This window comes from Pseudophryne corroboree, chromosome 2 (assembly GCF_028390025.1).
Source record: "Pseudophryne corroboree isolate aPseCor3 chromosome 2, aPseCor3.hap2, whole genome shotgun sequence".
Classification (NCBI taxonomy): Eukaryota; Metazoa; Chordata; class Amphibia; order Anura; family Myobatrachidae; genus Pseudophryne; species Pseudophryne corroboree.
Genome location: NC_086445.1, coordinates 1005639058 through 1005783236, shown reverse-complemented (window position 1 = coordinate 1005783236; position 144179 = coordinate 1005639058). Strand labels below are relative to the sequence as shown.

The 144179-nt window shown below is 46.9% G+C and overlaps 1 protein-coding gene across 1 annotated transcript; it reads right to left on the bottom strand.

Moving 5' to 3' along the window:
* Nucleotides 1-60017: 60017 nt before the first annotated feature.
* On the bottom strand, nt 60018-139197 carry KCNJ15 (potassium inwardly rectifying channel subfamily J member 15). The gene is made up of 2 exons (XM_063956570.1): nt 139061-139197; nt 60018-64047 (listed from the first exon to the last, which is right to left on the bottom strand). The coding sequence occupies exon 2, from the start codon at nt 64026-64028 to the stop codon at nt 62901-62903; it is 1128 nt and encodes a 375-aa protein (XP_063812640.1). The 5' UTR covers nt 64029-64047; nt 139061-139197; the 3' UTR covers nt 60018-62900.
* Between the last annotated feature and the right edge of the window lie 4982 nt (nt 139198-144179).

The window sequence follows — 144179 nt, the reverse complement described above, 5'->3', positions numbered from 1 at the left end:
ATTGGGGACGGGGAGCAGCTGTTAGGGAGTACAGTGCAGGGTTTACCACCAGTGAGTTAGTTTAATCCTTTGTTTCTCTGCCTTAAAAAAAAACGCTCCACCATATCTGTGCTCAGTGTGCTGCACTGCTGCATGATATATCTGTGCTGAGTGCACTGCTCACACTGCCTAATTGTGGGGACTGGGGAGCAGTTATAGCAGGAGTACAGTGCACAGTTTTGCTGACAGTGACCACCAGTCCAGTATACGTTTGTCTGCCTGAAAAACACTCCTGTGGTGTTTTTTTTTCTTCTTCATACTAGTTTAGCAGTCTGCTGACAGTGTCCACCAGGTCCGTTATATATACAGTATATTATATATATAAGCAGTACGGTAGGCAACGGCTGTACCTACCTCTGTGTCGTCAGTGCACTCGTCGTCCATAAGTAATATAATACTATACTTACTATCCATCCATCTACATTGTATTGTATACCTACCTGTGGTGGTTTTTTTTTTCTTCATACTAGTTTAGCAGTCTGCTGACAGTGTCCACCAGGTCCGTTATATACAGTATATTATATATATAAGCAGTACGGTAGGCCACGGCTGTACCTACCTCTGTGTCGTGAGTGCACTCGTCCTCCATAAGTAATATAATACTATACTATCCATCCATCTACATTGTATACCTGTGGTGGCTTTTAGTTGTGCGCATTAAAATATGGAGAACAAAAATGTGGAGGTTAAAAAAAATAGGGAAAGATCAAGATCAACTTCCACCTCGTGCTGAAGCTGCTGCCACTAGTCATGGCCGAGACGATGAAATGCCATCAACGTCGTCTGCCAAGGCCGATGCCCAATGTCATAGTACAGAGCATGTAAAATCCAAAACACAAAAGATCAGTAAAAAAATGACCCAAAAATCAAAATTAAAAGCGTCTGAGGAGAAGCGTAAACTTGCCAATATGCCATTTACGACACGGAGTGGCAAGTAACGGCTGAGGCCCTGGCCTATGTTCATGGCTAGTGGTTCAGCTTCACATGAGGATGGAAGCACTCATCCTCTCGCTAGAAAAAAGAAAAGACTTGCGGCAAAAGCACAGCAAAGAACTGTGCGTTCTTCGAAATCCCAAATCCCAAAGGAGAGTCCAATTGTGTCGGTTGCGATGCCTGACCTTCCCAACACTGGACGGGAAGAGCTTGCGCCTTCCACCATTTGCACGCCCCCTGCAAGTGCTGGAAGGAGCACCCGCAGTCCAGTTCCTGATAGTCAAATTGAAGATGTCACTGTTGAAGTACACCAGGATGAGGATATGGGTGTTGCTGGCGCTGGGGAGGAAATTGACAAGGAGGATTCTGATGGTGAGGTGGTTTGTTTAAGTCAGGCACCCGGGGAGACACCTGTTGTCCGTGGGAGGAATATGGCCATTGACATGCCTGGTCAAAATACAAAAAAAATCAGCTCTTCAGTGTGGAATTATTTCAACAGAAATGCGGACAACTGGTGTCAAGCCGTGTGTTGCCTTTGTCAAGGTGTAATAAGTAGGGGTAAGGACGTTAACCACCTCGGAACATCCTCCCTTATACGTCACCTGCAGCGCATTCATAATAAGTCAGTGACAAGTTCAAAAACTTTGGGCGACAGCGGAAGCAGTCCACTGACCAGTAAATCCCTTCCTCTTGTAACCAAGCTCGCGCAAACCACACCACCAACTCCCTCAGTGTCAATTTCCTCCTTACCCAGGAAAGCCAATAGTCCTGCAGGCCATGTCACTGGCAAGTCTGACGAGTCCTCTCCTGCCTGGGATTGCTCCGATGCATCCTTGAGTGTAACGCCTACTGCTGCTGGCGCTGCTGTTGTTGCTGCTGGGAGTCGATCGTCATCCCAGAGGGGAAGTCGGAAGACCACTTGTACTACTTCCAGTAAGCAATTGACTGTCCAACAGTCCTTTGCGAGGAAGATGAAATATCACAGCAGTCATCCTGTTGCAAAGCGGATAACGGAGGCCTTGACAACTATGTTGGTATTAGACGTGCATCCAGTATCCGCCGTTAGTTCACAGGGAACTAGACAATTGCTTGAGGTAGTGTGCCCCCGTTACCAAATACCATCTAGGTTCCACTTCTCTAGGCAGGCGATACCGAGAATGTACACGGACGTCAGAAAAAGACTCACCAGTGTACTAAAAAATGCAGTTGTACCCAATGTCCACTTAACCACGGACATGTGGACAAGTGGAGCAGGGCAGACTCAGGACTACATGACTGTGACAGCCCACTGGGTAGATGTATTGCCTCCCGCTGCAAGAACAGCAGCGGCGGCACCAGTAGCAGCATCTCGCAAACGCCAACTCGTTCCAAGGCAGGCTACGCTTTGTATCACCGCTTTCCAGAATACGCACACAGCTGAAAACCTCTTACGGCAACTGAGGAAGATCATCGCAGAATGGCTTACCCCAATTGGACTCTCCTGGGGATTTGTGGCATCGGACAACGCCAGCAATATTGTGCGTGCATTACATCTGCGCAAATTCCAGCACGTCCCATGTTTTGCACATACCTTGAATTTGGTGGTGCAGAATTATTTAAAAAACGACAGGGGCGTGCAAGAGATGCTTCGGTTGCCAGAAGAATTGCGGGCCACTTTCGGCGTACAGGCACCACGTACAGAAGACTGGAGCACCACCAAAACCACCTGAACCTGCCCTGCCATCATCTGAAGCAAGAGGTGGTAACGAGGTGGAATTCAACCCTCTATATGCTTCAGAGGATGGAGGAGCAGCAAAAGGCCATGCAAGCCTATACATCTGTCCACGATATAGGCAAAGGAGGTGGAATGCACCTGTCTCAAGCGCAGTGGAGAATGATTTCAACGTTGTGCAAGGTTCTGCAACCTTTTGAACTTGCCACACGTGAAGTCAGTTCAGACACTGCCAGCCTGAGTCAGGAGGAGCTAAAACAGAGCGATTCCGCTAGGCATGTGGGACTTGTGGATGGAGCCCTTCATTCGCTTAACCAGGATTCACGGGTGATCAATCTGTTGAAATCAGAGCACTACATTTTGGCCACTGTGCTCGATCCTAGATTTAAAACCTACGTTGGATCTCTCTTTCCGGTAGACACAAGTCTGCAGAGGATCAAAGAACTGCTGGTGAGAAAATTGTCAAGTCAAGCGGAACGCGACCCGTCAACATCTCCTCCTTTACATTCTCCCGCAACTGGGGGTGCGAGGAAAAGGCTACGAATTCCGAGCCCACCCACTGGCGGTGATGCAGGGCAGTCTGGAGCGACTGCTGATGCTGACATCTGGTCCGGACTGAAGGACCTGCCAACGATTACTGACATGTCGTCTACTGTCACTGCATATGATTCTCTCACCATTGAAAGAATGGTGGAGGATTATATGAGTGACCGCATCCAAGTAGGCACGTCAGACAGTCCGTACGTATACTGGCAGGAAAAAGAGGCAATTTGGAGGCCCTTGCACAAACTGGCTTTATTCTACCTAAGTTGCCCTCCCTCCAGTGTGTACTCCGAAAGAGTGTTTAGTGCCGCCGCTCACCTTGTCAGCAATCGGCGTACGAGGTTACTTCCAGAAAATGTGGAGAAAATGATGTTCATTAAAATGAATTATAATCAATTCCTCCATGGAGACATTCACCAGCAGCAATTGCCTCCAGAATGTACACGGGGACCTGAGATGGTGGATTCCAGTGGGGACGAATTAATAATCTGTGAGGAGGGGGATGTACACAGTGAAAGGGGTGATGAATCGGACGATGATGATGAGGTGGACATCTTGCCTCTGTAGAGCCAGTTTGTGCAAGGAGAGATTGATTGCTTCTTTTTTGGTGGGGGCCCAAACCAACCAGTCATTTCAGTCACAGTCGTGTGGCAGACCCTGTCGCTGAAATGATGGGTTCGTTAAAGTGTGCATGTCCTGTTTTTACAACATAAGGGTGGGTGGGAGGTCCCAAGGACAATTCCATCTTGCACCTCTTTTTTCTTTCTTTTTTCTGTGCTGTTTGGGGAGTATTTTTTGGAAGGGCCATCCTGCGTGACACTGCAGTGCCACTCCTAGATGGGCCAGGTATTTGTGTCGGCCACTAGGGTCGCTTAGCTTAGTCGTCACACAGCTACCTCATTGCGCCTCTTTTTTTCTTTGCGTCATGTGCTGTTTGGGGTGTATTTTTTGGAAGGGCCATCCTGCGTGACACTGCAGTGCCACTCCTTGATGGGCCCGGTGTTTGTGTCGGCCACTAGGGTCGCTTAGCTTAGTCGTCACACAGCTACCTCATTGCGCCTCTTTTTTTCTTTGCATCATGTGCTGTTTGGGGAGTATTTTTTGGAAGGGCCATCCTGCGTGACACTGCAGTGCCACTCCTAGATGGGCCAGGTGTTTGTGTCGGCCACTAGGGTCGCTTAGCTTAGTCGTCACACAGCTACCTCATTGCGCCTCTTTTTTTCTTTGCGTCATGTGCTGTTTGGGGAGTATTTTTTGGAAGGGCCATCCTGCGTGACACTGCAGTGCCACTCCTAGATGGGCCAGGTGTTTGTGTCGGCCACTTGGGTCGCTTAGCTTAGTCACACAACGACTTTGGTGCAGCTCTTTTTTTCTTTGCATCATGTGCTGTTTGGGGACTATTTTTTTAAGTGCCATCCTGTCTGACACTGCAGTGCCACTCCTAGATGGGCCAGGTGTTTGTGTCGGCCACTAGGGTCGCTTAGCTTAGTCGTCACACAGCTACCTTACTGCGCCTCTTTTTTTCTTTGCGTCATGTGCTGTTTGGGGAGTATTTTTTGGAAGGGCCATCCTGCGTGACACTGCAGTGCCACTCCTAGATGGGCCAGGTGTTTGTGTCGGCCACTTCGGTCGCTTAGCTTAGTCACACAACGACTTTGGTGCAGCTCTTTTTTTCTTTGCATCATGTGCTGTTTGGGGACTATTTTTTTAAGTGCCATCCTGTCTGACACTGCAGTGCCACTCCTAGATGGGCCAGGTGTTTGTGTCGGCCACTAGGGTCGCTTAGCTTAGTCGTCACACAGCTACCTCATTGCGCCTCTTTTTTTCTTTGCGTCATGTGCTGTTTGGGGAGTATTTTTTGGAAGGGCCATCCTGCGTGACACTGCAGTGCCACTCCTAGATGGGCCAGGTGTTTGTGTCGGCCACTTGGGTCGCTTAGCTTAGTCACACAACGACTTTGGTGCAGCTCTTTTTTTCTTTGCATCATGTGCTGTTTGGGGACTATTTTTTTAAGTGCCATCCTGTCTGACACTGCAGTGCCACTCCTAGATGGGCCAGGTGTTTGTGTCGGCCACTAGGGTCGCTTAGCTTAGTCGTCACACAGCTACCTTACTGCGCCTCTTTTTTTCTTTGCGTCATGTGCTGTTTGGGGAGTATTTTTTGGAAGGGCCATCCTGCGTGACACTGCAGTGCCACTCCTAGATGGGCCAGGTGTTTGTGTCGGCCACTTCGGTCGCTTAGCTTAGTCACACAACGACTTTGGTGCAGCTCTTTTTTTCTTTGCATCATGTGCTGTTTGGGGACTATTTTTTTAAGTGCCATCCTGTCTGACACTGCAGTGCCACTCCTAGATGGGCCAGGTGTTTGTGTCGGCCACTAGGGTCGCTTAGCTTAGTCGTCACACAGCTACCTCATTGCGCCTCTTTTTTTCTTTGCGTCATGTGCTGTTTGGGGAGTATTTTTTGGAAGGGCCATCCTGCGTGACACTGCAGTGCCACTCCTAGATGGGCCAGGTGTTTGTGTCGGCCACTTGGGTCGCTTAGCTTAGTCACACAACGACTTTGGTGCAGCTCTTTTTTTCTTTGCATCATGTGCTGTTTGGGAACTATTTTTTTAAGTGCCATCCTGTCTGACACTGCAGTGCCACTCCTAGATGGGCCAGGTGTTTGTGTCGGCCACTAGGGTCGCTTAGCTTAGTCGTCACACAGCTACCTCATTGCGCCTCTTTTTTTCTTTGCGTCATGTGCTGTTTGGGGAGTATTTTTTGGAAGGGCCATCCTGCGTGACACTGCAGTGCCACACCTAGATGGGCCAGGTGTTTGTGTCGGCCACTTGGGTCGCTTAGCTTAGTCACACAACGACTTTGGTGCAGCTCTTTTTTTCTTTGCATCATGTGCTGTTTGGGGACTATTTTTTTAAGTGCCATCCTGTCTGACACTGCAGTGCCACTCCTAGATGGGCCAGGTGTTTGTGTCGGCCACTAGGGTCGCTTAGTTTAGTCGTCACACAGCTACCTCATTGCGCCTCTTTTTTTCTTTGCATCATGTGCTGTTTGGGGACTATTTTTTTGAAGTGCCATCCTGCCTGACACTGCAGTGCCACTCCTAGATGGGCCAGGTGTTTGTGTCGGCCACTTGTGTCGCTTAGCTTAGCCATCCAGCGACCTCGGTGCAAATTTTAGGACTAAAAATAATATTGTGAGGTGTGAGGTGTTCAGAATAGACTGAAAATTAGTGGAAATTATGGTCATTGAGGTTAATAATACTATGGGATCAAAATGACCCCCAAATTCTATGATTTAAGCTGTTTTTTAGGGTTTTTTGAAAAAAACACCCGAATCCAAAGCACACCCGAATCCGACAAAAAAAATTCGATGAGGTTTTGCCAAAACGCGTCCGAACCCAAAACACGGCCTCGGAACCGAACCCAAAACCAAAACACAAAACCCGAAAAATTTCAGGTGCACATCACTATTTCTGATACACCCAGCTAGTACATTGTGGGCCTCCACGATGTACGAGGGCGTGCTGCAAGTCTTGGGGATGTGGGCTCATGGCACGCCCCCGTTACCATGGCGACGCTTGCTGGGGGCGGGGGCACGCCACGAGTCTGGGGGCGTGGACTCGCGGCACGCCCCCATTTCCATGGAGACCAGTGGGGGCGGCTGTACCAGAGAGCCGGAGGCTGCGCTTCACGCGGCCTTCCCTGCTCTCTGAGGGACCGGCTCGGCCCACCTGCCCATCGGCTCTTCTGGCATGTGCCAGAAGTTCCAGATGGCCAGTCCGGCCCTGTTGCGGGCCTTCTAGCAACATTTTGAAGTGACTCAGGGTTGAATAGATTGAAGCAGGAAGGCAGCAGCAGCAGACCCTCAGTGGCGGTGAATAGAGGGGTGGGGGGGCTTGGGGAGGATGGATTTCCCTGACAACGAGCAGAACCCCTGACAATGAGCAGGTACTTGCATAATTATTGTGTGGTCATAACATGGTGACAAGTGCATTAATGTGGGGGCATAATCATAGGTGTGCGCAGGGGGGGTGCCTGGTGCGCACAGGCACCCCCTAATGTCTGGCACCCGATCTCACATACCTGATGCAGGGATCGCCGAGCAGGCTGATTACTGTCCCCTCTGTGCTGCACCCTGTCAGGACTGCATTACAGACCGGATACCTGGGTTAATCAAGGGTGCCACTGCCACCGGCTTTCAAATTCCCAGCTCCAGCGCCATGTACAAAAACAGCGTGATGTGACGTGATTACGTCATGCTGCTCACATGCCCACCCGTCACACCCGCTACACGCCCACCTCAATCCTTCTATTCTATGCCAACGCCAGCCACTGATGAGGAGCAGCATGCAGCCAGCGTTCCTCTTAGGAAGAAAAATTCAATACTGGCAGGCGGCCGGCAGCAGCATTGACAGGTCACTCGTTTTTCCAGCAGCAGCAGTACTAGTCTGCGACTGTCAGTGAGTGACTGACTTGTAAGTAAGCTGCTGCAGCTTGCAGGGGAAAGAGAGGGGGAGCCAGACCAGGCTGAAGAGGAGCACTGTAATTACAGTGAGTGCCATCAGGGGTGTTTGTTTGGTGCACACCACAACATCTGACAATGTATCTGCTTTATTAGGATTGTAGGATTGGTACAAAGGTGGAAATTTTATATGCGTTGACCATCAATAGATGGTGCTAGACACGCCCAAAAGGCGGTGCTAGACACACCCCTCCGACGGTGCACCCCCTAATAAAATGTGCTGTGCACGCCAGTGGGCATAATATGGTGTTAGGGGCATTACTGTGGGGACTTGATATGGTGCAAGGGGATTAAAATATGGTATTGCTCTGTGTGTGCATAGAAATTTTGTTTTCGATTTTTCTTAAATATATATTTATTTTATTTTATTTTTTCAGGGGGGGGGGGGTATTTTGTCAGTATGAGGACTCCCTGTTAAAGCCTAGGTGCACATCCTCAGTATAAGGGGAGATGTACTTTATCTCTCTCCACTGTATCACTCTCCAGTGCTTCATACATCTGCCCCATGAATGAAACGCGTACAGCTGCACCGCCTGTCCTTGCACACGATTGGTACCAAAGCACGCGCAGTGGGAGAACACGCAAGATACACTCCAGCACTGGAGGTCTGCTCTACATCAGCCCATAAAAGCCAACTGCTTATTCGTAGCATTTATTTCAAAGTAGATTTACAGCTTAAAGTAATGTTGGTAAATAACCCTTCCTGGATTCTGCAAGAAGCACCTTTGGAGTCCTCCCCCATTTATCGCACCTCGTTATACAGACAGGGGTTGTTATGTTTGTAATTCTTTTATCTGACCCCAATGAACCAGTACATGTTCTTGTTTGTCCTCCGCTTACATTTCTAGTACTGATGCTGGTAGAATGACATCTTTGTGACTTGTTCTATAGCAGGGTGTATAATTATTCTCTGCTTTCTCACTTACCTGTCAGTCACTGCCACAACTAGGGGGAAGAAGGTCACATCTGATGGGCTATGGGGAGGTAAGTCAGAGGTAGAGGGGAACCTCTGCAGGAGACTGCAAGGGAACGAGACATCTGGAAAACATATTTTCCTGGCCTTCTTCCATATACCCCACGTACTGTGCTACAACTAGGGGGAAGAAGATCACCTATAGGCTACGGGGAGGTAAGTCAGAGGTAGAGGGGAACCTCTGCAGGATACTGCAAAGGGAACGAGACATCTACAAAAACATCTTTTCCTGGCTTTCTATATACCCCACGTACTGTGCCACAACTAGGGGGGCGAAGGTCACCTATAGGCTACGGGGAGGTAAGTCAGAGGTAGAGGTGAACCTCTGCAGGATACCGCAAAGGGAACGAGACATCTGGAAAACATCATTTCCTGGCTTTCCATATACCCCACATACTGTACAGTTGCTTATCAATCTGCAATAAGTTGCATAAAAAGTTTATTAACGAATGAGTCAACTCTTGAACTTTGAATAATGCAATTTCTCAGTACAGCACAGTAGAGAACAAGCCAAACATATATCAGACAAACAACAGTAATTACACTAATGGATGTGCCCTCTTTGATTTAAAGTGAGCTTTCACAATATATAGCAACTTTCTCTATCAGCGCAGTATATTAGTTTCGGCTCACCCAGCTGCCAGCCTGATGAGAACATGTTGAGCATCTCTAGGACAGGTGATTGATACAGTACGAAACATTGCATCGCAGCACCGGCAGGATACCTCTTGTGTCTCAGGGGCCATTCACACATGAGAACATTCCTGGCAGGTACAGGGCACCTGTTATGCCTAGAGTGATGGGCAGGGATACTAATGTATAGAAGTGATGCAACAGAAGTGATGAGGACAGATAAGAGCATAATTCACCTTCTTTCTTCACCTCCTTCTTATAGGGAAACCATCATTTATTCAGTAAACAAATATTATATCTTAAGTTCCCACTGAATTAAAGAAGTCTACTCCCAGGTCTGAGCAATGTTTTGTGGAATCTGTCGGCTCTTACACCTTTTTTGGCCGGTAACCAAATGATGTCAGTGAATCAGTTTTTTTTTCCACCCTTGGTTCAACTTTCAGTTTATCGTTTATTTCTTCTCGTGAAGATTACAAAGTAAATGTGCAATATTTTTAACAACATATAATGGACAGGAATATTGAGCACTTGGAAAACAAGAACATCAAAATGTTATTAAGTTTGTTCCTACATTTTTGTTCTTAGGATTAATGTGTCAGTCCTACTAGATGCAAAGTGGACGAGTTGCAATTGCAATGGTGTAGAATTATCGGCAACATCACTGCAACTTGCCCCCGTCCTGGCCCGATCTCGCCCCAGACTCATATATATTTGTACACAGGCCTGCAAACAAAAATCTGTGTTTCTAGCGGTACCGTAAGTGTGTCACTTGCTCACACCACGAGGGACCTTGTGGCTAGTAGGATTGACCCATATTATTGAATTTATAACAGCACTCCTCTTACCAGCTGCTGTCTTTCAGTGACTACACTACACGGCATCTCTCCTGCTCCGGACTCCGGAGTGCCCCAAAGTGCCCCAACTAAAGTGCTAAACTTTGAAATTATGATGGCCCCAGGGTTGTGGCCTCCACCACTATAATAAGAGAGGGGTGTTAGATCATTTAAATTATAGTTCTAAAGCTCAGTCACGATTTTACCATCTACAGCTAGGATCTTCCCTATTTGATACTGCTAGTGGGAGCCTACATTAGGTTGCATGGTGACCTTCATGTTTAGGAACCTCACTATCAGTGTGTCACCACCTGGGCATCTCTTCTATAGCCTGAGGGAGGCAGGATCTGCTGCAGGGGTCAGTAGATAGTGCAGCAGAGGCAGTACCACTTCAAGTGTGTACTGTAGCAGATCTGCAGGTGACAATACTGCTTGCAGAGCCGGTAGCTACACTGCTAGTTGGTGACCAAGCCAATGGCCAGCAGGAAGGACTATGCCAACCTACTGAGCGTGACAGCTTCTAACATCAAAAATGTAAGTGAGAGGTGCATTACTGACCTCTTCTTTCTCTGTATGTGGCATATTATTCAGAAAATACCATCTCCAACTGCCAGATTACCATATAGGCAGAGTAGGCACCAGCCTAAGGGCCCACGCCTTTTAGGGGGGCTCAAAATAATATTGATTTGATCTTGAAAGAAAATTATAATCAAGCTTTCTTACAGTTTCCAAAGATAGAAACAAATGCATAAATTCAAAGAAACAAAAACTTTATTAAAGACTCTATAGCAAAAATACTGCATTAATTTAACGTACCCATAAGGCGTCCTTAACTTTATTGCAATTAACTATCAACATCTACAACTTATTTAACTATATTAACACTAAAAATAACTACACGGACACAGACTGCTTTGGTTGAAGGTCATAACTTGGATTTATAAAGGTATGACCCCGAGCTTTTACTTAATTTTTGGGGAGCAATGAAGGACGCTACATACACACTGCTCCAGCCTAATGATTCTGAACTAATATTGGGAGGTGATTGATACGCCCCCCTTTGAGAAAATGTAAGCTGAGCTGGGAAGTCCTTCAACCCCTTCTAACAGACAGTACGAGTGTGTGCGCAGAGACAGATGCCCAAAGTCCTCCCGCAGAGGTAGGCCATACTAGTCACCTTTTACAGGGTATGTCTTCCACAACGGCTTCTTACACCTTACGCGGCCGATGGTTTTTAGCGTCTTCCCGCCCAACAGTACCTTATAAACCAAAAGTTACAGAATTCCACCTTATAAACCAAAAGAACAGAATGAAGAATGGGGAAAAAAACAGGGAGGGAGGGACAAACATGAATCCACAAGAAGGATGAAGGGCCCACCGATTGATCCATCTCGGTTTCCCACCATTCCCCTTAACTGCTATTTATAATACATCTTAAAACGACAGTAATGTGTGACAGAACGGCCTAGCTTTAATGTGGGATACAGCTGTCCAGTTACTTACAGCCAGTATTGCCGCATGAATCATACGTGTTTCAAGCAGCCAGATATTGCCATATGAACCATTCCTGAAAAGGTTATAGGCCCTCCCAGTTAAGCAAACAAGTGCACTTAATTGTGAGAACCCACAAGGAGTAATATTATGTCTCATACGCATTATTGTGTTTTATAATGTACTTGTTTTTTTAATTATAGTTATTTATTTTTGTCCTTTATGTGTACACATTGGCCCTCATTCCGAGTTGTTCGCGCGTTCTTTTTCTTCGCATCGGTGCGATAAGTCGCAAACTGCGCATGCGCAATGTTCGCAGTGCGTCTGCGCCAAGTAAATTAGGAAAAAAGTTTGGTATTTTACTCACGGCGTAACGAAGAATTTTCATCGTTCTGGTGATCGTAGTGTGATTGACAGGAAGTGGGTGTTTCTGGGCGGAAACTGACCGTTTTATGGGTGTGTGTGAAAAAACGCTGGCGTTTCAGGAAAAAACGTGGGAGTGGATGGAGAAACGGGGGAGTGTCTGGGCGAACGCTGGGTGTGTTTGTGACGTCAAACCAGGAACGAAACTGACTGAACTGATCGCTAATCGTGAGTAGGTCCGGAGCTACTCAGAAACTGCTAAGAATTATTTATTCGCAATTCTGCTAATCTTTCGTTCGCAATTCTGCTAAACTAAGGTTCACTCCCAGTAGGCGGCGGCCTAGCATGTGCAATGCTGCTAAAAGCAGCTAGCGAGCGTACAACTCGGAATGAGGACCCTTGTGTTTTATATATTTATGTATTAATGTTTACGATATTGCGCTTTTTCATTTTCTAGTAATTTCATGCATTAGGTCAACAGGTCTACATAGAATAGGTAGACAGTAGAAAAGGTTGTCGAGGTCAAAAGGTCAACAGGGTCAAAAGTTTGACATGGAAATGGTCGACACAAAAAAGGTAGACACAATTTTTTTTTTGGGTGGGTGTTTTGTCACTTTTCTGCCGCATTAGTGTACCACGTCCCCATCACATGACTTGCTTCGCTCGCCATGCTTCCAGCAGGTTACTCTTCCCAAACGTACAGTAGTCCAAGTGGATGGTAAAGTATGAAAAAAAATAAAAATGGGAAAAATCGAAAAAAAAGGGCGTCGGCAATATGTGTGCTGACAATTGTCATGTTGACGTTTTGACCCTGTTGATCTAATGCATGTCTACCATTAGCTGTCCACCTATTAACTGTAGACCTTTTTAGTGTAGATCTATAGACCGGACACTGGGGGTCATTCCGACCTGATCGCACGCTGCCGTTTTTCGCAGCGGTGCAATCAGGTCTGAAGTGCGCCTGCGCATGGGTCACAATGCGCAGGCCATCGCCGGACAGCGGTGAGAATAACGAAGAAAGCGTTCGCAGCGGCGAACGCAAGAAGATTGACAGGAAGAGGCTGGCCCGGGGTGTTAACTGACCATTTTCTGGGAGTGTCGACGAAAACGTAGGCGTGCCCGGCCGTTTGCAGGGAGGGATCCTGACGTCAGCTCCAGGAAGGAACATCGCAGCGGGTGAGTAAGTCCTGAGCTGTGCAGAGACTGCACAAACTTTTTGCTTGTGCGGCTCTCTGCACAGCCGATCGCAGACCTGCCTGGTCACAGCAGTGCTAAAAGTAGCCTGCGTGCGACTAGGTCGGAATGACCCCCACTGTTATGGATATATAATATTGTAATATCGGTCACTTTCAGGATATAGGGGGTAATTCAGAGTTGATCGCAGCAGCAAATTTGTTAGCACTTGGGCAAAACCATGTGCACTGCAGGGGGGGCAGATGTAACATGTGCAGAGAGAGTTAGATTTTGGTGAGTTAAATTGTTTCTATGCAGGGTAAATACTGTCTGCTTTATTTTTACACTGCAATTATGATTTCAGTTTGAACACATCCCACCCAAATCTAACTCTCTCTGCACATGTTACATCTGCCCCCCCCCCCCCCCCCCCCCCTGCAGTGCACTTGGTTTTGCCCAACTGCTTACAAATTTGCTGCTGCGATCAACTCATAGGAGTAGGCCCATAGGAATAAGCTTATTTAAATATATGTCATTCATTTAAAATACAATGTATCAGCAGTTTTATATTTTTATTAGAGATGAGCGCCGGAAATTTTTCGGGTTTTGTGTTTTGGTTTTGGGTTCGGTTCCGCGGCCGTGTTTTGGGTTCGACCGCGTTTTGGCAAAACCTCACCGAATTTTTTTTGTCGGATTCGGGTGTGTTTTGGATTCGGGTGTTTTTTTCCAAAAAACCTAAAAAACAGCTTAAATCATAGAATTTGGCGGTCATTTTGATCCCAAAGTATTATTAACCTCAAAAACCATAATTTCCACTCATTTTCAGTCTATTCTGAATACCTCACACCTCACAATATTATTTTTAGTCCTAAAATTTGCACCGAGGTCGCTGTGTGAGTAAGATAAGCGACCCTAGTGGCCGACACAAACACCGGGCCCATCTAGGAGTGGCACTGCAGTGTCACGCAGGATGGCCCTTCCAAAAAACCCTCCCCAAACAGCACATGACGCAAAGAAAAAAAGAGGCGCAATGAGGTAGCTGTGTGAGTAAGATTAGCGACCCTAGTGGCCGACACAAACACCGGGCCCATCTAGGAGTGGCACTGCAGTGTCACGCAGGATGTCCCTTCTAAAAAACCCTCCCCAAACAGCACATGACGCAAAGAAAAAAAGAGGCGCAATGAGGTAGCTGTGTGAGTAAGATAAGCGACCCTAGTGGCCGACACAAACACCGGGCCCATCTAGGAGTGTCACTGCAGTGTCACGCAGGATGTCCCTTCCAAAAAACCCTCCCCAAACAGCACATGACGCAAAGAAAAAAAGAGGCGCAATGAGGTAGCTGTGTGAGTAAGATAAGCGACCCTAGTGGCCGACACAAACACATGACGCAAAGAAAAAGAAAAGAAAAAAGAGGTGCAAGATGGAATTGTCCTTGGGCCCTCCCACCCACCCTTATGTTGTATAAACAAAACAGGACATGCACACTTTAACCAACCCATCATTTCAGTGACAGGGTCTGCCACACGACTGTGACTGATATGACGGGTTGGTTTGGACCCCCCCCAAAAAAAGAAGCAATTAATCTCTCCTTGCACAAACTGGCTCTACAGAGGCAAGATGTCCACCTCATCATCACCCTCCGATATATCACCGTGTACATCCCCCTCCTCACAGATTATCAATTCGTCCCCACTGGAATCCACCATCTCAGCTCCCTGTGTACTTTGTGGAGGCAATTGCTGCTGGTCAATGTCTCCGCGGAGGAATTGATTATAATTCATTTTAATGAACATCATCTTCTCCACATTTTCTGGATGTAACCTCGTACGCCGATTGCTGACAAGGTGAGCGGCGGCACTAAACACTCTTTCGGAGTACACACTTGTGGGAGGGCAACTTAGGTAGAATAAAGCCAGTTTGTGCAAGGGCCTCCAAATTGCCTCTTTTTCCTGCCAGTATAAGTACGGACTGTGTGACGTGCCTACTTGGATGCGGTCACTCATATAATCCTCCACCATTCTATCAATGTTGAGAGAATCATATGCAGTGACAGTAGACGACATGTCCGTAATCGTTGTCAGGTCCTTCAGTCCGGACCAGATGTCAGCATCAGCAGTCGCTCCAGACTGCCCTGCATCACCGCCAGCGGGTGGGCTCGGAATTCTGAGCCTTTTCCTCGCACCCCCAGTTGCGGGAGAATGTGAAGGAGGAGATGTTGACAGGTCGCGTTCCGCTTGACTTGACAATTTTGTCACCAGCAGGTCTTTCAACCCCAGCAGATTTGTGTCTGCCGGAAAGAGAGATCCAAGGTAGGCTTTAAATCTAGGATCGAGCACGGTGGCCAAAATGTAGTGCTCTGATTTCAACAGATTGACCACCCGTGAATCCTTGTTAAGCGAATTAAGGGCTCCATCCACAAGTCCCACATGCCTAGCGGAATCGCTCCGTGTTAGCTCCTCCTTCAATGTCTCCAGCTTCTTCTGCAAAAGCCTGATGAGGGGAATGACCTGACTCAGGCTGGCAGTGTCTGAACTGACTTCACGTGTGGCAAGTTCAAAGGGCATCAGAACCTTGCACAACGTTGAAATCATTCTCCACTGCGCTTGAGACAGGTGCATTCCACCTACTATATCGTGCTCAATTGTATAGGCTTGAATGGCCTTTTGCTGCTCCTCCAACCTCTGAAGCATATAGAGGGTTGAATTCCACCTCGTTACCACTTCTTGCTTCAGATGATGGCAGGGCAGGTTCAGTAGTTTTTGGTGGTGCTCCAGTCTTCTGTACGTGGTGCCTGTACGCCGAAAGTGTCCCGCAATTCTTCTGGCCACCGACAGCATCTCTTGCACGCCCCTGTCGTTTTTTAAAAAATTCTGCACCACCAAATTCAAGGTATGTGCAAAACATGGGACGTGCTGGAATTTGCCCATATTTAATGCACACACAATATTGCTGGCGTTGTCCGATGCCACAAATCCACAGGAGAGTCCAATTGGGGTAAGCCATTCCGCGATGATCTTCCTCAGTTGCCGTAAGAGGTTTTCAGCTGTGTGCGTATTCTGGAAAGCGGTGATACAAAGCGTAGCCTGCCTAGGAAAGAGTTGGCGTTTGCGAGATGCTGCTACTGGTGCCGCCGCTGCTGTTCTTGCGGCGGGAGTCCATACATCTACCCAGTGGGCTGTCACAGTCATATAGTCCTGACCCTGCCCTGCTCCACTTGTCCACATGTCCGTGGTTAAGTGGACATTGGGTACAACTGCATTTTTTAGGACACTGGTGAGTCTTTTTCTGACGTCCGTGTACATTCTCGGTATCGCCTGCCTAGAGAAGTGGAACCTAGATGGTATTTGGTAACGGGGGCACACTGCCTCAATAAATTGTCTAGTTCCCTGTGAACTAACGGCGGATACCGGACGCACGTCTAACACCAGCATAGTTGCCAAGGCCTCAGTTATCCGCTTTGCAGCAGGATGACTGCTGTGATATTTCATCTTCCTCGCAAAGGACTGTTGAACAGTCAATTGCTTACTGGAAGTAGTACAAGTGGGCTTACGACTTCCCCTCTGGGATGACCATCGACTCCCAGCAGCAACAACAGCAGCGCCAGCAGCAGTAGGCGTTACACGCAAGGATGCATCGGAGGAATCCCAGGCAGGAGAGGACTCGTCAGAATTGCCAGTGACATGGCCTGCAGGACTATTGGCATTCCTGGGGAAGGAGGAAATTGACACTGAGGGAGTTGGTGGGGTGGTTTGCGTGAGCTTGGTTACAAGAGGAAGGGATTTACTGGTCAGTGGACTGCTTCCGCTGTCACCCAAAGTTTTTGAACTTGTCACTGACTTATTATGAATGCGCTGCAGGTGACGTATAAGGGAGGATGTTCCGAGGTGGTTAACGTCCTTACCCCTACTTATTACAGCTTGACAAAGGGAACACACGGCTTGACACCTGTTGTCCGCATTTCTGGTGAAATACTTCCACACCGAAGAGCTGATTTTTTTGGTATTTTCACCAGGCATGTCAACGGCCATATTCCTACCACGGACAACAGGTGTCTCCCCGGGTGCCTGACTTAAACAAACCACCTCACCATCAGAATCCTCCTGGTCAATTTCCTCCCCAGCGCCAGCAACACCCATATCCTCCTCATCCTGGTGTACTTCAACACTGACATCTTCAATCTGACTATCAGGAACTGGACTGCGGGTGCTCCTTCCATCACTTGCAGGGGGCGTGCAAATGGTGGAAGGCGCATGCTCTTCACGTCCAGTGTTGGGAAGGTCAGGCATCGCAACCGACACAATTGGAGTCGGACTCTCCTTGTGGATTTGGGATTTCGAAGAACGCACAGTTCTTTGCGGTGCTACTGCTTTTGCCAGCTTTAGTCTTTTCATTTTTCTAGCGAGAGGCTGAGTGCTTCCATCCTCATGTGAAGCTGAACCACTAGCCATGAACATAGGCCAGGGCCTCAGCCGTTCCTTGCCACTCCGTGTGGTAAATGGCATATTGGCAAGTTTACGCTTCTCCTCCGACAATTTTATTTTAGGTTTTGGAGTCCTTTTTTTACTGATATTTGGTGTTTTGGATTTGACATGCTCTGTACTATGACATTGGGCATCGGCCTTGGCAGACGACGTTGCTGGCATTTCATCGTCTCGGCCATGACTAGTGGCAGCAGCTTCAGCACGAGGTGGAAGTGGATCTTGATCTTTCCCTAATTTTGGAACCTCAACATTTTTGTTCTCCATATTTTAATAGGCACAACTAAAAGGCACCTCAGGTAAACAATGGAGATGGATGGATTGGATACTAGTATACAATTATGGACGGGCTGCCGAGTGCCGACACAGAGGTAGCCACAGCCGTGAACTACCGCACTGTACTGTGTCTGCTGCTAATATATAGACTGGTTGATAAAGAGATAGTATACTCGTAACTAGTATGTATGTATAAAGAAAGAAAAAAAAACCACGGTTAGGTGGTATATACAATTATGGACGGGCTGCCGAGTGCCGACACAGAGGTAGCCACAGCCGTGAACTACCGCACTGTACTGTGTCTGCTGCTAATATATAGACTGGTTGATAAAGAGATAGTATACTCGTAACTAGTATGTATGTATAAAGAAAGAAAAAAAAACCACGGTTAGGTGGTATATACAATTATGGACGGGCTGCCGAGTGCCGACACAGAGGTAGCCACAGCCGTGAACTACCGCACTGTACTGTGTCTGCTGCTAATATATAGACTGGTTGATAAAGAGATAGTATACTCGTAACTAGTATGTATGTATAAAGAAAGAAAAAAAAACCACGGTTAGGTGGTATATACAATTATGGACGGGCTGCCGAGTGCCGACACAGAGGTAGCCTCAGCCGTGAACTACCGCACTGTACTGTGTCTGCTGCTAATATATAGACTGGTTGATAAAGAGATAGTATACTCGTAACTAGTATGTATGTATAAAGAAAGAAAAAAAAACCACGGTTAGGTGGTATATACAATTATGGACGGGCTGCCGAGTGCCGACACAGAGGTAGCCACAGCCGTGAACTACCGCACTGTACTGTGTCTGCTGCTAATATATAGACTGGTTGATAAAGAGATAGTATACTCGTAACTAGTATGTATGTATAAAGAAAGAAAAAAAAACCACGGTTAGGTGGTATATACAATTATGGACGGGCTGCCGAGTGCCGACACAGAGGTAGCCACAGCCGTGAACTACCGCACTGTACTGTGTCTGCTGCTAATATATAGACTGGTTGATAAAGAGATAGTATACTCGTAACTAGTATGTATGTATAAAGAAAGAAAAAAAAACACGGTTAGGTGGTATATACAATTATGGACGGGCTGCCGAGTGCCGACACAGAGGTAGCCACAGCCGTGAACTACCGCACTGTACTGTGTCTGCTGCTAATATATAGACTGGTTGATAAAGAGATAGTATACTCGTAACTAGTATGTATGTATAAAGAAAGAAAAAAAAACCACGGTTAGGTGGTATATACAATTATGGACGGGCTGCCGAGTGCCGACACAGAGGTAGCCACAGCCGTGAACTACCGCACTGTACTGTGTCTGCTGCTAATATAGACTGGTTGATAAAGAGATAGTATACTCGTAACTAGTATGACTATAAAGAAAGAAAAAAAAACCACGGTTAGGTGGTATATACAATTATGGACGGGCTGCCGAGTGCCGACACAGAGGTAGCCACAGCCGTGAACTACCGCACTGTACTGTGTCTGCTGCTAATATATAGACTGGTTGATAAAGAGATAGTATACTCGTAACTAGTATGTATGTATAAAGAAAGAAAAAAAAACCACGGTTAGGTGGTATATACAATTATGGACGGGCTGCCGAGTGCCGACACAGAGGTAGCCACAGCCGTGAACTACCGCACTGTACTGTGTCTGCTGCTAATATAGACTGGTTGATAAAGAGATAGTATACTCGTAACTAGTATGTATGTATAAAGAAAGAAAAAAAAAACACGGTTAGGTGGTATATACAATTATGGACGGGCTGCCGAGTGCCGACACAGAGGTAGCCACAGCCGTGAACTACCGCACTGTACTGTGTCTGCTGCTAATATATAGACTGGTTGATAAAGAGATAGTATACTCGTAACTAGTATGTATGTATAAAGAAAGAAAAAAAAACCACGGTTAGGTGGTATATACAATTATGGACGGGCTGCCGAGTGCCGACACAGAGGTAGCCACAGCCGTGAACTACCGCACTGTACTGTGTCTGCTGCTAATATAGACTGGTTGATAAAGAGATAGTATACTCGTAACTAGTATGTATGTATAAAGAAAGAAAAAAAAACCACGGTTAGGTGGTATATACAATTATGGACGGGCTGCCGAGTGCCGACACAGAGGTAGCCACAGCCGTGAACTACCGCACTGTACTGTGTCTGCTGCTAATATAGACTGGTTGATAAAGAGATAGTATACTCGTAACTAGTATGACTATAAAGAAAGAAAAAAAAACCACGGTTAGGTGGTATATACAATTATGGACGGGCTGCCGAGTGCCGACACAGAGGTAGCCACAGCCGTGAACTACCGCACTGTACTGTGTCTGCTGCTAATATAGACTGGTTGATAAAGAGATAGTATACTACTAATATTATATATACTGGTGGTCAGGTCACTGGTCACTAGTCACACTGGCAGTGGCACTCCTGCAGCAAAAGTGTGCACTGTTTAATTTTAATATAATATTATGTACTCCTGGCTCCTGCTATAACCTATAACTGGCACTGCAGTGCTCCCCAGTCTCCCCCACAATTATAAGCTGTGTGAGCTGAGCACAGTCAGATATATATATACATTGATGCAGCACACTGGGCTGAGCAGTGCACACAGATATGGTATGTGACTGAGTCACTGTGTGTATCGTTTTTTTCAGGCAGAGAACGGATATATTAAATAAAACAAACAACTGCACTGTCTGGTGGTCACTGTGGTCGTCAGTCACTAAACTCTGCACTCTCTTCTACAGTATCACAGCCTCAGGTCAATCTCTCTCTCTCTCTCTCAACCCTAATCTAAATGGAGAGGACGCCAGCCACGTCCTCTCCCTATCAATCTCAATGCACGTGTGAAAATGGCGGCGACGCGCGGCTCCTTATATAGAATCCGAGTCTCGCGAGAATCCGACAGCGTCATGATGACGTTCGGGCGCGCTCGGGTTAACCGAGCAAGGCGGGAGGATCCGAGTCTGCTCGGACCCGTGAAAAAAACATGAAGTTCGTGCGGGTTCGGATTCAGAGAAACCGAACCCGCTCATCTCTAATTTTTATATTAATAACAACATGATTTGTGTATCTGTATATCTTTTAGTCTAAGTAGACACTCCTCTTGAGAAAGACAACGCAGTGCGTCGAAACGCTTTGAAAGGAGGTACGGCAGGCCGCAAACATATATGTACTGCAAAGTATACCCGGGTTCCATTATCTTCAGTCCTTGCTGTTATTCCATCTATATGACACAGCCATACTATTACTTACCCTATGTTTTTATAAATAAACATTGTCTTATTTGACTTTTTATCACTACAATTGAGTCCTTTTCTCATTCTATATACATGAGATGGACAAGATGCACAACCATGATAAATTGTGAACAGAGAAAGAAGTTGTAAAGAAACCTTTATGTGCTTACATGTAAGCAGGGGCTGCTCCAGAGAAGGGGCGGCAGTTCAGTTCAAAATTCAAATAGGGGAGCCACCCCAACTGCCACCAACGGCCAGTGAGGCAGTTTGAAATAGTTGGTGTGCCTCCCCCTATTTGAAATCTGAACTGACTTGCCGCCCTTCCTCTGGAGCCGCCCCTGCATGTAAGAGGCTTCACTGTACCTATCATTTCATCACACGCTGGGTGACCTAAGGAAATCAGGGAACCTTGATCCCCTGGATGGGACTGTCTTCACCCTGCTCCTTCTAACATTCACGTGTTGAAGGCCTACTTGTATTGCAATATTACACTATTATTTATATTTCTTTTTTGCATACAGTATATGGACAGTCTCTTTGGGATTGAGATACAGTAAAGCTGTGTCATCGTCTATTGTTGGACAATCCGACGCACAAGTGAGATAGTTACAGTTTATTGCATCTGTGTATCTATATAAGTTAGGCGACTTATTTCCTGTAACATATCTGCTGATTGGAGGGCAGCGCCATTGGTGTCTGCTTAATTTGTCTATGACATGTCTTTATTGCCCAAATTCTGCTTGTGCATTATTATTATTATTATTTGGGAAGGGTGCACCAGAGGTTCTGCGCTGTGGGCCCTAGTCAGATTGTTACAATTTTGTAAAAACGCAAATTATTGGACGACAGTGCATATGCTGTGTACATACTGTGCTTGTGTCATAGCCACAATGCGATCGCAGTCCCGGCAAGGAACGATTGCATAAGCTGGCAAGAGCAGGGACTTCTTTCCTCATGGGCCTTTCCTTTTCTTACTTACACTATCTTATACTCCATACTCCCTTTAATGGCACCTAACCCCGGGTTTTCTATACCTGTCCTATATTGTCTTGTACTGTAACTGCTGTTTTCTTCATTTGATTATGTACTGTGTAATGGGCGCTGTGGATCCCTTGTGGCGCCACATAAATAAAGGATAATAATAATAATAGCGATTGCCAGGATGTGTCTGTTTGTGGGAGGTAACATGCCGTTTGTGGGGAGTGGTTGGAAAAACGCAGGCGTGTCATCGCTGTTTCCGGGGCGTGTATCTGATGTCAGTTGCAAAGGATTGCGACTACAAACATGGTGCATTCTCATTATTCTGAGTAGCCCTGGGTGGTCTGCAATGTCATTGGTACTTGATTTCTGCGTATGCATCGCATTTATGCGTCTGCATACGCACTTTTGTGAATGCATTGGTGGGCATCTGTTTCCTTTCTGGGCGGCTCTTCACGTGTGTTTTGTAGCAGAACCAGGATTGAGAAAATCGCACTTTCTGTTTCAATAGCAACCCAGGCTGACTGAGGTCCTATGTCCCGACATATTTATCTTAAAATAAAGAGCTTCCCAATCTTTTCACTTGAATTTGCTGGGAAAATGCAATGGGAGTTTGCAACTGAATTGAAAATGTAATGCGCTGTGTAAATTCACTGCGACCCAACTCGCTCCAAGGGCCTGATTCAGACCTGAACGCTGTTGTGTGCAATCGCACAGCGGACGATTATCGAATGACTGCGCATGCACCGCAATGCACACACACAAGCCCAAACAGTGACAGGATGGTGTGAAAATTTCGATCGCTAGGCGTACGCAAGGTGATTGACAGGAAGTGGGCGTTTGTTGTTGGTAACTGCCCGTTTTCTGGCAGTGTCAGGGAAAACGCAGGCGTTCCCAAACGTTTTCAGGGAGGGTGTGTGACGTCAGCTCCGGCCCTGATCATCCTGTTCTCATCACACTGTAGGAGTAAGTCCTGGGCTGCGCACACACTGCACAGGATGGAAAAATCATTATATGGTGAGTGAGTTGCGAACGGATTTGCAGTTGTACGCTGTCTGGCAAAGTTTTCGCACGGCGTATGCATGCATTTACACACTTGCACGGGTGGGTGTTCACTCTCTATGGGCGGCGGCTATCTGATCGCAGACCTCTGCAAAAACGCACAGCAGCGATCAGGTCTGAATCAGGCCCCTAATCTTTTCCTCGTAGCCAGCTCTGATATAGCCTGGGGGGCTGTTTTAGGTCATTATTTTGCTGAAGAATGATTACTTGACCAACTAGATATACATTATATATTGCCGGGTCGGGAAGCCAGTGTGTAAGGGTTCAATGCCAGGTCCCACACATGAAGGACCCGCTTCCAATTCCCGGGTGGGACCCGGCATTGCGATCTGAAAGCGGTGTAACTGGCTGTGCCGGCCAACTCTCTCTACACCTCCTGATCTCACTTTGAGTCATGAGGCTGCAGAGGAAGACATTCCACCTGCCTGGGAGGAGGATTGTGGGAACCAGCAGCCTGCTGAGGGCTCCAAATCCCCTTCACCACCAAGGTCAAGGTAAGTGCATTTTACTTTAAACATACATTTTACATTAAATATAAATACATTTGGGGGGTCATTCTGACCCGTTCGCTCGCTGCTGTTTATCGTAGCAGAGCGAACGGGTCCCTACTGCGTATGCGCCGGCGCTGTAGTGCGCCGGCGCATGACAAACGGCCAAAGGCCGTAGCAGAGCAGCGATCGCCTCTGCCTGATTGACAGGCAGAGGCGATCGCTGGGCGGGTGGGGGCGGAACAGCGGTGTTTGGCCGTTTCGTAGGCGTGGTCTGGCCAACGCAGGCCAGACCACGTAGCTGTGCTAAATTTAGCACAGCTACGATCAGCTCGGAATTACCCCATTAAAGCATAGAAATTAGTGATGTGCACCGGAAATTTTTCGGGTTTTGTGTTTTGGTTTTGGATTCGGTTCCGCGGCCGTGTTTTGGATTCGGACGCGTTTTGGCAAAACCTCCCTGAAATTTTTTTGTCGGATTCTGGTGTGTTTTGGATTCGGGTGTTATTTTACAAAAGCCCCTCAAAAACAGCTTAAATCATAGAATTTGGGGGTCATTTTGATCCCATACTATTATTAACCTCAATAACCATAATTTCCACTCATTTCCAGTCTATTCTGAACACCTCATACCTCAAATATTATTTTTAGTCCAAAAATTTGCACTGAGGTCGCTGGATGGCTAAGCTAAGCGACACAAGTGGCCGACACAAACACCTGGCCTATCTAGGAGTGGCACTGCAGTGTCAGACAGGATGGCAGATTTAAAAAATAGTCCCCAAACAGCACATGATGCAAAGAAAAAAAGAGGTGCAATGAGGTAGCTGTGTGACTAAGCTAAGCGACCCAAGTGGCCGACACAAACACCTGGCCCATCTAGGAGTGGCACTGCAGTTTTCTAGCGAGAGGATGAGTGCTTCCATCCTCATGTGAATCTGAACCACTAGCTATGAACATAGGCCAGGGCCTCAGCCGTTCCTTGCCACTCCGTGTCGTAAATGGAATATTGGCAAGTTTACGCTTCTCATCAGACGCTTTTAATTTTGATTTTTGGGTCATTTTACTGAACTTTTGTAGTATACTTGACGACACAGAGGTAGAGCAATGGACTACTGTACCGTACTGCTATATATATACTGGTGGTCACTGGTCAGCAAAATTCTGCACTGTCCTCCTACTATATACTACAATGCAGCACAGATATGGAGCGTTTTTCAGGCAGAGAACGTAGATATTTTCAGCACACTGAGCACAGATATTTGCAAGCACACTGAGAACAGATATTTGCAGCACACTGAGCACAGATATTTGCAGCACACTGAACACAGAAACTGAGGGAACGCTGCCACGTCCTCTTGCTATCATCTCCAATGCACGAGTGAAAATGGCGCGACGCGCGGCTCCTTATATAGAATACAAATCTCGCGAGAATACGACAGCGGGATGATGACGTTCGGGTGCGCTCGGGTTAACCGAGCAAGGCGGGAAGATTCGAGTCTGCCTCGGAACCGTGTAAAATGGGTGAAGTTCAGGGGGGTTCGGATCCCGAGGAACCGAACCCGCTCTTCACTAATAGAAATACAGTGACTCTGTTCAATATCTATGCTCAGTGCCTACAGCTCTGCACTTTCCATACCCAGGCAGCCCGACAGCAAAATATAATTTAATACAATTTATTTAAACATTTGTAAATGCGCAGTTATAACACTAGTCCCAGCACTCGGCACTGGGACTTTAACCATTTCACTTCTGGCAGTACCAGGACACTCCCTCAGTCTCCAACACACTGCAGCACACGCAGTACCTAGGCTCCACCTCCTTCAGCCAGGGACTGTAGTATCCCCCCACCCTGAATCAGTGTACTGAGGGATAACCTGCTGAATTGCAGCAGCCATTGGACTCGTCTGTGGTGCTCCTCACTGTCCCTGCTCAGCAATGGTGGGCAGCAAGAGTTGGCTTTCTTGGTCCCTCAGCATAAGGCAACCCACAGCCCTGTTGCTTGCCTGGGAGTATGTCCTGGCTGCAGCAGCTCTTCATTTATACTCCCCTAGTGCAGCACACCGGAAGTTAACTGCATACCATCTCAGCTTCCAGACTTTGGGGGTCATTCCGAGTAGAGATGAGCGCCTGAAATTTTTCGGGTTTTGTGTTTTGGTTTTGGGTTCGGTTCCGCGGCCGTGTTTTGGGTTCGAACGCGTTTTGGCAAAACCTCACCGAATTTTTTTTGTCGGATTCGGGTGTGTTTTGGATTCGGGTGTTTTTTTCAAAAAACACTAGAAAACAGCTTAAATCATAGAATTTGGGGGTCATTTTGATCCCAAAGTATTATTAACCTCAAAAACCATAATTTACACTCATTTTCAGTCTATTCTGAATACCTCACACCTCACAATATTATTTTTAGTCCTAAAATTTGCACCGAGGTCGCTGTGTGAGTAAGATAAGCGACCCTAGTGGCCGACACAAACACCGGGCCCATCTAGGAGTGGCACTGCAGTGTCACGCAGGATGTCCCTTCCAAAAAACCCTCCCCAAACAGCACATGACGCAAAGAAAAAAAGAGGCGCAATGAGGTAGCTGTGTGAGTAAGATTAGCGACCCTAGTGGCCGACACAAACACCGGGCCCATCTAGGAGTGGCACTGCAGTGTCACGCAGGATGGCCCTTCCAAAAAACCCTCCCCAAACAGCACATGACGCAAAGAAAAAAAGAGGCGCAATGAGGTAGCTGTGTGAGTAAGATTAGCGACCCTAGTGGCCGACACAAACACCGGGCCCATCTAGGAGTGGCACTGCAGTGTCACGCAGGATGTCCCTTCCAAAAAACCCTCCCCAAACAGCACATGACGCAAAGAAAAAAAGAGGCGCAATGAGGTAGCTGTGTGAGTAAGATTAGCGACCCTAGTGGCCGACACAAACACCGGGCCCATCTAGGAGTGGCACTGCAGTGTCACGCAGGATGTCCCTTCCAAAAAACCCTCCCCAAACAGCACATGACGCAAAGAAAAAAAGAGGCGCAATGAGGTAGCTGACTGTGTGAGTAAGATTAGCGACCCTAGTGGCCGACACAAACACCGGGCCCATTTAGGAGTGGCACTGCAGTGTCACGCAGGATGTCCCTTCCAAAAAACCCTCCCCAATCAGCACATGATGCAAAGAAAAAGAAAAGAAAAAAGAGGTGCAAGATGGAATTGTCCTTGGGCCCTCCCACCCACCCTTATGTTGTATAAACAAAACAGGACATGCACACTTTAACCAACCCATCATTTCAGTGACAGGGTCTGCCACACGACTGTGACTGATATGACGGGTTGGTTTGGACCCCCCCCAAAAAAGAAGCAATTAATCTCTCCTTGCACAAACTGGCTCTACAGAGGCAAGATGTCCACCTCATCATCACCCTCCGATATATCACCGTGTACATCCCCCTCCTCACAGATTATCAATTCGTCCCCACTGGAATCCACCATCTCAGCTCCCTGTGTACTTTGTGGAGGCAATTGCTGCTGGTCAATGTCTCCGCGGAGGAATTGATTATAATTCATTTTAATGAACATCATCTTCTCCACATTTTCTGGATGTAACCTCGTACGCCGATTGCTGACAAGGTGAGCGGCGGCACTAAACACTCTTTCGGAGTACACACTTGTGGGAGGGCAACTTAGGTAGAATAAAGCCAGTTTGTGCAAGGGCCTCCAAATTGCCTCTTTTTCCTGCCAGTATAAGTACGGACTGTGTGACGTGCCTACTTGGATGCGGTCACTCATATAATTCTCCACCATTCTATCAATGTTGAGAGAATCATATGCAGTGACAGTAGACGACATGTCCGTAATCGTTGTCAGGTCCTTCAGTCCGGACCAGATGTCAGCATCAGCAGTCGCTCCAGACTGCCCTGCATCACCGCCAGCGGGTGGGCTCGGAATTCTGAGCCTTTTCCTCGCACCCCCAGTTGCGGGAGAATGTGAAGGAGGAGATGTTGACAGGTCGCGTTCCGCTTGACTTGACAATTTTGTCACCAGCAGGTCTTTCAACCCCAGCAGACTTGTGTCTGCCGGAAAGAGAGATCCAAGGTAGGCTTTAAATCTAGGATCGAGCACGGTGGCCAAAATGTAGTGCTCTGATTTCAACAGATTGACCACCCGTGAATCCTTGTTAAGCGAATTAAGGGCTCCATCCACAAGTCCCACATGCCTAGCGGAATCGCTCCGTGTTAGCTCCTCCTTCAATGTCTCCAGCTTCTTCTGCAAAAGCCTGATGAGGGGAATGACCTGACTCAGGCTGGCAGTGTCTGAACTGACTTCACGTGTGGCAAGTTCAAAGGGCATCAGAACCTTGCACAACGTTGAAATCATTCTCCACTGCGCTTGAGACAGGTGCATTCCACCTACTATATCGTGCTCAATTGTATAGGCTTGAATGGCCTTTTGCTGCTCCTCCAACCTCTGAAGCATATAGAGGGTTGAATTCCACCTCGTTACCACTTCTTGCTTCAGATGATGGCAGGGCAGGTTCAGTAGTTTTTGGTGGTGCTCCAGTCTTCTGTACGTGGTGCCTGTACGCCGAAAGTGTCCCGCAATTCTTCTGGCCACCGACAGCATCTCTTGCACGCCCCTGTCGTTTTTTAAAAAATTCTGCACCACCAAATTCAAGGTATGTGCAAAACATGGGACGTGCTGGAATTTGCCCATATTTAATGCACACACAATATTGCTGGCGTTGTCCGATGCCACAAATCCACAGGAGAGTCCAATTGGGGTAAGCCATTCCGCGATGATCTTCCTCAGTTGCCGTAAGAGGTTTTCAGCTGTGTGCGTATTCTGGAAAGCGGTGATACAAAGCGTAGCCTGCCTAGGAAAGAGTTGGCGTTTGCGAGATGCTGCTACTGGTGCCGCCGCTGCTGTTCTTGCGGCGGGAGTCCATACATCTACCCAGTGGGCTGTCACAGTCATATAGTCCTGACCCTGCCCTGCTCCACTTGTCCACATGTCCGTGGTTAAGTGGACATTGGGTACAACTGCATTTTTTAGGACACTGGTGAGTCTTTTTCTGACGTCCGTGTACATTCTCGGTATCGCCTGCCTAGAGAAGTGGAACCTAGATGGTATTTGGTAACGGGGGCACACTGCCTCAATAAATTGTCTAGTTCCCTGTGAACTAACGGCGGATACCGGACGCACGTCTAACACCAACATAGTTGTCAAGGCCTCAGTTATCCGCTTTGCAGCAGGATGACTGCTGTGATATTTCATCTTCCTCGCAAAGGACTGTTGAACAGTCAATTGCTTACTGGAAGTAGTACAAGTGGGCTTACGACTTCCCCTCTGGGATGACCATCGACTCCCAGCAGCAACAACAGCAGCGCCAGCAGCAGTAGGCGTTACACGCAAGGATGCATCGGAGGAATCCCAGGCAGGAGAGGAATCGTCAGAATTGCCAGTGACATGGCCTGCAGGACTATTGGCATTCCTGGGGAAGGAGGAAATTGACACTGAGGGAGTTGGTGGGGTGGTTTGCGTGAGCTTGGTTACAAGAGGAAGGGATTTACTGGTCAGTGGACTGCTTCCGCTGTCACCCAAAGTTTTTGAACTTGTCACTGACTTATTATGAATGCGCTGCAGGTGACGTATAAGGGAGGATGTTCCGAGGTGGTTAACGTCCTTACCCCTACTTATTACAGCTTGACAAAGGGAACACACGGCTTGACACCTGTTGTCCGCATTTCTGTTGAAATACCTCCACACCGAAGAGCTGATTTTTTTGGTATTTTCACCTGGCATGTCAACGGCCATATTCCTCCCACGGACAACAGGTGTCTCCCCGGGTGCCTGACTTAAACAAACCACCTCACCATCAGAATCCTCCTGGTCAATTTCCTCCCCAGCGCCAGCAACACCCATATCCTCCTCATCCTGGTGTACTTCAACACTGACATCTTCAATCTGACTATCAGGAACTGGACTGCGGGTGCTCCTTCCAGCACTTGCAGGGGGCGTGCAAATGGTGGAAGGCGCATGCTCTTCACGTCCAGTGTTGGGAAGGTCAGGCATCGCAACCGACACAATTGGACTCTCCTTGTGGATTTGGGATTTCGAAGAATGCACAGTTCTTTGCTGTGCTGCTTTTGCCAGCTTGAGTCTTTTCATTTTTCTAGCGAGAGGCTGAGTGCTTCCATCCTCATGTGAAGCTGAACCACTAGCCATGAACATAGGCCAGGGCCTCAGCCGTTCCTTGCCACTCCGTGTCGTAAATGGCATATTGGCAAGTTTACGCTTCTCCTCCGACAATTTTATTTTAGGTTTTGGAGTCCTTTTTTTTCTGATATTTGGTGTTTTGGATTTGACATGCTCTGTACTATGACATTGGGCATCGGCCTTGGCAGACGACGTTGCTGGCATTTCATCGTCTCGGCCATGACTAGTGGCAGCAGCTTCAGCACGAGGTGGAAGTGGATCTTGATCTTTCCCTAATTTTGGAACCTCAACATTTTTGTTCTCCATATTTTAATAGGCACAACTAAAAGGCACCTCAGGTAAACAATGGAGATGGATACTAGTATACAATTATGGACTGCCTGCCGAGTGCAGACACAGAGGTAGCCACAGCCGTGAACTACCGTACTGTACTGTGTCTGCTGCTAATATAGACTGGTTGATAAAGAGATGTCTATGTAACTATGTATGTATAAAGAAGAAAGAAAAAAAAACCACGGTTAGGTGGTATACAATTATGGACGGACTGCCTGCCGAGTGCAGACACAGAGGTAGCCACAGCCGTGAACTACCGTACTGTACTGTGTCTGCTGCTAATAATATAGACTGGTTGATAAAGAGATGTCGTAGTAGTATGTATGTATAAAGAAGAAAGAAAAAAAAACCACGGTTAGGTGGTATACAATTATGGACGGACTGCCTGCCGAGTGCAGACACAGAGGTAGCCACAGCCGTGAACTACCGTACTGTACTGTGTCTGCTGCTAATATAGACTGGTTGATAAAGAGATGTCTATGTAACTATGTATGTATAAAGAAGAAAGAAAAAAAAACCACGGTTAGGTGGTATACAATTATGGACGGACTGCCTGCCGAGTGCAGACACAGAGGTAGCCACAGCCGTGAACTACCGTACTGTACTGTGTCTGCTGCTAATATAGACTGGTTGATAAAGAGATGTCTATGTAACTATGTATGTATAAAGAAGAAAGAAAAAAAAACCACGGTTAGGTGGTATACAATTATGGACGGACTGCCTGCCGAGTGCAGACACAGAGGTAGCCACAGCCGTGAACTACCGTACTGTACTGTGTCTGCTGCTAATATAGACTGGTTGATAAAGAGATGTCTATGTAACTATGTATGTATAAAGAAGAAAGAAAAAAAAACCACGGTTAGGTGGTATACAATTATGGACGGACTGCCTGCCGAGTGCAGACACAGAGGTAGCCACAGCCGTGAACTACCGTACTGTACTGTGTCTGCTGCTAATAATATAGACTGGTTGATAAAGAGATGTCGTAGTAGTATGTATGTATAAAGAAGAAAGAAAAAAAAACCACGGTTAGGTGGTATACAATTATGGACGGACTGCCTGCCGAGTGCAGACACAGAGGTAGCCACAGCCGTGAACTACCGTACTGTACTGTGTCTGCTGCTAATATAGACTGGTTGATAAAGAGATGTCTATGTAACTATGTATGTATAAAGAAGAAAGAAAAAAAAACCACGGTTAGGTGGTATACAATTATGGACGGACTGCCTGCCGAGTGCAGACACAGAGGTAGCCACAGCCGTGAACTACCGTACTGTACTGTGTCTGCTGCTAATATAGACTGGTTGATAAAGAGATGTCGTAGTAGTATGTATGTATAAAGAAGAAAAAAAAACCACGGTTAGGTGGTATACAATTATGGACGGACTGCCTGCCGAGTGCAGACACAGAGGTAGCCACAGCCGTGAACTACCGTACTGTGTCTGCTGCGACTGGATGATAAATGATATAAAAAATATATATATATCACTACTGCAGCCGGACAGGTATATATTATATATTATATAATGACGGACCTGCTGGACACTGTCTGTCAGCAGAATGAGTTTTATTTTTATAGAATAAAAAAAAAAACAACACACAAGTGAAGTCACACGACGAGTGTTTAACTTTTTCAGGCAATCACAATATAAGTATACTACTAACTATACTGGTGGTCAGTGTGGTCAGGTCACTGGTCAGTCACACTGGCAGTGGCACTCCTGCAGCAAAAGTGTGCACTGTTTAATTTTAATAGAATATTATGTACTCCTGGCTCCTGCTATAACCTATAACTGGCACTGCAGTGCTCCCCAGTCTCCCCCACAATTATAAGCTGTGTGAGCTGAGCAGTCAGACAGATATATAATATATATAGATGATGCAGCACACTGGGCTGAGCCTGAGCAGTGCACACAGATATGGTATGTGACTGAGTCACTGTGTGTATCGCTTTTTTCAGGCAGAGAACGGATATATTAAATAAACTGCACTGTCTGGTGGTCACTCACTATATAATATTATGTACTCCTGGCTCCTGCTATAACCTATAACTGGCACTGCAGTGCTCCCCAGTCTCCCCCACAATTATAAGCTGTGTGAGCTGAGCAGTCAGACAGATATATAATATATATAGATGATGCAGCACACTGGGCTGAGCCTGAGCAGTGCACACAGATATGGTATGTGACTGAGTCACTGTGTGTATCGCTTTTTTCAGGCAGAGAACGGATATATTAAATAAACTGCACTGTCTGGTGGTCACTCACTAGTAAACTCTCTGCACTCTCTACACTTCTACAGTACTCCTCCTAGTCCTAAGCTCCAGTAAATCTCTCTCTCTTATAATCTAAATGGAGAGGACGCCAGCCACGTCCTCTCCCTATCAATCTCAATGCACGTGTGAAAATGGCGGCGACGCGCGGCTCCTTATATAGAATCCGAGTCTCGCGAGAATCCGACAGCGTCATGATGACGTTCGGGCGCGCTCGGGTTAACCGAGCAAGGCGGGAGGATCCGAGTCTGCTCGGACCCGTGAAAAAAACCATGAAGTTCGGGCGGGTTCGGATTCAGAGAAACCGAACCCGCTCATCTCTAATTCCGAGTTGATCGCTTGCTAGCTAGTTTTAGCAGCCGTGCAAACGCTATGCCGCCTCCCACTGGGGAGTGTATTTTAGCTTAGCAGAAGTGAGAACGCATGTGCAGCCGAGCTCTGCAAAACCAGTTTGTGTAGTTTCTGAGTAGCTCGGAACCTACTCAGCGCTTGCGATCACTTCAGCCTATTCGTGTCTGGATTTGACGTCATACACCCGCCCAGTGAACGCCCAGCCACGCCTGCGTTTTTTCAGACACGCCTGCGTTTTTGCAAACATTCCCTAAAAACGGTCAGTTGACACCCAGTCAACTGTCAATTTTCTTGCGGCCGTCAGTGCGAAGGAAAACTTCGCTAGAACCTGAGCACAACCACAAAGAATTTTGTACCCGTACGTCGCGCGTGCTCATTGCGGGCCATACGCATGTGCATAAATGCCTGATTGCTGTGCTGCGAAATTCAGGAGCGAGCGCTCAACTCGGAATGACCTTCTTGATCTAGACTGCGATGCACCTGGTCCTGGCAACACCAGTCGGGATCTTATCCACCTCCTTGCTGAGCATAAAACAATGTAAAATATTTCTATACACATACACACATAGCGTCTTATACACATAGCGTCATATACACATAGCGTCTTGCACCGGTAATCAATTTGAAAATGGAGCCTAGTGCCGTTCGGTCTATTTAGAAATGGTGCAGTGGCACGAGGGTTAACCCCTACCTTCCGCGGCTGCCATCTTAGCCACGTTTGCTGGGCCTCCAGCCACATATATTATACCTTATTGCAAGCATGACAGTATAATGGGTTTTCTAAATTCCATTATTCTTCATGAAGCAATACCACAGTGGAGTGGGAGCTCACGTTAGTGTAGTACAGTGTATAACGTGTGCAATAGAAAATTGTATTTGCTATTAATTCCTCTTTTTGAATTGTACATTTTGTGCAGATGATATTAATTACAATAGAAATGCTCTTGTTCGTTACCATATACCAGAAGGGATAGCGTAATACATTTTTATTGTAATAAATATTGAATTAGGACAGGTACATGCAGTATTATAGAAATACTATTTATCTTTTACCATTGCCTGACAAATAAATATACTTTTTTTCATTAAAAAAATATACTGTAAAAATGTGATTCCAGATTTTACTATCCTCAAACGTGTGTCTTAGCTCCAGGACCATAAGTAGGTGTTGGCCAGGATGGCAGTCACCAGCGGCACTGGTTGAAGGGAGACTCTACCGGGCTCAGCCTGCCAACCCTCTAGGGACCAGTCTGCTATTATTCATAATATTGAGCTTCATTTTCACTGATGTCCGGATTCTAGCCAATTAGACAGGGCCATCTATACAGCAGCGTAGGCCCCGGGGCAAAGCAATGTACATGGGGCCCTACTGACCCTCCAGCTGTGGAAGGGTCAGGCTTGGACTGGCCCACGGGGGTACACCCCCCCCCCCGGTGGGCCCCACTGCCTGGAGGCCCATCTCCTCCTTTAGAGAGGCTGTGCACTTGAATTACACATTATACATATGTTACCAGCGTTACGACCTTGTCTATAGGGGGAACGCTAAGCACATATACATATAGATGTATGTAATCTGTGCACTGGCAGTGTATCTGGATCTGAATATCACAGCCTAGGACTTAGCATTAGGCTTCTCTCTCCTAAGCACGCCCCCAGTCTCTTATTGGCTGGTTTCACAGGAGTCTGGGGGCGGGCTTAGGAGAGGGAAGCCTAATGCAGAGTTACAGGTTCTGCACTGCGGCTGTGATATACAGCGCCGCTGCCAATACACATACACTGCCAGCACATATATTACATACATCTACACATGTATGTTTATATGTGCTTAGTGATCCCCCCGCACAAGATAGTCTGCGCTGTAGCTGCCGCTGTATGTTACCTTATACTGCACAGGACTATGGTGTATTCCTTACAGTGCTATGCTGGTACATTATCATGCAGGCACTAGCAGTATTTACAATATATATATATGTATCAAGGGGCCCAGCCCATACACTGTCTAATGCAGAGGTTTTCAAACTCAGTCCTCATTACCCCACACAGTGCATGTTTTGCAGGTCTCCTCACAGAATCGCAAGTGAAATAATTAGCTCCACCTGTGGACCTTTTAAAATGTGTCAGTGAGTAATTAATACACCTGTGCACCTGCTGGGTTACCTGCAAAACATGCACTGTGTGTGCCCCCGAGGACCGAGTTTGAGAACCTCTGCTCTAATGGATGGCCAAGCCTCTGTGGCTGCTGGCCACACCCCCCCTCTAGAGACTGGCCACACACCCATAAATATGGGCCCCACAGCTGCATTCTGCCAGTGGGCCCTTCATGTCCCAGTCCGTCACAGGGTTTTGTTTTGTTTTTATCGGCGGTGGCTGTGATGTCTAGAGAGGGGAGCAGAGCAGGTGCTATTGAGGGAGGATGTGCTATTGGTGGCTGCTGTGATGTCTGAGAGATGGGAGGAGTTTGCTGTCGCAGGTGGCTGTGATATCTGGTGGAAAAAGGTGTTATCGGCTGTGATGTGCGGGGGCGGTCGCTCAGGTTCTATCGGTGGCAGCTGTGATGTCCGGGGTGGGGTGGGAGGAGGGGGTGTAGTCAGCAGCAGCTGTCCAGCTGGGGAAGGGTTATTGGCCATGGGCCCTTACAATCCTGGGGCTCATGGGCAAATGCCCATTAAGCCCAACGGAAGAGACAACGTGGGGGAAGGAATAGAGCATCTCATGTCTAATTCTGGGCTGCAGTTTCTGCATCTTAGCGGGCAGGTCTGGTGGCTGTACTCAGACAGGGAGGTTGTGCCTTCTCAATGATGATGGAAGTGACATTAACACAGTGGACACCAGGAGCTGTGCCCAGTCACCACAGTGGGGTGAGATTTCTTATTTCTTACCTGTCCTTCAGTGGAATTCAGTGGTTTGTTAGTTTGGAGAAAGCTCAGATTGTGTGGATCACACCCACCCTGCAGAACTTTAGAAGGTTCCATCTCCCTCCAAAGCAATACTGTGCATAGGACTACTTAGTGCGCCACTGCCTTTATGCTACTAGGACCTGATGGACTCCCCAAGTCTCTATATTTTACCCCATGTTTGCATTTATCCTGATTGGATCCCACACTCTCAGGCACTCAGCATGTCCCCATTGATTTTAATTAGAGATGAGCGGGTTCGGTTCCTCGGAATCCGAACCCCCCCGAACTTCACCCATTTTTTACGGTTCCGAGCAGACTTGGATCCTCCCGCCTTGCTCGGTTAACCCGAGCGTGCCCGAACGTCATCATCCCGCTGTCTGATTCTCGCGAGATTCGTATTCTATATAAGAAGCCGCGCGTCGCCGCCATTTTTCACTCGTGCATTGGAGATGATAGTGAGAGGACGTGGCTGGCGTTCTCTCAGTTTCTGTGTTCAGAGTGCTGCAAATATCTGTGCTCAGTGTGCTGCAAATATCTGTGCTCAGTGTGCTGCAAATATCTGTGCTCAGTGTGCTGCAAATATCTACGTTCTCTACATGAAAAACGCTCCATATCTGTGCTCAGTGTGCTGCAAATATCTGTGCTCAGTGTGCTTTATTGTGGGGACTGGGGACCACCAGTATTATATAGTAGGAGGACAGTGCAGAGTTTTGCTGACCAGTGACCACCAGTATTATACGTTCTCTGCCTGAAAAATGCTCCATATCTGTGCTGCATTGTAGTATATAGTAGGAGGACAGTGCATAATTTTGATGACCAGTGACCACTGGTCAGCAAAATTATGTATATAATAGTATATAATGTAGTACAGTATATAATAGTACAGTATATAATATATAGCATAATATAGTATAATATAGTACAGTATATAATATATAGCAGTACGGTACAGTACGGTACAGTAGGCCACTGCTCTACCTACCTCTGTGTCGTCAAGTATACTATCCATCCATACCTGTGGTGCATTTAAGTTGTGCGCAGTATATATATAGTAGTAGGACAATGCATAATTTTGCTGACCACCAGTATATAATATATAGCAGTACGGTACAGTAGGCCACTGCTCTACCTACCTCTGTGTCGTCAAGTATACTATCCATCCATACCTGTGGTGCATTTAAGTTGTGCGCAGTATATATATAGTAGTAGGACAGTGCATAATTTTGTTGACCACCAGTATATAATATATAGCAGTACAGTACAGTAGGCCACTGCTCTACCAACCTCTGTGTCGTCAAGTATACTATCCATCCATACCTGTGGTGCATTTAAGTTGTACGCAGTATATATATAGTAGTAGGACAGTGCATAATTTTGCTGACCACCAGTATATAATATATAGCAGTATGGTACAGTAGGCCAGTGCTCTACCTACCTCTGTGTCATCAAGTATACTATCCATCCATACCTGTGGTGCATTTAAGTTGTGCGCAGTATATATATAGTAGTAGGACAGTGCATAATTTTGCTGACCACCAGTATATTATATATAGCAGTACGGTACAGTAGGCCACTGCTCTACCAACCTCTGTGTCGTCAAGTATACTATCCATCCATACCTGTGGTGCATTTAAGTTGTGCGCAGTATATATATAGTAGTAGGACAGTGCATAATTTTGCTGACCACAGTATATAATATATAGCAGTACGGTACAGTAGGCCACTGCTCTACCAACCTCTGTGTCATCAAGTATACTATCCATCCATACCTGTGGTGCATTTAAGTTGTGCGCAGTATATATATAGTAGTAGGACAGTGCATAATTTTGCTGACCACCAGTATATAATATATAGCAGTACGGTACAGTAGGCCACTGCTCTACCTACCTCTGTGTCGTCAAGTATACTATCCATCCATACCTGTGGTGCATTTAAGTTGTGCGCAGTATATATACAGATGTAGCCACCTTTATCTTGACTGTTTCTCCGCCGAGACGGGCGTTTAGTCACGCTAAGGCGATAGCTGAGTTTAATCACAGGTAGGCACGTTGAGGCGATCTAGATACTCATCATGCATTACACATCTCCACCACTGTGTGGCTAATGCTCCACTAATCCAGTACTTTCGATCGTACAGTATAGCGGCGGATTGATCTACAGCTCTGGCAATACTGTAGGCGTAACGGGAGGCGGTGGAAAAAGTATGGAGTACTGTATGTGTATGGAGACGCAACTACAGTAATTGTGTAAAAGGAAGAATATACAGGACAATGTATAAACACCGTGCTTTTAAAATACATGAGCGTCTGGGAATGGAGGGCTACAGTAGCTAGCAGGAGGCGGTGGAAAATACTGTGCTTTACAAATGCGAGCGTCCGAGTCCTCTAAGGCATAAACCAACACCAATGGGGTGGGGGCCGGGCGCTGTTTGCAGTACTTTCACACATGAAATTGGGAGTCTCTCATGAGGCGTCGTGGGCTAGGGGTGAAGGCTCCCACCTCCCACGCTGGGGTTCCAGGGTTCGAGACGTGATGTGCCTTCTTTTTTTTTTTTTTAATTGTAATAATACACTGTATTATTTTATCTACATTGTAAGACAGTCAATGGAAAGGTGCACACAAGTTACATATAAATCAGAGTACATCTGCAGGAGCGATTCTTTACGCTAAATGCAACTAAACAGCGGGAATGAAATGAGGGTATTCTGACGCTACTAACTGAGCAAAACAGTACTGTAGATCTTCAGCATTTGTGTATTGCACATGACCTGAATTCCCTCCCTGTGCAGGCTCCCAGGGGGGAAGGGCGATGGGGGTAGGGGGAGACGATGGGAAATACTGTACTGTGCCTTTGAAATGCAATTACATGAGCGTCCAAGTCCACTACGGCATACCGTAAACCAACACCAATGGGAAGGAAATGCCAACCATTTTTTTTATGTGTTCCCGTGACATTCATTTAAAAAAAATGTTTTTCTCTCTAATACATCCAATGGAAGGATGCACACAGGTTTCACATAAATCAAAGTACATCTGCAGGAGCGATTCTTTACGCTAAATGCAACTGCACAACGGCAATGAGTAGAAATGAGTGTATTCTGACGCTACTAAGTGAGCAAAACAGTACTATACAGTAGATATTCGGCGTTTGTGTATTGCACATGACCTGAATTCCCTCCCTGTCTACTGCATGATCTGTGCAGGCTCCCAGGGGGGAAGGGCAATAGGCTAGCAGGAGGCGGTGGAAAATACCGTGCTTTACAAATGCGAGCGTCCGAGTCCTCTAAGGCATAAACCAACACCAATGGGGTGGGGGCCGGGCGCTGTTTGCAGTACTTTCACACATGAAATTGGGAGTCTCTCATGAGGCGTCGTGGGCTAGGGGTGAAGGCTCCCACCTCCCACGCTGGGGGTCCAGGGTTCGAGACGTGATGTGCCTTCTTTTTTTTTTTTATTGTAATAATACACTGTATTATTTTATCTACATTGTAAGACAGTCAATGGAAAGGTGCACACAAGTTACATATAAATCAGAGTACATCTGCAGGAGCGATTCTTTACGCTAAATGCAACTAAACAGCGGGAATGAGTAGAAATGAGTGTATTCTGACGCTACTGTGAGCAAAACAGTACTATACAGTAGATATTCGGCGTTTGTGTATTGCACATGACCTGAATTCCCTCCCTGTCTACTGCATGATCTGTGCAGGCTCCCAGGGGGGAAGGGAAATAGGCTAGCAGGAGGCTACTGGGGACTCAGACTCATACAGTACTTGCATTTCAAAAGCACAGTATTTTCCACCGCCTCCCGCTTGCCCATCGCCCTTCCCCCCTGGGATCCTGCACAGGTCATGCAGTAGACAGGGAGGGAGTTATTCACGTAAACTAGGGCAAAGCTGCAGGAGCAGTTGTACTGTTTAGGGTCTATGCACCATATGGTATACATACAATTCTATAGCAGGGCAGACTCAATTGAAATGGCTACCGCCTGTGTCTCCTCGCCCAATGGAGGCCCTCGGCTATGGAGCAAGTAACAGCACAGATTTGGTAGGTCACGGGGCAATGCTGAAGGAGCGTCAGAATCCCCTAGCTAAAATGCACAGGGGTGATAGGGATAAGTGAGGTCTTTGCGCATAACGATACACCGCAAAGTTCCCCATGGTTTTGATTATGCCTTTTCTTTGAACACGGTATTTTCCACTGCCTCACCCTACCCCCTTCCCACTTTCCCCTTCCCCCCCTGGGAGCCTGCAAAGTACATGCAGTAGACAGGGAGGGAGTTCCGATCAGGTTACAAGACATGTGCAACAGTATACTACTGTATGTAGGAAAATCCACCGCCCACTCTGATTTATGTGAAACCTGTGTGCACCCCTCCATTGAATATATAACAGAAAAATAATAATAATAAAGTGAATGTTACAGGAACACATTAAAAAAAGGTTGGCACTTCCTTCCCATTGGTGTTGGTTTATGCCTTAGGTGACTCGGACGTTAATACTTGTATTTCAAAAGCACAGTGTTTTCCACCGCCTCTCCCTACCCCCATCGCCCTTCCCCCCTGGCAGCCTGCACAGGTCATGCAGTGGCCAGGGAGGGAGTTCAGGTCAGGTACAATACACAAATGCTGACGATCTACAGTACTGTGTTGCTCAGTTAGTTGCGTTGGAATACACTAATTTATACTCATTACCGCTGTGTATTTGTATATAGCGGAATGAATCGCTGCTGCAGATTTACTTTGATTTATGTGAAACCTGTGTGCACCCTTTCATTGAATGTACAACAAAGAAAAAAAATAATAAAGTGAATGTCACGGGAACATAGAAAAAAAAAGGTTGGCACTTTGTGACTCTCAGCATGGGAGGTGGGAGCCTTCATCACTAGGTTGGTATGGAAGGGGAGACAATTAGCTACCGGAGGGTACCAACCCCAAGTTTCTGTGACCCCCACAAGGCTCATGGCAAGCGTCGGAACCTATGGTGGGTCTGAATTAACGGTCCCATTATAGTCTATGGGAAAATGGTACGTTACAAGCTGTTTGTGCTAATTAGTACACTAGTAGAACATACTGTACAGAGATACTAAAGACAGTGATTTGGCATCCACGAACTTAGGGAGGAGCTTTTATCTCTCTCCATTGTAATCTTTCTAAGTATAATGGAGAGAGATAAAAGCTCCTCCCTAAATTCCTGGGTGCCAAATAACCGTCTTTAGTATCTCTGTACAGTATGTTCTACTAGTGTACTAATTAGCACGAACAGCTTGTAACGTACAGTGGCAAGATTAATCTTTCTATGTATAATGGAGAGAGATAAAAGCTCCTCAGTAAGTTCCTGGATGCCACATCACTGTACTTAGTATCTCTGAACAGTATTTTCTATTAGGGTACTAATTAGCTGTTTGTGCTAATTAGTACCCTAATAGAAAATACTATACAGAGAAACTAAGGATGGTGATTTGGCAACCAGGAACTGAGGGAGGAGCTTTTATCTCTCTACATTATACATAGAAAGATCAAAACTGCCACTGTACGTTACAAGCTGCTCGTGCTAATTAGTACACTAGTAGAACATACTGTACAGAGATACTACAGACAGTGATTTGGCATCCAGGAACCTTAGGGAGGAGCTTTTATCTCTCTCCGCTGTAATCTTTCTAAGTATATTGGAGAGAGATAAAAGCTCCTCCCTAAGTTCCTGGATGCCAAATCACTGTCTGTAGTATCTCTGTACAGTATGTTCTATTAGGGTACTAATTAGCACGAACAGCTTGTAACATACAGCGGCAAGTTTAATCTTTCTATGTATAATGGAGAGAGATAAAAGCTCCTCAGTAAGTTCCTGGATACCAAATCACCGTCCTTAGTATCTCTGTACAGTATGTTCTATTAGGGTACTAATTAGCACGAACAGCTAATTAGTACCCTAACAGAAAATACTGTACAGAAATACTAAGTACAGTGATGTGGCATCCAGGAACTTACTGAGGAGCTTTTATCTCTCTCCATTATACATAGAAATATTAAACTTGCCACTGTATGTTACAAGCTGTTCGTGCTAATTAGTACACTAGTAGAACATAGAGTACAGCGATACTCTGGATGGCAATTTGGCATCCAGGAATTTAGGGAGGAGCTTTTATCTCTCTCCATTATGCTTAGAAAGATTACAATGGAGAGAGATTAAAGCTCCTCCCTAAGTTTGTTGATGCCAAATCACTGTACTTAGTATCTCTGTACAGTATGTTCTACTATTGTACTAATTAGCACGAACAGCTTGTAACGTACAGTGGCAAGTGTAATTTTTCTAAGTATAATGGAGAGAGATAAACTCCTCCCTATGTTCCTGGATGTCAAATTACCATGCTTAGCATTTCTGTACAGTATTTCCTATCTAGCCAGAAACCCTGCATCCTGTGCAAGCTAGGCGGACAACTGGAGGGGACCCGATACACGGTTGCTTACTGTTTCCCTTTCCAGTGTCACATAAACTAGTCGTTGGTCTGCCCTGAAAGCCAAGAGTCTCCTCTTTTAAATGGTACCAGTCCCGAGTCTCTGGGACACCCAGAACCAGAGATATCAGTACGCAAAGTGGACTCTTTTTCCCATAGACTATAATGGGCCCGTTAATTCAGACCCACCATGGGTTCCGACGCTTGCCATGAGCCTTGTGGGGGTCACAGAAACTTGGAGTTGGTACCCTCTGGTAGCTAATTGTCTCCTCTTCCATACCAACCTAGCGATGAAGGCTCTTACGTCCCACACTGAGAGTCCCAGCCAGGGCTGTTTCTAGCCAATTTGGCTCCCAGTGCAAGATTTCAAAATGCGCCCCCCCCCCCACCCCCATAGATAGAAAAAGCAAGCAAGCGCCTAATGCGCGCGCGCTCCCGGCAAGGGTGTGTGGCCTCATTAATGATCTCATCATCACGGCCACCACAGGAAATAAAGTCCTCATTTTACACATTGCGGCAGGCACGGGTTCCCATTTTACACATTGCGGCAGGCACGGGTTCCCATTTTACACATTGCGGCAGGCACGGGTTCCCATTTTACACATTGCGGCAGGCACGGGTTCCCATTTTACACATTGCGGCAGGCACGGGTTCCCATTTTACACATTGCGGCAGGCACGGGTTCCCATTTTATACATTGCGGCAGGCACGGGTTCCCATTTTACACATTACAGCAGGCACATGTCCCCATTTTACACAGTACGGCAGGCAAGCGTCCCCATTTTACACATTACGGCAGGCACATGTCCCCATTTTACACAGCACGGCAGGCACATGCCCCCATTTAATACAGCACGGCAGGCAAGCGTTCCCATTTTACACAGTACGGCAGGCACATGTCCCCATTTTACACATTACAGCAGGCACATGTCCCCATTTTACACAGTACGGCAGCCAAGAGTCCCCATTTTACACAGTACGGCAGGCAAGTGTCCCCATTTTACACAGTATTGCAGGCAAGTGTCCCCATTTTTACACAGTATTGCAGGCAAGTGTCCCCATTTTACACAGTATTGCAGGCAAGTGTCCCCATTTTACACAGTATTGCAGGCAAGTGTCCCCATTTTTACACAGTATTGCAGGCAAGTGTCCCCATTTTACACAGTATTGCAGGCAAGTGTCCCCACTTTACACAGTATTGCAGGCAAGTGTCCTAATTTTACACAGTACGGTAACAGCAGGCAAGTGTCAAGTAGGGGAGAGAGAGGGAGGGAGGGGGGGGGAGAGAATACTTACAATCAGTATGAAGAGGCTCTTCCCGCTCTTCGGCCCGCGCGCCGGCTGCCTCCTCCTTCCAGCTGGCTCCCCCTCCTCTTGTCATCAGTACTCCTGTTCGGGGGGCGGAGTTTCGTGAAATGACGCGATTGCGTCGTGACGTCACGATGCAATTGCGTCATTTCGCGAAACTCCGCCCCCCGAACAGGAGTACTCGGGAAGGGTGAGGAGGGGGAAAAGGACCTGCAAAGTGCCGCGGCGGGCGCCCCGTGCGGTTGCACGGCTCCCCCGCCGCTAGAAACGGCACTGGTCCCAGCTTTGAGTCCCAAAGTGCCAACCTTTTTTTTTTTATATGTTCCCGTGACATTCACTTTATTATTGTTTTTCTTTGTTATACATTCAATGAAAGGGTGCACACAGGTTTCACATAAATCAAAGTAAATCTGCAGCAGCGATTCATTCCGCTATATACAAATACACAGCGGTAATGAGTATAAACTAGTGTATTCCGACGCAACTAACTGAGCAACACAGTACTGTAGATTGTCGGCATTTGTGTATTGTACCTGACCTGAACTCCCTCCCTGTCCACTGCATGACCTGTGCAAGCTCCCAGGGGGGAAGGGCAATGGGGGTAGGGAGAGGCAGTGGAAAATACGTGCTTTTCAAATACAAGTATTTGCGTCCGAGTCCCCTAAGGCATAAACCAACACCAATGGGAAGGAAGTGACAACCTTTTTTTAATGTGTTCCTGTAACATTCACTTTATTATTATTTTTTTTCTGTTATACATTCAATGGAAGGGTGCACACAGGTTTCACATAAATCAGAGTGGGCGGGGGATTTTCCTACATACAGTAGTATACTGTTGCACGTCTTGTAACCTGATCGGAACTCCCTCCCTGTCTACTGCATGTACATTGCAGGCTCCCAGGGGGGAAGGGGAAAGTGGGATGGGTGTAGGTCGAGGCAGTCGAAAATACTGTGTTCAAAGAAAAGGAATAATTAAAACCATGGGGAACTTTGCAGTGTATCGTTATGTGCATATACCTCGCATAGTCCTATCGCCCCTGTGTATTTTAGCTAGGGGATTGTGACGCTCCTTCAGCATTGCCCCATAGCCTGCAAAATCTGGACTGTTACTTGCTCTGTAGCCTAGGGCCTCCGTGGAGCAAGGAGTCATAGGTGGTAGCCATTTCAATTGAGTCTGCCCTGCTACAGAATTGTATGTGTACTGTACGGTGCATAGAACCTTAACAGAACCGCTCCTGCAGCTTTGCCCTGGTTTATGTGAATAAAAAAATAATAAAGTGTCTGGAAAAAACTAACATGCATTCGTACTTTAGAAATCGAACTCGGGACTCTGAGTATAGGAAGCGGAACACTTCACCACTTCGCCGCAGACAGATGAATAAATCCATTGGTTTTGATTATGCTGTAATGGCTATGGGATTAGGACGCTAACATACTGTACAAAGGAGGTCATTCCGAGTCGTTCGCTCGGAAAATTTCTTCGCATCGCAGCATTTTTCCGCTTAGTGCGCATGCGCAATGTCCGCACTGCGACTGCGCCAAGTAAATTTGCTATGAAGTTTGGATTTTTACTCACCGCTTTTTCTTCGCTCAGGCGATCGTAGTTTGATTGACAGGAAATGGGTGTTACTGGGCGGAAACAGGCCGTTTTATGGGCGTGTGGGAAAAAACGCTACCGTTTCCGGAAAAAACGCGGGAGTGGCTGGAGAAACGGAGGAGTGTCTGGGCGAACGCTGGGTGTGTTTGTGACGTCAAACCAGGAACGATAAGCACTGAACTGATCGCAGATGCCGAGTAAGTCTGAAGCTACTCTGAAACTGCTACGAGATGTGTAATCGCAATATTGCGAATCTTTCGTTCGCAATTTTAAGAAGCTAAGATTCACTCCCAGTAGGCGGCGGCTTAGCGTGTGCAATACTGCTAAAATCGCCTTGCGAGCGAACAACTCGGAATGAGGGCCAAAATTCCTAATCTCAAGAGGCAATAGTGAACTTCTAACACGTCCATTTGCGACAGTGTACACTACTGGTTTTATGTTGTTTTGTCTGCGGGACTTGGACGCTCACATATTCATAAAGTACTGTAGATGGATCATATACTGTATGCTGTACTATTTGCGTCTGTACGGTATATACTGTATTAAATAATGCAGCATAATGAGTATTTACTGTATTAAATAATGCAGCGTAATGAGTATTTACTGTATGCAGCGTAATGAGACGCTTAGTAAAGTAGTCCTTATTATATATTTCAGTATTGTATTTTACGGGAGACCACACGCATGCGCAGTGGTGATTGTAAAAGGCGACATCTGGTGGATGATCGCAGGTATTACACGTAAAGGTAACGCCAAACGCTCTGTCTGCCTCCGTGCGATTAGGTACGCCTCTCTGTGACTAGGCGCGCCTCCCTACGCCCTGGTACGCTGCGTATGCTCGATCGGGACAAACGCCTCAGCCAGTCAAGATAAAGGTGGCTACATCTGTAGTAGTAGGCCATTGCTATTGATACTGGCATATAATTCCACACATTAAAAAATGGAGAACAAAAATGTGGAGGTTAAAATAGGGAAAGATCAAGATCCACTTCCACCTCGTGCTGAAGCTGCTGCCACTAGTCATGGCCGAGACAATGAAATGCCATCAACGTCGTCTGCCAAGGCCGATGCCCAATGTCATAGTAGAGAGCATGTAAAATCCAAAAAACTATAGTTCAGTAAAATGACCCAAAAATCTAAATTAAAAGCATCTGAGGAGAAGCGTAAACTTGCCAATATGCCATTTACGACACGGAGTGGCAAGGAACAGCTGAGGCCCTGGCCTATGTTCATGGCTAGTGGTTCAGCTTCACATGAGGTGGAAGCACTCATCCTCCCGCTAGAAAAATGAAAAGACTTAAGCTGGCAAAAGCACAGGAAAGAACTGTGCGTTCTTCTAAATCACAAATCCCCAAGGAGAGTCCAATTGTGTCGGTTGCGATGCCTGACCTTCCCAACACTGGACGGGAAGAGCTTGCGCCTTCCACCATTTGCACGCCCCCTGCAAGTGCTGGAAGGAGCACCCACAGTCCAGTTCCTGATAGTCAAATTGAAGATATCACTGTTGAAGTACACCAGGATGAGGATATGGGTGTTGCTAGCTCTGAGGAGGAAATTGACAAGGAGGATTCTGATAGTGAGGTGGTTTGTTTAAGTCAGGCACCCGGGGAGACACCTGTTGTCCGTGGGACGAATATGGCCATTGACATGCCTGGTCAAATTACAAAAAAAAAATCACCTCGTCGGTGTGGAATTATTTGAACAGAAATGCGGACAACATTTGTCAAGCCGTGTGTTGCCTTTGTCAAGCTGTAATTAGTAGGGGTAAGGACGTTAACCACCTAGGAACATCCTCCCTTACATGTCACCTGGAGCGTATTCATCAGAAGTCATTGACAAGTTCAAAAACTTTGGGTGACAGCGGAAGCAGTCCACTGACAACTAAATCCCTTCCTCTTGTAACCAAGCTCCTGCAAACCACACCACCAACTCCCTCAGTGTCAATTTCCTCCTTAGACAGGAAAGCCAATAGTCCTGCAAGCCATGTCACTGTCAAGTCTGACGAGTCCTCTCCTGCCTGGGATTCCTCCGACGCATCCTTGAGTGTAACACCTTATGCTGCTGGCGCTGCTGTTGTTGCTGCTGGGAGTCGATCGTCATCCCAGAGGGGAAGTCGGAAGACCAATTGTACTACTTCCAGTAAGCAATTGACTGTCCAACAGTCCTTTGCGTGGAAGATGAAATATCACAGCAGTCATCCTGCTGCAAAGCGGATAACTCAGGCCTTGGCAGCCTGGGTGGTGTCAAACGTGTTTCCGGTATCCACCGTTAATTCACAGGAAACTAGAGAATTGCTTGAGGTACTGTGTCCCCGGTACCAAATACCATCTAGGTTCCATTTCTCTAGGCAGGCGATACCGAGAATGTACACAGACGTCAGAAAAAGAGTCACCAGTGTCCTAAAAAATGCAGTTGTACCCAATGTCCACTTAACCACGGACATGTGGACAAGTGGAGCAGGGCAGACTAAGGACTATATGACTGTGACAGCCCACTGGGTAGATGTATTGCCTCCCGCAGCAAGAATAGCAGCAGCGGCACCAGTAGCAGCATCTCGCAAACGCCAACTCGTTCCTAGGCAGGCTACGCTTTGTATCACCGCTTCCAAGAAGAGGCACACAGCTGACAACCTCTTACGGAAACTGAGGAACATCATCGCAGAATGGCTTACCCCAATTGGACTCTCCTGGGGATTTGTGACATCAGACAATGCCACCAATATTGTGCGTGCATTACATGTGGGCAAATTCCAGCACGTCCCATGTTTTGCACATACATTGAATTTGGTGGTGCAGAATTATTTAAAAAACGACAGGGGCGTGCAAGAGATGCTGTCGGTGGCCCGAAGAATTGCGGGCCACTTTCGGCATTCAGCCACCGCGTGCCGAAGACTGGAGCACCAGCAAACACTCCTGAACCTGCCCCGCCATCATCTGAAGCAAGAGGTAGTAACGAGGTGGAATTCAACCCTCTAGGCCATTCAAGCCTATACAGCTACCTACGATATAGGCAATGGAAGTGGAATGCACCTGACTCAAGCGCAGTGGAGAATGATTTCAACGTTGTGGAAGGTTCTGCAACCCTTTGAACTTGCCACACGTGAAGTCAGTTCAGACACTGCCAGCCTGAGTCAGGTCATTCCCCTCATCAGGCTTTTGCAGAAGAAGCTGGAGAGATTGAAGGAGGAGCTAAAACAGAGCGATTCCGCTAGGCATGTGGGACTTGTGGATGGAGCCCTTAATTCGCTTAACCAGGATTCACGGGTGGTCAATCTGTTGAAATCAGAGCACTACATTTTGGCCACCGTGCTCGATCCTAGATTTAAAACCTACGTTGTATCTCTCTTTCCGGCAGACACAAGTCTGCAGAGGTTCAAAGACCTGCTGGTGAGAAAATTGTCAAGTCAAGCGGAACGTGACCCGTCAACAGCTCCTCCTTCACATTCTCGTGCAACTGGGGCTGCGAGGAAAAGGCTAAGAATTCCGAGCCCACCCGCTAGCGGTGATGCAGGGCAGTCTGGAGCGAGTGCTGACATCTGGTCCGGACTGAAGGACCTGCCAACGATTACTGACATGTCGTCTACTGTCACTGCATATGATTCTCTCACCATTGAAAGAATGGTGGAGGATTATATGAGTGACCGCATCCAAGTAGGCACGTCAGACAGTCCGTACGTATACTGGCAGGAAAAAGAGGCAATTTGGAGGCCCTTGCACAAACTGTCTTTATTTTACCTAAGTTCCCCCCCCCTCCAGTGTGTACTCCGAAAGAGTGTTTAATGCAGCCGCTCACCTTGTCAGCAATCGGCGTACGAGGTTACTTCCAGAAAATGTGGAGAAGATGATGTTCATCAAAATGAATTATAATCAATTTCTCCGTGGAGACATTCACCAGCAATTGCCTCCAGAAAGTACACAGGGACCTGAGATGGTGGATTCCAGTGGGGACGAATTAATAATCTGTGAGTAGGGTGATGTACACAGTGAAAGGGGTGAGGAATCGGACGATGAGGAGGAGGTGGACATCTTGCCTCTGTAGAGCCAGTTTGTGCAAGGAGAGATTGATTGCTTCTTTTTTTGGTGGGGGCCCAAACCAACCAGTCATTTCAGTCACAGTCGTGTGGCAGACCCTGTCGCTGAAATGATGGGTTTGTTAAAGTGTGCATGTCCTGTTTATACAACATAAGGGTGGGTGGGAGGGCCCAAGGACAATTCCATCTTGCACCTCTTTTTTCTTTCATTTTTTTTGGCATCATGTGCTGATTGGGGACTATTTTTTGAAGTGCCATCCTGTCTGACACTGCAGTGCCACTCCTAGATGGGCCAGGTGTTTGTGTCGGCCACTTGGGTCGCTTAGCTTAGTCACACAGCTACCTCATTGCACCCTTTTTTTTTCTTTGCATCATGTGCTGTTTGGGGACTATTTTTTTGAAGTGCCATCCTGTCTGACACTGCAGTGCCACTCCTAGATGGGCCAGGTGTTTGTGTCGGCCACTTGGGTCACTTAGCTTAGCCAGCCAGCGACCTTGGTGCACCTCTTTTTTTCTTTGCATCATGTGGTGTTTGGGGACTATTTTTTGAAGTGCCATCCTGTCTGACACTGCAGTGCCACTCCTAGATGGGCCAGGTGTTTGTGTCGGCCACTTGGGTCGCTTAGCTTAGTCACACAGTTACCTCATTGCACCTCTATTTTTTCTTTGCATCATGTGCTGTTTGGGGACTATTTTTTTGAAGTGCCATCCTGTCTGACACTGCAGTGCCACTCCTAGATGGGCCAGGTGTTTGTGTCGGCCACTTAGGTCGCTTAGCTTAGGCATCCAGCGACCTTGGTACACCTCTTTTTTTCTTTGCATCATGTGCTGTTTGGGGACTATTTTTTGAAGTGCCATCCTGTCTGACACTGGAGTGCCACTCCTAGATGGGCCAGGTGTTTGTGTCGGCCACTTGGGTCGCTTAGCTTAGTCACACAGCGACCTCGGTGCAAATTTTAGGACTAAAAATAATATTGTGAGGTGTGAGGTGTTCAGAATAGACTGGAAATGAGTGGAAATTATGGTTATTGAGGTTAATAATACTATGGGATCAAAATGACCCCCAAGTTCTATGATTTAAGCTGTTTTTGAGGGTTTTTTGTAAAAAAACACCCGAATCCAAAACACACCCGAATCCGACAAAAAATTTTCAGGGAGGTTTTGCCAAAACGCAAACACGGCTGCGGAACCGAATCCAAAACCAAAACACAAAACCCGAAAAATGTCTGGTGCACATCTCTAATTTTAATGGAAAGTGGCCACAAGTTACACTTTCACATTTATTGTGGCTCCTCAAGCATCCGTTGATGCCTACATGGAATGAAGACGACCTCATCCCAGGATTTTGTAAGTATTAAAGTAGAAAATTAGGGATGTTTGGAGGAGTCGATATTTAATAAATACATACAACACTCTGTGTGCGTGTGTGTGTGTGTGTGTGTGTGTGTGTGTGTGTGTGCGTGTGTGTGTATGTGTTTGTGTGTGTTCTGTCTTTATTTTTATATTTTATTGTTTTACAGGTGGAGTACAGGCAGTGCCGGATTAAGTTCTGTGGGGTCCTCTGGGCAACAAACTTGTGGGGGCCTCTATCAATATAAGTGATAGAGTGATGATTAAAAAAAAAAAAAAAAGGATAATTTAATAAATAGCATTGTGATTTTGTTCAATCCCCGAGCTTCTGCGCTTGGACACCTGGGGGGAAATTTACTAAGGTGGGAGATTTTTAGAACTAGTGATGTTGCCCATAGCAACCAATCAGATTATATCTATTATCTGCTAGAAGCAGCTAGATAAATGGTAAGTAGAATCTGATTGGTTGCCATGGGCAACATCACCAGTTCTAAAAATCTCCCACCTTAGTAAATTTACCCCCTGGTCTTCCTCATGGAGAGATTCTGTTTTAGAACGCAGCTATTTATGGGATGATGTGAGAGTGCAGCTAAAATATATAGGGAAATACAATATTTAGCCATTTTTTGGGGATAAATCAGGTTCATCATTGCCAGGCTGGAAATCCTTTTATCTATTATGTTATAAGTATTGTCTTGGAATGAATGCACTAATGAATCACTGGTGCTTTAATTCCAAGACAATACAAAGAACATAAGTAATGGATTCATAGATACAAGATTTCCAGCCTGGCAATGATGAACCTGATTTATCCTCAAAATTATTGTATTTTCCCGAAATATTTTTATTTACTTTCACCATCTGCAGATGCCAGAGTCAGGGCCTGGCTGGGTAGGGGGTCAGGGTGCCATCTGCCCCCCGAGCCAGTGCAATTTAGGTGTTCCAGGGTCATATGACTGCAGATTCCCTGAGAAAAACTGGGCCGCTTGCTTGAGTCTGCCCCCCAGGCTGAAAGTTGCCAGCCAGCCCCTTGCCAGAGTGTCTATATTGTAATGATTGTGTGAGAGCATAACAAATATTGAATATAGCAATAATCTACATATATAAATGCGAAAGCCCTCACTCACTCACTCACTCACTCACTCACTCACCACTAATTCTCTTACTTCCTGATATGTTAAGAAGATGAAATGTAACATAGGTATTCTGCAGGTGGGAAATAGGAAAACTACATAATTAGAATTGTAATAAACCTCCCCTAAGGGCTAAAACACACTACCCGGCTTTTGCCGGCCGGGAAAAAGCCGGACGGCTTTTTCCCGTGCCGGCATTGTAGTTAACAGTGTGAGGGGTAGGGTCCCTTCACACTGCACGGCCCCGGCCCGGCTGCCAGGTTGCAGCCGGGTCTCACCACTGGAAGGTCCGGGGGCCGGGTGGCCGCCGGGCCGTCTTTGCAGCCAGTAAACCATGTGTGTGAAGGGGAGCTTTCACACACAACGTTTTTTTCTGAAGCCGTGTCTAATGCTGCGCATGCACACAGCATCACACACGGCTCAAAGCCGTCCTGTGTGACAGACACTGCCGGTTTCTCCCGGATGGCAAAAAGCCGGACAAAGTTTGTCCGGCTTTTTGCCATCCAGGAAAAACCGGAGTGTGTGTTACAGCCCTAAGGGAAAGGAGGTTGACATAATGACGTCATTACCGATGCGTGGCTTGTGTTGCGTGAACAAAAACACCCAAACGGACAATCGGATCAACATTTGAACTGCACCTCCAGTGCGTACAATTTAATAAACTACAAAAATACTCCAGTCAGAGTAAACTAATAACCAGTAACTCCTTCGGAAGAATGACTGATCCAATATTAATTATGATTTAACGCCTTAAACAACGTAATGGGGTCCCGGGTTCCGAATCGGAAGTACAGAGCGTGGGAGCCCCTAATGTGTGACGACGTCCCTGTCGCCCCTCCTTTAATCCGGCCATGAGTACAGGTGCAAGCTAACCCTTAGTGTCCAGGCCTGCTGAAACTTGTGGTTCAACAAGTGCCATAGTGCTGGGCAGACTTGTTGGGACTTGTAGGCTGCCTGTAATGAGCAAAATAATTAGTGTCAGACTGGGGCATGAAGGGTCCACCGGGGGAATGCAGTTATAGGGGCCCATACTTAGGGGTGTGTCCAGCCTACAAAGGGGGTGTGGCCAGCCTCCACAGAGCATTGAAATACACAATAGTCTAGTGCAGTGTAATGCAACATATCTACCATGTATAATACAAGTGCACAGTCTGGAACCTGATCCCTAGAGGAAGGAGTGGGCACTCAGGCAGTGGGGCCTAGCGGTGGTTTCCCTGGTACCCCTGTGGGCCAGTCCGGCCCTGAAAATAATTTAACACTTTATTTATTATTACCACTGCACCGAAAGCCCAAGGGGTATGGGGAAGAGCCCCGGTTGTCCTTCGGGAGGAGGTACTCCGTATTTTTTCAGGGTAGGGGAGTTCTGACTTCCAGAGAGATTCCGACTTTCCGGGCTGGCCAGTTTGGGGCTGGTTAATGATATGGCAACAGGTCTCCACACTAGTTTAACAAATGTTGTTTCACTTATAAATCTAACTCATAACATGAAGCTATGATCTGTGCGGGGGGTGAATTACAATAACACAAGATTATGCTTAAACAATATTCTTTTAGGATTTATGAATAATTTTTAAGCATTGTGTATGTATTAATAATCGCCCATAATACATTTACACGGCGGTAGTTCTAGATCCCTACGTGGATTTTTGAATATTTATTCATGCCCTACTGGGTTGTATGCACATGTAAGCATGAAATATAGACTTAAAGCTTTGGTATACTCAGTAGCATCTGTTCCTAGAAATTCAGCATGGATTCTGATGATCTGTATATACTACAGGGAGTTCAACCGAAGTCTTAGATTTATTATAGTACGGGACGCTCTATAATTTATGACTCTTCTATTTAATGTGCAATTTTCAGCCTGTTTAGCTCCTATTAAAGCGTATTGTATCTGTTTACCTCTCATGTTGCACAGTGCGCAGTGTAACAATGATAAATTGCCTTCCGGAGGGTGGAGGGAAGGGCCACAGACACAAATTAGTAGAGCTTTGGAAAGCCATCTGTACATAATGAAGAGGACAAGCTTCATTTCATGCTATTGAATGTGTAGTTCATTAGGCAGATTATATTCAGGAGATGATGATGCTAAGGCCCAGCTGATATGCAGAATAGATTCGTAGAACAATGAAGAACTGTTGTTCTTCCAGGTGCTTCGGTAAACATTGATACTAGGAGACACAGCTCTCAGAAAGATCATTAATGTCAGTAATCAAACTACTTATATATGATTTTCCTGTTTCAAGGTATAATTAGTTTAATTAACACTTGGCAAAAGATATGTATTGCAAAGAGTCCTGGAATGATCCAAGAGACACACCCTTCACTTGTTCTCCTAATTAGGAGAACTCCAACCTATCTTCCAGGTGGACCTAATTATTATTGTTGCTCTTGGAAATAAACATAGAAAAAAAACTAAGATAATGCCTAAGAATAATGGAGTAAGGAAACCATTTGCAAGAGCAATAAGATGATGTAGAAAATGAAGGGATATCTAGTGTTGCAAGATCATTGTTATGAGCATCCAATGACAACTTATATGGTTACGGAGGGCCTGATTTAGAGATGGTTGGTAATACAGTTGGGATCGCAGCCACTCTCTCGTTACAACTGCTTAAATATACAATTGCTCAGTCTTGCCTTTGTGCTCCCCTGTGCAATGGAGTGAACGAGCACTGAGACACTCACTTTCAGGCACCGTGGTCTGTGCAATCGTGATGGAGATTCTAAACACTCCAACATCGTTGCAACATTAGTCGCACCATCGACATTTGCAGTAGCCTAGGGTCTACTCTAGCTACTGTCCTCAAATCCATTTAAACAAGGCCTCTGAAGCAGTAAGTTTGTGATTGGGAACACAGCGGATTAAGACTTGGCAAACTTGAAATTATTTACGGAAGAGTTTAGTAAAACACCCTCCAATTTGGAAACAGTCTCTAGAACAAGAATGAAAATTTGTACAACTGTCAGTGGAGTAATTCTGACTGTCCTGACCTGATCTTGGTAGAATGCCCCCTGCACAGGGGGTACTACCACACACCCCTCTCACATTAGTCTTGCGCCCCACAGGCTAAAAGATTGTCTATAGCACCCAACCAACTAGAGTGTTTCAGAATTCATTATGTTCTAAGCTTCAACAAAATGCCTGCTGGAGCCAATAGCTGTGGACAGATGCTGAGATTACTATTGATGCTCTAGTGCCAAACAGCTATTAGCACATTTAAATGGAATATAAACCCCAAGAAGTCTTGATAAGCATGATAGATATATTGATATGTATGGCCATTATCAATGGTGTTTTAGGTCGTGGGGGTCCTGCAAGGCGCTATTCTCAGCCCACTGCTTTTCTCACTGATCATTTCTTCTCTTGGTGAACTGATTTTCTCATTTGGTTTCTACTTCCTTTCTGTGGGGACAAGACCCAAGTCTACCTCTCATCTTTGACTTCTGCCATTTTGTACTATCTTGTGTGACCAACTGTTTCTCTGCTATTGACCCATGGATGTTACAAATCCACCTGAAGATGAGCATGTTCAAAACTTCAAATTAGTGCTTACTATCGTCCCTCCTCCTAGAGTCACCACTTCCCCTCAGTCTCCCCAGCCCCATGTATTTGTGTCACACTGGACTGCACCCCCTGTTTTATTCCTCACATCCAGTCTCTCTCTCTCTCTCTCTCTCTCTCTCTGGTTTCTGTCCTGTTCACCATTGAAATACTGACAGACTAAGGCCCTTTCTTACCTTGGATGCAACCAATCTCTTATCCATTCTCTAATCATCTCCCACCTCCACTATTGCAACCTCTGGAATTTCGAGAACCCATCTACAATATGTCCACTTTAAACTATTGTAAATGCTTTGGCAAGACTGATCTTCTCTCACCACTCCACATCTGCTGCACCACTCTGCAAATGCCTGAACGTGTCCTCTAGAATCCAACTCAAATGTCTCCCCCTCACCTACAAAGATCTCAACATCATCCCTCCTTCATACATCTCATATCAAAATATTGTCCCTCTCGCCCTGTTAGATCTACCTCTGCTCTTGTTTCTTCCCTCATCTCTGGGAACAACCTCTTACTCCCTCTCACCTCTCTACAAAACTCCTCCAATGCCGCTACCCATGCTACCGTACTGCTAATATGGTCCATCAGACTTTCCTGTGGCCTTTAAATCTTTTAACACTATCTGAAAGACTATTCTCCTAAGCTCCTAATATGGTGTATGGACATAATTGTCCCTGTATTTGAAAAAATAGTTCAGTGATCTTCGCAGACTGGATTTTTTCCTAAACCCTTAAAGGCAGCAATTGTTAGACCTCTTCTTAAAAAACCTAATTTAGATCCTGACTGCATGGCTAACTACAGACCGGTATCAAACCTTCCTTTTCTAGGAAAGGTTATTGAGAAAGTGGTTGAAAATCAAATGGAAACCCGCCTGACAACCCATGAAATTTATGATCCATTCCAATCAGGATTCAGGAGAAGACACAGCACTGAAACAGCCCTGGTATGTGTGCTTAATGATCTTCGAATGGCAAGACACAGAGGTGACAGTTCCATCTTAATCCTTCTGATTCTCTCTGCAGAATTTGATACCGTGGACCATGGGATTCTGATTGAGCGCCTGAAAAGTTGCTGTGGACTGGACGGCACAGTCCTTAGCTGGTTCAAATAATTTCTCACTGGCAGGTCACATAGAGTCTCATCTGGAGTCCAGTCATCATCACCAGTGCCACTGCCATGTGGTGTCCCACAAGGTTCTATACTATCCCCCATGCTATTTGCAGTATACATGCTACCACTGGAGGAAATAATCAAACGTCATGGCCTGGTCTATGACTGCTATGCAGATGATACTGAGAACTCAATAACAAACTTAAATGGCTGTCTAGCTGAGCTCCAGGAGTGGATGAGTGCCAGTTGGATGCAACTGAATCCTGATAAAACAGAGGTCCTTATGATAAGACTGCAACATCAAAGGACAAGACTGAATCATAGCTAACCAACTGGACTTACCCTTGGGGATTCAGAATTACAAACCACTTATCATGTGCAGACTCTTGGTGTTGTCCTGGATGGAGGCAAGACACTTAAACATCAGATATCAGCCACAATCAAATCCTCATTCTTTTATCTGAGGAACATATCAGAATCAAGCATTTAATTCCCTCTGAAGATCTGCCTACAGTCATACATGTATCATCTCGGTTAGACTACTGCAATGCCCTCTACTTTGGTCTCCCAGCAAAAGAATTGCACCCCTTACAGCTGGTACAAAACACAGCTGCCAGGCTGTTAACCAACCAGGCCCGTTCCAGCCACATAACACCCATTCTCTACTCACTCCACTGGCTGCCAGTAAAATGGTGACTCGTCTTCAAGATTGGCTTGCTGAGTTTCAAAGCTCTACATGACCAGGGCCCTAGGTACCTGAAGCAGCCTCTGATTCCATACTGCTCCACTCGATTACTGTGATCTGTAGATGAAGGACTATTAGCAGTACCTAGAATCTCCCAGAAAATAAATCTGGGGGCCGAGCTTTTAACCATGTGGCTCTGACTCTATGGAACTTACCTCCCCATACAGTTCTTCAAAAATAAACTCAAGACTTTCCTGTTTACTCAGCATTTCCATAATGTCCCTTTAGTATCTCCATGCAGTATCTCCATGCTCTCTGTACTTTATGAAAAGTTTTTCTGTTCTTCATTATTTCTGTAATGTATTATGTTAAGTCTGTTAAGCGCCTTAAGTCCTATTGGAGAAAGAGCGCTATATAAATAAAATGATTATTATTATTCTGTTAATAGAGCCACCCTCTCTACCTTGCATTAAAGAGCTGGCGACTCATTTCAAATTTGCGGGATGTGTGAGGGGTGTGCAGTGAGGATGGCGTTACAGTCTTTGGCCACGGCTGGTTCTAAATTGTTGAAATGTAAAATGAAATCATGAATCTCCAACAAGTTATAGAAGAGAATGAGATCAAAACATATGCAAACATCCGTGACAACCATTGCTTTAAAAGGACAAATGTGACATTTATTGAGAAATAGCCATCCACCAGCATGTAATAATAACAAATATAACATATATTTAATACAATCTGCCAAAAATATAGCCAAAAATATATACAATACATTCTCACTAAAATATACAATATACAGTGATTTATTTAAGATCATACTCTCTTAAATAGTAGCAGCTGATCAGCTTAACATTGTTCTTACTGATCTTAACAGTATATGACTTTTATAATTACATTAAAATACTCTGTATGACTATAAAGTGACTATTATATCTGATTGTTTTTATCGCATATATTATTTGTTTTAAATATCTGACTTCTGTACTGAAGAGTATTTTGTATAGGAGCATTATAGGACAGCCCCCTCCCCCATGCCCCAATGTGAACAGGTAATGAAGGGCGTGGCTGGACGCTAGCACCTGAAAAGAATTGCACACTTTTATTTTATAGTCTATTTTATTATTATTTTGCTGTTATTTTTATAGCGCTATATAGCAATTTACTGAATCTAACACCAGTAACACTCTAACGGAATATTCACTTTTGATTGTGTCACTGGTAACATTATAACATGGCAGCTAGTGTATGAGTTTGATAAGTTTGGCTTTGCTGGACGGTATTTTTAAGACATCCTGTGAAAACACCATTGCAACATTATTTTTATTTTATTTTTTCGTACTGTGCATGGGATTTAGAACATGCTGAATCCAGTCAGGGCTGTATTATCCATAAGGCTGACTAGGTTGAACCCTAAGGGCCCTGCAGGGACTATGGGGCCTGTCAATTTTTTTTTTGCTGAGGCACTTACCTGCGCCCTAAGGCTCCAATGGTTAAAGGCACTTAGCACTTTCAGCCATAGCAACGCACACTCGTAGTTAGCTGAGGTTAGTTTTCTATTTTTTTATTGTTTTCTTGGGGCGGTGGGGGCAATAGCACACTAGCTATATTTCATAAGAGGAAGAACATGAGAGATAAGAGGTCAGCAGCTTTTTTTCAACTGAGTATTGGTGTCCGTGTGGTGTGAATACTGTAAGTGTAACGGGCCCTACACATGCAATTTGGACGATGAACGATATGAACAACGAACGATTTTTCAGTAACAATTTTTTGCATACACACTGAACGATTTGTATGAATGATTTGAATAATTTGACATTGCAAACGTCAATATCGTCCAAATTGGCTTGCAATGATAAACCATGTTAGACCAACAATGAAGGACTGTAAGGACGTGCATCGTTCATCGTCAGTGCCTCCACACTGAACGATATGAATGATATATTGTTCATTTTTGAACAATATCTTTCATATCTTTCTAAAATGTCGTCCAGTGCCCTTAAATGATGGCATAAGCTCTGCTTCCCAAACATCAGCTGTAGTGGGGTGAAAAATAAAATTTGTAGGGGCGGGCCCCAAAATACCTGAAAGCTTAGGGGCCCAGCCATGGGTTAATACGGCCCTGCATGCAGTTTGCAGCAAGAACCCCCGGCTAGCAAACCAGGCATCATGCAACAGCCATTTTAACTCTTTGCAGTGTGTACAATTTTGTCTAGCATGAATCCGTGAGATAAGAATTCTAATAAGTGGGTACACACGTGCCGATTTCACATCAGATATGACATCGTGCAAGATCCCCATTGCAAACAATATAATTCATAAACACTGAACGATACAGTATTGTCTGCTTCTCATCAGTGACGTCACACACCCACATCCAGGTGCATGCCGTCTTGTACAATATCTTTAGATTTCAAGGTCATCATATATCGTTAACGATTTAGTGAATACACACTAGACGATCTGATTAATATATCGTCCGATCCGCCGCATCTGACAATATATCGGCTGCGCAACGCCAAGTGTGTACCCAACCTTAGAGGGGCAGACTAGCACCTCTGATCTGCGATCTGGTTGTATCTGGATCCAATACATTTGTAAGTCTCATACGATTTATGTCAAAACTTATGTTTTTTTGGGCAGCACTTTAGCACTGAAATGTAACTGGGGACTTTCGGATCCTACTGAATCTACTTGCAATCTCATCAATAAGCACCGTGATCCGTGGGCTGATATCCGGTGTAGATGGCACTAGCAAATTCCTTTGGCAAGATGTATATAAATATATCTATTACGTCCTTTATGTGGAACTGGTTTCATTGTAATCCCACGTTATGTGGGGTGTGGTATAGAATATCTAGACCAGGGATGGGGAACCTTCGGCCCTCCAGCTGTTGTTGAACTACACATCCCAACATGCCCTGCAACAGTTTTAGCATGGCCAAATAGCAAAACTGTAGCAAGGCATGCTGGTATGTGTAGTTCAACAACAGCTGGAGGGCTGAAGGTTCCCCATTCCTGATCTAGACTGTCTACGTAGACAATCAATAGGTTGACCCCATATGATCGACATACTCTAGGTCGACAGGTATAAAAGGTCAATAGGTACGAAGGACGACAAACGAAAGGTCAACAGTGGTTAAGGCCAACCATAAGGTTGACAGGGCCAAAAGGTCAACATGACAATCGTCGACATAAAAACGGTCAACGCATGTTTTTAGGGTACTTTTTGGCTACATCTTGTATATTTCATGTTCTGTGACCACCCTCAGTACAACCGTAGCTGCTCGCCATGCTGTAGACAAGATTCCACATGGATAGTAAATCAAGCAAATGTTGGAAAACATGTTAAAACCCCCCAAAATATGTGTCGACCACTTATGCGTTGACCACATTTGTATTTTTCTATAATGTGTATTTTTGATGATCATGTTTGCCATTTTCTGAAGCCTTATAAGAGTTATATACTTTCCTTCTTACGGGAGTGATTTTATTTTCTTGAGTAGATGATTAAACACATTAATCAGAAAATATTTTCTTAATCGCAGTAATTTCTAAAATTGTTTGAGCTCAGTATTTATCATATTCACCCTCTGTAAAGCTTTTGAACTAGTGTAGAAATAGTTGAATCACTCATTCATTCATTCATGTCAGTCACGTATAGCCTCACAGCAGAACATCTTAAATGAAAAACTATCAAAGCCCAGTAGCCCCTCTATCCATGGCCAGCAAATACGGCTTCCGCCGCGGCTGTCTTCCCAGTGACTGTGGCATACAGCTTTTGCATCTAAAGATCTATATTCAGAGTGAGGCTACAAAATCATTTTACAATATTTGTGCAAATTTGTTTCCCATTAGCCACAGCATGTGGAAACCCAGCTCTAAATTGCTTACAAAAGTGTACTAGTGGATTGCTGTCATCTATGCCAGCTTCTTCCTCCATATGTCTTGCTACATTCATTTACGGGAAGTAGTTGACATCCCGACGTATGGGATGCCGGCAGTCAGTAGACCGGGCCGGAATCCCGACATTTGTCAGAATGCCGATGCAGGAATCCTGGCTGGTGGCATCATGAACATAAGTGTCTGGGGGAGGTTAGGGTTATACTGCGGGGGGCTGGGAGGAGTTATAGTTAGGCTGTGGGGAAGGGTGGTTAGGCCATACATGCCTACTCTCCTGGAAAGGCCAGGAGGCTCCCGAAAATCAGGTGACACTCCTGGCCCCCCGGGGAAGTGGGCAGGCCTCCCGCTCCCCCAGCCGCACCCCCCAGCTCAGTACCACCGGCATCCAGTCACAATAGAAGGGGGCGAGGTGATGACGCAATTTGCGTTAAATCCCATCATTGTAGCTCCGATACTGCTTCACAATGTCGGTAATGTAGGCATTTGCATCACCACGCCCCCGTACCGCCTCCTCCAAGCCCCCGTCATGTGTTACTCGGCTGCTCCCGCCCGGAGGGAGCAGCCAAAAAGTAGGAAAGTATGGGTTAGGGTTAGACTGCGAAGGGGAAGTAAATGGTTAGCCTGCGGGGAGGGGAGGTTAGGGTGAGGCTGCAGGGGGCAGGTTAGGGTCAGGCTGTGAGGGGGAGGGCTATGGTTAGGCCGCAAGTGGGGAGGGTTAGGGTTAGGCTCTAGGAAGGGAGGGTTAGGCTGTGGGGAGGAAGGGTTAGGGTTAGCTACCACTCTCACCCCTGTAGGGATGTTGGCAGTCAGAATGCCAGGATTGGCGTCTGACCCACGGCATTCTGACTGCTGGTTTCATGAACCAAACCCTCTTTTACCAACAGTATTTCACACTCGAACAGCATGTTAGTTAGTGGTTATACCGATGAGACATATACATTCGATGATCTCATACCTACATGTGCCTGCAGTCAGCAGTGTGTGCAGTATTTCAGTCTCTTGCATACTCCCTGCCATAATCACTTGCAATGGGGCCAGTGGAGGACCCGTTACTGTTCCCTAACTCTGAGACCCCAAGTGCAAGAGTAGTGACTGGCATTTCCCTAACGGCAGAGGATAAGCAGCCTAAAACACCATTTGGCATATCATGTTTGCATAAATAGAGATTAAAGTGTTTTTTTAGTACTAATTCTGTCTTTTTCTCCCATTTCTTTTTGTCTACTACATTTCCTCACAAATACTTGTAGATCATTTTCACTGTTTAATACAACTTATATACATAAACAACAAATAATATTTACATATATTTACACGTAACCTTGTTGTACAAAACTTAGTGGAATGCTTTTCGGTTGTACTCCTTTGTTTCCATTCATAATATTGACTAAATCATTTCTGTTATCTATAGAGTTTTGTGGGTTCTTTTTTTATGAACAAATAACCTAAATATTAGTTTATAATGCTTTGACTGTAGTTAGTTATGAGATGTGTTTTTTCAATGTATACTATATATTGAAGTGGTTCATAATTTACAAAAACAAACAACAGATCTCTCTTATAGGATATGAAATACAATATATCGGGGAGGGTTTGTGGATTCTCCAGTATACGGATCCATGACTTTTTCTACCATGCAAGATGGAAGCAGAGATACAGTATGTACACAGTTTGACCGCTGCTGGATAATAGGTTACTTGGCAATAAAAATAAGTTATTATTAGAATCTCATTAGAGGGACGGTATGAGGGAGTGTACAAAATTAGCTGGAGAACCACTTAAAGTGGATGTGCCACAGAATTCTCAATCGTTTCAGGTGCAAAATAAATTATACCATCTTGCAGCTGGACACCAGCACAGGAGCACAGCTAAATGTGCAGCTTATTGATAAATAGCCATAACTATTTCCCAAAGTCATTTCAAAAGGGGAACATAGTCACTGGTATTATATACTGTCTGTAGTGATAGTCAAACATTACTTTGCATTGACATGACTGACTGATTTTTTCTCTCTTTTAGCTCTTCCTGTCTGTATTGTTCCTCTAATCTCTGCTTCTCAAAATTTGAGATATATGTTATTTGTACTTCCACGCTTTTCCTGATCTTATCAAAATTGCTGAAATCTGCAACATATTTCCCTTGTGAAGACAGAGAGACTACAGGGACAAATTCATATCCCCAAAAGATCTCATCCGGCAGGTATGATGTTCGGCTCTGGCAGACTGTGCTGGTAGATTCTACGGTGGCATTGAGAAGGACAACAAGTTCAAATTCTTTTGCCTTCATGTTTTCAGCCGTCAGATCCTTTAGTGGACTGTGCTCATCTAGGATGTGATAAAACGCTAGTGGCAAGATCAGAAAGGGGCTTTCGGAAGAGGAGTCTACATTGAAGCTCATGTTGGCTTGCTTGAGTAAGATCTTCTCCCCTTCTTTGGTCTCATATGTATGAAGGAGCTTCCCATAAAGTTGACACTGTATCAGCAGGCTCTTTCTCATGTTTGCTACCTGTACCACCAAACACATCTTTCCATTATGTTTGGTAATAACTGCCTTGTTGCTGAACTTAATTGTCTCAGCGCGTTTCTTGGGCCTGGCAATTTTGGCCAGGAAAGTTCCAGTGATGAAGATTTCAATTAAAGTTGTAATGACCAGCTGTGCAACAAGCAAGAAAATGGCAAATGGGCACTCTTCAGTAATAAATCGGAACCCATAGCCAATGGTGGTCTGGGACTCCAGAGAGAATAAGAAGGCACCAGTGAAGGAGTCAACATTCATGACACAAGGAGTGTGGTTGGAGGAAGGTTCATTGCGGACATCTCCATGAACAAATGCTATTAAAAAATAAATGGCTCCAAAAAAACACCATGTCAGGAAGAACGTTGCAGCAAACAAGGTGAGCTTGTACCTCCATTTCATGTCAATGACAGTTGTCCATAAGTCTTGGAGGTAAAGCAAGAAGACTCCATCCACTTTGTCGATCTTCACATTGCTGTGTCCACTCTTGGATATCACCCTTGGTCTGTCCGATTTAACTTCAGTATGGATCTTGCTATCTACTAATGGACAACTGGGTTTATCTGAGTCAGTGATATCCATCCTCTGCACTGGAACAGTCCTAAAGTAATACATATTACATTGTAAGTTAAAATAAATTCTTAATTTGCTATGTTTGCATACATTTATTTAAGCTTCATAGACAATATATTTATCATATGTACCACAGAGGACAAAATTGATGCCTGAGTGAAATAGGCATTGGTGAATCCATGACTTTTGTAGACAGTTGTATTTAGGTGTTCATTACATTTGCTCAAGAAACACTTAAGTAACCTGGGAGAGACGTGGCTTCCTCTGCTAGGGTCTTATAAAAGGGTTCAGGTAACTACAGTAGGAATGGGCAAGTGCAGTATTAAAATAAAATGTATCATTTAAGGACATTTTGGGAGAGCACAAACATCTAATTGGCAAATACAGTATTTAATGGTAATATTGGCAATCACAGGGTGAGGAAAACCAAAATTTGCAATTTTATCAGACTTGAAGACTAGAAAGCTATAGAACATAGCAGTGAGAAAACGCCAGCAGTATACTTGGTCCTGATCTCCAAAATTTAATTATTATGAAATAAATTAATACAAATATGTAAAACAAAATATTTAAAAAATATATTTTTAGAAAACAATGCATTTTTTATCATTTACTTTCTTCTGTTATTGCTGTCTTGGGAGGGTGATCACAGAGCAAGGATTCGCAGGGCAAGTTATCGTCAGTTGAGTGTTTTTTTGTCCTTTAATGAGTAAATCCCTTAATATATTCAGTTATTAGAGAAATATAAACATGTGAAGGCTGAAACATGACCTAAAAAAGCAATAATCCTGAAATGGTTGAACCATAGATCAGCGTCAAGTCCTGTAGGAGATATGCGTAAGGGTATGGCACAGAAATAAGGACCGAACAGTAGCGCATAAGAACACAAAGAAAGCTAAATAGGAAGCTGTAGAGTTTTATGGCACATTATAAACGATGATGATGATCATGATCACAAGAATTCTAGACTTTGGGGTATATTCATTTAGGGTCGAAAACTGCCGTCTGTCGAAAAGACGGCAGTTTTCGACTTTTTAAGGTCAAATCGTGATTCGACCTATTCAATCCCTGAATTTTTATTCGACAAGTTGTGGAATTCGACTTGTCGAATAGTACGTGAATCGGCGGTATAGCTGTCGATTCACGTACTTTTGAGTGAAACGAGGCCAAATTCTACAGGATTTGGCCCCGTTTCCGACCATCTCAGTCCGACATAAAAAAAATGTCGGACTGAGATGTGGGACCCAGAGGAGAAGAGGTGGGGGGAGACGCGGGCACACAGGGGAGAGCAGCGCTACAGCACAGCGCTGCAGCAGGATGTCTCACATTCGCGCCGCTCACGGCAGCGTCCACCCGGCTCCAGCAAGTGAGGTCACGCTTGCTGGAGCTGGGTGGACACTGCCGTGAGGTCTGGCGGCTGTGAGACATCCTTCTGCAGCGCTGCTCTCCCCTGTGTGCCCGCGGCTGTCCCCGCTGGTCTCCCCCCTCTCCTCCCTCGCCGGTTCCTCATCTCAATTCGACTTTTTTAAAGTCGAATTGAGATGAGATTGAATAGGGGTTGTCGGATCCATTCCGACAAATGCATGTCGGAATGGATCCGACCCTAATTGAATACCCCTAGAACTCTCAGTTTGCCAGGGAATGTGCTTCTTTATACCATAGTCTGCATTGCTTGTCCATTACTTTAGTTTCACATTTCCTTTCTATCATGACATTTACTAAGCTGCCATTTTTGACTGTTACTCTACATTGCACAGTATTTCTCATATTTGCTCAACCATCTCCTGCCCTCTGACCTCAGCAGTTCAGTCATTGCTCTCTCTCCAGCTCTCCGTCCCCTCACTTATACTTAAGTTCCTTCACTTTTTCTTTCTCCCTTCCATTCCCTATTGAATCCATTGGTCCTCTCCTCTCTCATCACCGTTCTTACCTAAGTGGGTGTCTTGCTACCATGTCCTCAGGAGATCTATAAGTCTATTTTGAAAGACCCCAGCCATCCTAATTATGCAAATTGTCAGAGATTACCTTCAAATAGATGTTTTAGAGCTGTGCAATTGCGCACAAAACGCCAGTGTTATAGTTTTTCCTACTGCTGTGCACATGTTAAATTGTCACTGTTCTTCCTTGAATTTTATTGAAATGTAGCTGCTGCTTGTTCTAATAATATGTGGTCTATCTTTTTGTTCACAACCCTCAGTGTTTCTAATTATTTATTTATTTTATTAACAGTCTCCTATATAGCGCAGCATATTCCGTTGCACTTTACAATTAGAACTACAGTAATAGAACAACACTGGGTAAAAACAGACAAACATAGAGGTAAGAAAGACCTGCTCGCAAACTTATAATATATAGGGAAATAGGGATTGATACACAAGGATAGGTGCTATCTATTGCATAATGGTCCACCAGATTGCTAGGTTCTTAATGGGTTGTATGATATGATCACCCAGCAATGTTGGAAGACAAAATGTGTGAGGTTAATGTATACTGTACAGAGAGGATGTAATTGGATACGGAAGCACTGAAGGTTATGTGGGTGGGTCTGGAATTTGTTAGCCTAGTCTGAAGAGGTGAGTTTTCAGAGAACGTTTGGAGACTAGAGGTGAGTTTTATTGTGCATGGGAGGGCATTCCACAGAGTGGGTGAAGCCTGGGTAAAGTCCTGTCATTTTGAGTGGGAACAACAATACGTGTGGATGAGAGATGCAGATTTTGTGTAAAGCGGAGAGGACGGGTTGGGAGATATTTTGAGATGAGTGAAGAGATATATGTCACAAATAAAAGGTATTCATATATAGTAACCTATTCCCTCTTCTGCTCCCTTTCCCCTCTCTCTCTCCCTCTGTCCCCACACCCCCAACACTCCCTTGCTTATCCTTCTGGAATCTCAACTAGAGAGAGAATTACTGTATCAAACCTTCTAAAGAGGACTAGTATATTTCCCATAGCAACCAATGAGCCTCTAGCTATCATTTATGAAGTACATAAAAGCTAGAAGCTGATTGTCCACCTCTTTAGAAGGTTTGATATATCTAGTCCCCTTCCCCTTCTGGACCAGCTCCTGCCATATTCCCAAACTCTCTCCATCTCACTGTCCCTGCTACTACTCCCTGATACACCATCTCCAACTTCATCCTTGTCCCCTCTTCTCACTCCCACATAATCTGTGACCTTCCCCTTTAACCCTCAATACTGCTACAGGTCAGGTCTACTGGGTCACAGAAACTCTCCATCCACGCACTCATCATCTTCTGCCTAGACTACTGTAACCTCCTTCTCTCTGGCCTCCCTCTCTCTTGCCTGTCCTAATGTTAAACAATCCTTAGCGCTGCAGTTTGTCTCATCTTCCTAATTTTTCATCAGAATCCTGTTCAAACTCATCACACTCCCCTATAAAGACCTCAACCACTCCAGCTCCCGACATCTCAAACCTCATATCTGTACACACTCCTTCTCATCTCCACTCCACCTCCAACCACTGCCTCTCTTTCCATGCCATCAATGCTGCACCCTCTTGCCTTCTGCTCCCCTTCAACATACATACATACACACATACATACATACACACATACATTCATAAGTAGTGCCACCCCCCCACAGCACTGACATGAAGAAGCTGCAGCCAGATGCGTCACACGTAGGGGGAGGGGCATTGCAGGGGCATAAATATCACTAATACCATGTTCAGGGTACCATAACCACTAGCCCATAGGTTCAAATGATGGCACAGCTGGACCTCCTCAGCAAGGCAGCTGACCATTCTGTAAATAATCAGACATGATGGCAACTGGATGAACAGAAGTGGGACAATATTTTATCATACTGTACGAGGTTTGTATCCTATTTATTATTTATTTATTAGCAATTTCTTATATAGCGCCGCATATTCCGTTGTACTTTACAACCGTGATAACACAAAACTGGGTAATAACAGATGGACAAAGAAGTAGGAGGGCCCTGCTCGCAAGCTTACAATCTATGCTTACTATGCTAACTCATTTACATGCATCAAGGGCATTAAAGACAAGTCACTGAGTTCGTTGTTAATAACTTTTGGTCTGAATGTAGATTGAGTTGGCTTAGTGAGCTGACTGGTAACACGTTCCCTATAATCAGGCAATACAAATAGGCATGACGCTTTATCTCATATGACATCTATAACCTCACTCATGTTCTAGTACAAGCTGCTCCAAAACCGGTTTATTACAGAGTTAGGAAACAAACAGGAATTAATTTATGGCAATGTGAGATGAACTTTAGCACATTCATGCCCGTGGGGGGGTTTCTGTCTAAATGCTTAAGGCCTTATGATGAATGATTTGTTTATAACGCATTTCTTATGCAAATTAATTTCATATAAAGAGATGTGAAAATCTAAATCATTTTACCTGATTGGACCATACAGATTTACGTGTACGTGGCCTCAAGTTACGTTGCTCTGCTGTGCAGCATTCTGAACGCTTCATGGGGGTAATTCAGAGTTGATCACAGCAGCAAATTTGTTAGCAGTTGGGCGAAACCATGGGAGGTCATTCCGAGTTGATCGCTAGCTGCATTCGTTCGCTGTGCAACGATTAGGCAAAAAAAGGTGCTTCTGCGCATTTGTATGCGGCGCAATGCGCACGTGCGTCGTACTATTGCAACGAACTATGTCGTTTCACACAAGGTCTAGAGAAGCTTTTCAGTCGCACTGCTGGCCGCAGAGTGATTGACAGGAAGGGGGCGTTTCTGGGTGTCAACTGACCGTTTTCAGGGAGTGTTCGGAAAAACGCAGACGTGCCAGGAAAAACGCAGGCGTGGCTGGGCGAACACGTGTTCGTGATGTCAAAACAGGAACTGAACAGTCTGAAGTGATCGCAAGCGCTGAGTAGGTTTTGAGCTACTCTAAAACTGCACAAAAAATGTTTGTAGACGCTCTGCGATCCTTTCGTTCGCACTTCTGCTAAGCTAAAATACACTCCCAGTGGGAGGCGGCATAGCATTTGCACGGCTGCTAAAAACAGCTAGCGAACGATCAACTCGGAATGACCACCCGTGTGCACTGCAGGAGAGGGGGGGGGGCTGATACAACATTTGCAGAGAGAGTTAGATTTGGGTGGGTTATTTTGTTTCTGTGCAGGGCAAATACTGGCTGCTTTATTTTTACACTGCAATTTAGATTCCAGTTTTAACACATCCAACCCAAATCTAACTCTGTTTGCACATGATATATCTGCGCCCCCCCCCCCCCCTTGCAGTGCACATGGTTTTGCCCAACTGCTAACAAATTTGCTGCTTCGATCAACTCTGAATTACCCTCCTTGTTCCATTTTAGCACATTTGAGGCAGTTTAAAACCATACACTCAGTTCAGTCCTTACATTATGGTGCAGACCTATCACATGACAAGAAGTAGTGTGGTTTATATACATTTTGGGACAGATTCTTGGCAAGTCCAAATGCGTACGCATCCCACAGATATCTGAAAACTGCACAGGTGCGGCAGGAAGCTATCACGAAGATTACAGATTGAAAGCGCAGAAGGGCTGACCCATCCACTGACAGATTACTCTCTGTAGAATGGGTGTTTCTGGGCAGCAACTGGTCAGTGGCCAAGCGATTGTGTCTCTCATCATGAGGGAACTTTGTGGGAGTGTAATGGGCTTGTAGCCAGACCTGTGGACGCAGATGCAAGAGTCCACAGACATTTTGGTGCCTTGGCCGAAAAAAAAGAGTATTGGTGCCCAGTGAAAGTACTGGCTATGATTCCCCTTCTCACATGATATATATTTATATTTATAGAACACCTATACTTAAAGCACACTTCCAAGAAAATGGATTTGGACACCAATCCTCTTATACCATCATTTATGCACTTAATTTGAGAGCTCTTTGTAATTTAGTTGCATTATCCTTTATGTTAAATCACACATTTCTAAATGGTACCTTCAGTCACCCTGTCCTTTATTTAAAGCACACAGTTCAAAAAAACTTTATGCCTAGGAGTCAAACCCACAACATTCTATATTGCAGTCAGACACCTTACTCATGGATCTGTTTGCTCCTGTATGGGAAGTATGAGAGTATTTTGAAATGTGTGCCTGAAATAAAGGAGTCTGTGACTGAAGGTGCTTAGGGATGTGAGAGGGAGATGGAGGCGGCCAGGTGATGCCGGGGATTACAGAGGAGGAAGTTGCAAGTGAGATTGAGTAAATCAGAAAATTGACAGGTTCTGCATTACTGCCCCGCCCCCTGCCTGCCTTGCTGTGCCCTGTTGCACCCCCCTAGTTACAGCCCTGGCAGATGCCATGCCATTTCTGATAGCTCATTTGCACTCAGCTTGGGTTGGATGAAAATGGGGATATTATTGATGACAACAGCTGTGGGAAAAGCGGAAGGCGGTACGGACATCCGCATGCAGACTTACGGATAAATCGGCATAGTTGGGCAGATCATCACATTAGCATAAGGGAGACAGCAGGCTCGATGGAAAGACAACGGCAGATGGGTCCACATTAAAATCATCCCCTTCGTGTTTTTCAGACGTCAGGGTCCTCAGATAAGGAAGGGACATGATGAATCTAATACATAGCTATTACTGTATGTGTAAAAACAACTTTCTCATTATATTATAAGCCATGAGCATCAAGTAATGCTACAAGTACATCAGTAAAGGAACAGTCCAGGTTTTCAGGTAAGTTTAGGCATTTTTTGCCATTTCAGAACTTACCACCTGCTGGGTTTGAATGGAACAGTTGCTGATATAATTGACAACCAGCTACTGTGCAACTTAATACGGAATGGGTTAGTTAGGTCAACCCTATTTAGGTCGATACTCAATAGGTCGACCATTATTGGTCGACATGCACTAGGTCGACACCTTGAAACGGTCGACATGGAAAAATGACAACATGCGGGTTTTGGGTGTCTTTGGGGTAGTTTTCTTCGTAAACAGACCGGGAACCCCAATTAGTGCACCGCGTCCCCACGCATGTCTCGCTTCGCTCGCAAGATTACTATTCCCAAGTGATCGTAAAGTATGAAAAAGTAAAAAAAAATGAAAAAGAGAATGTGAAAAACTCACGTCGACCTTTTCATGTGTTGACCTTTGCCAAGTTGGCCTAATAGCTACGTCGACCTTTTCCAGGTGTTGACCTAATGCATGTTGACCAATAGTGGTCGACCTCTTGAGTATCGACCTAATTAAGGTTCCACATGGTGCATTCTAAGCTGACACAAGTCTACACATGGCAGCATAATACACAATTCTGCAATAAAATAATTTTCACTCTTATCTCCGGGTCATTAACCATTTGAACCTTAACGTTTGCAGTTCCAGCCGGAGCACCCCACCTGTACGTGGAAAACACTTTTTCAGATCAGACTTTCTGAAGTCACAGCGGTCACTTGCATCTACTGTAAGAAACATTATTACACCATGGACAGCAGATTCCCTTTACAGTTGCAGAGTGCTCAGCTATCATCACAGCTCTGCAGTACTCAGTGTTACACCATTTGTATGGACAGCTGTATTATCCTGTGCCACAATAGATATTTGCAGAAGCTATATCTCCAGCAGATGTTACATGTAAACTGCCAGGACCCGGCAGGAACCCTGAGTTCATCCGTACGATCCATCCCAAAATACACAAGACATAAGTCGCTCGGAGCCTTCCGTTGTTTAATCAGGACTTAGATACCACCTGCAGCTATTCATTTATTAAATATCATCCGAAAAATCAATTAAAAAGACTATTCTGACCATCTCACTTTATTCACAAGACAGGGTACTAGGCAATTGGACACGGTGCAGTATTTTCTGCCAGTCTGATACGCAGAGGTTCATGTGTTATTGTCTGGCACACTAAGAGCGACAGAGGAAATACATATTAATAGGCGTGAGCTGAGACAGATGTTCCTTATCAGGAGAATCTCAATACATCACTCCCAACAGCAGCAGAGGTCTAGGAGCACATTTCTAACCCCACGCAATTCTCCAGCCTCAGGCCAGGTACTCTCCTTATTGCATGCCAGAGATAGTGTCCCATGAGCAGGGCAGAGATAGAGAAGTGACTGTGATTGTGAAAAGTATTTTCAGATGAATCTTATTCATTTAAAAGTCTCATTTTCAATAGATATTAACGTACAGAAAATCTCCACCAAAATGTCACAGCAAGGTGCGAAACGCGTCTAGTATAGAAGGAGATCCCTAGATGCATCATCGCTTGGAGAGTGATAAAATGGAGAGTGAAAACGCACCAGCCAATCAGCTCCTAACTGCCATTTCTCAAACACACAGGGTAGTCGAGAGCTGGGCTGGGCCCAGGTACTTTTCAAGGGGTGTGGCCTAATCACGGGAGGTGTGGTCATGTACCCTTAGAAAAACATAATGAAAATATTGTATTTTAAGCACCTCCATGGCCACACTGCGGTCCAGTACACAGCAGAGTGTGATGGGCTGAGGAGAAGAGCTTCTGCTGCTGCTGCCAGGTAAGGAGGAGGGGCCCTGGGCCCCTACTGGACCCTCACTGGGCCCCTCGATCAGACCTGGGCCCGGGTAATTTGTGCCCCCCCCCCCCCCTTCTCTTGACACCACTGCAAACACAGCATGTGACATGGCAGTTAATACCCTGATTGGCTGGCAGTTTTTCACTCTCCATTTTATCACTTTCCAAGCGATGATGCATCTAGCCACCAATCTCTAAAAGCTCCTAGGTGGGTTTTTTCCACAGCAAGTACTGCCTCTGAGTATGTGCCTTCTCCAGTCCTCTATTTGGCTGCAGTAATCTCTCTCTGAAAAATTAAAAGTTATTTTTTTTAGCTCTGTGATACTAGCACTAGTGTGCTTATTTGCAGAACTCATCATTCAGTAGAGTTACCATTGCTTCTCTTCTCTTTCACATATGATTCTTTCCTCTACCAGAGCTCTTCAGTCTTAGGGCTATATTTATCAGTTATAGGAATTATGACCCCACGGGGGCTGCTTTATCTGCTGAGGTCCTTTCTACATCAAGGGGATACTTTTTGCTGGGATCCCCCCGAAAACGTCTGCTCTCACGGAATTTTCTGCAAAATAACAACAATGTCCAATATTATTGGGGGTATGGCCTGACGTACACCCAAAGAGCTGATATCTCTGATGCAACCCTTAGAATTTGCTCATAGCTTCTAGTATGGATAATACAGAACTTGGTCTAGCATATACAGTATAGTCCCCTGTTTAGTGCTACGCCAGGACATTACAATATTTGGGGTTTGGCTTAACAGTCATTGAACCAAAGACAGATATCGTCATAACAGTTATTGCAGTGAATTTTTTTCATCATTTAAATTGTTGTTAAATTAAACTAGTGGTTCTCAAACTCGGTCCTCAGGACCCCACACGGTTCACGTTTTCCATGTCACCCAGCAGCTGCACTGTGTGTCACCAACTGTCACATTTTAAAAATCTACAGGTGACCTGCAAAACAAGAACCGTGTGGGGTCCTGAGGACCGAGTTTGAGAACCTGTGTATTAAACAATAAAATACTGTCATTTTCAGAATACATTTGCTGAGCTTATGACCTTACAGGGTAAAACGCCATATTGTCAGCAAACGTTCCAATGGCAATTTTTCAAGAGGGAGCCTATTTATCTAGTATGGCGGATGTACTTGTACAGCCGCAATATCTATTGGCAGGTGCCCGCCTGCAACATTATGCATCTGCGCGGCCACATGCACAAGGACGCCCTTTTAGCACCCATGCGTGCTGTAATATGGACTGGCGAATCCTTATACTCCACCATCATGTACCACAGCTAAATTGCAGCAGCAGTTTCTCCATATCATAATGGCCTCCTATGCCCGCAGCTGTGCATCTGTGAACGCATCCTCTTGAATTGCCTGCGGCACCCCTGTAATCTGCCCACTGAAGGGACCATTTTATGCATGCACTGCTAGCCACCTCCCAGCCACCGCTCAGGGACGCCCATCACTTTTCTGCCACACTTCTGCTACCATCTGAATCGATTGCAACAGCGTCTTTGCGCGTACACTAACGCATGTGCAGTTGCGTAGCTACGTGAACAATGGTCTGGCGCGTGGATTGGGTGCAGCGCTGAATCAGGCCCTGTATGAGGTGTTTTTTCAGAGAATATGGTCCAGATTTATCAAAACTTGGAGAGAGATAAAGTACCAGCCAATCAGCTCATAACTGACACGTTACAGGCTGTCTTTGAAAAATGACAGCTAGGAGCTATCTCCACTTTATCTCTCTCCAAGGCTGAGAGTGTGGTATAAAAGGTTGAAAGTTATTAGGTCAACAGTGTCCAGGCCGACCCCAAAAGGTTGACATGCACAACGTAGACATCGACAAAATGTTGACATTGACAAAAGGTCGACACGTGAAAGGTTGATACATAAAAAGATCAACATGAGTCTTTTAGTTAATTCTGGTGTCATTTTCTCCGTATTAGCACATGGAACCCAAATAAGTGCACCGTGTCCCCTCGCATGGCTCATTTCGCTCACCATACTTAGGACAGGTTACTATTCCCAATCGTAGTCCACGAGGATGATAAACTATGAAAAAGTTGGGGAAAAAAACTTCCAAAAACTTGAGTCGATATTTTGATGTGTTGACCTTTAACTAAGTCGACCTAATGTGTGTCGACCATTTGATTGTCGACCTATCATCCGGATTCCTTAGTCTGATATGTAAGTATTAGCTCTGCACCAGTTTTATAACTTTTTGTGCTTTTTAGAATATGATGATGTTCCATGGGCAGCGCAGAAGCAGGTACAAACAGGGTTGTACTGGCCCACAGGGGAACAGGGGAAACCACCGGTGGGCCCCACCACCTGGGGCCCCACCTCTTCCTCTAGGGATCAGGTTCCAAAATGTGCTCTTGAATTACTCATTATATATATGTTACCTTATACTGAACAGGACTATGGTGTATTTTCTACAGTGCATTTCTGTTATTAATCTTGTACATTATCATGCATGTACTAGCAGTGGCATCACAAGGGGGGTGCGACCCGCTCCTGGGCGTCACCCGCCGAGGGGTGACACCAAAATGCCAGCTCCAGCTTAGAGACAGGAGCTGAGTGCTGCACTGTTACATTATGTGCAGCACTCAGCTCCTGTCACTCTGTAGGAGCCAGCACTGCAGGCACAGCACTCCCCGGGAGTGAGCCTGCACCTCCTAAACCCCCCAAGTGACTAAAAAAATGGGTGTTGGGACGTGAAGCCCCACCCCTTCTCAGAAAGCCCCACCCCATTTCCAGTCATTCAAGCTGTGAAAACGGATGCCAACTCGTGAAGCACAGCCCCTTCTCGTGAAGCCCCACCCCCTCTTTTGCCGCCGCACCGGGTGTCCAAGTGGTGAGTGATGCCTCTGTGTACTAGTGGTATCTACTACAGTATATATAGTTATCAAGAGGCCCAGACCATGCACAATCTAATGGTTAGCCAAGCCAATGTGGCAACTGGCCACACCCCCTCCGGAGACTGGCCACACCCCTAAACATGGGCCCCTACCTCTGCATTTCCCTGGTGGGCCCTTCGTGCCCCAGTCTGACACTGGGTACAAAGCAAGTACAAGGTAAAAGGTTGTTTCCTTACTCCTGTACATACAAACCCTAGCAATACAATATCATAATCCAGACGTACACAGAACAAACACATATAATGGAAGGGACACACATGAGGTCCAGGCTCATATTTCCAGAAATTGAGCATATTGTCCTTGTCACGGATGAGTGGCAGTAATGAAGTTCTAATCTCGAACTCTCAATAGAATGCAAATTGGCAATATAGATTTTCAATACACAATATGAAAGTCAGAAATGATGAAACGCAATATTTATTTATATATAGATTTTTTTTTTATTCCTTTAGAGCCAGGAAATAAACAGGGACACAATATATTAAATTCTGCTCTACTAGATTATATTTCAGTAAAGTTATTTTCTCGGAGCTGTTCAATACAACATTAGAACCGTAAACTTCATGCTGAAATTAGATGAAGAAAGTACAAAATAGTTAATTCTGTATAATGATTCCCTTAATTCTGGGTTTCTTTCAAGATCAATAAAATCATAAATGAAATACAGGTTGAGTATCCCTTATCCAAATATTCTGAAATACGGAATATTCCGAAATACGGACTTTTTTGAGTGAGACTGAGATAGTGAAACCTTTGTTTTTTGATGGCTCAATGTACACAAACTTTATTTAATACACAAAGTTATTAAAAATATTGTATTAAATGACCTTCAGGCTGTGTGTATAAGGTGTATATGAAATATAAATGAATTGTGTGAATGTAGACACACTTTGTTTAATGCACAAATTTATAAAAAATATTGGTTAAAATGACCTTCAGGCTGTGTGTGTAAGGTGTATATGTAACATAAATGCATCCTGTGCTTAGATTTAGGTCCCATCACCTTGATATCTCATTATGGTATGCAAATATTCCAAAATACGGAAAAATCCGATATCCAAAATACCTCTGGTCCCAAGCATTTTGGATAAGGGATACTCAACCTGTATCGATATTTGGCTTTGTTTTACTTTAAAATAGCTTCCACCTTCAGACGATTCATTTATACATGTTGACCTTCAACTTTTACTAAATATTTGTCGTTCCTTCTTCTTTTTTTTTTAGTAGAATCATTTATTTTTACTGTCCTTGTAAACAATACTGAATTGATCTGAGCATGGCAGAGCTGAGCTGCATGGTACCCAAGGGCAAATAAAATATACAATTTTGCATGGATGATATAAAAGCTTGAATAAAAGACATATAAGGGATAACGATACCAAAATGTATACAAAACTATTTAATAAGTTAAAGTAATTGTAACATTACAAAACCCAAACATTTCATTCTTCATTAGTCACGTGAGATTAAATAGCATTGCACTTTAACATATATACGGTTTGTTACATTTCTCCTTTATATTGTTTGCCTGCTTTTAACACCTGTAGGTGTCACTGTTGCTATTGCTATTTATGGATATTTAGTGAGGACCATAACCTTGGCAAAGACAGCTGCTTGTAACTGAGAGAAAACAGAGCAATAAAATATAATCAAAGCTACCGGTATGTAAGTTACAGTACATTGCCACATGTAAATATATTTTAATTGAAAAAAAAAAAAAAAAAAAAAAAATAATAATAATAATAATAAAAAAAAAAAAAAATATATATATATATATATATGGTGAGTAGAAGGCGGCACTCAGGAGACTTTCATAAACGTAGAAAAACGTGCTTTAATATATCAACGTTTCGGGAGACGCACTCCCTTCCTCAAGACACAGCAAGACAAGTGACAAACAGTGCAAAAAACGTACTTAAATACCTTACCATCCCCTGGCTCGGTCACCTCCGTCACGGCCAGCAGGGTGCTAACACCTTGACAAAGGGGTGTTAGCACCCCGAAACGTTGGGTGGTCTTTTTTTGCACTAGAATGGATTAAACACCGTTTGCTTTGAATATCCATGAGTCTGTCCCTGAGTGCCGCTGTATGCTAGGATTTGCTGTATGTACAACGGTTTCCAGAAGGCACCGGGGCTCCATTTACAGGGAAGGGTGAGTGCCTATCCGATGTCGTATATATATATATATATATATATATATATATTCATGCATACAGTAGTTTAGTGTTCTCGGTTTAAGTGTCCCTAGAGATGTAGGGGGGTCATTCCGACCCGATCGCTCTCTGCAGTTTCTCGCAGTGCAGCGATCGGGTCAGAACTGCGCATGCACCGCAGTGCGCCAGCGCATGCCAGCCGTCGTTGCCTAGCGATCGCCTCTGTGGCAGAGGCGGTCACTGGGCAGGAGGGGGCTGGACGGCGGCGTTAAGCCGCCGTTTAGGGGGGCGCGGTCCGGCCAACGCAGGCGTGGCCAGACTGTTAAGGGGGCGGACCGCGGCGGCTGCGTGACATCACACGCAGCCGCTGCTGGCCAGGGAGCGACAAGTAGCTCCTGGCCAGCACGCTAAAGCTGCGCTGGTCGGGAGCTACTCTTGAAGTGCAAAGGCATCGCCGCTGTGCGATGCCTTTGTGCTCCTGCGAGTGGGGCCGGAACTGACATGCGGGGCGGGATAGCCCTGTGCTGGGCGTCCCCCCGCATGTCAGTGTGAATGATCGTAGCTGTGCTAAATTTAGCACAGCTATGATCAACTCGGAATGACCCCGTAAGCTCTTCGGATGTGATTGTATAAGAGTGCAGTTTTGGTATGACTCATGAAGTAAAAGTAAAAGCTAATGAACAATTGATTATTAAATAACAGGAGACTGCGGAGTCAACTCATCGCTATAAATCAATTAATGATTCCTTGCTCTACACTGTCATACAAAGTCCAATACACGGTATAAGGGCACATTGCTATCTGCTGTGCACGTCTCATGCTGCTCGTTGGGCTGTTTTGTAGCTGTTGTGTCATGTTTTTCAGCAAACACTTCTTACAACTGAAAGGAAATAATACCATATACAGGATACACATTTCTTTCTTTTTTATTCTGTATTTTTTTCTTGTTATTATTCCCTGTAATCAGAATAATGAACACTGATCTACGGCAAGCGTGCTCAACATGTGGCCCTGCAGCGGTTGTGGAACTACACATACCCGCATGTCCTGCCACAAACGTCCTTAGGAGGTTGGAGCACATTGTGTGTACACTCTACACGGTGTATTCTTAATTATTTTATTTTTTTAAGTTATTTGGACAGTGATCACTGGTCACTCGTCTACAACTAGAATTTTTTTTTTTTTTTTAACTTATGTGTGTCCAGAAGTTCAAACAGGCAAACAGGGACACTGTAATTAACAGCAATAACGCTCATTACGCCCAGAGCCACCTCCTTATTATATATCTGTGAGCAGTGTCGTAACTAGCCATTTTAATGCCCTGTACCAGAATAAGGGATTGGGGTCCCTCTCTCCCACCATATTTAAAATAGGGACAGTGCGCGCCTTTGGCACGAGCTAAAAATATAGGGACGTGGCTTTATGGGGAATGGGTGGGGCAAAATAATAGTACCCCTTACACACATTACACCACAGTAGAGGCCCTTATACAAATTACACCACAGCAGAGTCCCTGATACACATTATGCCAGGCAAAACCCGATACACACTATACAAGGTAGAACCCCTGATACACATTATACCAAGTAGAGCCCCTGATAGACATTATGCCAGGTAGATCCCAAATTATGCCAGGTAGAGCCCCTGATACACATTATGCCAGTAGAGCCCACATGTCAGGTAGAGCCACTGATACACATTATGCCCTTGATACACATTATGCCAGTAGAGCCCACATGACAGGTAGAGCCACTGATACACATTATACCAAGTAGAGCCCCTGTTAGACATTATGCCAGGTAGACCCCAAATTATGGCAGGTAGACCCCCTGATACACATTATGCCAGTAGAGCCCACGTGTCAGGTAGAGCCACTGATACACATTATGCAAGGTAGAGCCCCTGATACACATTATGCCAGGTAGACTCCAAATTATGCCAGGTAGAGCCCCTGATAAACATTATGCCACGCAGAGCCCACATTATGACAGGTAGAGCCCCTGAGTTCGGCCGGCATCCCGCACGGCCGCTGACCTAGGGCAGCATTATATATGGCCCACTATGCCAGGTAGAGCTTCTGACATACATTATGCCAGGTAGCGCCCACATTATGCCAGGTAGAGCCCTTGACACACATTATGCTAGGTAGAGCCACTAATACACATTATGACAGGTAAAGTCCCTGATATACTGTACATTATGCCAGGTAGAGCCCTTGATACACATTATGTCAAGTAGAGTCCACATTATGCCAGGTAGAGCCCCTGATACACATTATGCCAGGTAGAGCCCACATTGGGCCGGATGTAATGCCGCCCGAGTTCAAAAGCCGTGCAGGATGAAAGCAAAACTCGGACATTTTGCCTTGTAAGTGATTACACCTTGAAAATAAGTAAGAGTTCGGCCGACATCCCGCACGGCCGCTGACCTAGGACGGCATTATATCCGTCCCACTATGCCAGGTAGAGCTTTTGACATACATTATGCCATGTAGCGCCCACATTATGCCAGGTAGAGCCCCTGACACACATTATGCTAGGTAGAGCCACTGATACACATTATGACAGGTAAAGTCCCTGATATACTGTACATTATGCCAGGTAGAGCCCTTGATACATATTATGGCAGGTAGAGTCCACATTATGCCAGGTAGAGCCCCTGATACACATTATGACAGCCAGGTAGAGCATACATTATGCCAGGTACAGCCCCTGACACACATTATGCCAGGTAGAGCCACTGATACACATTATGACAGGTAAAGACCATGATATACTGTACATTATGCCAGGTAGAGCCCTTGATACATATTATGGCAGGTAGAGTCCACATTATGCCAGGTAGAGCCCCTGATACACATTATGACAGGTAGAGCATACATTATGCCAGGTACAGCCCCTGATACACATTATGCCAGGTAGAGCGCCTGATACACATTATGCCAGGTAGAGCCCTTAACATGCATTATGCCAGGTAGAGCCCGAGACACATTATGCCAGGTAGAGCCCACACTACACCAGGTAAAGCCCCTGATACACATTATGCTAGGTAGAGCCCCTGCAGATAGAGGGTGTGTGTGTGTGTGTGTGTGTGTGTGTGTGTGTGTGTGTGTGTGTGTGTGTGTGTGTGGTCTACCCCATCCCCCTCCCTGTAGAACACAACTTTACCTTACGACAATGCAAACACAGACCACGAAATCAGCTACAGCCCTACATGGCTACCATTATTTGTAGCACTGTAACAATCAGCTGGGCGCTGCAGCTAACTAGTGCAGATACACCGGGCTGCGTGGACCTGCGGGTGTTGCCATCAGTTCTGCGCCCACAGTGCATATGCCCTGTGTGCCGGGCACTGCTGGCACACACCTTGTCATGGCCCCGGCAGTAAATCGCAGTAGAAACTGTCGCTGAAGTGCTTGGTTTGTTATACTGTATATGTTCTTTTTAATATCCAACATAAGGGTGGGTAGGAGGCCCCCAAGTACAATTCCATCTTGCATCACTTTTCATAATGGATTGTATTTTGGGGGGGCATTGAGGACAGTTTTTTTTGCATAGGCATTTTTATTGATTATAGCTCTAAATCATTACTAATTTGCAATACATTTTTAAAAATAAATAACTGCAGAGTGTGTGTGCTGTTGCTATTCTAGGAACAAGAGGGGTGATTCAGTCCTGATTGTAGATGTGCTAATGAGCACATCTACGATCAGCTTTCCTGGCATGCAGGGGAACGCCTAGCACAGGGCTAGTCCGCCCCGCATGTCAGGCCCTGCCCCGTTGCACAAGTACAAAAGCACTGCGGCTATGCTTTTATACTGGTAGAGTAGCACACCACAAGCGCAGCAACCATCACGCAGCCACCGCGGCCCCCCCCCCCCCCCCCCCCCCCCATCGGTCCGGGCATGCCTGCATTGCCTGGACCGTGCCCCCTAAATGGCGGCCAAACGCTGCCGGCCTTCCCCCTCCTGCCCAGTGACAGCCTCTGTCTGTCAATCAGGCAGAGGTGATCTCAGGGCTAAGACAGACGTCGGCTGTCTGACACGCGCCGGCGCACTGCGGCACCGGCGCATGTGCAGTTCAGACCTTATCGCTGCTGTGCGAACATGCACAGCAGCGATCAGGTCTGAATTGGCCCCTAACATCGTCCCAAATCACATGATTTTAGTTGTTTTTAAGATTTAAAAAAACAACAACAACAACAGATCCAAAACCAAAACATGTGAGGGTGGTTTTGCAAAACCAGAATCAAAACCAAAACACGGAAATGAATCTAGATCCAAAACCAAAACACAATTTTCCCCTACTAATTTATGCCTTTAATTTGCTACCGATTGTGCGCCATCCCTGAAGTGTTTCCCTGATCCCCACTACCTACTAATCTGATTAGCTGCATTCTCATCACTATTTGTTCAGCCTACGAGGTGACTGACTCCATTGTGTGTAGATGAGAGGAACACATTACAGGTATTTAAGAATAGAACTAATCAATTACACAGCCAAATACAGCTTCACACAAACCTGTATCTGTTTCTCGCATACAGCCATGTAAGTCTCATTTTTCCCAAGTCCCACCCAAATTCCAAGGCATAGTTCACTGGTGGGCTAAGAGCCCCCTTCATTCCTCTTCACTGAGAGGAAAAAGAAAATGCATTTAAATGTTTGGAGACGGATGAAAGCCCATTGCTATTCCTACAACATTTGCACTTGCACATATCTGTGCAAATTAAAGAATATGTATTTAATGAACAGCTCAGGTGAACCTTGCATGGAAAAAATAATATATGAAGAGATTAAAATAATTTAGAATTTGACAGAAACCTTTTTTGGCAACTTAAGCGAAGATACTTGCAAAATACTATCTTATAGATTTTATTACAGTCACAAAAAAACTCACAAAAAAAATGTTTCCAAGCTGTGACCTAATATATCCTTGTGGTTGGTGCCATAAAATCTTTGTAAGGGATTATTATTATTATTATTATTATCCTTTATTTATATGGCGCCACAAGGGTTCCAGAGCGCCCAATTACAGGATGCAGTCAGAATGGGATGCTGGAGGTCATGTGACCGACGCCGGAATCCCACGCCCCTCGGAATCCCAGCGCCAGGACATTCACCGCAGACATCCCAAAATCAAGTATCAAGGGTAATGGTTAGGGCTAGGGCCTGGAGGGGAAGGGGAGGGGGGTAGGCTTAAGCACTGGAGGGGGGGAGCTGCAGCCACTCCCCCCAAAAAAATCTTAGCCCTAGCCACCACCCCCTGTGACTTAGCCCTAGCCGCTACCCCCACTATCCTAGCCCTAGCCGCCACTCCAGGCGGGTTAGGGTTAGAGTAGGGGACAGGGAAGGGGTGGAATAATTACCCCGTCCCCTGTCGCCATTCTAATTGTTGGGATGCCGGTGTCAGTCATGCGACCGCTGGCATTCTGACTGCCAGGATCCTGTACCACACCCCTTTGTACTCCTCACTTCCTGGCCGAGCACTTGCTATTTTCCTCTATGGGGAGGTTTTGTTTTAGGAGCCAAATTAATAATCTGTACCTGTTAATCACCATTTGAAGAACAGTGTTTCCCAAAACTCGGTCATCAAGGCACACTAAAGGATTAATTTACTAAGATGGGCTTTCTATTTAAGATTGGAACCAATCAGATAATACCTGGAATCTGATTGGTTGCTATGAGCAACATCCCATCTTAAATAGAACTCCCATCTTAATAAATTTACCCCTAACAGTCTAACCATCAGTCTAACAGTTTTACCATCTCTCCTCATGTAAGGGGTATCCTGACCCTGGCACGGACTCCTTACACACCGCGGTGCTGCCCCGGGTTATTTCTGGGTTGGAGCCGTTCACACTGCATGTGGGTGCAGTGGAACTCTTCTACTAGCACTTAATGATAACATCATCTCCAAGCGCCGGGGATCCGGCTCTCCTCATGCTGTGAACGGGACACAGATCTGATGATTCGGGTCAAACCGTTCACACTGCCCTGGTCCTTCCTGGACTAACCCGAGTAATTTTTCAGGGAACCCTTTCACACTGAGCCACGACCAGTGGCGGCTACAGAGATGGGGCTGCAGCACAGTCCAAAATTCAAATGGGGGAGCCACACCAACTGTCACCCCAAACTGACTCACTGGCAGCTGGTGTGGCCCCCCCTATTTGAATTGTGGACTGTGCTGCAGCGTCATCTTTGGAACCACCCATGGCCCTAACCTGGGTTAACCCAGCAATAACCCAGATCAAAGCAGCGATGTACAAGGGGTATACGTGGCAGTGAGGTGCGGTGAGGTCAATGGCTGGTGAGGCGCTAGTATGCTAGTGAGTTACAGTATGACCATAAAAATTATTCAAATATCCCGAGGGGAAAGGTTAGGGCTAGGCATTGGGGGGGGGGGGTTAGGGTTATGCACAGGGGAGAGGGGGGGGGCAGCCCTAGTTGCCACCCCCAAGGGTTAGGGTGGGGTGGTTTGAAATTCTTTCCCCCTTTGATGTCGGCATCTTCAGTGTCGGGATGCTACAGTTGGTTATGAGACCGCCAGCAAATCACATGTATTCCGGACTGTGATCTCACCCAATTTACCAAGGTCCGAAAAACATAATTAGCTTTTTGGAGCATGCTATAACTATGGCAGGGCATGCTGATATGTCTAGTTTCTCTTCGTGGAGAGGACCTTTCCCATAACCCCCTGGGTCCATGTCACAATCTATTTGGAATAGTAAAGTGTGGTGAGCGAAGCGAGACACCGGACCCGAAGCGTGGCGAGCGAAGCGAGCCCGCGAGGGTCCAATGCTGCGTAGAAAAGAAAAATTACCCCAAACGAACGGAGAATGAAGAAAACATTTAGGCGCTGTAAGGGCGGAAGTTCTCTCCTGCCCTCTTGTTTTGTCACTTCCAGGTCCTGAGCACGAAGGTAACATAGATACAACCGTGTCACATGTTGCCCACCACTCGGCTACCGTATAACAGGAGGGGGGACTTTGGACTGCTGTTTGTACATGTGCTACTTGTAAGCGGGCATATAGTGGTTCTGCAGCATTTTTTGGCAAGCAGTTTTTGCATTTGTTAACCAACAGGCATCAACGGTGGCTTTAGTTTAGAAAGTCAAACGGGATGCGGTTAAAATGCCGCCGGACGGGATCCTGGAATCCCGAATGATGGCATAAGACAGGCATCAAAATCCTAACGCAGGTCGGGTACCCATCATCAAAATACCGACGCCAGAATCCTGATCGTTGTTACAGCAGGACACGCTCAAGTTCTCCAGCAGGAGAGGGGGGGAATTAGGTTTAGGCATTAGAAGGGCGTTAGGGTGCACGGATGGGAAGGGGATCGTTAGGTACCGGGGAGGGGGGTTTAGGGTTAGGCACTTTCAAGGGGAGGTTAGGGTTTGGCACCAAGCGGGGAGGGTTAGGTTTAGGCAGCGGGGAAGGGAGGGTTAGGGTTAGGCGGCCACAAGGGAGGGTTATGGTTAAAGTAGGGGGCAAGGGAGGCTTACAGTACTTTCTGGAGGGCAATTGGGATTCTGATGGTCGGGATGACACTTTTGGTCTTCTGTCCGCCAGCATCCTGTTCATCGGGATATCATACTAAATCCAAACTACCCAAGTGCAGTGGTTTTGACTTCTAAACCCCTCTCAATCCCGGTGTGGACAGTATTGGCTTCAAACAGCAGGATAAACCCACTCTTAATAAATGTAGCCTTATCTTCATGTTGGAAATAACCCACCACAAGTATCACCCCTAAAACTGCGCCCTCTCAGCCCCTGCATATCGTATCAAGGGGACCAAGTCTGGTTTCGCCCTGAACATCGTACATTTTGCGTTGTAGAACTTTTAATAAATGCCTCCCACGTCTTAAAAAGAAAAGCAAAGTTGAATCTTTCCTGTAGTTTGCAGGCGACACAATGCTGACATGCAATTTCTAAATGTGTGAGGTAAAATAATAAGAATTTACTTACCGATAATTCTATTTCTCGGAGTCCGTAGTGGATGCTGGGGTTCCTGAAAGGACCATGGGGAATAGCGGCTCCGCAGGAGACAGGGCACAAAAAGTAAAGCTTTAGGATCAGGTGGTGTGCACTGGCTCCTCCCCCTATGACCCTCCTCCAAGCCTCAGTTAGGATACTGTGCCCGGACGAGCGTACACAATAAGGAAGGATTTTGAATCCCGGGTAAGACTCATACCAGCCACACCAATCACACTGTACAACCTGTGATCTGAACCCAGTTAACAGTATGATAACAGCGGAGCCTCTGAAAAGATGGCTCACAACAATAATAACCCGATTTTTGTAACTATGTACAAGTAATGCAGATAATCCGCACTTGGGATGGGCGCCCAGCATCCACTACGGACTCCGAGAAATAGAATTATCGGTAAGTAAATTCTTATTTTCTCTATCGTCCTAGTGGATGCTGGGGTTCCTGAAAGGACCATGGGGATTATACCAAAGCTCCCAAACGGGCGGGAGAGTGCGGATGACTCTGCAGCACCGAATGAGAGAACTCCAGGTCCTCCTTAGCCAGGGTATCAAATTTGTAGGATTTTACAAACGTGTTTGCCCCTGACTAAATAGCCGCTCGGCAAAGTTGTAAAGCCGAGACCCCTCGGGCAGCCGCCCAAGATGAGCCCACCTTCCTTGTGGAATGGGCATTTACATATTTTGGCTGTGGCAGGCCTGCCACAGAATGTGCAAGCTGAATTGTATTACACATCCAACTAGCAATAGTCTGCTTAGAAGCAAGAGCACCCAGTTTGTTGGGTGCATACAGGATAACAGCAAGTCAGTTTTCCTGACTCCAGCCGTCCTGGAACCTATACTTTCAGGGCCCTGACAACATCCAGCAACTTGGAGTCCTCCAAGTCCCTAGTAGGCGCAAGGCACCACAATAAGCTGGTTCAGGTGAAACACGGACACCACCTTAGGGAGAGAACTGGGGACGAGTCCGCAGCTCTGCCCTGTCCGAATGGACAAACAGATATGGGCTTTTTTGAGAAAAAACCCACCAATTTGACACTCGCCTGGCCCAGGCCAGGGCCAAGAGCATGGTCACTTTTCATGTGAGATGCTTCAAATCCACAGATTTGACTGGTTTTAAACCAATGTGATTTGAGGAATCCCAGAACTACGTTGAGATCCCACAGTGCCACTGGAGGCACAAAAGGGGGTTGTATATGCAATACTCCCTTGACAAACTTCTGGACTTCAGGAACTGAAGCCAATTCTTTCTGGAAGAAAATCGACAGGGCCGAAATTTGAACCTTAATGGGCCCCAATTTGAGGCCCATAGACACTCCTGTTTGCAGGAAATGCAGGAATCGACCGAGTTGAAATTTCTTCGTGGGGCCTTCCTGGCCTCACACCACGCAACATATTTTCGCCACATGTGGTGATAATGTTGTGCGGTCACCTCCTTCCTGGCTTTGACCAGGGTAGGAATGACCTCTTCCGGAATGCCTTTTTCCCTTAGGATCCGGCGTTCCACCGCCATGCCGTCAAACGCAGCTGCGGTAAGTCTTGGAACAGACATGGTACTTGCTGAAGCAAGTCCCTTCTTAGCGGCAGAGGCCATAAGTCCTCTGTGAGCATCTCTTGAAGTTCCGGGTACCAAGTCCTTCTTGGCCAATCCGGAGCCATGAGTATAGTTCTTACTCCTCTACGTCTTATAATTCTCAGTACCTTAGGTATGAGAAGCAGAGGAGGGAACACATACACCGACTGGTACACCCACGGTGTTACCAGAACGTCCACAGCTATTGCCTGAGGGTCTCTTGACCTGGCGCAATACCTGTCCCGTTTTTTGTTCAGACGGGACGCCATCATGTCCACCTTTGGTATTTCCCAACGGTTCACCATCATGTGGAAAAACTTCCCGATGAAGTTTCCACTCTCCCGGGTGGAGGTCGTGCCTGCTGAGGAAGTCTGCTTCCCAGTTTCCACTCCCGGAATGAAACACTGCTGACAGTGCTATCACATGATTTTCCGCCCAGCGAAAAGTCCTTGCAGTTTTTGCCATTGCCCTCCTGCTTCTTGTGCCGCCCTGTCTGTTTACGTGGGCGACTGTCGTGATGTTTTTCCCACTGGATCAATACCGGCTGACCTTGAAGCAGAGGTCTTGCTAAGCTTAGAGCATTATAAATTTACCCTTAGCTCCAGTATATTTATGTGGAGAAAAGTCTCCAGACTTGATCACACTCCCTGGAAATTTTTTTTTTTTTTTTCCTTGTGTGACTGCTCCCCAGCCTCTCGGGCTGGCCTCCGTGGTCACCAGCATCCAATCCTGAATGCCGAATCTGCGGCCCTCTAGAAGATGAGCACTCTGTAACCACCACAGGAGAGACACCCTTGTCCTTGGATATAGGGTTATCCGCTGATGCATCTGAAGATGCGATCCGGACCATTTGTCCAGCAGATCCCACTGAAAAGTTCTTGCGTGAAATCTGCCGAATGGAATTGCTTCGTAGGAAGCCACCATTTTTACCAGGACCCTTGTGCAATGATGCACTGACACTTTTCCTGGTTTTAGGAGGTTCTTGACTAGCTCGGATAACTCCCTGGCTTTCTCATCCGGGAGAAACACCTTTTTCTGGACTGTGTCCAGAATCATCCCTAGGCACAGCAGACGTGTCGTCAGGATCAGCTGCGATTTTGGAATATTTAGAATCCATCCGTGCTGTTGTAGCAGTATCCGAGATAGTGCTACTCCGACCTCCAACTGTTCCCTGGACTTTGCCCTTATCAGGAGATCGTCCAAGTAAGGGGTAATTAAGACGCCTTTTCTTCGAAGAAGAATCATCATTTCGGCCATTACCTTGGTAAAGACCCGGGGTGCCGTGGACAATCCAAACGGCAGCGTCTGAAACTGACAGTGACAGTTCTATACCACGAACCTGAGGTACCCTTAGTGAGAAGGGCAAATTTGGGACATGGAGGTAAGCATCCCTGATGTCCCGGGACACTATATAGTCCCCTTCTTCCTGGTTCGTTATCACTGCTCTGAGTGACTCCATCTTGATTTGAACCTTTGTAAGTGTTCAAATTTTTTTAGATTTAGAATAGGTCTCACCTAGCCTTCTGGCTTCAGTACCACAATATAGTGTGGAATAATACCCCTTTCCTTGTTGTAGGAGGGGTAATTTGATTATCACCTGCTGGGAATACAGCTTGTGAATTTTTTCCCATACTGCCTCCTTGTCGGAGGGATACCTTGGTAAAGCAGACTTCAGGAGCCTGCGAGGGGGAAACGTTTCGACATTCCAATCTGTACCCCTGGGATACTACTTGTAGGATCCAGGGGTCCTGTACGGTCCCAGCGTCATGCTGAGAGCTTGGCAGAAGCGGTGGAAGGCTTCTGTTCCTGGGAATGGGCTGCCTGCTGCAGTCTTCTTCCCTTTCCTCTATCCCTGGGCAAATATGACTCTTATAGGGACGAAAGGACTGAGGCTGAAAAGACGGTGTCTTTTTCTGCAGAGATGTGACTTAGGGTAAAAACGGTGGATTTTCCAGCAGTTGCCGTGGCCACCAGGTCCGATGGACCGACCCCAAATAACTCCTCTTCCTTTATACGGCAATCACCTTTGTGCCGTTTGGAATCTGCATCACCTGACCACTGTCGTGTCCATAAACATCTTCTGGCAGATATGGACATCGCACTTACTCTTGATGCCAGAGTGCAAATATCCCTCTGTGCATCTCGCATATATAGAAATGCATCCTTTAAATGCTCTATAGTCAATAAAATACTGTCCCTGTCAAGGGTATCAATATTTTTAGTCAGGGAATCCGACCAAGCCACCCCAGCTCTGCACATCCAGGCTGAGGCGATCGCTGGTCGCAGTATAACACCAGTATGTGTGTATATACTTTTATATGATATTTTCCAGCCTCCTGTCAGCTGGCTCCTTGAGGACGGCCCTATCTATAGACGGTACCGCCACTTGTTTTGATAAGCGTGTGAGCGCCTTATCCACCCTAAGGGGTGTTTCCCAACGCGCCCTAACTTCTGGCGGGAAAGGGTATACCGCCAATAATTTTCTATCGGGGGGAACCCACGCATCATCACACACTTCATTTAATTTATCTGATTCAGGAAAAACTACAGGTAGTTTTTTCACATCCCACATAATACCCTCTTTTGTGGTACTTGTAGTATCAGAAATATGTAACACCTCCTTCATTGCCCTTAACGTGTGGCCCTAATAAGGAATACGTTTGTTTATTCACCGTCGACACTGGATTCAGTGTCCGTGTCTGTGTCTGTGTCGACCGACTAAGGTAAACGGGCGTTTTAAAACCCCTGACGGTGTTTTTGAGACGTCTGGACCGGTACTAATTGTTTGTCGGCCGTCTCATGTCGTCAACCGACCTTGCAGCGTGTTGACATTATCACGTAATTCCCTAAATAAGCCATCCATTCCGGTGTCGACTCCCTAGAGAGTGACATCACCATTACAGGCAATTGCTCCGCCTCCTCACCAACATCGTCCTCATACATGTCGACACACACGTACCGACACACAGCACACACACAGGGAATGCTCTGATAGAGGACAGGACCCACTAGCCCTTTGGAGAGACAGAGGGAGAGTTTGCCAGCACACACCAAAAAACGCTATAATTATATAGGGACAACCTTATATAAGTGTTTTCCCTTATAGCATCTTTTTATATATTTCTAACGCCAAATTAGTGCCCCCCCTCTCTGTTTTAACCCTGTTTCTGTAGTGCAGTGCAGGGGAGAGCCTGGGAGCCTTCCCTCCAGCCTTTCTGTGAGGGAAAATGGCGCTGTGTGCTGAGGAGATAGGCCCCGCCCCTTTTTCGGCGGGCTCGTCTCCCGCTCTTCAACGGATTCTGGCAGGGGTTAAATATCTCCATATAGCCCCCGGAGGCTATATGTGAGGTATTTTTTTGCCAAAAAATAGGTTTACATTGCCTCCCAGGGCGCCCCCCTCCCAGCGCCCTGCACCCTCAGTGACTGCCGTGTGAAGTGTGCTGAGAGCAATGGCGCACAGCTGCAGTGCTGTGCGCTACCTTAAGAAGACTGAGGAGTCTTCTGCCGCCGATTCTGGACCTTCTTCTCTTTTCAGCATCTGCAAGGGGGCCGGCGGCGAGGCTCCGGTGACCATCCAGGCTGTACCTGTGATCGTCCCTCTGGAGCTAATGTCCAGTAGCCAAAGAAGCCAATCCATCCTGCACGCAGGTGAGTTCACTTCTTCTCCCCTAAGTCCCTCGTTGCAGTGATCCTGTTGCCAGCAGGACTCACTGTAAAATAAAAAACCTAAGCTAAACTTTTCTAAGCAGCTCTTTAGGAGAGCCACCTAGATTGCACCCTTCTCGGCCGGGCACAAAAATCTAACTGAGGCTTGGAGGAGGGTCATAGGGGGAGGAGCCAGTGCACACCACCTGATCCTAAAGCTTTACTTTTTGTGCCCTGTCTCCTGCGGAGCCGCTATTCCCCATGGTCCTTTCAGGAACCCCAGCATCCACTAGGACGATAGAGAAATAATATATAACTTTAGTGTCAGGGAAATTACATGTTTATATAACCGAAGCTGTTCAGGTCTCAGCATATTTCCATGTGACAGAGAAATGAATAAGAGTGATGCTGAAACCCCAGAAATGCAGCACAACAATATAATGAGCGTGTTGTATGCCTGTTTCTGTATACTCACCTGGCCGCGGCAAGCACCTGAGGTTCTCGCGTTAAACATGAATGAATTTACAACATCTGCTTCTAGAAGTAATTGCTGCCTTGTGACCATGTTAAATGTCTGCTGGTGGCATAACTCTCATTGAATATACATGAACCTGTGTAGTGTCCCGGGGCAATTCTAGGAACAAAACTACTTGTTCTCCTTACACAGATCCTTTGCATTAACGACACATGTGCAACAAGCTGCCTGAGGTGTCCTAACCTTGGCCCTCATTCCGAGTTGATCGCTCGCTAGCTGCTTTTAGCACATACTTACCTACTCTCCCGGAAGCTGCGGGAGGCTCCCGTTTTTCGGGGTAGCAGCCCCGCACCCCCGGAAGAGTGCGTAGGTCTCCCGCATCCTGCTCGCACCTTAGTGATGCGAGCAGGATGAAGAGAAAATCTCTCGTTTTCGCGGGTCCGTCGGGTGGGGAAGGGGTTAAAATGACGCAAATTGCGTAATTTTAGCTCCGCCCCCTTCCCGCGGACCCGCGAATCGTGGCATTTTCCGGTGCGGGGGCGGGGCTTGGTGATGTCACCATCCGGTCCCGCCCCCCCGAAGACTACTGCAGCGTCTCCTCTCCGGGCTTCTCCCGGAGAGGAGACATAAAATGTAGTCAAGTATGTTTTAGCAGCAGTGCAAACGCTAAGCCGCCGCCCTCTGGGAGTGTATCTTAGCTTAGCAGAAGTGCAAAAAAAAGGATCGCAGCGCTGCTACAAAAAAAAATAGTGCAGTTTGAGAGTAGCTCGAGACCTACTCCTAGATAGTGATCACTTCAGACTGTTTAGTTCCTGTTTTGACATCACAAACACGCCCTGCGTTCGCCCAGCCACGCCTACGTTTCCCCAGCCACTCCTGCGTTTTTTCACACACTCCCCGAAAACGGTCAGTTACCTCCCAGAAACACCTACTTCCTGTCAATCACTCTGCGGTCAGCAGTGCGACTGAAAAGTGTCGCTAGACCTTGTGTGAACTGCAATGGCTTTTGTGAAAGTATGACGCGCATGCGCACTGCGCCCCATACGCATGCGCAGATTTGCCGTTTTTTTGCCTGATCGCTGCGCTGCGAACGAAAGCAGCTACCGATCAACTCGGAATGAGGGCCCTTGTGCATACAATATGTAGTGGGAATTTGACTATCTAAATGACAAACATTGTGACATGGGGGTAATTGAGGTGTTAGCATACCAAAAGAGCACACAGCTGGGCAAAACCATGTGCACTGCAGGGGGGGCCATACTTACCTACTTTTAATGTCACCTCTCCCGGAGAAGAGACGCTGCAGGAGACTTCAGGGGGAGGCGACATCAACAACAAGCGATTCGCATTATTTTAACCCCTTCCCCACTCCACGGACCCGCGAACTCAGGAGAGTATCTCTCCATCCTTCCCGCATCACTAGGATATGAGCAGGATGCAGGAGACCTGCCTACTCTTCCGGGGGTGCGGGGGGCTACCCCAAAAAACGGGCGCCTCTCGCAGCTTCCGCGAGAGTAGGCAAGTATGGGTTGGGCAGATGTAACATGTGCAGAGAGAGTTAGATTTGGGTGGGTTATATTGTTTCTGTGCAGGGTAAATACTGGCTGCTTTATTTTTACACATGTTACATCTGCCCCACCAGCAATGCAGCATGGTTTTGCTCATTAGTGTGCTTTGCTAACAAAACTAAATAAGGCCCACGCTCAATTATTAATTATTTTATTTATTCTAAAGATCTTGCTAGATTTTTCTTCCTCCGTCTGTCTCATTATAGCACAGCTTTGGAATTGTGGTAATTTTGTACCATTACATCCCAATGTTTGCTGATGGGAATGCTGGGAGCACAGCAGTGGGGAGAAGGTGACAGATCAATCAACTCCCCATGCACTGCCCACAGGGCCGGTTCTAGACCTTGCGGCGCCCAGGGCGAAAGTTTCCTTTGCCCCCCCCGACGGTGAAACAGGGTTAGTGCATGCCGCAGGCGCGCGCAAAAAAATGGGGACGTGGCTTCATAGGAAAGGTGCGTGGTCAGTTTTGCTCCCTGTAGTTTTGCCCCCTGTAGAGTTGTGCACCCTGTAGAGCTGTGCCCCCAGTAGCTGTTATGCCCCCTGCAGCTGTGCCCCCAGTAGTTGTGCACCCTGCAGCTGTGCCCCCAGTAGTTGTGCCCCATGCAGCTGTGACCCCAGTAGCTGTTATGCCCCCTGCAGCTGTGCCCCCAGTAGCTGTTATGCCCCCTGCAGCTGTGCCCCCAGTAGCTGTTATGCCCCCTGCAGCTGTTGTGCCCCCAGTAGCTGTTATGCCCCCTGCAGCTGTGCCCCCATTAGTTGTGCCCCCCTTAGTGTGCCCACCAGTAGCTGTGCCCCTAGTAAAAAAAGAAAAAATACTTACCAGCCCCGATCCTGCTTCCCGACCACTGCACTCTGTCTCCGCCGCCGACGCCGCTCCTCTGATCTATGGGAGAGACGTCATGACGTCTCTCCCATAGCACCGCACAGAAAGGTCCTCTCCGAGAAGGGAAAATAGACGCTACATCACTGCGCGTCTAGTTTCCCTTCGCGGAGAGAACCTTTTCCTAACCACCATCCTAGTTAGTAGCGGCTCTTGCCACGGCGGCAGCGCCCCCGGGACAGCGGCGCCCCGGGCAAAAGTCCTGCTTGCCCGTGACAAGAGCCGCTACTGCTGCCACATCTTATCTCATACCATGGTGTGGATAGAGGAGCTGGAGGTCACCCCTGTTCCTGAAGGCAGCTGGCTCTAAGGTGGAGATGTAATTCTGAAGGGGACAACTGGAGAAGTGGTCACTAGCCACTCACCAGATTCTACCAATCAGTTATCTAGTAAATTCTATAAAATGAAAGGTAGAATCTGGTTCCTAGGCAAAAATTCTCCACTTGCGCTCTGTAGAAGGTTTGATACACCTCCCCCACAGATGAGCAGGAATGCAGATGACTGTCAATGAAGCAGCTGACACCATAGCACCGGTTGCTCAGCCCATGCTGCGCTCCTAATTGTAGGAGCATGGTTGTGCATAGCCCTTAGAATGTAAGCTCTCATGAGCAGTGCCCTCCTCTCTCGTGAGATTTTCCTTCTTTTACCTAAACCATCTTCTACTCCATACTCCCTCCGACAGCACCAAATCCCTCAGGTTTCTGCTGCCCTGATACTTATTTCAGGGTCATCTGCTTATGCAGCTATGTTTATTTACCCTGTACTTGTCCTATAGTGTCTTGTACTGTAAGTCCCTGTTTTCTTGTTTTACCTGTTTATGTACTCTGTAATTGGGCGCTGCAGATCCCTTGTGGCGCCATATAAATTCTTCACCATGTTTTACAGAAATACTCGTGCAGGCAGCATTTAAATTTAGATTTAGAACCCAGAATGTCATTACAGTTCGTGTTTATACATTAAAATTTTATGTAATATTAGGCATATTTGCGGCATGTGCACCTTAAATTCTATATTCTACTCCTGCTATAGAAAATGACCATTGGATTTACAGATTTTGGCCCTCATTCCGAGTTGTTCGCTCGCTAGCCGCTTTTCGCAGCAGTGCACACGCTAAGCCGCCGCCCTCTGGGAGTGTATCTTAGCTTAGCAGAATTGCGAACGAAAGGTTCGCAAAATTGCGAACAGAAATTTCTTAGCAATTTCTGAGTAGCTGGAGACTTACTCTGCCAGTGCGATCAGTTCAGTGCTTGTCGTTCCTGGTTTGACGTCACAAACACACCCAGCGTTCGCCCAGACACTCCTCCGTTTCTCCAGCCACTCCCGCGTTTTTCCCAGAAACGGTAGCGTTTTTTCACACACTCCCATAAAACGGCCAGTTTCCGCCCAGAAACACCCACTTCCTGTCAATCACACTCCGATCTCCAGAACGAAGAAAAAACCTTGTAATGCCGTGAGTAAAATACCAAACTTCTTAGCAAATTTACTTGACGCAGCCACAGTGCGAACATTGCGCATGCGCAGTTAGCGGAAAATCGCACCAATGCGAAGGAAAATAACGAGCGAACAACTCGGAATGAGGGCCTTTGTTCTTTAGTTTAACCTGTCTAAAACTTTATCCAGGCAATGATGCATTCCATTGGATAGTTTATGTCATCCATTTTTTGAATGAAATCTGAGACTGCATCACGATGACATTAATTTGCAGCACTTTTCAACGTTCTAGTTTTCAGAATTTGTGTTTTTTAAAAGTGAATTTTGTATCATAAACTTTAATACATTTTTGAAATTGTCTCTAGTTCTTGTGATAATGGATACCCTTAATTAATAGGGAACTCTCACCTCCCAACTTTCCTGATTCCAGCTGGTCAGTTCTGTATTATGGACACTGTCTCATGGGGGCGAGGGGGGGAGCATTTTGTCACCACTGCTCTGCACAGCAAAGCAGCGTGTGATCCCTGAATAGATTCCGTGTGCATGACATCTAATTAGTGCAGAGAGGTGAGCCTGAAGGCAGCACAGCTGCTCGGGGAGTACTAGGCATGCCCCCAAAATGTCAAAAAGTGGGACGTGCTGCTACAGTAAGTCACGCCCTCTCATCTCATACCACAGCCCCATCCATTCAGACGTGCGTTGGGAGATATGGGAACTTAGGGGGTCATTCCAAATTGATCGATATCTGCCGTTGTTCGCTGCTTAGTGATCAGTGAAAAAAATGGTTAATCTGCGTATGCTCCGCAATGCGCACACGCGTCGTACAGGTACAAAGTCCATTGTGGTTTTGCACTGGTTCTAGCGACAATTCCAATCGCACAGACTGCCGCAAGGTGATTGACAGGAAAGAGGCGTTTCTGGGTGTCAACTGACCGTTTTCAGGGAGTGCTTAGAAAAACGCAGGCGTGTCGGGGAAAACGCAAGCGTGGCTGGGCGTTCGCCGGGCGGGTGTGTGACGTCAAAAGCCGTCCCTCCATCATTAGAATCAACGCACATGATAAGTAACTACAGGGCTGGTCTTGTTTTGCACAAAAATATTTTGCAGGCGCTCTGCTGCACAGGCGTTCGCACTTCTGCAAAGCGAAAATACACTCCCCCGTGGGCGGCAACTATGCGTTTGCACGGCTGCTAAAACCTGCTAGCGAGCGATCAGCTCGGAATGACCCCCTTAGACATAACGGGTGAGCAGGACCAGTGCAAGGTTTCTCAGCACCCTAGGCAAAATTTCAGCCTACTGCCCCCAACTACAACAATACCACTTCCCAGCCCTTCAGGTGGAAGTGTGACTTATAAGTTCCACAGATACCACTTGCACAGGGCCAGTGCTAGGGTGTTCGGCGCCCCCCTGCAAACTATAAATTTGCACCCTCCCATATTTCACAAAGGGTCGGCATGCGCCAAAAGTGTGTGCCAGGAAAAGGGGTGTGGTCTCACAAGGAAGGGGCACGGCCACACAATAGTAACCCCATTTAAAATTACGCCACACAGTAGCACACTCTTATTCACCTTATACGTAATTCCCCCACGTAATGCCCCACCCGTAGTAGTAGCGTCTTTATATGTAATGCCCCCCAGTAATAGTAGCATTCTTATATGTAATGCCCCCCCTGTAGCAGTAGCGTCCTTACATGTAATGCCCCCCCAGTAGTAGCGTCCATAATGCGCGCGCACAGACACACCTCACACACACACACACACACACACACACACACACACACACACACACACACACACACACACACACACACCACCATACACACACATATATATACACACCCACCATACACACACATATATATACACACCCACCACACACACACACACACACACACACACACACACACACACCCATCATACACACTCCCACCATACACACACATACACACACACATACATACATATTATTATTATTATTATCCTTTATTTATATGGTGCCACAAGGGTTCCGCAGCGCCCAATTACAGAATACATAAACAAATATTCAAACAGGAAAACAGCAACTTATAGTTGATGACAGTACATACATACATACATACACAGCCTCACCAAACACACACATACATACATTTCTCTCTCACCCTCGACTTACCTAAGTCTTGCTGGCCGCCATTGTAATTACTCTCCCTCTGTACAGCAGCCTGGTCTGTGTAACTCTGCCCCCTGCATCCAGTGTAGCTCCACCCCCTGCATCCAGTGTAGCTCCGCCCCTTCTCCGGATCTGTACACAGCCGCTGTCACACAGGTGAAGGGAGGGGGAGAGGAGGCTTTTCATGCTGCCGGCGCCGCTGCCTGTCATACAGTGACAGGCACAGCAGCCCGCAGCAGCAGGGGGGACAGGGCGGCGCAGCAGCAGGGATGGAATGCACAGCAGAGAGAGCGCCTCTCCAACCAAGCACCTCCCTGCACTGCATCCCTTCGCTGAGCGGGTAGCTCCGGGCTTGCACTTGCATTAAGTACAACAAGGATTCTTTTAAAGACATCCTTAATTTTGTCATAGACAGACTCTGTGGTGGCGCCCCCCATATCCCTGGGCCCTAGGCAGCTGCCTAAAGCTGCCTAATGGTAGAGCTGGCCCTGCATATGGGAATCTACAGGAACATTGTACATATTGAGTCATGAAGATATTCTAGGTGTTCACTTCGCAATTATTCTAGAACTATAATTGAGCTACAGTTTTGGAATCCAATACAGTGAGATGCTAATGCTACTCCTCCCCTCTACTGGGGGAATTCAAGTTCGGGCACTAGATGGTGGCCAATGGAGCAATTCAATTGTTGCTCAGTTCGGGCGTGCACAACCAGTGATGCTGACATTACTGTTATACATACTTGCCGACATTCTGGCTGCTCTCTGCGGGAGAGAGCAGCCAGGTCGGCTCAGCAGGGGGGCAGGGGAGGGCTGTGACGTGGGGAGGAGGTGGACCGGAGGCGTGACGGGGGTGGAGCAGGGGTGGAATGGGGGCGGAGTTACCGTGGCACATCTTTTAAGCCACGCCCCCACTCTGTAATGCCGCGATCCCCGGCATTACACTGCAGGGGGCGTGGCTATGATGACGCGATTCAGCAAGAATCGCGTCATCAACTGCCCAGACCGCCCACTTTACACACTAAGTGGGCGGAAGGGCAGGGGGACCCCTGATTCCGGGTGACTTGCCTGCTCTTTCGGGAGCCTCCCGGCCATTCCGGGAGAGTAGGCAAGTATGCTGTTATATTGTTGCATCACTTTGACGGGCTGGTAATTAGTAAATAATAATCAGACTCTCACAATCTCTTTGGGCTGCGACTTTATAAAAGCTCCCATAGAATAACTGTGACGTAATGCATTTGGCTAATTATTGCCCACGTATGCAAAATATTCTGTCTCTCAATAACACATGTTCTCTCCTAAGCTCTGCGGTAATTAATGGGTAACCTTTAGTAACTAAAGCTCAGCCAGGCTTGTCAACAATGTTAATTAATAATACCGTGCTGTAAAATTTCTACAAAGTGTTTTGAACATACACAAACACGTGTTATCTCTGGAGTACTTCGGCAGTACTGTGCTGGAATTGTCGTTAGACATTAAAATATAAATAGCTAACTTCAATTATACGTGTTGGGTCTAATTCAGACAGTCGCTATGCTGCCGCGACTGCGCGATAATATGCAAATGCTGCAGCCGCCTGGATTATTAAGGGGAACATTTAGTAAGCAGTGATAAGAGCGGAGAAGTGAGCCAGTGGAGAAGTGGCCCCAGCTGAGCCGACCTGGCTGATCTCTCCAAGAGAGAGCAGCCGTAAAGTCGGTAAGTATGGCCCACTCTCTGCTCCGCCCGAGCACCCGGCCACAGGCCTTGCACTCAAGAGTGTTTCTTTGTCTGCGGGTCTTTGCTGAGTACACTGCAACTGCCGCCCTGAGGGCCCTATTCAGCTCTATTAGCAAACCAAAAAAGTTAGCAGTTGGGCAAAGCCATGGTGCACTGCAGGTGGGGCAGATATAACATGTGCGGATAGGTTTAGATTTGGGTGGGGTGTGTTCAATCTAAAATGCAGTGTAAAAATAAAGCAACCAGTATTTACCCTGCACGGAAACAATATAGCCCACCCAAATCTAACTCTCTCTGCACATGTTACATCTGCCCCACCTGCAGTGCACATGGTTTTGCCTAATTGCTAACTTTTCTGGTTAGCTAACAACTCTGAATAACCCCCTCAGTGCAGCCATTCTGAGTGCCAACAATCATTTCACATTCAAAGTCTGTGCGATTGCGCCAGTTACCCATTGTATCATGAATGATATACGTCTCTGTTCTTTATATGGCAGTTTATTTTCTAAGCATAAATTAATGCATATTTTAATCAATTGAGACCACAGCCCCTATATGTTTATTCTCAATTTCATTTATTCATTGCACTATGAATATTACTGTATTAGTCTCAGATGTAGTTGGGGGGTGCATCGCTGCTGCTTATTTGGAAACCAGGTCAGTACAACAGGGGACGTGGCCTCATCATGGGTGGGCGGTACAGGGGCATAAACTGGCTTCGTATAGCGAGGGGCTGGGCTACAATGACGCGATTCAGCGTGAATAACGTCCTCGACCTCCCCCCCCCCCTTGCTTTTAAGGATAGCTGAGGAGGGTGATGGAGGCTAAGGGGGGTGCTGGAGGCTGCTGGGGTGTGAGGCCGGCTCCGGAAGACTTATTCTCCAGGGACCGGAAGAGCCACCTGATTTTCAGGATCCTTCTAGCCGATCCGGTAGAGTAGGAAAGCATAGACTAGTATGGTAATGCAGCAGGAGGCGTCTGTTGTAAGTAGACGTTTCCTGCATGCATCTGTGATCCAGGATGCAGCACCGCATCACCTGTGACACCATCGTCTGTCTGTGTGACCAAAGACGGCCACCGTAGCTCAAAAGAGCTGAGGAAAACTTAATCTTCTGACGGATATCCTGGCCCTGCCACTCCCATAAACCAGAGGAAACAGTGTTTTGGAAGACGTAGGCCTTCACCGTGCCCAAACGGCTGCAGGCCCTATATGCAGAATAGTGACTTTGCATAAAGTCACCTGGTGGTCATAATAATTATGTATATACTGTCGGTGTACATTTTTGGTATCCAAATCAAAGCATAAAAAGTGCAAAGTGTAAACATATGAAACATACATGCAGTAACTGGAATGGTTACTGATGTCTCTCTGCTTTGTACCTTCTTGTCGGTTCCAATTGACAACAATCTGAATATGGTGAGTGGGATCTGTGTAGAGAAGAACAGTGTAGTTCCAGGGCTGTCTTTTCATATGGGCTTAATGGGCAGTTGCCCAAGGGCCCCAGGAGTATAAGGGCTCTAGGCTGATAGCTGAGTGTGCCCATTTTCCAGGGGTACCAGATTTTTTAAAATCGTCCCTGGGGAACCAGATATATCTGACTTCAAAGCAGTGGTCACCATCCAAGCCTGTTAATTGCTCTTCCCAGCCAGATATCTCAAGTTCTGTCTAACTTGGAGTTTTTCTGAGGGTATACTCCAAATGCTGGGACTCTACCCTTTCGGTGGAAACTAGCAGCTTGTCTCTACTATGCCCAGAAACAGAGATATCAGCCTTCCAGCAGCTGGTCCCTGCTCCAGATCCACACGCCTGGTATGCAATTTTATATTTTCTTCGGTGGATTGCTCTGGCTCCTGAACTCTGATCCCCAAGTCCTGGTACCTCCTGAAAGGTGGGGTTCTCTATATTTCCAGCAACTGGGGATATCTGCAGTCAAGCGAGCTGCCCTTCCACCGAAAAATTATGACTATTAAGCCCACTCCACTATCCTCCCCTTCTCTGCGTATTAAACACCCCCTACCACCCTGTAAGTCATGTACTGGTGTCCCTTTATTCAGCCCAATGCCACATTCTACAGTTCAGTGTTCTCCCTCCCGCCCCATCTCCCACCATCTGTGCAGTAAAGGAGTAATTAGCTGAAATTACTGCTCCAGGTCCTACATGCTGAGGGGAAGATAGAACACCCCCTACCGTCTGCGGGACATCAAAGCTGCTGCTGATAGCACCCCCCACCCCTACCGCTGGAGGATGGGTAGAGGCCCCAGTGCATTGCTTTGCCCAGGGGCTTACACTACTGTTAAGACGGCCCTGTGTGGTTCCACTCTGTATACTCACTGCATCAGGAGAACAAGGGATAATAATACAGTAAGCATCATACAGTAATCTTTTTTTACATTTTTTTTTTTTGGGGGGAGGGGCAGTGCCTCTTCATTAACCTATTTAAGAGCTTAAACAGGCATTTAGTTTCCACTGTAGCGGATGTTCTCCAGGCACAGAAAGAGCCCCACGGCAGGCTAGCATGCAAGAGAGGTTTTACTGCTGCTGAACTCTCTCCATAGATGTTGGTACATTCTTTCTGTCAAGGTCACTCATAGGGTTTGCTCCCTGCCTGTATGTTAACATTTAAACAGCAATGTTGAGCAACACAAGTGGTGTTATTGTTACCTTAAGATGACTGCGGTTATTGAACTAAAACCACATATTGTACATAGTAACTTGTAATATTACATTAACTGCTTTAATTGGCCTGTAACCTGCCAAGGTCTGCAAATCATTACCTGAAACTTCCACGAATAGAAAAGAATATGAGATGAGGAATACATTAATTTCCCCAATCTACACAAACGCACGGAAATTAGCAACTGATCGATTTGCTGTTTGGAATCGGCCAAACGCTCTACATTCCTCCTTGAGAAACGAGATTAGGGAAACATTTTTTTTAAAGGTTCTGACGTCGATTTTGTTTTATCTACGTTAAAGGGGAACAATCGAAAGATTGAAAACGTCGACAATAAATTTATTACAGCACAATATATAACACATTACAGAAATCATCATTAGTAAATAGCACAATACAAATCTAAGAAGCAGATGTTTGGTAAATACTTAGAGGCTTATCTAATAAATGACGGCTTTTCAAAGTCACTGATTATCAGCATTTTCAATTCTGGCTGGCAAAACCGCTGGTACTCGGGCTGCTCTTCAATTCTAGGTCTGCACAGGTTGCATTTTAGCAACACACACTGAACTTACTGAACTTTGAGAATGCCCCTCCCCCCATCCCCCATCCCCCATCATACACAGAAAGCACAATACCTATCACTTTGCATCATAGTTGCCTACCTTCCCGCATTCTGCAGGAGACTCCCTGAAATAGCAGCAATCTCCCTGACTTCCTGAATAGACCAGCAATCTCCCTGATTGCACCTAATCCCCATTACGTAGCTGTTACATTCTTGGGGATAAAAAAAAGAAATCTGAGCTATATACATTCAAATATGCTCATCACTGCTATTTCCCTGTGTTGGTTATAAGGCACATTGGGGCAGATGTATTAACCTAGAGAAGGAATAAGGACGTGATAAACCAGTGATAAATGCAAGGTGAAAAATGCACCAGCCAATCAGCTCCAATATGTAAACTAATAGTTAGGAGCTGATTGGCTGTTCCATTTATCACCTTGTACTTATCACTGGTTTATCACTTCCTTCTGCCTTCTCCAGGTTAATACATCTGTCCCAATGATCCCTATGGCTACATGCATTTTAAATAAGGTTTCTCGTGGCCACTTACAGTATGGTATCCAGACTCTAAGTCGACACCACTTAGGTCGACACCCATTGGCAGTGTCGGACTGGGGCATGTAGGGCCCACCGGGGGGATGCATTTGTAGGGGCCTATGTTAAGGGTGTTAAGGGTGTGGCCAGTCTTCAGAGGGGGTGTGGCCTGCCACCTCATTGGTTTGACTAACCATTAGAGAGTGCAACGTCTGGGCCCCTTCATAAATATATACAGTAAATTCAGCTTCTGCAAGTATGATAATACCAGATTAATAACAGCAATGCACTGTAGAAAATACACCACAGTACAGTATAAGGTAACATATGTATAATGTATAATTCAAGTGCACAGTCTGGAACCTGATCCTTAGAGCAGGAGGTAGGGCCCACCAGTGGTTTCCCCTGTGGGCCAGTCTAAGCCTGTCCTTTGGTTGACAGTGGCTAGGTTGGCACTAGAAATGGGTCAACACAGCCATTAGGTCGACGTGAACAAGGTCGACATGCAAAAAGGTCGACATAAATATAAATGCAGCTACACTGCTAGACTCTATGGGCCTAATTCTGAGTTGATCGCAGGAGCAATTTTGTTAGCAGTTGGGCAAAACCAGGGCCCTCAATCCGAGTTGTTCGCTCGCTAGCTGCTTTTAGCAGCATTGCACACGCTAGGCCGCCGCCCTCTGGGAGTGTATCTTAGCATAGCAGAATTGCGAACGAAAGATTAGCAGAATTGCGAATAGAAAATTCTTAGCAGTTTCTGAGTAGCTCGAGACTTACTCCTACACTGCGATCAGCTCAGCCCGTTTCGTTCCTGGTTTGATGTCACAAACACGCCCTGCGTTCGGCCAGCCACTCCCCCGTTTCTCCAGACACTACCGCGTTTTATCCTGGCACGCCTGCGTTTTTCCGCACACTCCCTGAAAACGGTCAGTTTCTGCCCAGAAACACCCACTCCTGTCAATCACACTCCGAACACTTCAACGATGAAAATTCTTCGTTCGGCCTTGAGTAAATCGACTAAGTTTTGTGCTAAATTACTTAGCGCATGTGCACTGCGTACCATGCGTATTTTAATCGCTCCGTTTCGAAAATCGGCAACGAGCGAACAACTCGGAATGACCACCTTTATCAGATCCAGGTGGTTACTGCTGTACCTGTACCTGCTAGTTACTGTAAGTTAGCTGTATCTACCAGTTATATCTCCTCTCGTGTGACTGCAGAAGCTGCAATCTCTCACCCCTGGGCATTACTTCTTGTCACTGCAAACTGTTTTTCCTCAAATATAGCAATCCATCAATGGACCCCTCATGCTTACAGACAGCAATGTGAGAGTGAGGCAGTCATTCCCTTACACGCCTGTTTCTCGCATTCCATTCTCATTGCCCCATCTTTTAAAACACAACAGGGGCAAGCAGGGGTGTATCTAGAGATCCAAGCACCCCTGGCAAAGTAAGGGACTGGCGCCCCCACCTCCAAATTTGAAATAGGGAATGTGCGTGTGCCAAAAAAAGGGGCATGGCCACACAATATTACCCCCAATTCAAATGACACCACACAGTAGTGCCCCATATACATTTTACACCACACAGTAATGTCCATTATTCATGTTACGCCGCACAGTAATATACATTACGCCATACATACTTATACACATTATGCCACAAAGTAGTACCCCTTATACACATTATGTCACACAGTAGTACCCCTTATACACATTATGCCACTGGTACACTGTGTGTGCACACCAGCTCCCACCGGAATGTCATCTCCTCCAGTACATGCTGGGACATAGGAAGTGTCATTCCCCTGTTCTGCATTTTACAACTGTATTGTGCTGTCTTTCTATAATCTAGAATGGAATAAAGCAGGTCAATGCAGTCAGTAGTTTATACCAATCAGTGCCGTTTCTTGCGGCGGGCGAGCCGTGCAACCGCATGGGGCGCCCGCCGCGGCACTTTGAGGGTCCCTGAGTACCCCCTCCTACCTCTTCCCGAATACTCCTGCTCGGGGGGCGGAGTTTCGCGGAATGACGCGGTTGCGTCGTGACATCACGACGCAACCGCGTCATTCAGTAAAACTCCGCCCCCCGAGCAGGAGTACCCGGGAAGAGGAGGGGGAGCCAAGCTGAAAAGAGGAGGTACCGGCGGCCGGCGAGAGGAAGGAGAGGCGGCCTGCCCGGAGAAGCGGGAAGAGCCTCTTGATATGTAAGTTGTATATCTCTCTCCACCCCTCCCTCTACCTTCCCCCCCCCCCCCCCACTTGACACTTGCCTGCCACACTGTATAGAATGGGGACACCTGCCTGCCGTGCTATGTAAAATGGGGACACTTGCCTGCCGTACTGTGTAAAATGGGGACACGTGCCTGCTGTACTGTGTAAAATGGGGACACTTGCCTGCCATACTGTGTAAAATGGGGACTGTTGCCTGCCGTACTGTGTAAAATGGGGACACGTGCCTGCCGCAATGTGTAAAATGGGGACACGTGCCTGCCGCAATGTGTAAAATGGGGACTCTTGCCTGCCGCAATTTGTAAAATGGGGACACGTGCCTGCCATACTGTGTAAAATGGGGACACTTGCCTGCCATACTGTGTAAAATGGGGACTGTTGCCTGCCGTACTGTGTAAAATGGGGACACGTGCCTGCCGCAATGTGTAAAATGGGGACACGTGCCTGCCGCAATGTGTAAAATGGGGACACGTGCCTGCAGCAATGTGTAAAATGGGGACACGTGCCTGCCGCAATGAGTAAAATGGGGACACGTGCCTGCCGCAATGTGTAAAATGGGGACACGTGCCTGCCGCAAAGTGTAAAATGGGGACACGTGCCTGCCGCAATGTGTAAAATGGGGACACGTGCCTGCAGCAATGTGTAAAATGGGGACACGTGCCTGCAGCAATGTGTAAAATGGGGACACGTGCCTGCCGCAATGTGTAAAATGGGGACACGTGCCTGCCATAATGTGTAAAATGGGGACACGTGCCTGCTGCAATGTGTAAAATGGGGACACTTGCCTGCCATACTGTGTAAAATGGGGACTGTTGCCTGCCGTACTGTGTAAAATGGGGACACGTGCCTGCAGCAATGTGTAAAATGGGGACACGTGCCTGCCGCAATGTGTAAAACGGGGACACGTGCCTGCCGCAATGTGTAAAATGGGGACACGTGCTTGCTGCAATGTGTAAAATGGGGACACGTGCCTGCCGTGCTGTGTAAAATGGGGACAACTGCCTGCCGTACTGTGTAAAATGGGGACTCTTGCCTGCCGCAATGTGTAAAATGGGGGCACGTGCCTGCCGCATTGTGTAAAATGGGGACAGGTGCCTGCCGCAATGTGTAAAATGGGGACACTTGCCTGCCGCAATGTGTAAATTGGGGACACGTGCCTGCCATACTGTGTAAAATGGGGACTGTTGCCTGCCGTACTGCGTAAAATGGGGACACGTGCCTGCCGCAATGTGTAAAATGGGGACACGTGCCTGCCGCAATGTGTAAAATGGGGACACGTGCCTGCCGCAATGTGTAAAATGGGGACTCTTGCCTGCCGCAATTTGTAAAATGGGGACACGTGCCTGCCATACTGTCTAAAATGGGGACACTTGCCTGCCGTACTGTGTAAAATGGGGACACGTGCCTGCCGCAATGTGTAAAATGGGGACACGTGCCTGCCGCAATGTGTAAAATGGGGACACGTGCCTGCCTGCTGAAATGTGTAAAATGGGGATACGTGCCTGCCGTACTGTGTAAAATGGGGACACGTGCCTGCCGCAATGTGTAAAATGGGGACACGTGCCTGCCGCAATGTGTAAAATGGGGACACGTGCCTGCCGCAATGTGTAAAATGGGGACACGTGCCTGCCGCAATGTGTAAAATGGGGACACGTGCCTGCCTGCTGCAATGTGTAAAATGGGGATACGTGCCTGCCGTACTGTGTAAAATGGGGACTGTTGCCTGCCGTACTGTGTAAAATGGGGACACGTGCCTGCCGCAATGTGTAAAATGGGGACACGTGCTTGCTGCAATGTGTAAAATGGGGACACGTGCCTGCCGTGCTGTGTAAAATGGGGACAACTGCCTGCCGTACTGTGTAAAATGGGGACTCTTGCCTGCCGCAATGTGTAAAATGGGGGCACGTGCCTGCCGCAATGTGTAAAATGGGGACACGTGCCTGCCGCAATGTGTAAAATGGGGACACGTGCCTGCCTGCTGCAATGTGTAAAATGGGGACACGTGCCTGCCTGCTGCAATGTGTAAAATGGGGACACGTGCCTGCCTGCTGCAATGTGTAAAATGGGGACACGTGCCTGCCTGCCGTACTGTGTAAAATGGGGATTTTATTTTTTTCACTGTGGTAGCCGTGATGATGAGATCAGATGAGGCCACGCACATTTTAACAAAGCCACGCCCATTTTAACGAGGCCACTTCGGCGCGCGCATACTTTTACTTTTTAGACGTATATGGGGGGGCGCATTTTTGTTTATGTGAATGGGGGGGGGGGGGAGCGCATTTTTAAATCTCGCACTGGGAGCCAAATTGGCTAGAAACGGCCCTGATGCCAATATTGGAATTATTACATAGAAAACACAGTTGTGCCTCTTAGCAGAAGAGTAGGACACCATTAGGGCACTAATAAATGGATGCATGGGACTGGTGCCTTACCCATTTATTCTCAGTTTTGTTTGTAAAATGTAATTAGTGGGAAATGCTGCATTCCCCTTCATGCAGCTTTTTCCTACCACTCTTTTGGGGAACTCGTCCTGCTCAGCAATCTTCCTCCACCACATGTGGGTGCTGTGTCAGGGGTGGGGAGGCGCTTCTGCAGGCGGCAGAAGAGACAATGTCACTGTGTGTTCTCATTCCCGCCGCCAGGAGTGAGCTGCTCGAGCTCTGGCAGCAAGGGCTGATGGGAGCTGTAGTTTACGCAGAGTTTTTTTTATTGTAGTGCTGCGCTGAGCTGCCGGACACCAGCGCAGATAACACTGGCTGCCTGCTTTAGTCATTGCCGGACGTCACTGCAAGCCAGGAACTGCACGGGTGGCGGGGAGAACTGGTGCTGCTTGTACAAACTGAAACTACCCTTTGGCCGTGGGTGGCACCGCTGGGCAGCGCCCCTCTTTATCTGGTGCCCCTGGCGAGTGCCATCCTGGCCAATGGGTAGATATGCCCCCCCAGGTAAGTAAGCTGTCCCCTCTTCCTTACCCCTAACACTCCCTTCCTGCAGCCTTACCCTCCCCCTTAGTGTCTAAACCTAACTTCACCCATGCAGACACACACCATACTGCTGCAGTGCCCGACATCCAATGCTGCTGCTGGCAGCCTTCCTCCTGCCTGCACTACATCTCTGGATTAGTTTCAGAGTCCTCACCCAGGACAAATGGTGAGTACAGATGCGGTATGGTGCAGTGGCTGGTTGCTTGGCTGGCAGGCCCCCTAAGCCGCCGGACCCCTTAGCAATCGCACACTTTTCACTCACGACAGTTACGCCAGTAAATCCAGGTTTCTTGCACGTATTTATTATTACCTTTCACGATACAATATACTGGTTTTAAATGCTTTGTTACCTTATTAGATATTGATATTATAGCACCTTGAATGTAATGTATCAGTTTGCCCCATTTGTGTTTGGCTATTGGCCCTCATTCCGAGTTGATCGCACCAAGCAACTTTTTGCTGCTGGTGCGATCAACTAATCTCCGCCTATGGGGGAGTGTATTTTAGCATAGCAGGGCTGCGATCGCTTGTGCAGCCCTGCTATGCTAAAAAAGTTTCACACAAAACAAGACCAGCCCTGGACATACTTACCCTGTGCGACGTGTCCAGCGATGATGGTCACGGCTTTGACGTCAGATATCCGCCCTCCGACACGCCTGCGTTTTTCTTACCACTCCCCGAAAACGGCTTCTAACAGTCATTTGACGCCCCGGAACGCCTTCCTGCTGTCAATCTTCTTGCGGTCGCCACTGCGACCGCTTTCTTCGCTGTCAGCGTCGTCGCACGCCACGTATACGCATTCCAGACCCGATCGCACTGCTGCGAAGAAGTGCAGCATGGGATTAGGTCGGAATGAGGGCTATTATCAGATCCTTATTGTTACCTGCTCTGTTTTCCAATTTAAGTCTAGAAGATTTCCCTTTGATTTCTCCTCCTTTATCCTCTTCTTGTGCCATTTTCCTTTCACTTTCTTCTGCTGTCACAGCGAGTGGTTAGGGAATCCCCACGGAATACTGTTTATGAAACTGTTTTCTTAATACTGCGGTTTCATTTGTATAAATCTCCAATAGTGTGTTTTCCTTTCCTGTTAATCTATTTGTTACCTATGTATGCACAGGCCGGGCTTGTTTTACTGCTGTTCTAGTTAGTTTTACTGTGTATCCGCTATACAATAGCTTAGTAACATTTTCCCACACATAACAGTTCACTGAACCTGTGCTTTAATGGCCCAGATCTTAGGAAGTGTCCAGTGACTTGCAACCCATCGGAAATGTTTCCAGATTGTCTGAGGCCTATCGGTGTAGATCAATATTATCCAAAGCCAAGCAGACCCCAACGTAATCCACATGAGAGGACTACTTGTCTCTGTCAATAATCGCTTTAGTAATAGCCATTTTGGCAGTTCTGACTTGGAAAGATCCCAGCATATATGGAATGCAGCCTTTATATGGATACAGAGTTTACACATTACCAGGGAATATCACTTGTCTGAGGTCTAGCGATCGGTGCTGCAACGTGTAACTTATCCAACATGGCCTAAGTTCAGCTTTGGGTGGCAAAACTATTTAATGCGTTTTGCAATGCAGCACAATTAGTAGACATTATTGTTTGAAATATTTTAGGCCTAATGCGGACGCCAAATGGGCATAATTTAGGCTCCAAATACAGTATGTGCCTGTGTTGAGGCATACACACAGGTGCACATTGTACATAGGGCTCACAGGGAAGATTCCTGGTGGGCCGATGTGCATGTGGGGCATACTTGCCTACCCTCCCGGAATGGCCGGGAGGCTCACGAAAATTGGGTGGCCCTCCCGGCCCCCCGGAAAGGTGGGCAATTCTCCCACTTTCCCTGGCAGCCCCCTACACCCCCCACTCAGCTACTTACAGAAGAGAACAAGTGGTCGGGCCAAGGGGTATATGATGACACGAGTCACGCTGAATCGCGTCATCGTAGCTCCTCCCCTGCTTTCCTGTGCATGTTTTCTCAGCACTGTCTAGCCACGGCTAGACAGTGCTGAGAAAACGATGATGCAATTGTGATGCCAAGCCCCCAGACTTCCCCCACAGGCCGCACCCCGGACAGCCCACATTGCCACCGGCCACACCCCTATTAGCCTACCACGCTGCCACCTCCCGGAGTAGGGTGCAGCAAGGTAGACACCTATGATGTGTGGCCTGTTTTCTTTGTTGACATGTGAGGGGTGGTGCTGCCGCCATGGTTACACGGTATACCTCTGGTGCTGCCCATGTTAGACCACTTCTACAATTTTTTCCAGGGCCACTTTCAGTTCCCAATCTGCCCCTGCATACACACTATCATATACATGCAGGTCGGCACTGAGTATGATAAAAGTAAATGCTAAGCGACACAATCAATATATACACACGAGCAATAAATGAAGCACCTACTGTATGTGTATTCATGATGCATTGGCTAACAGCCAATCACAAGCAGCTACTGTTGGTGACCCCCTCTTCATCTGCCCGTAACCTCTGCATACACTATGACTTCCTCAGGTATATATACTGTATGTTAGATTCATGCAAGTGCCACCAGACATTGGTTGGGCCTATGAACATGTGGTGTAGCCACTGGAGGGAGTGTGTGTATGCCCTGTCCTGGCATACATTGATATGGTGGGCTTTATGTTGCATGCACCATGGGGTCATGGCACTGTGGGAATGGGGGTCATGCTCACACCACCATTACACTACTGGGCTCCTGCAGAGGCCCAGAGATTTTATATTCAGCCCCTCCCACAAACCCCACCCTCCTTGCGCTCTTTGGTGATTGCTGTTTGACACTCAAAGGTAATATTTTGTTTTAAACATTTAGGGGCACGCTCCATCAAAATAGAGGTGTTAGCATCATCTATATCGGACGCATCTTTTTCACAAGTCTGTGTTCTAAAATTATCACTGAAGAACTCTGGGATAGATTTTCAAGAACATTATACCTGGCAATCTGCGCCTGGTCACCAGTGCCCGGACGCGCTTCGCGAAAAGACACATAAGCATATAAAAAAAAGAACCCGTTACAACAACACAAAAGCTGCTACGTTCAGTTATTTCGGTCCCATCCCCTTGTGACTGAGGCCCTTGGTGTAGCCATGGGGGTAATTCCAAGTTGATTGCAGCAGGATTTTTGTTAGCAATTGGACAAAACCATGTGCACTGCAGGGGAGGCAGATATAACATGTGCAGAGAGAGGTAGTTTTGGGTGGGGTGTGTTCAATCTGCAATCTAATTTGCAGTGTAAAAATAAAGCAGCCAGTATTTACCCTGCACAGAAACAATATAACCCACCCAAATCTAACTCTCTCTGCAAATGTTATATCTGCCCCCCCTGCAGTGCGCATGGTTTTGCCCAACTGCTAAAAAATTTCCTGCTGCGATCAACTTGGAATTACCCCCCTTGTTTGCCCGCACTCTGTTATTGCAATTTGCATAATTTATTACTTTGTCAACTAAATGAAGTGAAATTGAGGAGGAAAACACTGCGTTGTGTTATATTTGTGTGTACGGTCACGGTAAGAGGAATGCTTCTTTCAGCTCTTACAGCAAACCGTCCATAGCTTTCTTAGATATTAATAAGCTATGAGCTTTTCAAAACATGGTTTCTGTGTTCCACAAAGCGCTGTCCTTAGAATATTTGTTCAATGGAATTCAAACAAATTGATCTAAATTAACACAGCCGCTGGGAATATTAAACATCTGTCATATCATTTTGCAATATTGAGTTACAAAAATAAGAAAATGAGTTGGGTTGGAAACAATAATAATCACTCTTAAAATGACCAGTTCAGAGGGGGAGAACAGGCGCCATTTTGTTTCTTCAGTAAACCACGTATTTTAATTTAAGTTACGTTTAGCGGTTTCACTTCTGTGCAGAGTGAAGTAGTGCTATATTGGCTGTATTAATTGTAATTTTAAGCCACTTATTATTATTATCCTTTATTTATATGGCGCCACAAGGGATCCGCAGCGCCCATTACACAGTGCATAATCAAATGAGCAAACAAGAAAACAGCACTTACAGTTCAAGACAATATAGGACAGGTATAGAAAACCTGGGGTTACGTGCCATCAAAGGGAGTATGGAGTATAAGATAGTGTAAGTAGAAAAGGAAAGGCACATGAGGAAAGAAGTCCCTGCTCTTGCCAGCTTACAATCTAAAAGGTGAGGGGCTAAGGACCGAAGAAAGTATTAGCAGTCCCGATTGCAAGAAGATTGACAGCGGGAAGGAGGATCGGGGCGTCTAATCACCGTTTCCCGAGCGTGGTAAGGCGAACGCAGGCGTGTCCAGGCGTTTGGAGGGTGGATGTCTGACATCACAGCCGGGACCTTCATCGCTGGATCTGTCACACTGGGTAAGTAGCTGCAGGGCTAGTCCTGTTCTGCACAAAACTTTTTTAGACCCATGGGGGTCATTCCAAGTTGATCGCACGTAGCAACTTTTTGCTGCTCGTGCGATCAACTTGACGCCGCCTATGGGGGGTCATTCCGACCCGTTCGCTCACTGCATTATAACGCCGGCGCCGTAGTTCACCTGCTGCGCACGCGCCGGCGCCGTAGTGCTGGGTGTCCCCCCGCATGTCAGTGTTAACGATCGTAGCTGTGCTAAATTTAGCACAGCTACGATCAACTCGGAATGGCCCCCATGGGGGAGTGTATTTTAGCATAGCAGGGCTGCGTTCGTTTAGGCAGCCCTGCTGTGCTAAAAAAGTTTTGTGCAGAACAAGACCAGCCCTGCGACTGTTTCCTTCGGTCCTGGCGTCATTGCCCGGCGACGGCAACGATACACGTGCCCAATGTGGGTGCCGCGCAGCCGCAGTTCCGACCTGTTCGCAACGCAGCGAAGAACCGCTGTGTGCGAACAACCGCTGTGTGCGAACGGGTCGGAATAACCCCCCCATAGGTGGCGTCAAGTTGATTGCACGAGCAACAAAAAGTTGCTACGTGCGATCAACTCGGAATGACCCCCCTCAGACAGAACAGACCGGTCTCAGTGCATTACGAATATTACTGCACGTGGGAAAACAAATAAGGGCTCTCAGAATTAGGTGGACACATGCTGCACAGATGGAATGTATAATGCAGATGAAATGGACTATCTCTAGGGTGATAAATACAGTGAAACAAGTTTTATTAAAGAGTCTAGTGCATCATGTACGGAATATAACACAACAATAAAGGGTTTCTCTGTATCCCTATTATCGCATGAGAGAGCAGAAAATATAGCGCTCTCCGAAATCTCCATTCTCCCCGAAATTACATTTATTTTGGATGCAGATCAGATACAATGGGGGAAATTTACTAAGCTCCCGATTTTGACCGAGATGCCGTTTTTTCATCAAAGTGTCATCTCGGTAATTTACTAAGCAATAATCACGGCAGTGATGAGGGCATTCGTAATTTTTTGCAAGTCCAAGAAAAAAATTACGAATGAATACACCATCGGTCAAAACGCGGCTGTTTAAGTATGAATCTCGGTAATTTACTAAGAAGTGCAAAGCAAAAAACAAACAAACACTGCCGTGAAAAATTACAACTCGTAAAAAAGTGCTAAAAAAAACCAGACCTGCTTTTTTTTCCCGTGATTGGATAGGCATGCAGGGATCCATGAGATCCGTGCATGTATATCAGTGGGAAGGGGTGGGAAAGTTGTTATTTTATTAAAAAAAATTGCGTGGGGTCCCCCCTCCTAAGCATAACCAGCCTCGGGCTCTTTGAGCCGATCCTGGTTGCAGAAATATGGGGAAAAAATTGACAGGGGTTCCCCCATATTTAAGCAACCAGCATCGGGCTCTGCGCCTGGTCCTGGTTCCAAAAATACGGGGGACAAAAAGAGTAGGGGTCCCCCGTATTTTTAAAACCAGCACCGGGCTCCACTAGCTGGACAGATAATGCCACAGCCGGGGGTCACTTTGATATAGTGCCCTGCGGCCGTGGCATCAAAAATCCAACTAGTCACCCCTGGCCGGGGTACCCTGGGGGAGTGGGGACCCCTTCAATCAAGGGGTCCCCCCCCCCCAGCCACCCAAGGGCCAGGGGTGAAGCCCGAGGCTGTCCCCCCCCATCCAATGGGCTGCGGATGGGGGGGCTGATAGCCTTTGTTGTAAAAGAAAAGATATTGTTTTTAGTAGCAGTACTACAAGTCCCAGCAAGCCTCCCCCGCATGCTGGTACTTGGAGAACCACAAGTACCAGCATGCGGCGGAAAAACGGGCCCGCTGGTACCTGTAGTACTACTACTAAAAAAATACCCAAAAAAACACAAGACACACACACCGTGAAAGTATAATTTTATTACATACATACACACATACATACATACTTACCTTATGTTCCCACGCAGGTCGGTCCTCTTCTCCAGTAGAATCCAAGGGGTACCTGTTGAAGAAATTATACTCACGAGATCCAGGGGTCCAGGGTCCTCGGGGAATCCAGGTGTAATCCACGTACTTGAAAAAAATAACAAAACGGACACCCGAGCCACGCACTAAAAGGGGACCCATGTTTGCACATGGATCCCCTTTTCCCGACTGCCAGAAACCCACTCTGACTGATGTCTAAGTGGGTTTCTTCAGCCAATCAGGGAGTGCCACGTTGTAGCACTCTCCTGATCGGCTGTGTGCTCCTGTACTGAGTGACAGGCGGCACACGGCAGTGTTACAATGTAGCGCCTATGCGCTCCATTGTAACCAATGGTGGGAACTTTCTGCCCTGCGGTTGACCTAAAGTGACGTCACCGCTGAGCAGAAAGTTCCCAGCATTGGTTACAATGGAGCGCATAGGCGCTACATTGTAACACTGCCGTGTGCCGCCTGTCACTCAGTACAGGAGCACACAGCCGATCAGGAGAGTGCTACAACGTGGCACTCCCTGATTGGCTGAAGAAACCCACTTAGACATCAGTCAGAGTGGGTTTCTGGCAGTCGGGAAAAGGGGATCCATGTGCAAACATTGGTCACCTTTTAGTGCGTGGCTCGGGTGTCCGTTTTGTTATTTTTTTCAAGTACGTGGATTACACCTGGATTCCCCGAGGACCCTGGACCCCTGGATCTCGTGAGTATAATTTCTTCAACAGGTACCCCTTGGATTCTACTGGAGAAGAGGACCGACCTGCGTGGGAACATAAGGTAAGTATGTATGTATGTGTGTATGTATGTATGTAATAAAATTATACTTTCACGGTGTGTGTGTCTTGTGTTTTTTTGGGTATTTTTTTAGTAGTAGTACTACAGGTACCAGCGGGCCCGTTTTTCCGCCGCATGCTGGTACTTGTGGTTCTCCAAGTACCAGCATGCGGGGGAGGCTTGCTGGGACTTGTAGTACTGATACTAAAAACAATATCTTTTCTTTTACAACAAAGGCTATCAGCCCCCCCATCCGCAGCCCATTGGATGGGGGGGGACAGCCTCGGGCTTCACCCCTGGCCCTTGGGTGGCTGGGGGGGGGGACCCCTTGATTGAAGGGGTCCCCACTCCCCCAGGGTACCCCGGCCAGGGGTGACTAGTTGGATTTTTGATGCCACGGCCGCAGGGCACTATATAAAAGTGACCCCCGGCTGTGGCATTATCTGTCCAGCTAGTGGAGCCCGGTGCTGGTTTTAAAAATACGGGGGACCCCTACTCTTTTTGTCCCCCGTATTTTTGGAACCAGGACCAGGCGCAGAGCCCGATGCTGGTTGCTTAAATATGGGGGAACCCCTGTCATTTTTTTACCCATATTTCGGCAACCAGGATCGGCTCAAAGAGCCCGAGGCTGGTTATGCTTAGGAGGGGGGACCCCACGCAATTTTTTTTAAAATATTTGACAGTGTTTAATTTTAAAAAAACAAAAAAAATGAACCCCAGCACGGATCACACAGATCCGGCCGAGATTCATTGTAAAAAAGTCGGCAGTGTTTTGCTAATCACTGCCGTAAAAATAGAAAAAAAACCACGAATGACATCGACATCGGAACAAAAGAAAAACCCGAATTCGACAGCTTAGTAAATTAGTCGTAATCAATTCAAAAAGTTGCAGTTTTACACTTTCGATGTCATTCGTGATTGAACTTTGACCTGAAACGGGAAAATACGAATCTTAGTAAATTTACCCCAATGGGGTAAATTTACTAAGATGGGAGTTCTATTTAAGATGGGATGTTGCCCATAGCAACCAATCAGATTCAAGGTATTATCTTCTAGAAGGTGCTAGATAAATGAGAAGTAGAAGCTGATTGGTTGCAATGGGCAACATCCCATCTTAAATAGAACTCCCATCTTCATACCTCCCAACTTTGGCTGCCTTGAAAGAGGGACACACGCGCGTGCGCTTCTGAAAAGGGGCGTGGCCTATGAAAAGGGGCGTGGCTTCGAGGGAAGACCCGCTATCGTGAGCCACGCCCCCGATTTCATCACTGAGGGGGCATGCCCAGCGCTCCGTGAGCCGCTGGCATGCCCCCTCTCCCTCTGTCTACAATGAATAGACACAGCGTCTATTCACCGCTGCTCTGCTAAGCAGGGCAGCGAGAGACTGAGCCTCCCAACTGTCCCCCCCCCACCGCGGGACACTGCGGCCCGCGGGTGGGACAGCGGGACAGACCCAAAAAAACGGGACTGTCCCGCGAAAATCGGGACAGTTGAGAGGTATGCATCTTAGTAAATTTACCCCAATGTGTGTGCAACGGTGCAATTCAGAATAATCATCGGTGGTACCGTCACATACAGTGTGGACCAATCACCCACCACAGAGACGGGTTATGCTGACGAATAAACTTCCTGCACTGCTGCTGAGGTTCCCATCATGCTTTATGATAGCTGCAATAGGTCGACCCCAAAGGGTCGCCAGGCAAAAGGTCGACGGTCAAAAGGTCGACAGGTAAAAGGTAGACAGTGCTTAAGGTTGACAGGTTTTAAAGGTCGACGGGTTCAAAATGTTGACATGACAATGGTCGACACACATGGTTGACACAATTTTTTGAAGGAGGGGGCAGCAAAGTTGGTAAGTATGGCCCATACTTGTCTACATTCAGGCTGCTCCCTCCAGGAAGGAGAAGCCTGGTCACATAGGAGGGGCGTGGAGAAGGTGGTACGGGGGCGTGGAGGAGGTGGTACGGTGGCGTGGAGGAGGCGGTATGGGGCATGGTGACTTGATCACGTCATCATAGCCCCGCCCCCCGCTTTACAATGCCCACATTCCCGGCATTGCAAAGTGGGGGGAGGGGATACGGTGAGGCATTTTGCGTCATCGCCCCACCCCTTCTGTGTGATGGGATGCAGAAGTAAGCTGGGGAGATGCGGTACGCGGTGGGCAGCGGCAGGGAGCAGTGAGGATTGAGCGGCATGAGGGAGACTCGCCTAATTCCGCGCGCGGGGGGGGGGGGGGGGGGCGGGAGTGCCACCCGATTTTCGGGAGCCTCCCAGCCTTACCAGGAGAGTAGGCAAGTATGACTAAACCTTGGAGAGAGATAAACATACTTACCTACTTCCTGGCTGCTCTCTCCAAATGTCTGCTTTTAGAGCGATTGTCACCAGCCCATGAAGGATGCATAATCAGCATGTAACAAGCTACTATAGTCTTTCTAAAATAACGTGCAGTCTATGTATTATAGTACTTCACACATATGCGGTGATCATGGTAAGCAAGATTCTCTCTCTGCTGCGATGATTGCGCACTCAGATACACTGCGCACGTGCAGCAGCTCCATTCCACCCTTTACACATCATGTAGAGGCCGCCGGTCAGGCTGTGGGGAAGGGGGGTTTCCAGTTGCCCACAAATTTGTCTATGCATGCTGTGTGTACGGGCACTCAGTTGACCGTCTATAGACTTGCTGCAGCGGCCGCCATTGACTGACATCACAACTGGGCTGGCACATGTAAATGCCCGCTTAGTTGTGGCATCATACACGACATATATCGGGCTGACGACTGGTAAGTGTGTATGCACTTCCCAATCGCCAGATAGGTTGGCAGATCAGCCGGACGGCGGATTCATCGTCCTAGTGTGCACCCAGCAGTAGGGTTGCTGATAGGTCCAACGTTGTGTCTTTATACCCAAGCGGCCGGATTTGAGAAGTCAGGGGTGGGCACCTCTATACAAAAGACAGCGAATGCGCCATTTGCATATCCGCTGCGTATGAAGACACATCAGCGACACAAGTAGTGGTCACTGCTGAATCAGGCCCATCGATATTAACATGATTTCCAATGTCTGCTTTTTTTCATTGTTAATAAAGATGTATTAAAGTTTTCCTAACCTGCCTACTTCTGAGCCCAGGAGATTTCAGAGAGGATGTGATCAAAAGTGTTTGAAAAGAATATAGTTAAAAAAATTCCGATTCCCCCCTAACCACCGCAATAGAGCTAGGCAGACTGATGCACCAATGATATAGTGGAACTTTGTGATACCATAGTAAATAGAATGACCTGTAGTTCTGCAGAGAAACTGATACTTTGATGTTGTTCTTTAATATAAAGCCAAAGCTGCATTTACTTAAGTAAAGCCTACAGGCAACAAACCCTGGCACCCAATGCCCCACCTCGCCCAATTCCTGCCCATTCATTACACAGAACACTTGTAGCGCCATCACAGAGCAGAAGATAGGGAAATAATTCTATACGTTTCTGCCAATAGTCTCAACTGAGAAACTGGGATAATTCGCATCTGCAACCTAACTCGTGCCCATTGCACGTGAGGTCACGACCCCATTTTAGTTACTCACACCCCTCCCAGCCGCCATAAATCAGGACTTTTAGGAAATTTCAGTGAAACCAGCTGGGCTCAGTGAGCATCTGTAACCGCCAGTGGCATTTCTATATCCAGATCAGCAGGTTCCATGCAGCGTGTTATGCAAATCTCTTTGCAGATAAACTTGATTATGCTTTCATTCTGGAAGCTGATAGAATAAATGATAGAAAGTACTCACAGGTGCCAACTAGGGAGGCCAATCCCGGGATCGGCAGGATCCCGGGATTTGGGCCCAAAAATGCCGGGATTTGAATCATCCAATCCCGGGATTCACGGTATTATACTGCGCATGGGCGGCTGCAGGAGGGTGGGTGTGTAAGTAATAGTACTTACTAATATTAGGAGGGCGGCAGCCATGAACAAGTTGAACGCGGCGGCACTTCAAATGTAGCGCCGGCCGCCTGCCAATCAGAGCTGGCGGACCGGCAGCCAATTAGGGAAGCTGCAGCGGCAGCCAATCAGGAGCGACTGCTGCGGCCGCTTCCCTGATTGGCTGCCGGTCCGCCAGCTCTTGTTGGCTGGCGGCCGGCTCTTCATTTGAAATGCCGCCGCGTTCAGTGTGTTAATGGTTGCCGCCCGTCTAGTAGTAAGTACTATTACTTACACCCACTCTCTCTCCCTCCCTGGTGGTGCTCACTACAGCCTTCCTCCCTCCCGCGCCGCTACCAACCCTCCCTGCCGCGACCTACACCCTCCCTCCTGAGTCCCGCACCGCTACCTACACCCTCCCTACCTCTACCTACACCCTCCCTACCTCCCGCACCACTACCTACACCCTCCCTACCTCCCGCACCGCTACCTACACCCGCCCTACCTCCCTCACCGCTACCTACACCCTCCCTACCTCCCGCACCGCTAACTACACCCTCCCTACCTCCCGCTCCGCTACCTACACACTCCCTACCTCCCGCACCGCTACCTACACACTCCCTACCTCCCGCACCACTACCTACACCCTCCCTACCTCCCGCACCGCTACCTACACTCTCCCTCCAGCGCTGCTCCCTACAACTTTCTCTGATCCCTACTGCAATCCCGGGAATCCCGGGATTGACCGTTTTTCAATCCCGAATCCCGGGATTGAAAAAATGGCCCGGGATTGGCCTCCCTAGTGCCAACTGTGCCTAATTCCCAGGAACAGTCCCAGCTATAAAAGATATTCCAACTTTCAATAAAGCAAAACCATGATACAAGAAAACCACACCCATATCTGACAAAACCACACCCACTTTTGCCCTTACTAAGCCCACACTATTGCATATGGATGGTCACTGGACCATCGATGGTCACCATCTATGTTACCATCCGTGGTTAACTCATACTTGCCTACCCTTCTGGATTGGCCGGGAGGCTCCCGAAAATCAGATAGCCCTCCCGGCACCCCTAAAAGAGCAGACAAGTCTCAAGATTTTTAATGTCCCCACCTGCCCGCCCGCTTAGTGAGTAAAGTGGGCGGTCCGGGCAGTCGATGACGCGATTTTAGCTGATTTGCATCATTAAAGCCACGCCCCCTGCAGTATAATGCCGGCATAACAGAGCGGAGGGTGTGCCTTCAATGACGCGATCACTGTAAACACGCCCCATTCCACCTCCACCCCGCCCCCTCTAGCCATCATAGCCCTGCCCCGCCCCCCTTCAGAGCCAACCTGGCTGCTCTCTCCCGGAGAGAGCAGCTAGGATGTCGGCAAGTATGGGTTAACTTGGTGGCATAAAACCATCCGTACGCTATTGCTAACTGGGTTGCAGGCCAATCAGAGCCTGGAGGTGGGGCTTTGCAGGTGTGCTACGTGGCGGAGCTAGGCTCCATTTCCTGGAACTAAGGGAAGGGGGCCGGGCTTCGATGATGCAGATTATGTCATCATAGCCTTGGCCCAGTTGCATTTTGATGGAAATTGCGACATTATATCCCCAACGCTTGCCCCTCAGGGTTGTATAAAAAGTGAATGAGTATTGCCGGCAGCCCAGTACTTTGAATTCAGTAAAAAAAAAACTTTATTGTGTCACAATCCTGACTGTAGGTTTTATATTTGGTGACTTACCCCTGCCATCTGTCCTGGATCCTGTGTCTTTTCACTCACGGAGTTAAACAGCTTGTCAGTTTTCCTGAGTTCTCTGCCTGAGAGGTAATAGTTAATTAGCTCCACCTGTGGTGATCTCCTGTGTGAGGCTGAATTCAGTAATCTAAAAGCAAGCATCCTGTGTTTTGTCCAGGCTTCAGTGTTCTCTTGGCCTGCTAGGCCTCATTCTACATCACAGCCTTGGCTAGAGTAGTCACATGACAGTGACATCACCTAATCCTGCCCACCAATCATCAAGGACCAGGAAGTATAAATCAGGAGGCTGAGTTGGAATCTGGGCCAGTTCCTTGTGTCACATACAGCCTTGTGTGGGTCTTAAGCTGAGCTCCCTAAAGGTAACCTTTGTACCTAAGTTCCTGTGGAAACTCTGTTCCCTTGTTACCGTTTGGTTTATTTGTGTGTTGCCATTTGATTTCACCATTTCCCTGAGTCTCAATGTAAAGGTACAGCTGCAATGTTTCGTCTTAAAGGCACAGTACTGAATTCCGTGTTCTCCACTGAAAACCACAGCTGTCGTGTTTCAGTTTTACTACTGTTGTAGTTGGGATCTCCAGGGCTCAGTACCTCGTGCCTCAGCATCTCCGTGCTTCCAGCATCTCCGTGCCTCAGCATCTCCGTGCCTCAGCATCTCCGTGCCTCAGCATCTCCGTGCCTCAGCACCTCCGTGCTTCCAGCACCTCAGTATCTCCGTGCCTCAGCACCTCAGTGCCTCAGCATCTCCGTGCCTCAGTACCTCCGTGCTTCCAGCACCTCAGTATCTCCGTGCCTCAGCATCTCCGTGCTTCCAGCACCTCAGTATCTCCGTGCCTCAGTACCTCAGTGCCTCAGCATCTCCGTGCCTCAGTACCTCCGTGCTTCCAGCACCTCAGTATCTCCGTGCCTCAGCATCTCCGTGCCTCAGCACCTCAGTGCCTCAGCATCTCCGTGCCTCAGTACCTCCGTGCTTCCAGCACCTCCGTGCCACAGCACCTCCGTGCCTCAGCACCTCCGTGCCTCAGTACCTCCGTGCCTCAGTACCTCCGTGCTTCCAGCACCTCAGTATCTCCGTGACTCAGCATCTCCGTGCCTCAGCACCTTAGTGCCTCAGCATCTCCGTGCCTCAGTGCCTCAGTACCTCCGTGCTTCCAGCACCTCCGTGCTTCCAGCACCTCCGTGCTTCCAGCACTTCCGTGCTTCCAGCACCTCCGTGCCACAGCACCTCCGTGCCTCAGTACCTCCGTGCCACAGCATCTCCGTGCTTCCAGCACCTCCGTGCCTCAGCACCCCTACGCACCCCAGTGTCTCCAAGCACCTCAGTGTCTCCAAGCACCTCAGTGTCTCCAAGCACCTCAGTGTCTCCAAGCACCTCAGTGTCCGCAAGCACCTCAGTGTCTCCAAGCACCCCGTGCCCTTTAGCACAATTATACCTGGTATTCTTCACTGATTCATCAGTGCCTTTCCAGTTCTGTCTTTCAGGAGACCTTCAGCATGCCTCCTGTCTGCCGACCTAATCCTGCATGAGGAGAACCTAGATTCGGCCATCTCTGCTGCGGTTCCTCTCCCCAGTCTCCGGAGGAAACCCAGAGTCCACAGCATTTCCAAACCAGGTCAGTGGTAGTATTCACATAATCCTCCAGTCGCCCGCACAGACTTCACTACACCGGGTTCACAAAAACCTCAGTCATGACAGTAGGAACTGGCCACATGGACCCGGCCGAAAGTGTTAGTCTGACGCATGACCTCCTAAGCAATATTGCAGGACGCTTGGAAGGTCTGGAGTCGACTCAGCATCGATTGGCACAGTGTCTGCAGCGGAATTCGTCCTCCAGAGATTCTATGACCTTCTGCTCTAAGACTCCTGACCAACTGCAGATTTTCTACCAGATGTTACTACAGTTACAAGAACTTTTGTCTAGTATTCTCTCTGTGATGCCTGATCTCCTCAGGAATACTACCAACGTTGTTGATCCTGTTTTGTCCCATCCAGTTAATAGAGTCTCTTCCTCTGCGCAAGGGAAAGTTTTTCATCAGAGCTATCCACGGCCCAAGCTCTCTGAAGCTGAACGTCAGCGGCGTAAGGAGCTACATCTCTGTCTTTACTGTGGAAATTCTGGTCATTTTGTTAAAGACTGCATTCTTCGCAAGCCAGGTAATAGTGACAAATCTCAGTATCATAGTGCTCATGTCTACAAGTCATCCACAGTATCCGATTCTTCTGCTGCTGACGGGGGTATCAAGAAGGCTACTCTTCTGAGAGAGACTCAAATTTATGACTGGGGTCCGGTGGTTAAAAGACCTTATCCCAAGTTGGGTGTCCAGAGAAGAATGTTCAAGCCATTTACAGTCACAGAGGAGTCCGTGTCCACAGACCCAGGAGGGGCGTTTTCAGAGCGTCCAGCCCCAGGAGGGGCGTCTTCAGAGCGTCCAGCCCCAGGAGGGGCGTCTTCAGAGCGTCCAGCCCCAGGAGGGGCGTCTTCAGAGCGTCCAGCCCCAGGAGGGGCGTCTTCAGAGCGTCCAGCCCCAGAGAGTCTTCAGAGTGCTTCCCAGCCAGTGAGTCTTCAGAGTGCTGCCCAGCCAGTGAGTTTTCAGAGTGCTGCCCAGCCAGAGAGTCTACAGAATGCTGCCCAGCCAGAGAGTTTACAGAGTGCTGCCCAGCCAGAGATTCTACAGAGTGCTGCCCAGCCAGAGATTCTACAGAGTGCTGCCCAGCCAGAGATTCTACAGAGTGCTGCCCAGCCAGAGATTCTACAGAGTGCTGCCCAGCCAGAGATTCTACAGAGTGCTGCCCAGCCAGAGATTCTACAGAGTGCTGCCCAGCCAGAGATTCTACAGAGTGCTGCCCAGCCAGAGATTCTACAGAGTGCTGCCCAGCCAGAGATTCTACAGAGTGCTGCCCAGCCCCGTGAAGAGGGGGCTCTTGCCTCAGCCCAGCCCCGTGAAGAGGGGGCTCTTGCCTCAGCCCAGCCCCGTGAAGAGGGGGCTCTTGCCTCAGCCCAGCCCCGTGAAGAGGGGGCTCTTGCCTCAGCCCAGCCCCGTGAAGAGGGGGCTCTTGCCTCAGCCCAGCCCCGTGAAGAGGGGGCTCTTGCCTCAGCCCAGCCCCGTGAAGTGGGGGCTCTTGCCTCAGCCCAGCCCTGTGAAGAAAGGGCTCAGCCCGTCCCGGTTCCAGCCGGTCCAGCAATACTCCAGGCCCTGCCTGGTCAGTCCGTCCCGGTTCCAGCCGGTCCAGCAATACTCCAGGCCCAGCTTGGCCAGTCCGTTCCGGTTCCAGCCGGTCCAGCAATACTCCAGGACCAGCCTGGTCCGTCTCCTTTGGCTCCAGCCAATTCAAGTATCCTTGGATCCAATCCAGTCCTACTCGTCCAGCCAAAGCTTTCTTCAGTTTCATCCTCTAAGCTTTCGTCTGATGGTTTTCCACCTATCTACTTTGATGGAGATTTATTGCAATATGCCGCTCTGGTTGAACAATTTCTCTCTCGGATGGAGTCTGATCCTTCAGGTGCAGTAACTCTTTCCAACGTTACTCGATATCTGTTCCTGGCATTCAGAGGAAGAGCTTTGGAGTGGGCCAACATGCTCTTTGAGAGTAATGATCCTGTGTTCCATGACTTACAGACTTTCAGTAACGCTGTAGTTAAAGAATTTAGTCCTAAACCTTTGGAATCTGCATCAACGAAGGTCCTAAATTCTTCTGTATGAATTTCTCAAGTTCCTCTAAGATTCAAGATGGGTGTCCGGAGTCCACCCTTGAAGAGGGGGATACTGTCACAATCCTGACTGTAGGTTTTATATTTGGTGACTTACCCCTGCCATCTGTCCTGGATCCTGTGTCTTTTCACTCACGGAGTTAAACAGCTTGTCAGTTTTCCTGAGTTCTCTGCCTGAGAGGTAATAGTTAATTAGCTCCACCTGTGGTGATCTCCTGTGTGAGGCTGAATTCAGTAATCTAAAAGCAAGCATCCTGTGTTTTGCAGAAGTCCAGGCTTCAGTGTTCTCTTGGCCTGCTAGGCCTCATTCTACATCACAGCCTTGGCTAGAGTAGTCACATGACAGTGACATCACCTAATCCTGCCCACCAATCATCAAGGACCAGGAAGTATAAATCAGGAGGCTGAGTTGGAATCTGGGCCAGTTCCTTGTGTCACATACAGCCTTGTGTGGGTCTTAAGCTGAGCTCCCTAAAGGTAACCTTTGTACCTAAGTTCCTGTGGAAACTCTGTTCCCTTGTTACCGTTTGGTTTATTTGTGTGTTGCCATTTGATTTCACCATTTCCCTGAGTCTCAATGTAAAGGTACAGCTGCAATGTTTCGTCTTAAAGGCACAGTACTGAATTCCGTGTTCTCCACTGAAAACCACAGCTGTCGTGTTTCAGTTTTACTACTGTTGTAGTTGGGATCTCCAGGGCTCAGTACCTCGTGCCTCAGCATCTCCGTGCTTCCAGCATCTCCGTGCCTCAGCATCTCCGTGCCTCAGCATCTCCGTGCCTCAGCATCTCCGTGCCTCAGCACCTCCGTGCTTCCAGCACCTCAGTATCTCCGTGCCTCAGCACCTCAGTGCCTCAGCATCTCCGTGCCTCAGTACCTCCGTGCTTCCAGCACCTCAGTATCTCCGTGCCTCAGCATCTCCGTGCTTCCAGCACCTCAGTATCTCCGTGCCTCAGTACCTCAGTGCCTCAGCATCTCCGTGCCTCAGTACCTCCGTGCTTCCAGCACCTCAGTATCTCCGTGCCTCAGCATCTCCGTGCCTCAGCACCTCAGTGCCTCAGCATCTCCGTGCCTCAGTACCTCCGTGCTTCCAGCACCTCCGTGCCACAGCACCTCCGTGCCACAGCACCTCCGTGCCTCAGCACCTCCGTGCCTCAGTACCTCCGTGCCTCAGTACCTCCGTGCTTCCAGCACCTCAGTATCTCCGTGACTCAGCATCTCCGTGCCTCAGCACCTTAGTGCCTCAGCATCTCCGTGCCTCAGTGCCTCCGTGCTTCCAGCACCTCCGTGCTTCCAGCACCTCCGTGCTTCCAGCACCTCCGTGCCTCGGTACCTCCGTGCCACAGCATCTCCGTGCTTCCAGCACCTCCGTGCCTCAGCACCCCTACGCACCCCAGTGTCTCCAAGCACCTCAGTGTCTCCAAGCACCTCAGTGTCTCCAAGCACCTCAGTGTCTCCAAGCACCTCAGTGTCCGCAAGCACCTCAGTGTCTCCAAGCACCCCGTGCCCTTTAGCACAATTATACCTGGTATTCTTCACTGATTCATCAGTGCCTTTCCAGTTCTGTCTTTCAGGAGACCTTCAGCATGCCTCCTGTCTGCCGACCTAATCCTGCATGAGGAGAACCTAGATTCGGCCATCTCTGCTGCGGTTCCTCTCCCCAGTCTCCGGAGGAAACCCAGAGTCCACAGCATTTCCAAACCAGGTCAGTGGCAGTATTCACATAATCCTCCAGTCGCCCGCACAGACTTCACTACACCGGGTTCACAAAAACCTCAGTCATGACATATTGCCACTGACATCACACTGTGATAACAGAAAGAAGAAAAAACACCACATGTACACGTGTTTTAAGTTATCCATGTGGAGACGTGTCATCTAAATGACCAGTTTGTGCTGCTACTTCTGTGTCAGGATTAAGGGGAAATCTAAATTGAAACGCTAGCATAAAAAGTACGTCTGAGGCCTACCCTGCGGCCTACCCTTGCAACCGCAACTTCGTGACGGCAAAGCAGGAGAGGCAGATTTCAAATGCTCGACATAAAAGGCTTTTAATCTGACAGGAATACATTTGGCTTCAACAATTTTAATTAGCCTTACCGGGGTGGAGTGGCAGCAAAATTAAACATATTAATTGGAGCATCAAAGAAGAAGAAGGAAAAAAAAAGGAAAGCGGGAGGATTTCAGTGGTTGAATTAAAATGAAAAAAGTAAAAACAAGCTAATTTACGTAGTATGTGGCTCACATCTCCGGCGCTCCCTATGAAAATAATAGAGAATATGCTTTTATTGGCCTGGCCGGGTTAGAAAAGTCTGGTACTTCAAATAAATCATTTCTACCTGGTTCCAAGGAATACAGTCTGCCGATTATATTTACATGGTGAATGAAAAAAGCAACAGGAAATAGCACTTTGTCGGTGGAAGCAATTTTGTTCCATCTGTCAGCACCTCCAGCTAAACTTAAGACGCATTACATTATTTAGTCCAGGAAACCTGTGGCGCTCCAGCTGCCTTCGAACTACAAGTACCAGCAAGCCAAGAGTGTGTACAGCTTGCACACCTCGATCCTGGAAATGGCTGAAATGTCATGCTTGGTCTTGCAGTTCCACAGCAGTAATTCAGGCCAGGCACAGACGAGAATACACACAGGTTTGTAGTAATCTGAGGTAACATTATGAAACCTTTCCCGGCTGACACAATGGATAAGTGAATGGTGTATATACATTACATTCCCACAATGCCGCTGGGTTTCCTAGTCCTCAGGCAGACTAATCCTTTTATAACCGTCTGATGTTTTTGTTGTGTAATAGAAAGACCTGGTTTGTACTTATAAACTACCCCTGAATGTGATACGCCCGGTGCCAGCCAAGTGGGCGGCACGCCGCATTGCTGACTAATTGGACCATTCATGTTTTTGGATAGTTCATCCTTGTTGCCAAACAGAATCCAGGAATACGGGATCTGGAGCCTGCGCCAAAGGTCTCATACGCTTGTGTATATGAAAGCGTGGTAATGAGAATAGGCCCTTTTTTTCTTTTCATGCTAAACATAAAAGGGTTAACGCCGGCTATACAAATCACGGCGTCTCCAGAGGTGCCAAAATTGAAAAGGGGAAGCCACACCTACGCCACCCAAACATCACCGGCCGGGACTCACTGGCAGTAGGTTGGCTCCAATATTTTAATTTTGGACTGAACTGCAAACCCACCTCTGGAGCGGCCACTGCAAATCACCCCAAACATACATAATGACACAAATAGGGTGCAACATCAAATATACAAATAAATGATAAAGAATCCCCTGTTCCAAAAAGCTTACAGTTGAATTAGTGCCTGGGGACATACACAGAAAGATCAGCTAATTAATATACACTTAAAAGACCCAGGGGCTGACCGTCACCGTGCCTAATGGGCCCTACACACTGGCCGACATCACTGCACGATATGAACGAGATCGTCCATATTTGCTTGCACGTCTACGGAGCCGGGTGACGGGCGGAGTGAAGAAACTTCATTCCCCCCGTCACCGGCGTACGGGTACAAAGAGCATCGTTGTTTTGCATTGCTTCTAGCGACGATTCCATTCTCACAGCCGATCGCAAGGAGATTGACAGGAAGAAGGCGTTTCTGGGTGGCAACTGACCGTTTTCTGGGTGTGTTTGTAAAAACGCAGGCGTGTCCAGGTGTTTGCAGGGCGGGTGTCTGACGTAAATTCCGGGACCTTCGTTGCAGCAATCATTGCACAGGATAAGTAACTACAGGGCTGGTCTTGTTTTGCACAAAATGTTCTTGTATCGCTCGGCTGCACAGGCGTTCACACTCTTGCAAAGCGAAAATACACTCCCCCGTGGTCGGCGACTATGCGTTTGCACGGATGCTAAAAGTAGCTAGCGAGCGATCAACTCGGAATGACCACCTATGTACTAAGCCTCAAAGAGAGATAAAGTACCAGCCTACCAGCTCCTGTTATTTTTCAAACACAGCCTGTAACATAACAGTTAGGTGCTGATTGGCTAGTACTTTATCTCTCTCTCTAAGGCTCGGTAAGTTAGGGGAGGCACTCGATTTCCCGTCTGTCGGGATCCCGGAACTCTGCATACCGGTGCTGGGATCCCGACTGCCGGGCTACCGACAACTATTCTTCCTCTTGGGGTGTCCAGGAAGCTCCTAGGAGGGAGAATAAATAAGCGTGGGGAGCACAGTGAGCCCGCAAGGTGCTCTTTTGCGCTTGCCCCGCTGCCGGCATTCCGGCGATCGGGATCCTGGCGCCGATCTGCTGGGCGCCGGGATTCCAAGCGCCGGTATATCGTAGTACACTAGTAAATTAGACCCCAAAGTTACAACTAATCAGCTACCAACTGTCATTTTTCAAACACAGCCTGTAACATGGCAGTTAGGAGCTGATTGGCTGGGACTTTAGGAGCTGATTGGCTGGGACTTTAGGAGCTGATTGGCTGGGACTTTATCTCCACCCACTTAGCACGTACTGTAGACCCCAGAGTTTGTTAGAGGGCAGGAAAGACAAAGCTCCAGAGATACGGATCAATCATTTATGGTGCTTCAGTGCAGTAGAACTGGATGGGGCAAGTTTGAGAAGACAGAAGGAGACAGCCTTGACACGTCTTCAGTGCCTGAGAAAGTAACTCCTGATGTGTACAGTAAATAGAGTTTATGGAAGGGTGGGTGTTACCTGCACAGACACCTGAAACACTTAAGACAATTGAAGCATCATAAAAAAAGAACCTTTTAACCTTTGACCGTGTGTATTGCTACAACCACAGTACAAGTGGAATAGTACTAGATGGTGGCAACAAAGAGTAAATACATTATAATACAAAAATCAAACATTGACGTTAATGTAAACACTACAATGACCAAATTCATATCACATTTTTAAATTCAAATGATGTCAATAGATTTCTGTCAGGCTATATTACAGCATACAGTATATACTTTATCTATGATGTACTAGTTTATAAGCTGTGGTAAATAAACAGTACTTCCAGTCTATAATATCATGTATTTCTAGAGTCAAATATGAAGCGATGGCGCCAGAGGTTATAGGTCATCAGCAGAGGGCAGCTTGGGACACAGACATCAATTATTTCTCCTGTTCCGCAGTCATTTCCTTTCCATGTGCGCCCACATTTATATCTACCTATGTATAACTGTGTGTGAGCCTAATGCAGACCTGGTCACTCCTCTGCGAATTTGCAGAGATTTACGATTGGATAGTGAGAGTGAAAATCCGCCCCGTGCAAGTCTACATACGCTGTGCGAAAAGCTTTGCACGCGCCGGTCAGCTGCAAATCCGTTTGCAACTCACTCACCATCTAATGATTTTTCCAGTCTGTGCATAGCCTAGGACTTACTCCTACAGTGTGATGAGAACAGGCTGATCGGGGCCGGAGCTGACGTCACACACCCTCCCTGAAAACGCTTGGGCACGCCGGTGTTTTTCCTGACACTCCCAGAAATCAACCAATTACCACCCACAAACGCCCACTTCCTGTCAATCACCCTGCGTACGCCTAGCGATCAAAAAAGACACTGAATTCTTTCACAGTTTGGCCTCACGCCAGCGCATTATGATCCGTACGCATGCGCAGTCGATCGATAATTGCCTGCCTTGCGAATTCGCACAACAGCGATCGGGTCTGAATCAGGTCCTATATTCATACATAAAATAGCAACCACACACCTTAGTGTGAGGTCAGAATAAGATTCCACTTGAGTGCTCCGCAGAAGAAGTAGTTCCTCATCTGAGGTGACATCATTCATAATTCGGTGACATAAATATTTGCAGGATATAACCTGGAATCAGACTTTGGGTTAGGGGGGGGGGGATACGTGCTGTCTGCAGGAGATCTACACAATATGAGCTGTCCTTACACTGTTCCACATGTATAAACAGCATTATTCTGCATACTCTTACATATTTTTGCAACAATTATGCAACATATTTAAATTAGACAAGATGAAGCTTGACGAGTGCTGTCAGTGTCACCATTTCCCAATACACAGAGAAATATTTACATTCTATTAGCTTATGGTTCTCTAGACATATACAGATTGTACCTGACATACTGAGCCCAGCGCCAGGTCAACCATGGGGGTGGATGGAATTACAGCTGCAGGCCTCTACATGTATATGACAGCATAATGATGACCAGCAGTCCACACTGTCAGCCATAAATAACAGGGATTATAACTGCATTCTATTTTCATCACAAAAATGTTAAACTTTTAAATACTTAGGGAGACACTGGGGATGGTACTGGCCACACCCACACTGCACTGACATGCCCACATGATACTGGCCACACCCACACTGCACTGACATGCCCACATGATACTGGCCACACCCACACTGCATTGACATGCCCACATGATACTGGCCACACCCACACTGCACTGACATGCCCACATGATACTGGCCACACCCACACTGCATTGACTTGCCCACATGTTACTGGCCACACCCACACTGCACTGTCACGCCCACATGATACTGGCCACTCCCACACTGCACTGACATGCCCACATGATACTGGCCACACCCACACTGCATTGACTTGCCCACATGTTACTGGCCACACCCACGCTGCACTGTCACGCCCACATGATACTGGCCACACCCACACTGCACTGACATGCCCACATGATACTGGCCACACCCAAACTTCATTGACTTGCCCACATGGTACTGCCACACCCACACTGCACTGTCACGCCCACATGGTACTGGCCACACCCACACTGCACTGACATGCCCACATGATTCTGGCCACACCCACACTGCATTGACTTGCCCACACCCACACTGCACTGTCACGCCCACATGGTACTGGCCACACCCACACTGCACTGACATGCCCACATGATACTGGCCACACCCACACTGCATTGACTTGCCCCCATGGTACTGCCACACCCACGCTGCACTGTCACGCCCACATGGTACTGGCCACATCCACACTGCACTGACACGCCCACATGGCACTGGCCACACCCACAAAGGACTGGTCACACCTCCGCCACTTCCCACAATAGGCCCTTGGTCATTTTGAGCCCAAGGGCCATGCAGCCCTTAAACCATCCATGACCGAGCCTACGCTTTGCTAGCACAGAGCAACTGATACCAATACCCACAAAAATACTATATACTGTGCAACGTACCATTGAGTATTAATGACAGCCTAGTCTTTTTGGGAATGCTTCCAGCCCGCAGGACCTCTTACAATTACTGTATACATTGACAGGTAACAGCGTCCAGCAGGTCATTAAAGACACGTTGACTCAAATATCTCTGTTTAAGTACATATCCACTGATTGTTATCAGGATGGTTTGGAAAATGTTTTATAAATTTGCCAATGCTTTATGGTTGAAAACAAGATATAATATCGCTTTGTATGTGTTTTTCTGTGAACCGCAACATTGTTGCAACTGTCTAAACAAGGTAATAGTAGCCATAGCTGACTGCCATGTTATATTGGGGCAAATGTATTAAGCCTGGAGAAGTGATAAACCAGTGATAAGTGGAAGGTGATAACGCACCAGCCAATCAGCTCCTAACTGTAAATTTACATATTGGAGCTGATTGGCTGGTGCGTTATCACCTTGCACTTATCACTGGTTTATCACTTCTCCAGTGTTAATACATCTGCCCCACTGTAAGATAAGACAGGGGAGGGAGAGACTAATATCTTCTTCAGACTGAACTGATACATGTCTTAAGGGCCGCATACACTAGAGCGATTATGCCCGATTTCAGCCCAATGTCTCCAGTCCGATCCGATCCGATGTTCGTTCCCGTGAGCATCGGATCGGATCTTCCAGATTGAATGTGCTGCACATTCAATCAGGTCCGACCTGGGGGCATGGCTGGGATCGCCCAGGATACATCGGATGCAGAAGGACAGCATAAGATGTATCTTGGCCAATCCTGCCCCCCGGGAGGCTGCCGGGGTGATCGCCTGCAATCGCCTCCGACATGCGGTCGGATAAGTGTATGGGGCCCTTAAGAGCTGTTCTGTCCAATGGTGCCGTGCCTGGTGCTGTTTACATGTTATAAGCACATTCTATCATACAATGATGGTAAGCTGTCACAGTCATAGCAAGTAGCACACCAAACTCTGTCACACATATGTACTAAGCCTTGGAGAGAGATAAAGTACCGGCCAATTAGCTTCTAACTGCCGTGTTACAGGCTATGTTTGAAAGAAAAAAAAGACAGAGCTGATTGGCTGGTACTTTATCTCTCTCCAAGGCTTAGTACATAGAACCCTCTGCCACTAATCTACAAGTATTGAGAACAAACATACAGTATGATACATGCTATAGCCGGTATCCGGTCTCTAGGTCGACCGCTATTGGTCGACAGTAACTAGGACGACAGGGTTTCTAGGTCGACAGGGTCCCTAGGTTAACAGGGCTAGGTCGACAGGTCAAAAGGTCGACATTAGTTTTTCACAATTTTTTTCTTTTGTTGAACTTTTTCATACTTAACGATCCATGTGGACTACGATTGGGAACGGTAACCTGTGCCGAGCGCAACAGTAGCAGAGCGAGGCACCTTGCCCGAAGCTTGTGAGGGGACACGGTGCACTAATTGGGGTTCCTGGTCACTGTATGGAGAAAACAACACCCAAAAAAAACCTTTTGACCTAGAACATGTTGACCTAGAAACTCTGTCGACCTAAGACACGGTCAACCTACACACTGTCGACCTAGGTGTGGTCGACCTTCCATACCACACCCAGTACAGCCAAACCTGGTAAACACATAGATATATACAGAGTGTGTATAATATTTATATATATATATATATATATATATATAGTATACATTTAATTTGCCGGCTGGTCAGGATACAGACAGCTACCAATGCTGTGTGCCGGAATACCGGCGCTACAGGACTATTCCCATAGAGTGGGAATAGATAGAGTGGGAATAGATCCTGTGGCGAGTCACCGAGCCGCAGCGAGCCCAAAGGGGACTTTTTGCGCTCTCCCCACTGCCGGCATACTGGCGGCCAGGATACGCTGCTGGCAGGGCCGGTTCTAGCCCTTGTGGCACCCCGGGCGAAAATAGGGGCGTGGCTTCATAAAGGGGTGTGGTCAATGTGCCCCCAGCAGTATTGCCCCCGTTTGTGGCCCCAGTAGTATTGCCCCCGTTTGTGCCGCTTTAAAAAAAAAAGAAAAAAAAAATACTTACCGTCCCCGCTCCTGATTCCCGACCGCTGCTGCCCTCCATCTCTGGCCGCTGGCGCCGCTCCTCTGATCTATGTGAGAGATGTCATGACGTCTCTCCCATAGAACCGCATAGACACTAGAGGTCAATCATGACCCCTAGTGTCTAAGTGCCGCTCCCACAATGCAGTGCGGTGCGCGCTGACACTTCATCGCGCACCGCACAGCAGTACCGGCACTGGGGGGGGGGGCACCACAAGTAGCAGATCTTGTCACGGCGGCGGCGCCCTCCGGAAGGCGGCACCCCGGGCACAAATCCCATGTGCCCGTAGCAAGATCCGCTACTGGCTGCTGGTATATTGGCAGCCAGCATCCCTGCCACCGGTAAATCATACTGAACCCATATATACATACCCCACTACATTGCAGTCTTCATAAAACTTTTTTGTTTATACAATACTTTTCTTTAGGAGTCTTTTAAAGACTGAACCAGAGGATTAAACCTGCTTCATAGTTTTGGTAGGGGAAAGTGGAGGTCTTCTTTATAGACGGCAATGAACTTGCCTTTTATGATCTTCATCCTGTGCACCCCAAAAATACTGCAGGAAGTGGTGAGCAGAAATGCATGTATTTTTGCACATATGTGTGTATACTGTGTATATACTATATACCAGTGGTTCCTAAACTGGGTGCCGTGGCACCTTGGGGTGCCTCATGAAAGTTGCAGGGGTGCCCTGGGTTAGTTGTTCAGGACCAATTCAAATTATTCATGGTCAATGTAATAGATAAAACCAGTGCTGGTGGCTGCCAGTCATAAAATGTGGACAAACACAAGCAAATCTTGTCCCCAACACATAACTGACCCTAAACATGACATACAAACACAATTTACTGAAAAAGAAAATAAAAATTGAATTTCTCAAAAAGAAACTTTTGGTCTAGAAGTGCCATGAAAAAAATACTGATACTCTAGTCTAGGGCATCGTGATTCAAAAAACGTATGAGAATCTCTGCTGCTGTATATACATTCCATCAAGCAATGGAAGCTATAGACTTCCAGGAAAGCAGCCAGGCATGGCCTCCAAACTAGTGATTTCCACATCTAGCCATCATGTACACTGCAGATCATTTCACTTTATAGAACGCAGATATCTTTAGAAACAATGTAACCAAAAATCCACTTTACATCCATGAAAATTGGGAAAGTTCGGGCCTACTGACTCTAGAACAACTTCCCACATCTCTTCAGTAGACCCAAGCCCTCAGGGGAGCATATATCAAGCATGCATCCAAAGTGGAAACTTCCTACACAAAACAATTACTAGACATTCAGTGGCGCACCCAGGGGGGGTTTCCGAGTACCCAGAAACCCCCCCTCCACTAAAAAAAAAAAAAAAAAAAATATTTTTTTTTTTTTTTTAGCTGCATGATTATTATTAATGACTGTCTAGCGTCCTCTGCAGCCTGCTGTCTTCCTGGTGGCACTTGCAAGTGCAATAAAAGTATACTTTATTTTAATTATAGTACATATATATCCATGTGCCTACATACATACATACATATAAACACACACACACACACACATGATAGATATATATATATATATACATGTGTATATATATGTGTACTGTGTGTGTGTATATATATATATATATATATATATACACAGGTTGAGTATCCCTTATCCAAAATGCTTGGGACCAGAGGTATTTTGGATATCGGATTTTTCCGTATTTTGGAATAATTGCATCCCATAATGAGATATCATGGTGAAGGGACCCAAGTCTAAGCACAGAATGCATTTATGTTACATATACACCTTATACACACAGCCGGAAGGTAATTTTAGCCAATATTTTTTGTAACTTTGTGCATTGAACAAAGTGTATCTACATTCACACAATTCATTAATGTTTCATATACACCTTATACACACAGCCTGAAGGTCATTTAATACAATATTTTTAATAACTGTGTGTATTAAACAAAGTTTGTGTACATTGAGCCACCAGAAAACAAAGGTTCCACTATCTCACTCTCACTCAAAAAAGTCCGTATTTCGGAATATTCCGTATTTCGGAATATTTGAATATGGGATACTCAACCTGTATGTATGCATGTTTAATATGCTATGTATATGTGTATATGGGTTCACTACGATCTCCCGGCGGCCGGCATACCGGCGACCAGCATACCGGCGCCGGGAGCCCGGCCGCCGGCTTACCAACAGTGTGGCGAGCGCAAATGAGCCCCTTGCGGGCTCGCTGCGCTCGCCACGCTACGCGCGCCACACTATTCTATTCTCCCTCCAGGGGGGTCGTGGACCCCCACGAGGGAGAATAAGTGTCGGTATGCCGGCGGTCAGCCTCCCGGCGCCGGTATGCTGGTCGCCGGGAGCCCGACCGCCGGCATACTGAAGACCACCCGTGTATATGTATGTGTGTGTGTATGTATGTATATATATATATATATATATATATATGTGTGTGCAGATATATGTATATATATATATATATATATATGTGTAGATATATATATATATATATACACACACACACACACACACACACACACACACACACACACACACACACTAGTTTTACGGACCCAGCATATACTGGGTCACCTCAGTCCCCACCCCAGTGATTGGCTCCGCCCAGTTCTGGAAACCCCCCCATGCAAATCCTGCGTTTGCCACTGACATTAAAGTCCATACAGACAAACTGGTTCCCTAGACAGGTTTGGACGTTGTGTTTGGCCCGCAAGCTTCTAGTCTCACCATCCCGGCTTACAGTGACATGTTGGGGGGCTGTAAATTACATGTTCTAGTCACCAGTCTACACGCACACGTCTTTGGCTTTACCTGTGGGATTCTAGATGGACAATATCCGAGAACTTCTCATCTCCATCTACAACTGCTTTGTACAACTGTGTTAACTTTAGGATCAATGCTATAAGCAGGGAATTATCTGAGCTTTGTGCGGCACAAGAAGTATAACAGAAGTGTTAACAGTTCCTGCCTTAAGAAGCAAAAAGACCTAATCTCGTTTACTGCATATTGCTAATTAGGTATTAAAGTAGATGTTGCAATAGTGCTACACTGCACATATCCAGTGAGTCACCTATATTGTGTTATTTATATAATAGCAGGAAAAATAAATAATATTTAAATCATAACAGATACGGACAATACAAATGAACGTAATGAAGCAATAAGTGTCTGATAGCAATCAGTTATCCAGCCCCAGAGAAGTGACAAAGTCTAAATACAACCTGAGGATGAGCTTAGGTTACATGATTAGGATGTTTACATTCCACCACCCTATTCTCAGCCTTCTCTACTCAATATTTATTTTGCCGGTCCCACAAGTCTGTTAATGGGTGAAACAACTATAGAGGCATTGGCCCTCATTCCGAGTTGTTCGCTCGCTAGCCGCTTTTCGCAGCATTACACATGCTAAGCCGCCGCCCTCTGGGAGTGAATCTTAGCTTAGCAGAATTGCGAACGAAAGATTCGCAATATTGCGAAAAGATTTCTCTGTGCAGTTTCTGAGTAGCTCGAGACTTACTCTTCCAGTGCGATCAGTTCAGTGCTTGTCGTTCCTGGTTTGACGTCACAAACACACCCAGCGTTCGCCCAGACACTCCCCCGTTTCTTCAGCCACTCCCGCGTTTTTCCCTGAAACGCCAGCGTTTTTTCACACACTCCCATAAAACGGCCAGTTTCCGCCCAGAAACACCCACTTCCTGTCAATCACACTCCGATCACCAGAACGAAGAAAAAACCTCGTAATGCCGTGAGTAAAATACCAAACTTCTTAGCAAATTTACTTGGCGCAGTCGCACTGCGAACAGTGCGCATGCGCAATTAGCGGAAAATCGCTGCGATGCGAAGAAAATTACTGAGCGAACAACTCGGAATGAAGGCCATTATTACCACTGCAGTGTAATGTTACTTTGGCTAAAGAGGAACATTGGGCTTCTGACATTTCTTCATAATATTTCAACACTGATTTATTGCATGCATTCTTATGTAAGGATGTGTCAGGATGTGGCGGAATTGAGAAAATAACTGAAAGAAAACCTTCTACAATAATAGCACAAAGAATTCTGCAAAAACCAACTGAAAAGCAGATTCTGTCTGAAAGTATCATCTGCCACAGAAACTGTTGTCGTCAAATTACAGTAAAAAAGTCCTGTTGCTGCATATATATACATATATATCTATCACTATATATATATATATATATATATATATATATATATATATAGGATGTAGTCAGGATCCCAGCGGTCAGAATTCCGATGCCAGGATTCCAAAATCAGAATGCAGTCAGTGCCGCCACAGCTATTCCCATTCCTGGGTGTCCACGATACCCATGGAGTGGGAATAGAACCTGTGGTGAGAACAGCGAGCCCCCAAGGGGCTTTTTTGTGCTCGCCCCCTGCCGGCATTCTGGCGGTCGGGATGCCGGTGTCGGTAATCTGACCAACAGGATCCCAAATGCCAGAGTCCCGTACCCAACCCATAGATATATATATATATATATATACACACACACGTGTATATATATATATATATATATATATATAAAAGTATATATATGTGAGTGTGTATGTCTATACATACACACACACACACACACACACACACACACACACACACACACACACACGTATATAAGTGTGTGTGTGTGTATATATATATATATATATACACACACACGCACATATTTATGTATATAAGTGTGTGTGTGTGTAATATATATATATATATATATACAGTATATATATACACACACACACACAAACACATATATATGATGTATGTACAGTGTACGGTATGAATGTATGCATGTACATGCCTCTACCTACAACTGTATCTATATGTATATATGTGTGAGTTTGTTTCTACAGTATAAGCACTTGTCTTCCAATGCAGCAAACTGACTTCTTTCAGGCACCTTTTGCGATCCTTCTTATTTGTACCTGCAGGTCTAAGGTCTCCAGTTGTGTGACCTTTATGTCTGTACTGCAAACAGACTATTAGTTCTAACTACTTTTACATTTCACAACACTTTATAAAATGTTTCCCAACTTTCTCAGACACTGCATAGACGTAAATAAAAGGAGAGAGAACAGGTGTAGCGATGATCATGTTACAGGTATATGTTGTCCCTACAAACAGTCTTCATGAAATCACTGTTTACACTGTGTTAGAATGTTTTGTGTCACTTGTGAGAGTGTTATGTTGGTGTTATGTGTACAGTGCTGTAATACAGGAAGCCTCTGATAATAAGTCACAACAAGCCAATGTTTAAATGTAAGTGCTCAGCAGACTTGAAAACTTATGTAAAGTAATGACAAGTCTTACCTGACAGTGTACACAGCCCTCAGCAGAACTTAAGCCATGACTTGCACCAAATCCAGTAGAGGTGGCTCTGAGACTGCAGCTCCTCTCCTCACTCAGCCAGGAACAAGTCAGCTCAAGCCTGAGTAGTAAGTACCTGACTGTCTGAGCAGCAGTGCAGAAGGGCAGGGGAATGTGAGAAGTCTTCCAGTGATGTCACCAGCGGGGCTCACACACACACACACACACACACACACACACACACACACACACACACACACACACACACACACACACACACGGTAGCTTAACTTAATGAGTGACTAAATTAAGATGTAGGGAGAGTTGTATCAAGCCTTGGAGAGATAAAGTAGAGAAATTACGCAATTAGATGCTGTTTGATTTCTTTGGGTAACTTCATGTAATCTCTCTCCAAGTCTTGACACATCTCCCCCTTGGACAGACTCGTGGATTGTCTGCCTTTAATACGTTAAACTAGAAGGAGGCAAAAGGTAGAGTATCTGCGTCTGCTGTCGGAAATGTTTTGCACTATTGCACTACACAGCACTTATTTATGTTTTTTCTGTAAATCACGGTCCTGGTTTTTTGTTCGAGGTTTAGGTGAGACCCTTATGGGCCACCCTCTCCTCTAGTTGCCGAGGAACTCTCCTTTTGGGAAGGGTCAGAGGCTGTATCGATTCCCAGGGGGAAGCTTCGTCCAACCTTGGGGATACTCGAGGGTCCCTCTGCGCTTCGGCAAGGGGGGACCCACAGTCCCTTTTTTCCCTCAGTAGGCCTTTTGGCTCTGAGGGGTAGGGGAGTAACGGGGCCCTTCTACTTTTGGAGAGGGTCCAAGAACCTACGCACCCAGCACGTTTGGCACAGACACTGGGTGATGAAGCACCGCACCTCGGGCTTCAAGTGAAAAAAAATAAAAATAAAATACTGTTGGAAATGGAAGGACCACCGCGGAGAGGGAGATATCGTCTGCCGTCCCTACATAGTACATTCGAGGGGTGGTATTCATGTGACTGCCGGTCAGCTGACCGACAGTCACATGACCTCCTCCACCAGCCCGACGGGTCACTGTCCCGATGGTCGGCATGCCGACCAACAGGGACTATTTCCACTCGTGGGTGTCCACGACACCCATAGAGTGGGAATAGAACCCGTGGCGACCGCAGTGTGGCGAGCGCAGCGTGGCGAGCGCAGCGAGCCCGCAAGGGGCTTGCTGCACTCGCCCCTCCCCGCCGGGAACCCGGCGTCGGTATGCTGCCGGGATCCCGGCGTCGGTAAGCTGACCGGCGGTCAGGAGACCGCCGGTCAGCCGTACTACACCCCATTCGAGGGATCCTAAATATTTGTGGTATCCCCAATTAAAAGGGTGTTTTCGGGGAATGTCCTGCAAATATTATTTGCTAAATAGGCCCCTTAGTTTTCATAAAGATAGATTAAAATGCTTCCATTTTATTGCAATTTACAGCTCATATGTAGGGAGGCCAATCCCAGGATCGGGATCGGCGGGATCCCGGGATTTAGGCCCAAAAACGGCTGGGATTCAATCCCGGGATTGGAAGATCAGACGCTGCCCGGCTCCCTCCTCCTGTCTCCCCCTGCGCAGCGTGACCTGTGACTGTGAGGTCACGCTGCGCTTTCAGCAGCCGCCGAGCCGGAAAGTAGGGCTGTCTTCACCCGCCGCCTCCTCCCGGCTCACCCTGCACTCACCCGCCAGCTCCGCTGCACTCACCCGCCGGCTCCTCCTCACCCGCTACCTGGCTGTGCAGGTTTGTACGGGTTTTTTTATGCTTGCACGGCGGGAGGGGCGGGGCGTGGGGGGCGGCAGGACACAGTCTAAAGCCAATCCCAGGATTGACCATTTTTCAATCCCGATACCCGGGATTGAAAAAATGGCCCGGGATTGGCCTCCCTACTCATATGTGCTTCATTATCATTATTATTATTATTATTATTAATGGTGGGAATGAGGGGCTATGGGGGACTGTGGCCCTCACTCAGCATGGATTGCAATTGCAAAACTGCTCGCAGCAGCTTTGCAAATGCAGGGGGTCATTCAGACCTGAACGCAGCCGCGTGTATATACGTGCGTGACCCTACACCTCTCAGGATGCGGCCGCAAGGCGATTGACAGCGGTGGTCGTCGGGGGCGTTGACGCACCATTTCGCGGTCGGCCCGAACAGGGGAGTTCCAGGAGCATTTTCGGGGCAGCTGCGTGACGCCACATTCAGCCGCTCTGATTAAAATTAATGGCGGCAGACCGCCTGACAGAGCAGCCAGGTTAATCTGATGCGTCTGAATGTACTTTCGGATGAATTGGGAGAAGGAGCCACACATACTGAGCTGCCCCCAGCATCCATAGCAATACAAGCGCAGTAGGCGGAGTATACACACTTCCTTGCTGCATTTCCGATCGCAATGTTCATCTGCGATGGAAGCTGAGTCTAAGCTTACTCAAGCTTGCCATGAAATGATGGCTGGGGAGGCCAGGGAAACTGTGCGTCGTGATGCAGTTTCATGGCCTCGCCACTCCTGGAAATCGGGGCAACATGTCCTCCGCCCTCATCCCTCCCCACGAACGCCTCTGCCTGACAATCAGGTAGGCATTCGCGATCATGCGATGCGATCGCAGGACCCATTCCGCACATGCTCAAAATGGATCCTGTTCCTGCGCAGTTTCCCGATAATCGCAAAACTGCGCAGGCGATCCATCCTGAATAACCCCCTGTGTCTGTATTTTGCCAATGAGACCTGCCGAACGCACCTGGGCCATATTGTCCGCCTGCTGCATTTATAGGGGCTCAACCACATCCCAACAACACTTTATTCGGTTCATCTTTTCCATTTTCCTCCTAACACCGTCGTTAATGTATTCTCATCTATGTAATAAATGATGAAAGTGAGGGAACATCCGGGCTTGTCGTTGTAACATGTGTCACTGTTGTGTGCTTTAATATTTTTGCCACATTGGAAAAAATTCCACAAAGCAAGCGCTGTCATGAAACCGCGTGACACATGCCGCCTTGTTGACCATTCTCGGCTGTAGAGTCTTACACACAGTCAAGGGAGAAAATTATTTATCTACTACACACATACCTCCCAACTCTCCCGCTGGTGTGACATGGGGGGAGCCAGGGGCGGATTGGGATGGAAAACCAGCCCGGGAAATTTATGGAAGCAGCCCTAATGGGGGCGTGGTCTGATGAGGGGGTGGGGTCTGTTGAGGGGGATGGGATCCCTTTTCATAGGACCTGATTATATGCAATTGCGGCCTTCCTTGCGTCTTTTGCTGCAGTTGTGTCTGAGACCAGGGGCGGATTAGAAACTAAAAGTGGCCCAACATGAGGTATAACGTACCGTGTAGCCATGGCAGAGTTGCTGTACTGCAGAGGGGGGTAGCGCCACGTGACAACACACAAACAGGCCCCACAGACACGTCGGCCTACCAGGAATTTTCCTCGTGAGCCCTATAGCCAATCCGCCTCTCAGGGGAGCACACGCGCATAGCAGGTGAATAGATGCATCTACACAGAGCGGGAAGAGACTCTGGGGGAGGCGCAGCATCTCCAGGAGTGAGGGCACACCCCCAGAGTGATGAAAAGAGACGTGTCATAAGGCCACACCCATTCACACACAAGATCACACCCCCTTTTCGGGGTCCCACTTTCAGTAGCATAAATGGGTAGTGGTGACCAAATTAAGCCCACAAACTGTGCTGCGTGCTTGGTACAGGAACTGCTGTAGGGGTAAGGGACGGCTCCGTTGGTCTACCTGTAACACTTCTCCTCTCTGCCTACTATCACTGTGGCTGCATCTTCATAGCAGCGCAACTGCAGCTGCACATCAGCACTGAAAGAGAGGAGACTGTTCTACTCATCTCTCTCACTGTGCGATGTGTCGCTGCGGCTTCCCTGCTATACAGAAGCAGCCGCAGAGGTAGTGGGCAGAGAGAAGTGCTACAGATGGGGGTGACCGCTGAGCCAGCACCACCAACTGACCTGGGTAAGTAGTATCTGTGTCCCTGATAATGCACACCTGTAACCCTGCTGATGCCTTCAACTTGGCCCGTCTACAGTATGTTCTTCTTTGTAAAGACAGCTGCATTCATGCAATAGTATCCATGTGCTGTAATGACAAATTAAAAATGTTATCTTTTGTAAATACCTTTAAAGAACATTTTAACTAGAGGTGAGCAGAACTGAGCCCATCCGAACTAACCTAATCTGAGAGGATTCAGGCCCGGAAGCAAGATAAAAAAAAAATTCACACATTTCTTAGCAGTCATACACAGGATTAGAACCCATGACCTGTTACATGGTAGGCAGACACCTTACTGATCAAGTTATTTGTTCTTGTGTAGCAAAGTTGCAGATTCTAATTATATGAAGCTACTTATAACTGTCAATTCCAAAGCATTGCAACTAGGCAGATCTATGTATACACTACATAGATCTGCTCAATCACTCACAATGCTGATTACTTCTCTGACAATTATTTTACACATGTCATACCCAGGATTAAAACTCATGACCTGTTACACTGGAAGCAAGCTTCTTACTGATGGAACTATTTGCTCCTGTATAAGAAGCATGAGAATTCTAACTAAATGAAGTTACGTGTAATTTTCAGAGAAGTAACTTCATATAATTAGAATTCTCATACTTCCTATACAGGAGCAAATAACTCCATCAGTAAGGTGCCTGCTTCCTGTATAATAGGTCTTGGGTTCTAAACCTGGGTATGACACTTTTAAAATGTGACTTGAAAGTGCAGGAACTAGCGGGGGTGGGGAGTCGGTCACAGAAGAGATAGTGGCGTCTGTCAATTAATTGAATTGAATGGTGTTGCTGAACATGGAACGGGAGGAGAGGTGCTCCCCTACAGAGCCGGCGCCCGGCGGCAGCCGACGCCATTGCCTCCCACCATAGGCGGTCAGTAATGCAGTCCTGACAGGGTGCAGCGCAGAGGGGACAGTAATCAGCCTGCTCGGCGATCGCTGCATCAGGCATGTGAGATCAGGGTGCCATACATTAGGGGGTGCCTGTGCGCACCAGGCACCCCCCCTGCGCACACCTATGCCTCCCACAGTTACGCCTCTGGTCGGATCTCAGATCTTGTGGGTTTTGG

Bases quoted from the DNA above. Each gene is read 5' to 3' on its own strand.
- KCNJ15 (XM_063956570.1), bottom strand. From the start codon at position 64,028: ATGGATATCACTGACTCAGATAAACCCAGTTGTCCATTAGTAGATAGC.